Below are 144,179 nucleotides of genomic sequence, written 5' to 3'. Positions count from 1 at the left end.
TTCAGCATGAAAAAAGGTACGTGTATTGTGAATTTCATTTTCCTATTTATATTTGTTCGGAAATTATAACGTTTTTTTCGGGTTCGAAAGCTAGTGGGACGTACTGTATGAAAGGAAGCACGTGTCTGCTTGACAAAAGGCAGGCCGTTGTTGAAACATGTACTTGTACCCAATTATTTTCCTAGCTTCATTACACACATTCTATATGTGATCGGTAAACAGTTAAGGACTTATCAAATATTACATTTATATACATTTGTTTGATATTTGTATACATTTTAATCCGTAAGATAATAATATACCAACACATCCGGAGGCCCGGGGTTGGGAAAAATATGTGGCCCCTGCTAAATTTCACTTAAAACATTTCCGTGAAAGTACAGTACGAAAGTTAATGAAATATGTTTCATATTTTTGGTCATAACTTACTTTATTTTATGATGATGATTGTATCTTCGTGCTTCTTTTTGGATAGCAAGTTGAGATTTTGATCAAAGTGGAGGTCCCTGTCCACCTGGAGGCCCGGGGCTATAGCCCCTCTAACCCCCACTTAATCCGGCCCTGTATACCAATGAAAAAAGAACCTGAAAATCTACTGACATCTAGGGTTTGCTCCCCCAAGCAAAATCTGAAATAACAATGATCTAGCTTTCTCCCTAGAAATCTTCAAACGCTAATATAAAACCTGAAGGGAAAGGTTCTATGAGTAAAAATATTAAAGCTATACATATAAACAGAGCCGTAGCTAAGGGGGGGCCAGCGGGGCGCCCGCCCCGGGCGCTGATGCAAGGGGGCGCCGAACGAGCAAGGAGAAAGAAAAAGTGGTGTTGGACATGAGTAAAAGACGAGTCGCCTCCAGAGAGTATTGGCGCCCTATTCGATCAATATTGTTGTCGGTTATCAATGAAATACGTAGATTTCTTAAAAATTTTCTTGCTCGCTTCGCTCGCAATCCACTACCGAGTAATGACTTATAGTGTGCGCAGAAAGCATTTTCAAAATCAGAAACGAGCGAAGTCGTGTTCGGTGTTTTGACAGTAATGAGTTTGCTTAGTTCAAAACGTTTTTCTACCCAATCGGATTAATCTCAACGCACAGTGGAGCCAAAGCACTGAATTCTTGGCAAAAATAAGAATTCGCAATATGAATCAGAAAATTGAAAGAAAACCAATCATTTCGGTATGTGCAGTGGCTACAATAATGTTATTTCGACATTATTTCGTCAAAAACAGAGTTTTACATCATAAAAGGAAATATTCCTTATATTCGCTCCTAAATTGTTTAACAGATTATATGATTGGCATAAACAAACGCATGGGTAATATGCTTTGATTTGGCAATTCACGATTGGCTTACATTCTTACGCATGAAAGGAAAAAGTGTACTTATTCATTTACAACTGAAGAGTAATAAAATTGAAGAGAAGTTCTTGCTTCTCAAAATTATTTCAAAGTTGTGGAGGATTCGTTATGACAATGAAGATGCAAGGACGCTTCAATACATAAAAATTATCTCATCACAAGTTCTCGATATAAATATATTATCAGATATATTAAACATATGCCGCTTTATGCAGAGTCGTTTTGACGTATGATTAGCGTCATACTAAAAGCCTGACTACTGCAGGAAACATACGTTAGTCGAACTCTTGAGTATGACACTAATCAAACGTCAGAACGACTCTGAATAAGGCCCATTATGATTTACAAGCATCAGTAACCTGTTCAAGTTGTTTCATATATTGCATCGTGTATTACGTGAGCTCATTTCAGAGCTTGATCGGAACACTCTTAGCTGGAGCAAGCGGAGGTTCATTACAGTTGATTCCAATGTCACTTCTGTGCACGCATCACAAAAAACACAATAGTGAATTGATCAACACCATTTTTAATATGGTTCTACCTTATAGGCCATAGATGGTTTAGCATTGGTGATTCAAAATGTCGCCACCATTAATCAAATACGTTTGACTAGAGTTTAGTTCTGTTAGTGAATGCCAGTGAAGTATGACTAGATGTTAGAAACAAGATGGATTCTGGGGGCGAAGCCCCCAACGAGATCTGGGTTCAAAATTCCAGAATCGACCTATATTCAACTTTGTCACTGCGTGCATGGGGATCACACGTCTAATAACCTAACACTTGCTCTCACATTCATCCCAGCTCAATTCAAAAGCAGCATTGCATCCAGAATGCGGTTTTCCTCAAACATTTTCATGCGCTATATTTCTCAAAAGTGCAAATATGTGCAGGTTTTCTCTTTGCATACAGTAAGAACAATGTTTCCGCTACAACATATTAAAAAATTACAGACATATTATGCCATATTTTCTACTAAAATGCCATTCTATCGCTTGACCATAGTTATATGCTTTCAGTACCACAACATTTTCTAAATATGATATTAAGTAGGGGATTATCATAAGGATATGATAAATATTAGCATCATTTCAAATATGATTATTGACTACACATCACATCTACATTCTAAATATACAAAATGATACATACATATTGGCCGTGCCACAATGTTTACCAGCCACTAGGGATGCGCACGAGACAAGATTTGTGGCTGTCTCGACTCGAAAAAGTGCCGTAAAAGCGATGTCTCGACTCGAAAAATGTATATTTCTCTATTGGAAGAGCCGTGTCTCGACTCAAATTTTGCCAGGAAAATCCTGTCTGGACTCGTCTCGTGCGCATCCCTACCAGTCACTGAATATCTACACGCAATGTAGGAATAGTTGCATTCAAAGTCAATTTCCTATCTTCTGTCACTAAGCAGCGCCTCTCCGGCTTCGGCGGATAACACGTAATTTACACGTTCCATGAGTTCATTGTAAACTGCTATAACTTCTTTTCCTATACACTATCTTATGTGTACACTATTATGGTTTCATTATAACAAATTATGTCGAGTCAATCTTTTACTTCATTTTTCGAGTTTTTGCTAAGAATTGCCTGAGAGATCTTAAGTTGACAAAACGAGAGCACCACACAATATGACGTCACGCCTGGCCCCATTGTGTGACGGTGCGAATGAAGGTATGAAAGTGAGAAGAGTGAAGAGACACATTCAAGCTGCTGTTTGTGCGGGAATGTTAAAAATAAAGGTAAACGAGGGGAACAATAATATTTTCGAACTTCAAACAGTTGTAGGATAGGGACTTAAGGGGTCAGAAATTAGCCCAACGAAGTTCGACTTTTTCAGACACTTATCACTACCAATGACATATCAAATGCTTCCATTGACATATCAAATGCTTCCAATTTGGAGGAATTTATTTGGGTTATTTTTCATCAACTTTTTGTATCGCCAACATATTATTTTGTGCATACTGCATGCTAAGCGAAAAAGCCTTAACTCCATTTCACATACTTTCGAGAAAATAAGCAAAACGTGTTTTGGCTTAGGCTGTACGTTTAAATTTGTTGTATTTCAGTAAAACTTTATTAAATATATATTCACGATCTAAAATGTGTGGTAATACAGTTAATATATTTGCTTATGAATTGCCCCTTAAGGTCTTTTTGCTTACTTTCAGTTACAGTTTTGAACATAAGGTAAACACTCATGACGTTATTACCCCCTACCTATTGGTCAAATCACGTCAATTTCACTTTAGATAGATGCAGAATTGTACTACGAACATTCCCATACCAATATCTCGATTTTCGAAAAATGTAGAGCTAAGGTCTTTTCGCTTAGGACGGTAGCATACGTGTCTAGTTGTGTGATGTTTTTATCTATCTACATACATACAAAACATAAGTACACACATTCTTTATATATGTACGTGTTAGAGTACTTTAATATGTTAATTAATAATAAGTACCGGTACCTTAAATTCGGAACTTTCATTCATTAAGAAATTAAGTAATTACTATAATTTCTGACATTTAGTAGCCAAAGTATATTTTGGATTTTAAGTACAAACATTGAACATATTCTTCAGCTCCATCGATCAATATTTAAAAATTCATAAAGAAGGCTCCTTCTGAATTTCCATTACATTTAACAAAATATATTTTACCGTTAAAAGATCGAAATTAAAATGCTATTGATGTGGTCACATACAGAATAAAATTAAAAAGTTTGCAATTAATACTGTCACCCATTTCGAACAATTTAAAAGCACATAGTTTTTAATGTATTGAAATTTAATTTCTTATCGATAGTATGAAACGTTGTAAATAGTAGTAACTTTCCATAACTGTTCTCCTAGTGAATTTGTAGACAACCAAAGGTAATTTTGTCAAGTTTAACAAAAAGCCCAAAATAAGACTCTTGAAAACAGCTCTTATTTGAAAAAGGATACATAATGATCGTTTTTGGTTTTTGCAATGGCAATGCCTTTCCAAGAAGATTAATAAAAATTCAGCGTATCATAACAACAAAAACTGCTTTTCTTTATATATATATATATATATATATATATATATATATATATATATATATATATATATATATATATATATATATATATATAATTATTGGTGAGTTTAGGGGGCGCCGAATTCTACTTCGCCCCGGGCGCCAAAATATCTAGCTACGGCTCTGCATATAAATTACAGTTCCTGGAATACTTGGTTATTCCCAAATTTTGTAGACTTATCCTGTTCAAAAGGCAAGTTCACATTCAAAATGCAGAAAATGAAGACGAAAAAAATTATGTTTAGCTAAGCATCACGATCACTATTAAATGTTGTTCATACTAAGGAAAGAAAGAGAATTGCTATTTAAATAGCATTTTTTAAAATATATTTTTACTATGCCAAATGAATTAACATTGAAATTTGATTTACATAACTTAGGAATGGTGTTGTAAATGAGCACGTTCATTTGAGCTAGCTCACTTGAGTGCGTTCGTTTTTGTGAGTTTTAACATGAGCTAGTTCGTTTTGAAATATGTGTGCTTCAGTTAGTTTAGCTTAGAGTAACCAGATGTTCCATTTTAAATAAGATTGCTTTTTTTTTTTTTTTCAGAAAGTCGTGAGAGTTCCGAGAAAAATGTAAACGAAACGCATTATTTTTTAAGCGTCCCGTTTTGTGTTCGTAATTACGTATTATACACGTAATTTCTTCGTTCGGGCTTCAATCGAATTTTGAAGAAAAGACCAACCTTTCTACAAGGAATTTAGTCACTGAAAAATATAAATTCAAGAGACAATGGACGGCTCTAATTGTGGCTTCTGTTAAAGTCAAAATATGTATAATGTAAAAATTAAATTTTGGAATAAAGCTTAAACAAATAATAATTGGTTACTTCAAAAAATATGGAGCCATCTCCCTCTCTAGCATGAATAAGGACGTAACAATGATAGACCGGAAGTTAGCACACGAAAGTTCTCACATCATAAGTATAAAATTTTCACCTATTCAGTAGTAAGCGCATAAACTAAAGTAAGAAAATAACTTTGTCCTACTGGTCAGACAAAGTTTTAACTTAACCGGGTTGACGTTTGACCCCAAATTTACGTCATAAGATATATATCATTACACTCAGGGGTAAAAGTGGATCGGAAAAGGTAGGGGGACGCATGAAGTCACGCCGTCCCCCGTGCCTATCTTTGCCCATTGTTATTCTTCCAGAAAGTAGAGGGACGCCACAAATATTTTCTGGAAGTGAGGGGACGACGTCCCCCCGCGTTCCCCCTCAGTTTTACCCCCTGATTACACTGAGAAAAAAATGATGTAGCAATTTAAAAAGGAATGCCGCATGGACGGATATGTTTGTTAGCTATGATGAAAGAACTAGATCTTGCTCAAATCCTTAATTTTTCCCTTAATCCAATCCTATTATCATTTGCACATATAAGTGGATCGATGCACAGAACTGACAAGTATTAGTTACTTCATCTTCTGGAGAAGAAAATTGCATTTTTTGTGCAAGTTTATGCACAACCGGAAGTGGCGCCAGACCCCAAAATGGCCTTAACCGTTATTGCATCGTTTGTGCATGGTTGTACACTTAAAATTTTTCTTGGTGTATGAAATGGAATCTGAAATTTTGTCGTTTCCCCATCTGGACACTAGCTTCTCCAAACCTACCGATTGGCGACAAAATGGTTTCGGTTAAGTTGTCCGGTTTTGGATCTAGCCTAGAAGAACTGGAGCCAAACTTGCTGTATCTGTCTCTGGCTTACGACTAAAAACCAAATAAATAAACTTATCTATTTACATAAAAAAAAGAGACAAAAGGCATAATCCATTATTTAGAGGAAAAACATTCTAAGATAAAATTCTGACAGGAGCGTCGCCAGATGTGGCAGGTGGAGACACTCAAAACTTATAATAAAAAGAGTCGTAATATACAGCTAAATAGGTAGTGAGAGTCATTTCAATACAACTCTCACGCCAACATCTTAATATCGCAAATGGCTGATGGTGTCCGTAAGTTTTGATGACACTCAATTATGAAATAACATTCGAAACCGTATTTCTTTATTTTGAGGTGATTTTCTGTACTACTATTGATTTTGCTTTAAGCGATGTCAACTAAAATTTTTTGAGTAGTAAAGCGTCTCAATTTTCTTTCCTTTCTGTGTGCATTTAGAAGTTGAAATTTCATTTTTAAAATTATTCGATTCGATTGCAGAAAAATACTTTCTTAAAAATCGTGAATTTACTTCCACCGATATATGGAGATAAGGCAAGTAGCCAAGAGAGGTGGGTCCGGACCCCCTTCGAAATCAGAAATGAAAAAAATAAGGAAGGATAAAATAAAAAGAAATGAGAAAAAGAAGAATCAGCCCTAAAAACAAAAAGCTACAGCAAGCTTTTATTTACTTATTCTTATGACGAGATTTGTATTATTTGCCATACATGGTAGCGAATGAGCGAGGTATCCTGGAAAAGTCAGGGAATTTGAAATTTCTAGAAAAGCTACGGAATTCTCAGAATTTCTGCTACTATAGTCAGGGAAATTTCAAGCTTTCAAAAGGATAGTGCCGTTTTGTAACAGTCTGGGGATATTTTTTTATTCCGTAATTTTTCATCATCACTTCTCTGCAATATCAAACATGTTATTTCAGAAACAGTTTTCTACTGCTTCTTTAACCTGTCATTTGGAACAGGCAGTAGTTGACGGAATAATAAAAACGAAAAAGTTATGTGGAAAGTTCTGTTACCATTTGACTCAGAATTCAACACAGATATTGTAAAATATTTTACAAAACATTATTGAATATGTACTTTTTATAATAGTTGAGGTCATAATGAAAGAAAAATTGTTATATTTGAATGAACAAAGGAAGGAACGCAAATATTGTAAAATCTTTTTCAATACTTTATATATATATATATATATATATATATATATATATATATATATATATATATATATATATATATATATATTCTTTTTTACTCGAGATTTCCTCATAGTTTGTTATTAAAATACTTACTAACATAACCTCATTTTATTGTCCTAACAAACCAATATAGACCTATGTTGCCAGTAAAATAGTTTAGATTGATCGAGCCCTTGATGTGATGACCACAGGATTTCGTGTCACTGACCCCCCCCCCCCCTTTATGAAATCCTGACTACGTGCCTGCGGAGATGTAGAAATGTAACACCTTTATACTCATCTAATATTTTATTTCAAGTAATAATAGTACTGTACAACCCCTCCAATCCGAACTAATTGGGGCTGAAGCCTGTTCGGATTTCGGGGCGTTCGGATTACCCGGGAAATAATATTACGTACTTATTTTGTCACTGAATTGACGGTAAAACAACGACTGAGGTTAGACAGGGTGGCCCAGTGGTCGAAAGGGCAGTGACCTTGACTGGCGGATGTACACTCATGTCCAAAATGATTGTCGCATATCTATAACTGTCTTCTTGTAAGAATATAATTAGATAATGATTTGGAATAAACATTAAGTCTAAAAATGTTAAAACCTTAAAGAAACTAAATTTGTGTGATTAAATCTATTTTTTTTTTTTTTTTCATTTTCCAGTTGTAGTTATTTTTTCTCTCTTGAGAATGTGTTCGGATTTGCCGGGTTTTCGGATTTCCGGGGTTCGGATTTGAGGGGTTGTACTATAATAATAATAATAATAATAATAATAATAATAATAATAATAATAATAATAATAATAATAATAATATAAAATAATTATAAAATGCTTACACATCACCCAACTCAGTAGAAATTTGACGCTTAAATACCGCGTCAAAGAGGTTATTTTATAAATGAAAACTTTAAAAATAAGCATGATTCTTTCCACCTCCTTCCATTTTAAACCCTTCAGACAGCATATCGCAGCAAGTAAGGGGATTTTAGTTATGTATGCTTATCAGCATTACGCATGGGTCAACATGGGTCATGGTTCAGGGCGGAATTTTTTGAGAGGCGGGAAATTTTCCCTGGTCAGCTTTTCTTTATACTCCAGTTCTGGGAATTACAGTGACTCAAAAAAGTATTGGTCTTTCAAGATATGTAATATGTCAGGGTGAGAAATGGAAAGAAAATGCAATAATAAACGAACATTCACTGCACTTCCAGCTTATGTATTATCCCATGTAACAGGTAAGATAGGAGAAACAAAGCAGTAATCGTGTCAAAAGAGCAAAACTAAAAAAATAAAACAAACTTACCACAATTGCCACCAAAAAAGTATTGGGCAGTCAAGAATGATTACCATTTTTTAAACATTGTTACCATTCTTAGTACTTGGTAGGTCCTTCGTTACTTTTGATAACTACACACAACTTCTCTGGCATCGAACATACCAATCTGTGTGTGGTCCCACGATAAGTTTTACCCCATTCTACTAGTAATGCACTTTTCAGGCCCTTTTTGTTAGAGATGTCATGTTTCCGAATATTTTGTTCCATAAATTCTGGATTGGGTTGATATCGGGTGATTATGGTAGCGTTTTCATTCAACGAGGTGTGTTATATAACAACCAGAGCCAGGTATTTAGGGCTGTATGCTTGGGGTCATTATCATGTGTGAAGACATATTGGGGAAGGAGACCCATTTTTTCCACACTTGGAGGAAAATATGTCATTAGAAGTTGATGTAAGCCTTGTGGTCCATTGTCTCTTCAATAAAGCATAAATAACCCGCATCATTTGTACTCATACAACCCCATACCATAACAGAACCTCCTACAGGTTTCACAGAGGCTGTAAGATTTTTCTAATCTAGTTCTGCATTCTCCTTTCTCGACAATATCACACGTCCGTCTGACTTCAAGACAATAAATTCACTCTCGTCGGTAAAAATGACTGATTTCCAGAACTCATAAGTGTCATTTTTGTGCTCTTTCAGGTACGCCAATCTCTTTTTCTTGTTCGTCTTGCTTATGTAGGGCTTTCGACGGGTTGTTCTCCCCATATGTTCCCTATCACGAAGCACATTTCTGATGGTTTCAGCACACACAGTCATTCCCACATCACGTTTCACTTTAGCTGCTAACTTCGGCGCACTTAACTCGGATTGTTGGCCACTTGATGCACAACGTTTCGTTTTGCTGTCACTGAAAGCTTTGACAGGCGGCTGCTTTTCGGTGCATGTATCTACTCTTTTTGTTTTCTTATACAATATATTCTTGTACAATATTCGTAAACAGTATTATGAACCATTTTTCTTGGTATTCGAATAGTTTTGCTGATTTCTGCAAACGATTTTCCGTTCCAAAACAGCTCCACTACAATCTTCCATTCTTCCTCCGTTGTTTCCTTCGCTTTCCCCCCATTGCTGCTTCACGAAAGGCACGATGTTACTGCTGTCCACTTTCCTACAACTAGAGTCATTTGTGTACAAAGACACACGGGTCTTCGAGGGTGAAGCCACCTCAGAGAGCGCGTGTTCATAACCAAGATGTTTGCTCGCCCAATACTTATTTGGCGTTCAATGCCGCCCGACCTTCAATATTGCTGTTCTGTTGGAAGACAACGGTATATATGCCGGTTATCTGGGTGTGTATGTCACACACATATGTACATGAATGTCCTCCATAAGTTTTACGATCACACGTAACATGGTTGTTCTACTATTCCTACTTTTATCTCATACCTCTTATCCGCCCAATACTTTTTTGAGCCACTGTACATAAATTTCCTTGCAAACATTGATTTTGAGGGACCTATATTTTTTAATGGCCCGTGGCGGGAAAAATATTAAATACGGCCCTGATGGTTACATATTTAAATGTACGTGTAGTTAAATGTTTCTGTTGGTATTAAGAATGATTTTTGCGCCTCAGAGCTCCAGAGTTATTAATAGTTTCTTTTGCTTCATTTGTTAACAGTTCAATTAAAGACCGCAAAGAAAAATATAATATGGCCATGCTTTAGGTATGACAAGGTTTATAGGGCGAAATTCCGAAAATAAGGAAAATCTCACGGATTTTGCCGAAAAGTCCTTCATATATTCATATGGGAACATTGTTTCCATTTGATAACAATATAATTTCAGCGTTTCACTGACAATAAAATTAGTTATGATTTGTGTTACTTATACAGTATAGAACACAAATATACCCCAGTTCTCTCTGCTAGTCTAGTGGTTAGCGGGCGTATCTTAAATACGCACTGTCCCGAGGTCGATTCCCAGTGGTTCAGATTCCACCTTAAACTCTAAATCCACGTCTCATACAGCCTCGGTGCTGGAAATGGAAGCTAAACTCCAACCTGTAAGCAAGCTAAACTCTAATCCAACCACTAAATCAAGCAAACCTACCCATTTCAGTAATTTGACATTATTATTATTATTATTATTATTATTATTATTATTATTATTATTATTATTATTATTATTATTATTAGTAGTAGTAGTAGTAGTAGTAGTAGTAGTAGTAGTAGTAGTAGTAGTGGTACTAGTAGTAGTAGTAGTAGTAGTAGTAGGCTAATAATAATTATAATACTGTACATCATTTGTTCATAAATACTTTTATCTCTGGAAGCAAATATGCTATTCGGCTAAAACTTGATTATGATGTCTTCACGTCGATCACTGATATTTTCAAAAGTTTATCCTCAGATTTCTTGATGCAGTGAATCTTTGTACTCTTATTTTCGATAAGTATGTGAAACCAATGAATAATTATGGCGTTCCAAGACCTGTTAAATAACAAATAAAGCGAGATATAATTTATCCTTTTGGTGTAGTAATGTAAGTTTACATTATTGAACATTTACCCATGACTGGGCTCTTGATGGAAGTCATGGGTAAATGTTCAATAATGTAAACTTTCTCTCCTTAGCTTTTAGCGATAACATTATTTTCACCGACATGACTTCCTTCAAGAACTGCCACTGAAAGATCGGATGGAGAGCTACGAAAGCTTCAGTAAATTTAATCGAAATCATAAAGAAAAAGTGGCCGTCATCTAAGTGTTAAAAACAAAATTCCTTCAGAATGTTATATTTTCGAAGTTAATCTAATGCTTTCTTTGATGTGTGTGGAAGCATGTTTAAATGCTGTGAGAGCAATAAAATACGCATCACAGTGTTAAAGAACATGTTTTTGCAACCTTCCTGCTGCATAGGAAGAACCAGTACATTGTTTGAAACAAATGATAGATTATTACTGATCTAACAAGGGAATATCTTATATTTATAGTAGTGTTGCCCAATCAAATAGTGCGTAATCGATAGAGGAGTGAAGAAAAGTGAGAAATCCAAAGTTTTACGGACGCGTGTCAAGTTAGACCAACCACCAACACTAAAACGAATGGAACATATCTCAGAATAATGGGCTATTTATGGGCTAATTAGTTGCTCTAATCCCAATTTTTGGACTCCTAATGTTTAGCGGGAAATCGGAATCAAATTGGGTGAGGCTAGCTTGACATCAAGCAAGAATCCCCCATACGGTAACGGTTAGAATGGTCCGATTGGAAAAATTCAAACGCCAGAATTATGGGCTATTTATGGGCTAATTAGTTACTCTAATCCCAATTTTTGGGCTCCTAATGTTTAGCGGGAAATCGGAATCAAAATGGGTGAGTCTAGCTTGATACGGTTACAATGATCCAATCGAAAAATTTCAAACGCCAGAATCATGGACTATTTGTGGGCTAATTAGTTGCTCTACTCCCAATTTTTGGGCTCCCTCTGTTTAGCGGTAAATCGGAATTAAAATGGGTTAGTCTAGCTTGACATCAAGCAAGAATCCCCCATACGGTAACGGTTAGAATGGTCCGATTGGAAAATTTCAAACGCCAGAATTATGGGCTAATTAGTTGATGTAAATCCAGTTTTTGGGCTCCTACTGTTTAGCGGGAAATCGGAAATATAACGGGCGAGTCTAGCTTGACATCAAGCTAGAACCCTCCATGCGGTAACAATGCTCCGATAAAAAAAAATAAAAATAAAAAAATCAAAAGCCGGAATTATGGGCTTATTGGTGCTCTAATTCCGAGTTTGGGGCTGCTACCGTTTATCAGGAATTCTTTATCAAATTGTGAGATTTGGCTTAACTTCTAGCTATAAACCTAGGGCTATAATACTCCGATCAAAAGAATTCAAACGTCGGAATTATGGGTTATTTGTGTGCTAATTAGTTGATCTAATGTAGAGTTTTTTCTTCTATCATTAGCAAGAAATCTCATGCAAGATTGGTATTGATTTCTAGATAACGTGGGATGATAATTTCAAAATTGCAGTGAGAAAACGTCGATGTCTATTAACTCAAAATTGATTTATTTGCATTCTCCGCGAATGTATATATACAATATATATTTATTTGCACTCTCCGCGAATGTAAATATATATGTCTACTAGTAAATCCATGAATTCTCTTTTGGCTTGTTTATGTTCATTATGTTTGGAAGTAAGTAGTGTATATATAGAATTTATATAGTGAAATATCATATTTTTTAAATATTTTTTTGTTTATAGGAAATGTCTCTTCGCCGTTGCTGGGGGCCGCAGTGTCACAGCGGTAGAATGTTTACCTCTTGCGCGTGTGATCCCTAGTTTGATCCCAGATCGCGCAAGTGGTCTTTGTGGTTGACAAACACCGTGTGCTTGGGTTTTATCGAGGTTCTCCCGTTTCCACCCACTTTATTCATTCCACCATTTCACCCATTTCTTATATCATCGTCTCCTTTAGCCTCGGTTAATAATCGTGGGTTATTAAACTAGATATTTCATTTCCTCCCCGTACCTCCATTTTTTTATTTTTTTTATTTTTTTAAATTTATTTATTTATTTTTACATTTGTGTCAGGCTTTACTTTTCCAAGAAATATACAGGTAATCTCACCTATGATAAAGATGTTGCATAAACCGTAACTCTATTTGGAGTAGTTCTCGAAGGGTAGGGTAAAGATTGTTCCCCACAAGCATGTTGGGAAATTTTTTACTAAAATAATTAAAAGTGGAAAAGTGAAGTGAGCAATGCCTCTTTATATAGGCATGGTGCAGAAAAAACACAAGACCATTTGAAAGATATTATTTCTGATTATTATTTGTCCATTGTTATGCAAAGTTTAAGTTATATTACGAAGCTTATTCCGAATGTAAGTCTTCTTTTGTGTGTGTATGTGTGTTTGTGTGCTGAGTGATCTATAAGCTAAGGCAGACGGCGACAATAGTAGGGGAACGAATAAGTGAAAAGTTGCAACTCGAAGGCTTTTCTTTGCTACAAATGGCAATCATTGTTTTTATGATTCTTGAAACTAGTTTTAACAGAAAATTGCGTTTGCTATTCGTCAATTCCTTGGAGTCACCAGAAATCAAAGATGGCGGACAAGGTGGCCACCCAAAAGGGAAGTAAGTTCACGTCTCGTAGCCTTTTCTTTGCTACAAGTGACAATCATTGTTTTTATGATTCTTAAAACTGGTTTTAACAGAAAATAGCATATGCCACCCGTCAATTCCTTGGAGTCACCAGAAATCAAAGATGGCGGACAAGATGGTCACCCAAATGGCATATAAGTTCAAATTGCCATATGGCATCAAACGTGGTGTCAATTTTCATGTTTTTGAGGCAGTCGAATTAAAAAAAAAAAATGTTCAAAATGTTATAAGGCATACACAATGTAAGATATTTACATGGTTGGTAAGGACGTCAAGGAAATTAACATATATACAAGCGAAACATGTGATCATATTTCAGTAAAGTAAACTGAATGTAAAAAGACCCTATTTAAAAGCATCAAATATCAGCAATAGCATATATTCCAAATACATTATAACATTTTTTAAATAAAAGAAATACTGTAACTATGTTGTTTATTCTTGACAATGTTTCAAGTTTTAAATTTCCAATATATACAGGGTGGTCCATTTATAATGATAGTAAATATCTCGAAAATCGTAAAAGGCAGAGAAGCGAAATTTTGCACCAAGAAACTATAGGGAGGGAGGACTACTAGATATTTTGTACCATCACCGGATGAACAGTGTTGCCAACCCAATATAAAGTTATATTTTTTTTTCAAATAGCACTACGTCAGATTATTACACACTTCAAATCAGCATGTCAATCAAAAACTTAAAATACCACATTTATTATTCGGTATTGCAAACTTAGGATGTTATAGTATCACGAATTTCCAAATTTGGGAAGCCCTTATCGCACGTACAGCACAACGGAGATGGTCAGGATAACGCCCATCGAAAGTACTTTATCGTTGCATACTGTGGGCGTGATATGACTTTTTTCAACTTAATAGAAACGAAGTTAGAAGGGTTTGAAAATTTATTTTTTTCGAAAGGTTTTATGCTTAGATAAGTATCATATCTAGTTACTTGGATAGGTTGCAATTGGCAAACGAATCATTTTCCCAGTTACAGCTCTTCGATATCTGTAACCGTACGGGAGATTTGATAAACATTGTTAAAGTTGGCAACACTGCTGAAAACGACGTATTTGTGGAAAATATTTACAATGATTGTTTTCCTTCTCTTTTATAGTATAAGAGCAATAGTTTTAGTGCTGTAATTACAAGTTCTCGCAATTACTTGATTTAAGCAGTGTTGTAAACTTCAGCAATGTTAATCATACGAGGGTCACTACGAAAGTTTTGAGATGTGAAATAATTTACATACTTAAAATCAATTTAACACTTACATTTTCTCAAAGCATTCACCATTACACTGTACACACTTTTGCATCCTCGAAAACCACTTTTGGAAGCAGTGTTGCTAGTAGTGTTGTAAATAGAAAGAAAACCGTTCGTATTTTTTCAGAAATGTACGTTTTTAAAAAAAAATTGCCTCTCGTTTTTTTTTTCTAAATTTCGTTTTTTTTTTTCAAATAGTTATTTGTAATGCATCTTACGTCTATTTAAGTATGAAATATTTTTATGTAGGTGTAATCACCGTAAAATGGAACATAAATTAAACGCTAGATACTGACACGCTACAAATATTTTACAATTCACATGAATATCATACCTATTAAAAGTTCGGGTTTCAGCAGTTTGCATCAATATCAACTAAGAAATAAAAGTAGAAATGATTTTTTTGTGTGTGTGTGAAAGCAGGCCTCTAATAAGTACGAAAATAATGTCACGAACAGTATAAAATTCAAATAACTTGTCTAAAGGTAAAAACTAATACTAATTTGCCTAATAGTATTTTTCTAAATATCATATAAAAATAATTTGTCGAGTAGATATACTGCATATGATATTCAGAGCCGGCTCTACCATATATGCAACACGTGCATTTGCATGGAGCGATAAGTTTGCAGGGTCCGGCAAAATCTGTCATAAGTATATTATTTAAATTAAATATTTCATGTTGGAAACAGACTTCATGATGATGGTAGTTACATTTACTAAGCTGAGCTATTTGAATACTACATTCATAAATTATGTTTAGGTTGCATTAGTTTAAGGTCACATGGACAATGCTAAACCAAAAGGTCAAATAAATCAGAGCACAAATTGCTTGATTGTTGTCATGCAAGAATTCTCGAACAATAGCGAATATCTATTCCATTTAGTAAGTTATCACAGTATTGATATGACAACTAGTCTTGTTTTTGTCAGAAACAAGTTCCTTATCATTGAAGATAGAAACATTTTTTTTAATGTTAACAGATGTAAAAGAAAAATCAAGAAATAAAGATAAAAGAGCTAGTTGCTCTGGAATTGCAAACTGATACATTAAGATTGAAGCTCGATATTGAATTCTATAAAAAGCATTACCATCTTTCTTCTGCAGGTGTGTTTGCTTTATCTTTTACTAACATAATATATTAATATTTAAATGAAAAAAACAGACACAAAGGGGTTGCATTTTTAGTAAGTATTTAAGCCTTTCTGAGTGCAACTGCACTTACCCTCCCCTTCGTTGTTCATGCTGAAGTAGCATACTTCAAATCATTACTTTTAAGATTTGTTCTTTCTGGAGAAAGGGGAAGGAGGAAATTATGCCATTGCACGCAGTGTTGCCAACAAGTTGATACAAAATATCGTTAAATGGGAGATGAAATGACTCTAATTTTGGGTGAAAAGTCGCTAAAAATTATTCGTGGAATTTCGTATATATATATATATATATACTCACGCCTCTACAGATAATCAGCTTGCTATCGGTAATGTATATTATTTGTGCCTACGAACTAAAGGATATTAAAGGTTGGAGTCGGTTCCCGTTAGAAGGTAAGAGATAACAGCAGTCAAAGCGGGAATATGAAGTTAAATAATATGTACTTCCCCACCTCGTCAGCACCTGCGCTGATTCAAATAAGAGAAAGGAAATAAACAGGTATCTGAACTGATTCGAACTAATAGTACTTGATTACAGGTCAAGTTGTTCGCAGCAAAAAAGTCACTAGATTTGTAAGTTTCCAAAATCTCATTCAAAAATCACCAAAAAAGTCGCTAATCGAAAAAATTATTTTTTGTCGCTATCCTGGAAGTCGAATCTCCTAGATTTAGCGACTTTTCCCCTAAATTGGCAACACTGATTGCACGGGGCGAAAAATTACCTAGGACCGGCTCTGATGATATGTATATACAATACACGAATATAGGATGACGCAATTTGAAGTAATGCAGGGTGTTTCAAAATTAATATTAGCGTTTTGAAACTTTGTAGTATCTATTACAATTAACTTACAATTATAAATATTATATCAAATGAAAGAGAAGCTCAAACAGTTTTGTACGCACTTATGTACATGCATTGCTTCTTCTGTCTGACGTTAGAAAGAGCAAGTAGCAAAGATGGAGACTAGAGAGCAGAAACCTTTTTGTATTTTAATAAAGACTGAATCTGTACAGTGCAACCGTCTGTGTGAAGAATATTAAGGAGACGCTTGCAACTACGTCCTTATCGTTTGCAGTTGCTACAGGTCTAAAGTCTACAGACTACGGTTTACGTGCCAATTTGAAAGTGAAATATTGCTACATAACAATGAAGATTTTCTGGATCGTGTCGTCTTCAGTGATAAATCGACATTTCACCTTAGAGCTAATGTGAACACTCATAATGTTTGCATCTGGCCGTCAGCAAATCCTCAGGAGATGGTACAGTTGAAACGAGACTCCCCTAAATTGAATGTGTTTGTGCCATATGGCGGAAAGTTTATGGGCCTTTCTCGCCTATTGACTAGATGTGTGCCGTGTGACGAATGAATCTCACATCGAACACTTGTAGCAAAGACTGTTTGAGGTGCTCTTTTACTTGATGCATTGCTTATAATTGTATGTAAAATGTAATAAGTACTACGAAGACTTAATATCCTGATATTCATTTTGAAACACCCTGCATTTCTCACCAACAGGTTGGAACTAAGATGTAAAAAGCAGAGAAAATTTTCCTTATAAAGTTATTGTTTACAACAATGATATTATTATTAGTCGAGACTATAAGTACATCAACAACACGTGTTAGTAGTCAAAAAACCTAATAAAATGTACACTCGGTGGCCCAGGTGGCCAAAGTTGCACACACGGATGTATCACTTATTTAAACCGCTCCTGTGTGGACACTAATTTAAGATATTGGGATATTATTCTTGCCAAATATGATTGGACCATAGTTTACCATATTAATTTCTTTTTCTTCTGGTGTCGAATTTCCTTCTCAAATTTCCCCCAGTCAAAAATTCGAGAATTTTCGAATTTCCTTTACTTCTTTTTCCCTGTAGCTTCCTTCGTTGTAGAAAGACCTCCTTCAGACTTGCCAGGTAGATATCTCGGATGAATACCTAACTGTTGACATCAATTGGACGGGCCTGCGCGCAGTGTTGCCAATTAGAGAAATTAAAATTTCCCTAAATTCGGGCAAAAATTCAAAAGTTTTGTTTATAAATCCGTTCCTATACGTCCGAGTGCAAGTCAACTTATGCCAATCGAACATTTGTCCTTACTTAAGAAAATCAAGTACAGATCGTTACAACAGGGTAATTAGGGGGCGCACGAAAAATTCGTATTTAGGTTCTAACCCTTGATTTTTCTAGTTTCTCCATACTTTTATGTTTAGCGTAATATATTTTTGATAATTAGAAGCTTTGTGCCTTAAATATCGCCATAAAACTTGTAGGATATATTAGCGGTGTACCAATGTTTAATTTAAGATAGTTTGCGTCTGTCTGATAGCAGTCTTGCCAGCTACATAAAATTTTAATTCCAGATTTTAGGGGGAAATTTTGGAAAAATTATCTGTTTTGTCTCTATTATTTCCCTCTTGTTGACTACATCGGAAGAAACGTACCAGTATCTGGAAGTCTCATTTTTGCCTTACACAACGCATTATAGAAAGTTTCAATAGGATAATTAGGAGAAGTACAGTTGAGGTTTACAGTAGACTTTGTTCGCTAATTGGAAAGATAACTATGATTTTTTTAAAAGGTAGAATGAGATATTTTTTATTGACATGCTTACGTTATTAGATATCCTCACAATACTTGAAGGATATATTAGAGGAATACCAAAGCTTATTTTAAGTTAGTCTGTGTGTGTGTGTGTCTGATAGCAGTGTTGCCAACTACAGAAAATTTTAATTTCAGATTTTAGGGGCAAATTTTGAAAAAAAATCCCCTTTTGTTTGTATTATTTCCCTCTTGTTGGCTACACTCGAACAAAAGTACCAGTGTCTAAAAGCCTCGTCCTTAGCCTACACAGCGCACCATAAAAAGTTTCACTAGAGTAATTAGGGGAAGTACAGTTGAGGTTTATAATAAACCATGTTCTGGAAATGGTAAGAAAATTGTGAATTTCCGAGTTAGATTAAGATATCTTTTTTTTTTTTTAAATTTCGTGTTACTTTGTTAGATATCGCCATTATACTTGTAGGATATATTCTTGGAGTACTAAGGTTTATTTTCAGATAGTTTTCGTCTGTCTGATGGCAGTGTTTCGAGCTAAAACAATTAATTCCCGATTTTAGGTGAAAAATTCGGAAAACTTCCCTTTTTCCCTCTATTATTACCCTCTTGCTGGCTACATTGAAACAAACGTACCACTCCCTTAAAGCTTCCTCTTTGCCCTACATAACGCACCATAAAAAGTTTCAATAGGATAATTTTAGAAGCTGTAGCCCCGGCATATCTGTTGATTTTTGCTTCTGAGGCGTAAAAGGTGTCAAAATTTCATGTGTATGATGAGATGACAGAGAATTTTTTATTTCCCTCTTTGAATGGACGCCAGCGATTCAGGATTTCACTGTACCTTGTTAACATGCCAAAGATTTTTAGATGACTTGAACCCATATAGCAGCAGTGCTGCTAGATACAAAAAAAAAAAAAAAACAAAAAAAAAGAAAAGAAAAAAAAGAAATTCAGTTAGGGAATTTTTTGTAAATTTTCACTCCTACATTTCCCTCAATAATTTCCCACCCGTTGACAACACTGTAATTCAACTTACACCAAAAAATAGCCACATCCATTTTCTAAAAAACAAAGCCTTAACCATATCAATGAATGGTTTTTGAGCAATAAGTCGCTAACTGAAAATGTAGGAAAACGCCAAAAATGACATTCGTCCGAAAGGAATAGACTAATCACACAATTTTGCTCGTACAGCTACAAAGAAACATATGATTTGTAAATTACGAGGGCTTCGACTCAAGTTCTGTTGATTATTTCAATAATCTGTAACATAAATCAATAAATAATAGTTGTTAGAAAAAAAACATGGAAAAGAACGATGTTTTTTATTGAAAAAAAAACATCAGAAAAAAACTTTTTTTTTCAACACTAGTTGCCAGTCTTTTTTTCAACTGTTGAAAGTTCATTCTCGTAAGCCACTACAGCTTCTTCAGGGTTGCAAAATCTCTTCCCACGCATGCGATCTCTGATCCTGGAGAACATAAAAAATCACACGGAGCCAGGTGAGGGCTATACGGCGGATGAGTCATAAGTTTGACCTCCGTAGATTCGAAAAACTGAATTGTGATGTTAGCCGTGTGTGCGGACGCGTTGTCATGATGAAGCAGGATCTCACGCAATCCAGTTCTTGGACGCCGTTCCCGAAGCTTCTAGAACACTTTTGTTAGGCAAACAGTGGTGTACCACTGAGCAGTATCAGTCCTTTGTTCTTCAAGTGGAACAGTTGCAACATGGCCAGATTTGGAGAAGAAAGTTGCTACCATCTTCTTCCCCACACTTCGTGGTCGCTTCACTTTCGTGGGTGGATTTTTGGTCTGGAAAAATCCAAACTGTAGACTGGTGTTTATTTTCAGTGTCAAATTGATAGATCCAAGTCTCATCACCAGTAACAATGTCAGAGATGCGTCGAGAATTGCCTCCATCAAATCTTGCAAACATTTCTTCACACTATTCCACACGCATGCGCTTTTGCTGTTCAGTCAAAGTGTGAGGCACCCAACGAGATGAAACCTTCCTGAGCCGAAGATGATCATGAAGAATTTTTGTTACTGCTGGCGATCCAATGTTCACTGTAGATTCAATGTCCTTAAAAGTTGTTTGAGCATTTTCTCGAATCATTTGTTCCACAGCAGCAATGTTTTCATCTGACACAGCAGTTGCCGGACGTCCATCTCTCGTCGTCTTCAAGCAATGTCCGGCCTCTTCTGAATTCACCAAACCACCGAAAAATTGTAGCACGGGAAGGAGCAAGGTCCCCAAATGCCCCCTGCAAACAAATGACGTTTGTGTCTCGTTCAAACCACTTTTGAAATCGTAAAGGATCATTGCCCGAAAATGTTCCCTTTCGAGCTCCATTCTAAACAGCCGAATACTGCTCACATCAACAAACAACTGAAGGCGATACGGCCACGCCGATAAGCAAGGCGAGTTGAAACTTGCTTCGCTTCTTCACTCTGGATACTACTACCGAACGCAATTGTTGGAATTCAAATAGTGTGCCACAACAATGCGTATCTCAAAACTTTCGTAGTGACCCTCGTATCTCCGGAACGTATGGAAGTGCTGTAAACGGGAAAATTGTTTGTTTGTTAATTGCAAACCATACAAGCAACTAGATATAATATTTATCTAGGCATATTTTCGAAATAAAACCTCACGAAGAAATTTAAATTTGACAAACACTGTGCTCGTGGGTTTTCTCGGGGATCTCCCGTTTCCTCCCACTTTCTTCATTCCACCATTTCATTCATTACTCATCATCACCGTCTCCTTTAGCCTAACCGGCATATCCGTGGGACGTAAAACTTAAGATTTCATTTCATTTTCATTTTCAGAAATTTAAATTTTCAAGCCCTTGTAACTTAGTTCCTATTCATTCGAAACAAGTCATATCATGACCACGGTATGCAACCGTAAGATACTTTCCATATGCATTATCCTGAGCATCTCCGTTGTGCTGTATGTGTGATAGGGGTTTCCAAATTTTGGATATTTGTGATACTATAACATCCTTAGTTTGCAACACCAAATAATAAATGTGGTATTTTAGGTTTTTGATTGACATGCTGATTTGAAATATGTAATAATCTGACGTAGTGCTATTTGAAAAAAACAACAACATAGCTTTATGTTAGGTTAGCAACACTGTTCATCCGGTGATGTTACAAAATACCTAGTACGTTGTCCTTCTTCTTATAGTTTCTTGGTGCAAAATTTCGCTTCTCTGCCTTTTACGATTTCTGAGATATTTACTACTATAATTATAAATGGACTACCCTGTATATACATATATGAACTGATTTAACAAGCATTCTGATAAATTTTGAGTTGTTGGGTTCATACTTCAAATCCAGTTATGTATCGTGCGGTTACTAAAGATCATCTGACTTTTGAATGTCAATCAAATGAATAGTTATGAGAGTAAGCATAATCATTAACTCTAAAATCCACCACATTAAACATAAGAGTACGCATCCGTAACAATCTTTATTCAATGCGATACCTCAATCTTCCTATATAATTAGACCATCAAGTACCGATATTCCTCAATCATAACAAACTTACTAATATAACTTCAATAAAAGAAATGAAAGGTTTACTTCACTTCACTTATTTTATTTTCAGTTATTTTTGCAATAATTAAATCCGTCATTTGAATATCAATTTTAACGAATATACCTTTAGAACGGTATAATTTTTCAATTTCGCATTGAATTCAAAGAGCATCACTCTTCAATACTACGTATGATTAACAAATAATGTATCTTAAAAATCACTGTATCTCCATACTAAAAAGACATCTAAGCAGAATGTGAACAATATTTGAACCATCGTCTGTGAAGTACCAGTGGTTTCCACAGTATTTTTCAATTGCCCTCTCTTCATTCCTTCGGCAGCTTGGATGATAGTGTGTCTCCACTGCAATCAAGTCTTCTGTACCTATTCGACATCGAAGTGGTTCATTGGAGTCTTAAATCTGAGAACAGCACAAGCACATTCAAATGTTAAACTTGAGATAGTCTTGTCCCATCTTCCCTTTTCTGACTGAAAATAAAAAGTTGCCAGTTAACTTTAGAGACAAATGATGGCACAGAAACTTTCGCAGGCTGAAAAATATCTTCACCTGCAGTTGGAGGATTATCATCTTGACTCTCTACTTCAAGCCTTTCTTTTGTTCATCTTTTCTTGTTTCTTCATCAACCGATCAATATGGCCTTGTATGTGAATTGACTGTAGTATTTTTTTTAAATGCCAAAATGTGTTTTCATCTGAGGGAAGTCTAACAATGAGGCTTTTTAGTGTACAATACAGTCTTTAAATTCAATGTCAACAGCTGATAACGTTTTTCTTTTCTCTAAACATATCTTCACTTTATTTACACCAGATAATGTTGCTTTCATTTACTCATTTTTGTTGTCGCTACTGTCACATATGAGGCACAATACAGGAATATCTTCTTCAAAACGAGGTTTCTTGGTAGGATGAGAAATTGTTGCCACAGGCTCCATTATGCATGTTTTATTATAGTTCCAATCTAATTACTATCACAAGAAAAAGCAAAACCTGATTTTTTTTTCTAAAATAAATAAATAAATAAATAAACTAAAATAAACTAAAATAATAAACTTTTCCACAAACAGAGCTCCAGTCATCTTAAATAATAATATACCATTTTACGTGAATGTTCCTTAAGCTTACAGTAATTTTACTGTTTGCCAAATATATCTGTCTTTCTGTGCGCATCTGGTGCTATTTTTGATACCATTTTTTAATTCTACGACCACGAAAACATTTAAATCGATACCAAACTTGATATAATATTAAAACTAAATTTATTTTTGTTTTCTGTTCGCCAAATTATCCGCCATCTTAAATTTATGGTGACTCCATGAAATTTACGGGTGGCAAACACGATTTTCTACTTACATAGGTTACAAGAAATAGAAAAACAATAGTTGCTGCTTGTAGCAAAGAAAAACCTACGGTTTGCTTCTTGAAGTCTTGTTTGTGAAAAATTTTACCCTGCTATAATAAGAAATGAATGAAATGGTGGAATGGATAAAGTGGGAGGAAACGAGAGAACTTCGATAAAACCCAAGCACACGGTGTTTGTCAACCACAAAGACCACTTGCGCGATCTGGGATCGAACTAGGGATCACACGCGCAAGAAGTAAACATTCTACCGTTGTGCCACTGCGGCCCCCAGCAATGGCGAAGAGGCATTTCGTATAAACAAAAAATATTTAAAAAATAATATGATATTTCACTATATAAATTCTATATATACACTACTTACTTCCAAACATGATGAACATAAACACGCCAAAAGAGAATTCATGGATTTACTAGTAGAGATATATATTTACATTCGAGAAGAGTGCAAATAAATTAATTTTTAGTTAATAAACATCGATGTTTTCTCACTGCAAAATTGAAATTATCATCCCACCTTATCTAAAAATCAATACCAATCTTGCATGAGATTTCTTGCTAACGATAGAAGAAAAAACTCGACATTAGAGCAACTACACTGAGAAAAATCCATTATCCGGACAGCGGTATATTGTACAAATACAAGGATTCGTTATGTTTACTAAGGAAATCTGTACGGAGCGTACTTTATCCATATGCTACACAGGTACTGCCTTTTACCCGCTTAGATATTACATCATGTCGCTGCAGGATGTCTGACTTCTAACAATCTTCTGTATTTTACATACATATACGTATGTTAAATACTTCAGCTATATGTTATATACGTCCATCTGTGTGTGAGATCCAGGCCGCCTATAGACACCTCTTTCTTTCGCCATGGCTGACGTCATTGAACTACCGTCTTTTGCTTGCGAAACGAGGTTGTTTACAAACGGAAAAGAAGAGAGGAAGGAAAAAATGCTTGGGTAAGTACACTAGTTAACTATTACTTTAGTTAAATATTCCATTAATTATATATTCTTTTAGTGTAACTTGCTTTAATATAGTATTAAGTAAGTAATGTAGTTTATGAATACAATTCTTACTATTGTAAAACTCGTTAATGATTGAGGACAATGGAATGGGTGAATCTGAATTTTGAGAAATCTTTGAATATTAATGTTTTGAAACATTTTACATTTCAAGGTAGCAAAATGAATGTTATGTGTTTATTCATTCCGTTTTATATGTGACGATTTATTACTTGGTGCAGATTTACTACAGGGCTGCTTAACATAATTGCTAATAAACCGTTTTCAGCGCGAAAATTCCCTTGTGTAGTGAAGATTTAGGATTTAGATTTCTGGGCTTTCGGCATCAATGGCCTTGTTAGCCCGTCGCATATGAGGGATGACTTCCCTCGGTGATCACACTATCCGGGGAAAGGAAGGGAAGAATGGATTGGGGAAAAATGGGGCCGCGGTGGCTCAGTGGTAGAGCGTTCACCTCTGGTGCTTGGGATCCCGGGTTCGATCCCAGCTCCCGCCAAGTGAACTTTGTGGTGGACAAACACCGTGTGCGTGGGTTTTCTCGGGGTTCTCCCGTTTCCTCCCACTTTCTTCATTCCACCATTTCATACATTACTCATCATCACCGTCTCCTTTAGCCTAACCGGCATAACCGTGGGACGTAAAACTCAAAGGTTTCATTTTCATTTTTGGATTTGGGAAGGAAGATAACGGCCTGGGACCTATATGTTAGGTACCACTCCGGCATTTGCCTGCTGTGAATGAGGAAAAGCCAAGGAAACCTCATTCAGGATGGCTGGACTTAAAATCTTTTGATACTTTTTCGACCGAGTTCCCCCACCGGGATCGAACCCGGGACCGTTCGCACCGAAGGCGAGAGCGTTAGCAAATACGCTACGCGGGGCCACTAGTGTAGTTTAGAAAACTCATTTTTACTAGGATATTTGCAAGATTTTTTTTTCTTTTAGTTTAACGCCCCATGATTGTACATCAATGTAAGAGAGAAGGTAACGATGAGATACATGATAATGGTGGAATCAAGAAAATGTAAGGAAACTGGAAAGTCTTAAGAATAACCACACCTACAGTGTTCACCAAAAGCCTATTTGTCGGGAGCAGGAATCGAACCAGGGACTTTACCACGTCAGAGGTAAGCGCTCTCAGAGCTTTCTTTTGTTTAAAGAACTTGTTTACAATGATATATATATATATATATATATATATATATATATATATATATATATATATATATATATATATATATATTACGAAGATATTGACATATTTTACAGCCTTACTGAAATTTAAAAAAAAAAGTAGTCAGGGAGAGCTTACTTGTCAGGTTTTTATTTTTTAATTTAATTTGTTTTTATTTATTTATTTTTTGCTTTGTTATGTTCCCTAGTTAATTAATGTTTGGGTTACTGAAAATTAAAACCTTTTTAGTATTATTGTTATGTCATCACTTTGGAACCAAAACGTTAGATTTTTTTCTTGTGTTTTCATATAGGAAGTTGGTGAGTTTGTGCCTTAGCACTGGTTTGGTTTCTAGAACGTAATTGAAGGTCATGTTGAGTTGAATCTTGGTGAGTTTGAGTTCGTGAAGTGTCAGGCACTGCTTGTGCCCCTGTCTTCTGTTTGTGATGTTTCCTGGCTTTGGGCTGTGACGTATTTATGTTGAGGAGTACCAACGCAGGCCGCGTGATATACAGGTAGCTACAACACAACTTCAACAGTTACGAGTGCCAGGTCTTTGAATTTCAGCTTTCGTTACGGCGTGACTAATGCAGTATAGTGCTAGGTTGAAATTCTATGGGTGGTAAAAACGGTATGGTAAGAAATACAACGTAATTGTTATTAGTTTAATTAGTGTTTCTTCATAGTATTGTTTCACTATTTCTAGAAGGAATTAAGTATTAACGAAGTAATGAATAAGCAAAAGCACACATTGATTGACGTTTACTATTTCTCATACTCCATTGAGAATGTTTTGATCCTCAGTTGCGCAAACATCCAGTGTGCGTTTATTTTCTTTCTTTTTTGGGGGGTTTACACTGCCTCACAGATGAGCTCATTCGTGGATAAGTGGTTAGTGAACACTCCTTTGGCGTGGGACACCCGGGTTCGATTCCCGGCCGGGGGCCGCGGTGGCTCAGTGGTAGAGCGTTCACCTCTGGTGCTTGGGGTCCCGGATTCGATCCTAGCCCCGCCAAGTGAACCTTGTGGTGGACAAACACCGTGTGCGTGGGTTTTCTCGGGGTTCTCCCATTTCCTCCCACTTACTTCATTCCACCATTTAATTCATTGCTCATCATCAGCGTCTCCCTTAGCCTAACCGGCATAACTGTGGGACGTAAAACTCAAAGGTTTCATTTCATTTTTTCTTAATCTCTTGCACCGACCGACCGATCTCGATCAAATTTCCAACGTAGATGCGGTTCTGGCCTGGGAGTGTTTTTAGCTATTTACTTTGACAGTAGAACTTAGGGGAGGGGGAGGAGGGGGACAGAAAAAATAAATGACTTAATTTACTTTGAAGTGTAAAAGTGCGAGCGTTTTCTTCTCTCTCTCTCTCTCTCTCTCTCGCTCTGTTTCTCTCTCTCTCTCTTCACTTCTCCAGTCTCCTCTCACTTTTAGGGCCGCGGTGGCTCAGTGGTAGAGCGTTCACCTCTGGTGCTTGGGGTCACGGATTCGATCCTAGCCCCGCCAAGTGAACCTTGTGGTGGACAAACACCGTGTGCGTGGGTTTTCTCGGGGTTCTCCCATTTCCTCCCACTTACTTCATTCCACCATTTCATTCATTTCTCATAATCACCGTCTCCTTTAGCCTAACCGGCATAACCGTGGGACGTAAAACTCAAAGATTTCATTTCATTTTTTCCTCTCACTTTGATTTCATGATTTCGCACTCTGATGAAAAGTATTAAATACCGCCAGGAAAAGTACTAATATATAACCTCTCTTTTAGGCGCCCCTCCAACCACGCGCCCGGGACACGTGCTTTGCTTGCTCGCCCATAGCTGCGGCTCTGTGAGCTACATAAGTAACATACAATGCTTACGTAATACTTTGGGTCATAAGTACTATTAAGAAAGGAAGAATTGCATTTTTTTAACTTTGGGAAAGGAGCTACTATGGGATTAAAGATAAGGTAGGAAAGGCAACACATTCCAGTCTGTGCTTTCACCCAGCAGACATATTGTTTGGAACCAAAAAAATGTGACTTTTGGAATCTTGTACTTAGGTTCACAGCGGAAGCGACGAAATAACTTGAATCATCCATTGTAGCTCTCCCCGCAGCCAGTTTCTAAAATGTTGGCAATAAGTTTGCGAAACGAGAGGTGACGACTCCAATTTTGGGTGAAAAGTCGCTATAAGAAATAATCGAGAAATTCATTGTCTATAAGCATTGTAAAAGTTGTAGATGTAAACTAAACAATATGTTCTACTCACTGGCGCAAATCCCGGGGGGGGGGGGGGATGACGGATACATGTCCCCTCCAATCTTGGAACTGAGGGGGACTTCTCCCAAATAATCCGATTTGAAATGTGTTTTTTGGGAGAAATTTGATGATTTTTGTCCGATTGCTACAAAGGAACGTGAGATGTCCCCCAGAATAAGCCTCAAATCTGCAGCCTCCTAACGCTAAAGACAACTCTGATCCTCCACAACATTGTTTTTCAACTTCATAAGTATTTTGGACATCGCCAAAAAAAGTATGGTAACGGTCTTACTCCCCCCCCCCCAATGTTGAAGACAGATTTGCGCCGCTGGTTCTATTCACATCTTTGTAAACAGGGCGCAACCAATCCTTTAATTCAGGGATCATTTCAGGTTGTTTCGGGTACTTTTGTTCATGTTGTGGTCAAAATAGTTCCGAAATAATTAACACTACAGTACTTACGTTAAGCAATTTTTTGTAAAAGAAAAAGTGCAGAATAATTAAAAGACCCCAGAGGACAAATATAACAAACACCTTCTTCGCCTTTTTTCACGCATCTATAGCTAATCTTGTTGCTATCGGTAATGATGTATTACGTGTGTCTCTCAACGGAAACTCTGCGAACTAAAGGACATCAAGTTTGTAGTTATTCTTCGTTAGAGGGCAAGGGTAACATAACAATGCAGGATTGTGGAGTAGTGAGTACGCTGTATTTCCAAACTCTTCATCACTTGCGCTGATTAAAACAAACAAACAGAAAAAAATAACGTAAAAACTTTTTTGAACTAATAATGCTTCTCTACAGATGAACATTTTGTTTGCAGCAAAAAGTCGCTAAATGTGTAAGTAGGTAAATCGTCATTTAAAAATCACCCAAAAAAGTCTCCAATCGGATTTTTTTTTTTTTGTCGTTATCGTAGGGCGACCATACGTCCCGTTTTGACCGGGACAGTCCCGTTTTAGGGGCGTGTCGCGGCCGTCCCGTCAGTAGATGGAAAAAAGTAGTATTCGTCCCGTTTTATGTAAATGAAAGAAGTAAATAACAAACCCAGTACCTTTACTCCTTTTAAAAGTATTAAAAATAACAAAGCGGCAAAAATTGAACTGAAAATCCCTATATTAAACATACTCTATAGTTCGCAGTACTGCTCGAAAGGCAGCAGAGGTTTTAGCAGTTGGTTGTGTGTTAAACAAACTTCAACGTGTCTTTCCTTTTTCATAAGTACCCGCTCTGTAACGAAGAGAGAGAGGGGGAACTCTGATATCAAGGCACTGATAAGAACAAAGGTAGATCTAAAAGTCTAGTGTTGCAAGAACCTGTCCCGTTTTTAACTGAAAATTTTATGGTCACCCTACGCTATCGTTGAGGTCGAATTCCCCTTATTTAGCGACTTTACCCAAAATTGGCAACATTGACCCCCGCCGAACAACACCCCGTCATCTTGAGCCTAGCCAGCATAATAGTGGGACGTAAAACTTCAAGATTTCATTTCGAACAACACTCCCAGAAACCTACTGTTATACTATTCTCAAACCACCCTTTCGTACAGTTCTCCCTATTCGAAAAAAAAAAAAAATGTAAATAGCAGTGTTCATACATAAATATGGAACTCAATTTCCCTGAATTTTGCAGGTTTTCCAGGTATTAATTTTGCAATTTCCAGGTCTAGTGGAAGAAACTAATAGTACGAGAACACATAAATTTTAAGAATACTATATTTATATATTTGAGAATGGCCACCCTTCTCCCCAATGAACGATTGCAATTAAATATTGAGTCACAAGAAAATAAATAATTAAAATAAATAAAATTTAAGTTGAAAAATATTAAGTTGAGAAGCCTACTAAGGAAATTATATAATACTTTTGTTCCATACTTGAATACATTCAAAACATACAAAAAAATATTGGCTTGGGGAAGAAAAAAGGGCCCGCGAGATTTTAACTGATTCTTGTAGTACTCGACGACAGAAATAGATTACTGAAAGAATTTTCAAAATCGGCACAGGTAAACATGAAGAAAATCGCATTTTCAGGTACCGGTTCAAAATGAGAAGAAAAAAGGACCGCGAGATTTTAACTGATTCTTGTAGTACTCGACGAGAGAAATCGATTAGTGAAGGAATGTTCAAAATCGGCACAGGCAAGCATGAAAAAAAATCCCACTTTCATGTACCGGTTCAAAATGGGGAAGAAAAAAGGGCCCGCGAGATTTTAACTGATTCTTGTAGTACTCGACGACAGAAATAGATTACTGAAAGAATTTTCAAAATCGGCACAGGCAAACATGAAGAAAATCACATTTTCAGGTACCGGTTCAAAATGGGAAGAAAAAAGGGCCCGCGAGATTTTAACTGATTCTTGTAGTACTCGTCGAGAGAAATCGACTAGTGAAGGAATTTTCAAAATCGGCGCAGGCAAGCATGAAGAAAATTGCATTTTCATGTACTGGTTCAAAATGGGAAGAAAAAAGGACCGCGAGATTTTAACTGATTCTTGTAGTACTCGACGAGAGAAATCGATTAGTGAAGGAATGTTCAAAATCGGCACAGGCAAGCATGAAAAAAAATCCCACTTTCATGTACCGGTTCAAAATGGGGAAGAAAAAAGGGCCCGCGAGATTTTAACTGATTCTTGTAGTACTCGACGACAGAAATAGATTACTGAAAGAATTTTCAAAATCGGCACAGGTAAACATGAAGAAAATCGCATTTTCAGGTACCGGTTCAAAATGAGAAGAAAAAAGGACCGCGAGATTTTAACTGATTCTTGTAGTACTCGACGAGAGAAATCGATTAGTGAAGGAATGTTCAAAATCGGCACAGGCAAGCATGAAGAAAATCGCATTTTCATGTACCAGTTCAAAATGGGGAAGAAAAAAGGGCCCGCGAGATTTTAACTGATTCTTGTAGTACTCGACGACAGAAATAGATTACTGAAAGAATTTTCAAAATCGGCACAGGCAAACATGAAGAAAATCGCATTTTCGATACCGGTTCAAAATGGGAAGAAAAAAGGACCGCGAGATTTTAACTGATTCTTGTAGTACTCGTCGAGAGAAATCGACTAGTGAAGGAATTTTCAAAATCGGCGCAGGCAAGCATGAAGAAAATTGCATTTTCATGTACCGGTTCAAAATGGGAAGAAAAAAGGACCGCGAGATTTTAACTGATTCTTGTAGTACTCGACGAGAGAAATCGATTAGTGAAGGAATGTTCAAAATCGGCGCAGGCAAGCATGAAGAAAATCGCATTTTCATGTACCGGTTCAAAATTGGGAAGAAAAAAGGGCCCGCGAGATTTTAACTGATTCTTGTAGTACTCGACGACAGAAATAGATTACTGAAAGAATTTTCAAAATCGGCACAGGCAAACATGAAGAAAATCGCATTTTCGATACCGGTTCAAAATGGGAAGAAAAAAGGACCGCGAGATTTTAACTGATTCTTGTAGTACTCGTCGAGAGAAATCGACTAGTGAAGGAATTTTCAAAATCGGCGCAGGCAAGCATGAAAAAAAATCGCACTTTCATGTACCGGTTCAAAATGGGGAAGAATGAAGGGCCCGCGAGATTTTAACTGGTTCTTGTAGTACTCAACGGGAGAAATCGATTAGTGAAGGAATTTTCAAAATCGGCGCAGGCAAACATGGAGTAAATGGCATTTTCATGTACCGGTTCAAAATGGGGAAGGAACAAGGTCCCGCGAGTTTGAACCGCTACGATGTATGTTCACGAATGTGCCCGTCTTCTCAAATTTAGTTAATTACTGTGACACTGAAACATGTGACACAGAGTCACATTGTGGATGACTCTGCAATCGGCAACCACTGCACATATACTCCTCCCGCCCCACAGTTTGATTATTTCGATCCATTCCTCACGTGCTAACGGCATGGTTCAACATCTGCAAGAAAGAGGTAAATGTAACGTTTAATTGGCAATAGCTTTCCACCAAATTAAGCTGCATGAAATCTGATTGCATATTTGACATACTGAGAAAATTCTAGCCCGTGGCCATATGTATCACATATCCCACCAGTTCATAAAAATTTTGAACACAAAATTACGGTCGTCCGTGTGACGTACTCCCAAAAGGCCTAATGTGTATCACCCACCTCACATTCAATTTAACCACATCCGTGTAGAATTTATAAAGGAACTTCTTATGATGTACACAGGATGTCTCAAAAGTTCCCTAACATAGGGTAACTCTGTTATCAGAGTTACAACAAAATGTAAGAGGAAAAAAAATCTCGAAATATGACGTTTTCAATCTAAAGTGAACACTTTAAAAAAATCGGACGAGATGTTTGTGCTGTATACTCTTTATGCACCCAATTTTAAATGAAAATGCAACGTTGCCATTTACCTGAACCCACAACATAAGTGAATGAAGTTACTGTTTGAAACGGAGGCTGGCCATCAACATGTTAGCGTAAAAGACAGTAACTTCACTCACTTATGTTGTGGGTCCAGGTAAATGGCAACGTTGCATTTTCATTTCACATTGGGCGCATAAAGAGTGTACAGCGCAAACGGGTCATCCGATTTTAAAAATTTTTTCACTTTAGATTGGACACATCATATTTGGAGATGCTTTCCCCTCCGACATTTTGTTATAACTCGGATAATAACAGAGTTACCCTATGTCAGGGGACTTTTGAGACACCCTGTATATCTTATTTAATATATGTTTGATGTCACTATATCTGTAGTATAATTTAGTTTGTTTAAATTTACAATTTAATAAGTAGATTCGGATTTACATGCGTAGGATTTTGTATGCATCTAACTAATGAATTCTTTTATATTCATACTTAACTTAGTGACTTGGCTTTGGACTGCAACTGATTATTGTAACCCATTATTGCTTGAGAAGAAACAAGATATCCGAATCTTCATTTGGAGAAATCAAAGGTCTATTGGAAAGCTGGGAATTACAACCATTAATTTCTACATTTCAAGGTGCGTAAATTATATATTCTGTGTTTATTATTAGTATTATTGGGTTTAGAATCAATCAAGCATTTCATGATATTTTAGAGGGATCAAGATGGGTGCCGGATAGATAAGTATTTGAGCGTCAGGCTCTTATTTCTTTTCAATTTAATATTTAATCAATGATTATTTTTCTCCCTCATTATTCCACCAAATCGTATTCCAAGATCATAAATTTTCATTACTCATTTGTGACCGTCAGCCTACATAACATATTCGTAGGACGTAAAACAAAGATTTCGTTATTATTGTTTCTATCTCTTTTCTCCATAGCTGTGAAAAATAATGCCTTCAACATCATAAATTTGTATGCCACTTGCCTGCTTTCGCCTTCAGTCGTCTTACTCTTCGGACATCACGAAGCAAAGCAGGTACTTTGCAGTTTTCATAGTTTTGAAAGGATGTGACATAACATAATGATGTTGGTGTTGCGATGTTCAGTACCGTAGATAATTAAACAATGCTAGTAAACAAATCGAGTAGCAATTGTAACTTTTTAGCTTACATGCCTTTCAGACCGGCCATTTTATTTTTTTTTACAACATATTGTTATTTCTACTCTATATGAAATATATTCTGAGGTTGTGTTTTGGGGGACGTGGTAGCTCAGTTGTGGAGCGTTCACCTCTCCTGCGTGAAGTTCCTGGATCGATCCCAGCACGTGCTAAATGGGCTTTGTGTTGGAGAAACACTGTGTGTGATTGTTCTCGGGGTTTTCCCGTTTTCTCACACATTTTCATTCTACTATTCCATTCATTCTCATCATCATCGTCTCCTTGAGCATATCCGGCATAATCGTGGAACGTAAAACTCAAAAATTTCATTTCATTTCATTTCATATAAACTTTGTTGCAAAGTAACCTGATAGCTGAAGATACTTTGCAACACATACAAAAAAGTATTTTCAGCATACGAACATAATGTTTCTGTGCAGTGTTTTCTCTCTTCTATTGATACATTTCACTTCCTACACAAAACTGCATGCAGTCTACAAATATTGAGGTTGGACTTACGGTACCGGTGTCAGTACTTAGTACGAATTATTGATATTTGTAAAGAAAATTATGTATTTTCTGGTACCGTCATAGGAACCACGTTCTGATAGTTTAGTATGTCCCACAAAAATGGCAACTCAAGAACAGCAAAAATCTTCGAGATCTGATTTGCCTTGGTTGCTCTTTATATCCAAGAATATCATCCCAACCGTAATCAGTGGAAGATTTACGGGATTTGAGGCTTTCAGGCTGAAGCTCACCCAAATTACAGGATTTCTTTTTTACAAAATTCTGATGTTAGTCATTCCTATGCGTCTACGCTTCAAGCCCTTCAAAAAGTCTAGTCGTTTCTAAATAAAGGAAGTCTTTCTGTGTGAAGTCACTCTCAAACTATTTTTCTGAATCCGCCGCTTTTCGTAATTTATTTTCCAACAAGAAATCCATCCCGACATTTACCTGAATAGGAAATTTTCCTAAAGTTAGATGGCAGGAGGTACCCGTAGTAATAATTTCCTATCTGAGGGGTTACGTTTGATCGGTGCAAAGTAGCCCCGATTAGAGGCTGAAACAACCTTCTCCCAGTTTTATTTTTCTATGACTTTAAAACGTTTCACACTTCAATTTCAACTATTGTCTCAAAGTCCGATTATACACAGAGTATTCTACGAAACTGACTTGACTTTGACGAACATTCTTGTAGGTGATATCTTTCAAATTTTGTCAGCCTTTACAGTGACTGCTTTCCATACCTCTACAACAACAAACCCTTCAGGTAATTAGAACTGATGTTAACCGCCAACCAAATAGTCAATGTTCTATCTTACGGTGACAGTTGAAACTTTCTCTTTACAGTCCATCATTTTACCGACAGAGGACTGTGAAACTTTTGCCGTATTTTGTGCAAAGTTAATCCTGAAGTGCAAAATAATCCCGTCTTATGGTACTTACAGAATATTAGTCAGTAATTTTCACATTAATTTTAAAGGTGACAACAGTTGGAGCCTAGGGCTGTGTGATATTTAAATCGAACGGTTGATATTTTCAAATATCAAAACATCGATATCGAAATGTTTGATCGATATATCCATATTCTTTTCTCTCTTTCGTATTTCTATATTTTCGATTTTTGATATTGTTTATATTTCGATATTGCTGTATTTTTCAATATTTCGAACAAGTTTCGATAGTTTGTCGATATCGATTATCTATATTTAAATTCGGATATCGCAAAGCCCTATCGAACCCTTCGGAAATGAAGTTTTTGGCTATGGACCTGATTAGGGATGCACACGAGACAAGACGAGACATAATTTTTGTTACGAAATTCGAGACGAGACAGAGCTCTTCCAATAGAAACGGATCCAGTTTTCGAGACGATACATAACTTTCGCGGCACCTTTTCGAGAGGAGACAATCTCAAATCTTTTCTCTTTCGCATCCCTAGACTTGATCACGAGTTCTCAAAAAAAAAAAAATTGTTAATGAGAAATAACATCTAAATACAATATCGGTAGCTAAAACATTTTTGTTTTCATTCTTCAGTAATGCATTGTTATTAATCTCAGTATTTTATAGAGTATTCTTAAGCTTAAGGTGATGTATAATTAAATTTTGAATTCAGTTAACTTATTTTGTTTCTTAGATTGTTTTCAAAATGTATGTACAAACGTTTATTTTCATTTTTGAGTGTTTAAAGTGACGTATAGTTATTAAACATAGTATTTAATATTGTACTCTTAACGTGAAAGTGATATACAGTTAACTTTAGAATTCAGTTAACATTTTTCTTTCTGAAATTGCTTTAAAAAGTATGTAAAAACGTTTTTTTTCTTTTCTTTCTTGAGTGCTAAAAGTGATGAAAAGTTATTAAGCTTACTACTTTATATTGTATTCTTAACCCTAAACTGATACACAGTGCGTTTTTGAATAAATTATGTCAAGTTATTTGAGTGACGAACACTGATAGAAAATCCTGACTATTACTGGAAAATTTTGATTTTAAGGTGACGACTACTGGTGCAAGGATTTTAAAATATTGTTTTTCCTCCAACGGCTACTCCTTTTTTAATTCTAACTACATGGTCATTATAGGAAGGATCAGTGAGTCTTTCCAACTACGGTATAGCTCCGACAGATTCACAATGCTCAGAGAAAAGACAAAATAGTATGTTTTCAACCTTAAAGTGAGAACCACTGGCGTTTTTACCCTGCTATGCAAAAGTAAGTGAGTACTCCAATGGGGTTCCAATGCGGTCCCTAATTTCTGCATTTTAGATATATGGAAATACATGTCTCTAAAATGTAAAGAACTGATTTTTTTTAACTGAAAACTGCAATTCGGTAAGCCTTATGGATACCGAGATATGGGAAAATAAAGAGAGATACTATAGGTATGTGGGTCTTGCATACTTGACGCTACAATTCGGAAAATGAATTAAAATATGACTAACGGCCATCAAGATGATGTCAAATAAAGGGGGACCAACACAGTTAAGGGGTTTTCGTGTTAGATTTCGCTAAAATTTCCGAAATCGTTCATGGACAGTTAATAAACACCAGTAGCAATTTCATCTTAAAGTAATTAGATATATTCATGGGGTGTTAGAACATCATGGAGTCTACCAATATTAAATTTTAAAAACTTTTGAAAATATAATGTGACATTTGTAAACAGTATTTGAAATATGTGTTTACCCAAAACTTCCAGCTAGTACATCTAACATCTGGAGAAACACTGTGAAATAAAAGTGTATGAGATCTTGAAATTTCGGAAACAATTATTGGTCGCAACAAAATTAAATAAGATGGTACTTCTATGGGTTAAATGAGTACCTCAGTACAATTTCGATCGAAAGATTAGTTCAGTCCTAGGTTTTCTTCAGGCAATTCCAATGGTTCATCGAGCTGTACAAAAGAATGAAAATTCGCTGTCAATATCTAAGATAGTAACCAAGATAAAAGGAATTATATATTTTATGGCGTAAAAATAGAGATCTTTATATATTTGTACTTTTGGGTCTTTCCTATAAGAAAAAAAATCAGAAAACTACTGTATATACCTTAATAGACAATTCAATGGGCGGGGACACAGTAGCTTAGTGGTAGGGTGTTTAACTAATCTTTTTTTTGCAGAAACTATTGGAGTATTCACTTAACCCGTAGAGATACGATCATACTTAACTCCCTATTTAATTTTAAATTAAATAAAAGGAAATATTTCAGTGTAGCGACCCACGATTATGCATTTCAGTCTCAGGGAGATTTTGATTAAAGCAAGTGAATGTCGTTGGCAGAATTGATGGAATGCAAAGGTGGGAGGAAAGAGAGAACCCCGAGAAAACCCACGAATACGATGTCCACTACAAACTGATTTGGCCGCGGATAGAACCAAGAACCCAATACACCAGAGGTAAGCACTCTACCACTAAGCCACTGTGCCCCCGCCAATTTAATTGTCTATTAAGGTATATACGGTTGTTTTCTAAAATTTCTTCTTCTTACAGCAAAGACTCAAATGTACAAATCCATGTGGGTCTCTATTTTTACGACGTCATAAAATACACAATTCCTTATATCTCGTTTGCTATATTAGATATTGACAAAAAATGTTCACTTTATTTCAGAGCCCGATGAACGCTTGGAATTGTCCAAAGAAAATTTAGAGCTGAATTAATCTTTCGATCGAAATTGTACTGACGAGTCTGCGGTACTCACTTAACCCATAGACGTACCATCTTATTTAACTTTTGTTAGGATCAATAATTGTTTTCTGAAATTTCAAGATCTAATACGCTTTTATTGTATGGTGCCTCTCTAGCTGCTAGATGTACTAGCTGGAAGTTTTAGGTAAATATATATTTCTAATACTCTTTATAAATGTCAAAATATATTTTCCAAAGCTTTTAAAATGTAATCTTGGTAGATCCCATGATGTTCTTAAACTCCATGGAAATACCTAATTACTTTAAGATGAAATTGCTACTGATGCTTATTAACTTTCCATGGCCGGTTTCGGAAATTTTACCACCTAACACGAAAACCCCATAACTGTATGGATCCTCCCTTTATTTGACAATATCTTGATAGTCCTATTTTAATTAATTTTCTAAATTGTACTGTCTAATATGCAAGCTCCACGTACCTATGGTGTCACTTTTTATTTCATCATATTTCGGTAACTGTTAGGCGTACCGACTTGCGGTTTCGGTAAACACACACCTCTAAGGTTCTTTAAAACGTTATTAAAACATATTTTAGAATATTTAGAAATGAGAGTTCTGCGAATATTATGGTACCCGAAAACCCCCATCAGGGCGTGTGTGTAGTGTATTTAATTGAAACTACTTTTGAGGTGGTTGTAAGCTCTCGTAATTACGTTTCCGAAACTGCCCATCTAGTACGCAAACCCCACATTTCTATGGTGTCGTTCTTTATTTTCCCATATCTCGATATCCATAAGGCTTACCGAGTTGAGGTTTTCGGTAAACAGATATCAGTTCCTTACATTTTAGAGACATACATTTCCATATATCTAAAAAATACAGACATTAGGTACCCCATGGTACCCCGAACACCATTGGGGTACCCACTTACTTTTGAATGGTAATACATTTTGAGTTGTTGTTCAGCATCAATAAACACCTCATATTTTTTCTACGTGCAACCCAAAAGTCCATACCTGACCGAACAGATTTTTTCCATTTAATCTCAAAAAGGTTAAGATATTTTGTATTGTTAAGTACAACCAAATTAAACACACTGAATATAACATTTTAAATATTTTCTGATTTTTGTTGCAGGTATTTCGTGCTTCAAACCAGGATTCTGCTTGAAAGACAATCAAAAGAAGCAGTGTAGGTTGTGGCTAAAAGTACGTCCTTTCTGAAGACAGACCCAGTTGTACTTACATTATTTTGTACGAATATATAACCCTAATAAAGATACTGTACTACAAATTATTTCTTTCTTCCATAAATTATAATAAAATATTATCTCTGTTTAAAGAAAATGATTGTTAATGTTAAGTCATTTTAATTCTTTTTCTCTGTAATAAGAACATTATCCCTCGCAATATTTTTTATCTTTGTGCTATTGCGATTGGATGAAGTAAAATTCTATACGAAGCACTATTATTTCAGACATGCATTAATAACTAATGTATTGTTCTGTATGTAAGACAATGTGTATACTGAACATGTCTAGCGAAGGTGTTGTTTTAATACAGAATCTATAACTCAGCTTTTCAGTAGTCAACTTTATTGGGAATCCGAAGAAAGAAGTTACAAAAAAAAAAAAAAAAAAAAAAGTTGGACTTGTGTGTGTTCGTGTTGTGTGTGTGTTCGAATTCTGGACTAATCCAAATTATCCAGAGAAATCATTATATATTTCTTTGTTGCTATTTCAGATGTATCCTTTATCCAAGTCGTATGAAACGGAGACTTCATACATCGCTATACTTTCTATGAACTATGTTCCGTATTTACTTAATCACTTTGTAACTTTCTCTAGTGTTGACAAGACCGCAGGTGTCAATCGAATAGTTTAGTGTTTCACTCATGTCACCTTGTGACTAAGGTACGTCCTGTCGGTATATATATGGTACTGGGTTCAATTAGCGATAAAATACATTTTTAGGGTTAAACAAATACAAAAATCTACACGAAATGAGATACCGTGATCTCTGACTTACGGATAACACCAAGCAACTAATGGTACTGAGTGTGATTGAGTTTACTAATTACTATTTGGCTAAAATCAGTGTTCCTTTATCTATAGTTGTTTTCGTGCTTTGAATTGCAAAGTTTGAAATAACCGTTTTAAATTGTGTATATATATCTTCCGAGTAATTCTGAGAATCATTGCTCTTTCTTTAAGCAATGTATGAGACTGTTAAATTGCTCGTTGCTTAAAATGTTGCACTAAGAAGGATGCATCCAGGAAAGTCCAAATTTGCAGAACGTCTATAGCAGGGAAGAATAAATATGTTTAGTCGATGGCTGCACAACGCCTCCGCTGTCACCACGTTGTCACACAGCGAATACAGCGAACGTTTAAGAGTATTCTGCACTTACTATTAGGTATCGGCCTGGGAACTTTGGCGCATCTACCCAGTCTCCTTCTTGGTGTTGCATTTTTAATAGCGAGTACTGAGTAGGAATCATCTTGTAAGCGAATACGTTTTCGGCTGACACTACACTTTTAATTATTGCGACATTAAAAAAAAAAAAAAAAGAAAAGAAAAGAAAAGACATAACTTACCTGTTAATTAAAATGTACAGAGAAGTTATTTCTGGAAAATTCTATTCAGGCCTCTTGTGGTAACAACTGCACTTTAGAAGAAGATACTATTAAGGAAAGAAATGAGGTAAACTAATCTTTATATCGTACAAGCAATGGATGATAACAGCTTAATAAATGATTGTACGTAAATCTTGTTTGAGTTTGAATATAGGATTGTATAAGGCTGTGCATTTTGCATTATTATTGATGTGCTGCAACTAACTAACTGCAAACCATATGATAAATTCTTACAGTAATATTGATTTACTCTGTATGGAAACGAAAATAGTTTAATATATGGTTAACCTCCTTTGTGCCCATAATTTTAAAATTAACGCTTGTGTCACTTTTCAACACTTGGCTTTGCAGTAGCTTTCCAACGAATTAGCAGGAAGCCCAAACTTATAGGACACCCTGCAGGTAAATACATTTCTTTGGACAGTTTCACTGCTCCAAACTAAGATTTGAAAAGTGTAGTATTGTTAATTTTATTATTATTGGCACAAAGGAGATCAACCATATTTTAAGCTATTTTTGTTTTCATACAGAGTAAAACAATATTTGACAACATTACAGTAAGAATGTATCATGCACTTTGCAGTATGTTGCAGCACTTTAATAATGGTGCACTATACGTACACTCTAGATCCTGCATATGTCCGATCCATACATTACAAGAAGGCAATACGTATTCGATACAGGTAAAATCTGTATATTTCATATGGACAACCTATTAGCTATATACATCCGATCTATACATTACATATGGCCAACCTGTACGCGACATACGTATAATCTATATGCTGCATGCAGACAGTCTGTAAGCTACATATATGCACTCTGTATGGTGCATACGAATATTCTGTATGCTGTATCTGGACAAGCTGTGTGCGACATAAGGAAAATCTGTATAATACATACGTACAATACGTATACTGTATCTAGTCGTACGTATGGGGCACAAGTACAATATAGATGCTGTCTCGGGGTTGAACGCAAGAAACATACGTACAGAACGTATATTGCATACTTCTTGAAATCATGCTCCGTCCTGATAGTCAGTGTATGTCGTCATTATTAACCCACATGCTACATACGACCCTGACGTCACAAAGCTAGATATCACCTCCGTATATACTTGTTACTGCAGATGACGTCACACGAATGACGTCATTGCACTTATGCAGACAGTACGTATAATACATACTTTTTCAGCTATACGTTTGCTGCAGGATGTTATATACGGTTGTACGTTAAGTCCAGAAACTACAGGAATTACGAATGTAACCTACGTTTTTAAGTATGCCACCTACAATTTTTTTTCTCAGTGTAATTAGCACACAAATAACCCATAATTCCGATGTTTGAATTCTTTTGATCGGAGTATTATAGCCCTAGGTTTATAGCTAGAAGTTAAGCCAAATCTCACAATTTGATAAAGAATTCCTGCTAAACGGTAGCAGCCCCAAACTCAGAATTACAGCCTCAATTAGTCCATAAATAGCCCATATTTCTGACGTTTGATTTTCTTCGATTCGAGATGTCTAACCTTAAGGGGGATACTTGCATGATGTCAAGCTAGACTCGCCCACTTTGATTCCGATTTCCCGCTAAACAGTAGGAGCCCAAAAATTGGGAGTAGAACAACTAATTAGCCCATAAATAGCCCATAATTCTGGCGTTTGATTTTTTTCGATCGGACCATTTTAACCGAATGGCGGTTCTAGCTTGATATCAAGCTAGACTCACCCAATTTGATTCCGATTTCCCGCTAAACGTTAGGAGCCCAATAATTGGGAGTAGAACAACTAATTAGCCCATAAATAGCCCATAATTCTGGCGTTTGAATTTTTTCGATCGGACCATTGTAACCGTATGGGGGGTTTTAACTTGATATCAAGCTAGACTCACCCATTTTGATTCCGATTTCCCGCTAAACGTTAGGAGCCCAATAATTGGGATTAGAGTAACTAATTAGCCCATAAATAGCCCATAATTCTGGCGTTTAAATTTTTTCGATCGGACCATTGTAACCATATGGAGGGTTCTAGCTTGATGTCAAGATAGACTCGCCCATTTTGAATCCGATTTCCCGCTAAAGGTTAGGAGGCCAAAAATTGGGATTAGAGCAACTAATTAGCCCATAAATAGCCCATTATTCTGAGATATGTTCCATTCGTTTTAGTGTTGGTAGTTGGTCTAACTTGACACGCATGTTTTACGGGCCGACGCCCTGAAGCACAGGAGATACAGAGGAAAAAATGATCTAGAATTATGTGAAGATTGGAATGCAAAATATACACTGACACAGAAGGAACTTGAAAATGATTAAAGTAATCAAAATGACATTTACACAACAGTATAGTAAGCAAACATTGTAACCACAGACATGCTCAATATCATCATATGTAATGCAGTGTTGCCAACTGAACACAAAATGAAGTTTTGTTAAATGGCACGAAACACAAATTATAACATCTAGAAAATCTAATTATGAGTAGGGCCATACCTGTGAAGTCTTGATGTACAGTGTTGCCAACGTTTCAAGATAGGCCTATATGAGTTTCTAGTCTATATGAATCTCAGATGTAGAGGAGTACATACAGTGATAATAATAATAATAATAATAATAATAATAATAATAATAATAATAATAATAATAATAATAATAATAATAATAAACTTTATTGCAGAAACATCTGAGAACATCAAATGTATTACAATCGTCAGAAATAGGTAGAAGTTGAAAATTTTAGGATTACATATATAACATCCGATAATATAAATAAAGATCACTGGATAACAGACGCAAATATTTTTAACTATCAATTTTGAGCTCAAAAAATTCTTCAACACTATATACCGTGTACAATTATTAATAAGTAATTTCAGTACTTGTTTTTTAAAAGCCAGAAATGAAAGTTCTGTTAAAAATATAGGAAGAAAATTATAAAATTTAACTGACATATAGGAAAAGGTCTTTTGTGTCTTACTATATTCACATCTAAATAATCCTAAACGGTTCCTGTTTCTAGTTTGATAAGTATGAGAGTACCCTAATTCATTGTAAATATGATTGTTTACCTTGATGTAAAGCAAACATTGGTATATGAAAATTGCGGGAACTGTCATAATTCTTAATTTAACGAAGCTTGACTTACAATGTGCACGACTAGGGAGACCGAGCATCAATCTTACACATATCTTTAGTATTTTCAACAGGCTTTTGAGGAGGACTGATGACCCCAAAGAATCGTCCATAATTTAAATGACTGAATTTGCGCATAATAAACAGTTTTAAGTACCTTTAAACTTACGCACAATCTTAATCTACGTATTAGATAAACTCCTTTACTAGCTCTAGATTCCACCTTAAGGATATGGTCGTCCCAGTTCAAATGATTTTCAATTAAAAAAAAAGAAGAAGCGGAATAGTTTTTAAGTTCTGCATTCGAATTTTTGTTATTGTAGGTGAGCACCAAGTCTTTTAGTCAAGAAGATGGCAATGGTAAAATTCGTTATACCGTATCACATGGTATAAAGTTTTTTTCTTTGCATTTTATTATGAAATGGGGTGTTCTCTTTCAAATTCCGATTGATGCCACCTTGGCATTCTTGGGCAATTTTTAATATTGTCATATATGACGTCACTGTTTCATACCTCTAATTCAAGCAGGAAACGCTAATGGATGGGTTAAAATCTCAGTAACACAACAACCATACACAGTAAAAAGACAATTTTTGGCAGGATACATGTAGTCAAACTTTTCCACAATTTGGAACATTTTGGTGACAATTCCTGGTATGGGAACAATGTAGTGACGTCATAATTTTGGAAAATATTGATTTAAAAAATACACTTTAATAATTCGCTGTGAACGAAGTATTTAAACAAATTGAACCAAACTAAAGGAAATGGCGAAGAAAAATATAAAATAAACATTCTTTACTCATGAACACTACAGCAAGACTTGTATAAAGGTAAAAAGTGGTATAAGGGTGTTTATGTTCCCTAATATGTAGTGTTCTTTTTTCTCCTTGTATGGGTTGGAACGTTTTCTTTCATATTCCGAATGAAGTCATCCTGCCAGTGTTACGCTATTTTTAGTGTGCCATCACTAATGACAATTTCACTGGGGAAAGTAATATTTACGTACCATTAATCTATTTGTTTTAATGATTCGCAATTCCTAATTTAATTTCCCAATTCTCTTTCAGGAAAAATAGATTAATAGGTACGGCAAACATAATCTCTTGAAACTTATATTGACTGCTAGAATATCAGGAAAATTAATATTTCTTGATTTCCTTATAGCATGTAAATAAATCTACATACAGCCATTGAGATATTTTAAATATATAAGCAATGTGTAGTTTTTAATTTATTTTTTTTTAAATTTTATTGTACATGTGAGTGATGGAGTCTCAGGGGCTGCTAAATATGCGATTCGAACTGGCATTGGCCACTGGAAGTGTGACGTCACGCGGAAGAGAGGAAATCGCGTCTTCTGCTTTTAGCATATACTTTTTATTCTCCGAGCATATTCTAACTTCATTTGATTGTTGAAACTACATAGAGACAAAAATATTACTAATTCTAACATTACAAATACGCAGGGTAAATTGCTATATCATAATAAATTTATATTAATGTTATCATCCACTCATTGTTGTTGTCTTATGAATATTGATACGAAATGTTAGTGATAATTCTAAATGCAGCCCTCAGAAGTCTCAGAACCCGGAGCGCATTGATTGTTTTTCCTTGCATTGTGTTTCTTCATTATTTGGGCTTTATTTTTTTAGGTTGAGATTCTTGTTTTTACGTGTCTCTACTATATTTTGGGTTTAGTTCGCGGAAAATGTGTCCGAACAAAATTCGTAAACGCGAGTGCCAGGAGGCTAATAACTGCAACTCTCAATTAAGGATCTGAGCCAGAACCTGACTAAGCACGAGCCTGAATGAAGGATGTGAGCCCAAGCAAAAATGAGTACAAGCCCTACTAACGCCAGTGAGCTCGAGTCACACTGAGTGTTGAAGTCTGAGCCCAAGTAAGCGCTTGCCCGAAAGAGATCAGAAAGCTCGAGCTCCAAGGAACCTAGTTAGTACAAGCCTCATTGAAAGATATGAGCCCGGGGCCAAATAAGCACGAGCTTCTACGAGAATAATGAGCACGAGCACACTGAAGGTAATGAACCCAAGCCCACATTAGTGAAAACAGCGCTGGTATCAGTGAGCTCGAGTTATATTGATGGTACTGAGATCGAGCAGCTGACGGAAGTGAGCCAACACACGTGAGCACGAGTCCAATCCAGATTAGTGTGCCCAAATCCAAGTAAGTGCGTGACCGAAGGGGACTAGAGAGCGCGAGTTCCAAGGAGCCTAGCGAGTTCGAACCTCATTAAAGAATATGAGTCCTAGACCAAGAAAGCTCAAGCCTCAACGAGAATAAATAGCGCGAACCCCACTGAAAATATGGAACCCGAGCCCACATTAATACACACTGGTGTCAGTGAGTTTGAGCCCCATTGATGAGTGAGCTCGAGCCCAGTTGACGGAAGATAACACGCGCGAGTGAGCAAGAGTCTAATTAAGATTAGTGACCCCGAACCTAACTAATCGCGTGCTCGCTCGAAATAGATTAGGTTGCGCGATCTCCAAGGAGTCTAGTGAGAGTGAGCCGCACTGGAAAATGTGAGACCGAGACCGAGTAAACGCGAGCTTCATTGAAGGATATGAGCCCGAGCTAGTGTAGGAGCAAGCCTTAACGACAATAGTGAACGTTTTTCCCACTGAAAGTAATAAACTCATTGCAAGCCCCACTGACTTCATTGAGCACGAGGTCATTAATGGTAGTGACCCTTACTCTAGTTCAGATTGGTAAACCCAAGCTTTATTGAGTGTAGTGAGCCCAAACCCAATAAACGTGTACCCCAATGAAATGAAAATGAAAATGAAATGAAATGAAATATTTAAGTTTTACGTCCCACGGTTATGCCGGTTAGGCTAAAGGAGACGGTGATTATGAGAAATGAATGAAATGGTGGAATGAAGAAAATGGGAATAACCGGGAGAACCCCGAGAAGCCCACGAACACGGTGTTTGTCCACCACAAGGTCCACACGGCACGAGCTGGGATCGAACCAGGAACCCCATGCACCGGAGGTGAACGCTCTACCACTGAGCCACCGCGCTTCCACCCCCAATGAAATTAGTGTGCACGAGCTCCCAGCAGTCTAGTGAGTGTGATCAGTGCCAGATTTAGGGGGTGCACCGATGCACGTGCACCCCTTCGTTGCAAATATTCACTATCTAAAATGAGAAGCTAGCAGAAGAATAGTAACATTTTCCGAAACTTTCTGCCATTATTTTTCCGTTTGGGGCTTAAGAGAAAGCAGAGCTTTGCAAAAGTAATACATTAAGTCGATTTTCTGGAGGTTGAAGGAAAAGGATTCACCAAGTAAAACAATATAACATTTGTCAAGTAGGATAGAAAACATGCGACCTTCTTGAAAATAACCTCCCCCCCGTTCTGTGTGTCAGCGTTGTCAAGGGTAAAAAATATTGTCAAATGTCACGTTGAAGAGTTTCAGTGTAATTGTTTATTTTGGCAATTATTGGGGCACCCCCCTCAGAAAATCCTGGATTCCACCTTGACTGTGATCCTTATTGGAGAATGAGTCCTAGCCCAAGTGAGCACGAGCCTCAGCGGAAATAAAAACGCGAGCCCCATTGAAGGTAACGAACACGAATCCATAAGCTACGCATGTAACCATTTTAAACGTGAAAGTGAATATTTAAATAAGTATAAACGCAATGAACACTACATGTTGGCATACGGAAAACCTAGTTTGTCTCGATATATATATATATATATATATATATATATATATATATATATATATATATATATATATATATATTTGCTTCACCGAGTTATGGAGACAAAATGGGCAAATCCTCTTTTCTAACATTTTTGCTCATCCTACAGGATCTGCATCCATGACTCTGGTTATTTAAATTTCAAGTTCAACTTCATATGTTTGAAAAATAAATTATTTTCTCAACCTTTTACTTCTGTTCGTACTTAACAATTCCATGCCAATTCGATATATGCAGAGAAGAAATTGCATGAGAGCGGAACTTTTTTTCTTACAGGTAGCTTATAAAGTTCGTATTGTAAGTCTGTCTCATAATCTTTCGGTAAGAAATGATTACATCGATTCTGTCTGCGCGTTTACACCGAGAAACTCTCTGTCGTTGTACCAACAACATTTTAGGAAAGGGGTGCTACGTTTTACATGGAGTCTTCCTTTCTCAATTCGGACATTGAGCAACAACAAAGTTATTTTTATTGATTTTTGCCTCAATAATTACCCATTCTTTATAAATTTCACGCATCGACACCGCTTACTGTATTCCCTACAATGTGTTTGTTTCGTGCTCTCTTCCACGTGACGTCACGTCGCGCAAGAATTCTGGGTATTTTTTTTCTCTCGATGGCAGAAAATGTGCTACCTGTAATACTCTATGTACATTGATGGAGTCTAATTGTTTTTTGGATTGTTAGAAGGACGAACAATTGGTAACTGTTGAACAGCAGAGAATTCTCTCTATTTTTGATGCAAGTAAACGCAGGGAAGATGACCATTCTAGATTAGAACGTCTTCTTCAAAATTATTCTAATTCTTCAATTAGATGCCATAGGACCTGTGTATCTATCTATACGTCTAAACATCATATTATACGTGCTCGAAAGGGAGCAAATCTCGACAAATCACAAAAGAATTCACAGCCTATACCAAGTAACAGTAGGTCATCAAAGACATCCTTCCAGTTTCTGAAACTGCGTGCTTTGCGGGTAAGAGTGTGCAGAACGTGATCCTAAACATCCACAGAAATGTCGCCCTTATTATCAATTTCGTTCTACAATTACCACCACAGGAAAACCACGGAAAGAGGAGCTACTAAAGATAGGCGATGATCGAGATGATGATCAGGCTGAAGAAGTACGGGTAAGGTTACAAGGAGCTACAGCTGATTTACAAGCAGTAGATGCAGTATACCTCGTGAATTGTCGATATGCTTTTGTACGTAAATGTAACGTAGAAAGTGCTAATAAGCAAGGGAAAACGTTTTCTCAGTCCACGAATTCAACTTTATCGTTTGCCGTTGTAAAGATGCTAAACGATCCAATTCACATGTGGTGCTTCTTATGTATCCCGAACTATTCGTTCCAGAATGATTAAAGATATAATTGAGTTCTTTGGAGACGATGTAGTGACCATGAAAATCCATGGATGCACAACTTTGGTTTATACCGAAACCGACGCTGATGAAGATGATCTAATTCATACAGGTAGACGATTGCTCTTTTGTATGAAGGCAAAGAATACATTCCAATGAACCAACTACTGTATCAGTTATTCGTATCGAAGAAAGATACTTTCGCCAATTTGAAAACTTTACCTCCGAAGTATAAATCTTTGAATGAACATTTAAAACGAGCCCACCTGCAAACTATGTTCTGGAAAGCAGCACACAAACAAAATGCACCAGATGTAAATTTGGCCATGTATGGTTGGAATGTGCGTGAGAATATTTGTTGCCCGATTACGGGCATTGACAGCGTAGGTCCACCTGAACTCATCGAAATTGTTGCTTGCAGTTGTGTCAGCTGTAATCGCGTAAACGTGGAAAACTGTCATGCACAACCTATTGTAAATGTGGTGCATCTGAAAAGTGTTTGAACGGATTTACCATGGTTCAGCAAAGTAAACGTGAAAATAAAGGTTCATATTCAGAATATGATAGTGATAGTGATTCTGAGTATATGGACCCTTAGCCAAGTGCTGCATTTCCTATTAGACCGGCTAGGCCCGTGCCTAGAGCGCAAAATTTTTGAAGGGCACAAAATTTTAAAATTATATATTTTATTTCTTTCGTATGAAAAAGTAAAAAAAAAAAAATCAAAAGCAAATAGTAAGAAATCTAAAAATAATTGAGAACATAATTCCCATTTGTTATTTTTTGTTACGTAGTTGTAACTGTAGCATCTGGTGAGTGGTGTTCAACTGTAATAAATTGTAGACTGAATATAAAACCCATATTAAGTGCCAAAACGAAAATATTGAGTAAACAGCCTAGGTGGTACTTCAGAAATGATGAGGCATAGGATAGGCACGTTTATTCTTCTGGGGATTATTTGAACTACTTCTACAGTAAATACTGGATTGTCAGTTTTACACTGAGTAGTGCTAAGCACATAGCCCACATTTTTATATTAAACCGGACTTTTCCGTTTGGCACTTAACACGGATTTTATATTCGGCCTAAAATTATTAATTCACTAACTAAACAATTTAGTTAAGTTTTATTTTTAAATTAGGGATGAAGGGTGGAGAAACATATAATTATGGGAGCGGCGACAGGAAAAATGCCTAGGGGTGCCGAGATCCTAAATGCTGCACTGCCCTTAGCTGAAGGGCTGAAAAGTTTGTTTAAATTTGTTCGTATATCATATTTAATATTCAAGCCCTGGTTTTGTACAAAGTGAAACTGGATGGAAATTACAATTTCTTTGTTTGTACAGTCCTTATATTTTAGTTATTAGAAAGGCAAAAAGCAAGGGATTTATAATAAAACATAAAGCTTACTGCTACAAGCTTTTCTAAGAAATTTACTGCAGTGTTTCATGATAGATAGATAGATATTCTTGCTATCTCCTTTAGTTTGGTCTAATTTGTTTAAATATTTTGTTTACAGCGAATTATTAAAGTGCATTTTTTAAATGAATATTTTTGCAAAATTGTGACGTAACTATATTGTTTCCATACTAGGAATGATCACCAAAATATTCCAAACTGAGTTAACTTGGAATTTAACGTTCTATTCAGCAGCAGGAAGGCTATGTGTAACTTGGACCTTCTGATTAATGTGGAATCCGAACCACATGAGCTCCCGCCGGGAATCGAACCCGAGTCTCCCACGCCGAAGGCGCGTACGCTAACCGCTTAACCACGAAGGAGCTCAAATGTTTCAAATTGTGTAAAGGTCTGACTACATGTATCCTGCCAATATTGTCTTTTTACTGTGTACGGTTGCTGCGCTGGAGTGATTTTAACTCATCCATCAGCGTTTCCTGTGTGAATTAGAGGTGCGAAACAATGACGTCATATATGACGTAATATTAAAAATTGCCCAAGGATGCCAAGGTGGCATCAATGGGAATTCGCAAAAGAACATTCTATTTTATAATAAAAAGCAAAGAAAATAACTTTATACATGTTACGGTTCTCCCCCAAATCTGCCCGACTATTTGATCTTATCAGAGTTAATACAAAGCAAGTTGGAAGTACACCAGTCTTTAATAATATCTGAGGTGATGTTTAACATAGACTGAACTGAGTCTTTTTGTCGTGAGTTAACACAAATATTGAGATCATCAGCAAATAAATAACTATTAACGAAAGGTGAAGCGACGTTTTATGGAAGGTCATTAATATAAAGAATAAGAAGAATCGGACCAAGAATAAATCCCTGAGGTACTCCGTGTCTAACAGGTAACAGGTTATACTCTTTCCCTTCATAAACAACTCTCTGATATCGTGTGGTGGACAAACACCGTGTGCGTGGGTTTCCTCGTGGTTGTCCCGTTTCCTCCCACTTTCTTCATTCCACCGTGTCATTCATTTCTCATCTTCACCGTCTCCTTTAGCCTAACCGGCATAACCGTGGGGCGTAAAACTCAAAGATTTCATTTCATTTTTCATCGTCCATTTAAATACAAATGAAGAAGTGACAAAGTTGCATTATCAAACCCATAGAATTCTAGTTTTTGTAACAAAATATCATGAGACATCGTATCAAATGCTTTCGACAGATCACATAGTTTTACATGAACAAAGTTTTTACTGTCCAACCCAGAAATACAATTTACCAAAAATGAGACAGCAGCCTTAACAGTACCTAGTCGGGATCTATAGTCAAATTGAGAATTACTAAATAAATTATTATGTTCAAAATAGTCAACAATGTGTTCATTCAAAACAATCTCAAAAACTTTAGATATAACTGGAACAGTGAAATCGGTCTATAGTTATCAAGAGAAGACTTATTTCCTTTTTTCATTATAGGTACTACTTTCACTAATTTAAAGCATTCAAGAAAATAACCGTCTAATATACAAGAGTTTATAATATGAATTAAAGGTTCCTTTATGAAATTTACCCCATATTTTAACATAATAGGACTCAGATTATAAATATCCTCACATCTACTGCTACTCATTTTAATCGCTTTCTCAATATCTTTTACTTCAACTGGATGAAAATTAAATGTAGTAGTAGGTTTGGACAATTTATTTAAATAAAAAACCTGACTCATTATTATGAGGGTATGATGAAACTTCCCTCAGTATCTCTTCAATTTTGTTAACAAAAAAGTTATTAAATTCAGAGGCATTCAGCTGGTTATCAGTTTTTTATATTATTGTTTATAGAATAACTTTTTTTTTTACAACATTCCACATTGTTTAGACTTATTGCCAGAGTTGTTAATGGTTTTATCATTAACCTTAATTCTATTTTCTCTCACTAGTTTATATAACTTTTTCTTACTAATTTTATATAATTTTTTATGACACTTGAGCCAGTACTACTATAACAGTCATAATGAAATTCACATTTCACTTTGAGTCTATTAATTTCTTTACTCTAGGTTTCCGTTTAGTTGGCTTACCCATAACGTATTTAACAGGAAACGCACTTTCAGTTGAGAACGACATTACAGACATAAAAAATTCTAGTTTATCCGTAGCTTCGTACAAGGAGCTATACAAGAGCTCCTTCGTGGCTAAGCGGTTAGCATATGCGCCTTTTGGCGTGGGAGACCCGGATTCGATTCCCGGCGGGAGCTCATGTGGTTCGGATCCCACGTTAATCAGTAGGTCCACGTCTCATATAGCCTCGCTGCTGAACGGGACGTAAAACTCAAAGTCAACTCAAGGAGCTATACATAAAGTTCCAATCAACTAATGATAGTACCTATTGAAATCTTTCATTATGCTTTCTTCTCTCATTAAGCCAACCCTTAACCTACACTTATTGTTACTAGTCTTATCTATTATCTTGAGAAAATACACCTCAGATTTAAGTAAAACCGCCCAGTGATCAGAGACAGCAATAGACCTGTCGATAATAGTGATTATATTGTCAATACAACTACCACCTCCACTTTTAGGCCTGGTAATATCAGTAGTAACAATAGCTAGATTGAATGAAGAGAACACATTGTTTAACGTAATACTTTCTATGTTGTTCAACATTAAAACCAACATTAAAATCTCCACATAAAATGATATTGGAGTTAAAAGTATTTAAATGTTCTACAAGATTGTTCATTCTGTCAATAAATAACTTAAAATCTTTACATTCAACATTTGGTCTGTATACAGCTGCAACAATAGTGTTAATATCAGGCAAGTATGGTGCTGTAACCTCAAAGACCATTTCAATAGACATGGTATTTACACTAAGGATAGGCCTATGAGAATATGTATTTTTAATAAAGATAGCACATCCCCCATGTTTCCTTATGGGTCTATAGTAGCTGTTACTCAATTCGTATCCCTTGAGGACGTAAAAATTAATTTCACTAGGATGAAGCCAATGCTCAACAAGACATAAAAAATCAACATTCAGATTAGGAACATAACCTTCAACTATAGGGAATTTGTTAGATAATCCTGGGATATTCCATGAAAAAGTTACTACTTCATTAGGCCTAGATTGATTACTAATATTACTATTTTCTATATGTACAGGCGTACTGAATGAATTTACATTTAGATCTAGATTTATCCTAAAAAAATAATTGGTTTCAACATTCAGAGGTATAGGGTCAGATTCACATTTGGCAATTTTGTTAACCGCCTCTAAGATCTTATCACTAACAAATCTTTTACCCAATCTATTAAGATGAAATCCGTGGACAGTATGAAATTTACTCCCCAAGTTACTACCTAAGGTAACATTTCTAAAGTGTTTACAAATTTTATGCATTTTATTATTTGTTTTGTCTACCTCCTTATTGATTACGGACCACGACGTCAAATCGTACCGTCGAGGCACAGAAAAGACACACTAGCCTGCCATTTCTAAGTTCATACAATTTCCTTCTCAAAGAAGACAAAAGATATTTAGTTTCATTTTTAACATCGTTGGTTCCTGCAAGAGAACTCTGCTGTTACATCAGAGAATTTAGCCCTGGGTTTGACCATACTTATTTTATGATGAATGTGTTTTAAAATATCGGAGTAAATACCTCTTCCCTGACTATCAGAATATAAACAAATTTTCATAGGTCGAGTTTTGCAGTTTGACTTTGTCTTCTTTATCTCACTACTTGGCTGTCGTATCGTATTTCCATCTTCTGTTTCAATAGGCAAATCTGGTAATGGGTCAAATCTATTTTTAAGGGTGGGAAGTTGACACTATTAACCTTAAATTTGGTGTTTTTGAGGCTTTATAAGGGTCAGTTTCCCATCGTCTAGGGTTTACTGACTTTTGGTATGCAGTCATGTTTTCACTCCTTTCTTGAGATATACATATTGTATTCTTCCTTAACTCTTCATTCTCATTTTTCAGAACTCTTATGTCGTTTTCTAATATCTCAATAATTTTCAAGAGAGATGCTTCACTATTCTTATTAGTATTGTACGTCACCAACCTATTATTTTGAGCTTCCGTCTTACACTTTGGACAAAACCACTGCTCATTTTCAGCTGGTAAATCATTTTCATCAACTCCGGCACAACGAAAATTATTCCATTTATCACAATTATCACAAATGATACCATTCCTTACTATTCTACAACACTTCGCACACTTAATATCTATATCAATTCCTCTCTTAAGAGATAGTGAACAAGACATGTCTTGACTAATCGGGGCCATATTAGTAGGTTCTGGCTACCTGTATTCACTGTAAACTAGGCAAAAAGCATAACAGTATACATTTAAGTTTTAAGATCTTTTATCTTGGGAACCACTAAATGGATTTTAATTAAACCTGTTTTATTTTGGAGCTTAAAAACGACAGCGTTCACTCAATTTTTTCCATATTTTTCTATATTTAAACTTTTAGTACTGTAACACTTCAAAAAATATAATGTTATTCTTATGGGATAAACGCTTATCAATAAAATATAACAAGACTAACCATATATATAATTGGTTGGAAATGAGTTAAAATATCACTAATTGACTTTAAGGAGACAATCGTGATTTAAATATTCGTAAATCAGAAGAGATGTGAAAGTTAAGCATTCAAATAAATCCTATAATTCAGGAATGAAGAGATTTATATACAACCTAAAGATAGCAATAAAACTCTTTATGTAACATTTTCAAAGCTAAGATTTATACTTAATCTTCTTCTTGAAGAGGGTTTCCGACAGCAGAGAAAATTATAAATTCCAATATTATAAGTAGTACCTCTGACAGCCCTGCATTTGACATCAACAGCGCTCTAGGAAGACTGTGAGTAAGTTCCTTCATTCTGACCTTACAAGTGGGCAATTCACTTACCCACGATAATCTTTCAGCCGTTCTAATAACATCAATATCTCAGTTTGGGTTTGGAAGATCATCCTTCGACGAACATTGACTATCACCATCAGCGGCTATTAGAGAATCAGAACTTAACTCTGTACTAGATAATGTACTAGGTAACTATAGCCTACATAGAATACGGAGAGAACATGGGTAATATCACATATAGTATTTGATACATAAGACTTAGATTGTTAGTATTTAGAAGCAACATTTAAGATAATCAGTTACTTCCCGGTCCACTTTATCCAAAGTAACTAGGTCCTGACGGACCAACCCGAGCTATTACGTTTTCCGCATTTGTTTCAATTTAGACTAGCATGACTAAATTCGTACTTTGTTTCGTCGAAAGTTCTTTCGTGATTTATTGGGAGATATTTCGTGTACAATATAATCACGTTTGGGAAGAAAGTGCGACCAGAGGTGACCTAATTAGTAAACCGAAATAACTTGGATTAAACCGGGAAGCGGTTAAAAGTGCTCCCGTTTAATCAAGGAAGCCCGACAGGTATAGTTGATTGGTCTGCGGAATTAGGCAGTGGATGGTTTGCTGTGAGTGTCATGAATTCGAATCCCGCTTCGGGCATGGTAGTTTTTAACTGGTTTCGTTTACTTCTGTCTCTGTGGTGTAATGATTACTGTGTAATCCGTTGAAAGTGTTCAGCAGGTTAAATAAAGATAATTTAGTAAAAGCTGGATACTCTCTCTCTCTCTCTCTCTCTCTCTCTCTCTCTATATATATATATATATATATATATATATATATATATATATATATATATATATATATATATATATATATATATATATATATATAAGGTTACCGCGCGTGCTTTCGATGCCCATGTTCGCGGATTCAATTTCCAGTGAGACGCTCAAAACTTTCATTGTTGGCCAATCATCGTGAGGACAATTGGAGAACTATCTAAAGTAAGAGGTAGCGCACTCCAGTCTAGAAAGCCGGCATTAGGGACTTTCAGTATCTTTACGCTGACCACACATCCCGACTTTGAACGTAAGCCCGCTAGCAGGTTCAGCTCCCAAGGGACTGTTGCACGAGGAATTTGTTTGTTTTAATTATCTTAAATATACTTTTTGTCATTAAATTTTATCCAATATTTTCATTTCAGCTAATTTACGGACCTCAGCGCTAGCTACTTGTTTTCTTGTAAATTCATGTTCATAGTTAACACAGCTAATCACTAAGGAAAACAATCTTTACAATAAAATTCGTCTCGCATCTTTTGTAGCTCTTAGTTATTTTTAACCTTTTTAAAAAATGTTTTTAAGGGTTTTATCATTTCCCCCTCGTTAAATTTTACCTATGTTTTCTTTACACGGACCTTGGCCCATGGATACCGGCACATGTTTAGTGTGTCCGTTTATAAACGTGGGTCTTTCTCCTTACACTATAGAAGAGAAATAATTGACGTATGTAATTGAATATATCTGTAATGTTGTCATAATTACTCAATTTTTGCATCGTACATAGTTTCCTCATCCTCATTCTCATTAATCTCTTCACCTCCGCTTTCTGAATTCCAGTTTTAGTATTCCCTCTTGAGTAGGGTCCATTTAATGATAGTTGGGACCAGGCGACTGGTGTCTCATGTAGACTTCTTAACTATAACTTCAGCAATAAAGAAAGTGCGGTTTAATTTGCACTAATTTTAGAACATTACGTTAATTGCTCGAATTAGCTAAATAATAATAATATCGAGCGAGCTTAGGCTGGTTGTTAGAATTCTTGCTTTGCAATCAGATGATACCGGGTTAGAATCCGGAGACCGGAAATCCTGACCGAGGATTTTCCAGGGTTCTTCCTCAGTTACACTAGACAAATACTGGATTAGTATCTTAATCTAAGGCTTTGGAGACCTTCCTTCCACTTCCTTTTCCAACGTTGTTTTCATATGTTGATTACTCCAGTGTAAAATGACCTTTGAGGATATATCTGGTAGTTTATAGTAAATAAACAATAATGACATATCCAGTGATGTTATTGTAATTTTTTTACAACCGGTTCTCTCTCTCTTTCTCCATATATATATATAGATAGATATAAATATAGATAGATAAATAGATAGATAGATAGAGAGAGAGAGAGAGAGAGAGAGAGAGAAGATGGATAGTTATAACTTAAAAACAATCTTTACAAGGTAGACAAAAGCAAATTTTTCACTATAGGTCCTATACCAGAAGTGACAAGTAGAGTCCTACATAGCATTTTAGTACAGGGTGGTGTGACGAAATTAGGTAGCACTGCGAATATCTTGGAAACGAATTATCCAAGATAGATGGTTGTCAAAAAGTATTGGAATCAGCAATGGATCGACAATTGTTGATAATGATATGTATGCGTTTCAAATATAAATAACCCTCACCACTACACTCATGTGAACCAAGTTTTCATTCTAGATATCTGAGAATTTGAGATTAAGAAATAAACGCTTATACCTTGTTCTGAGAGATAATGGGCCTTATGCAGAGTCGTTTTGACGTATGATTAGCATCATACTAAACGCCTAACTACTGCAGGAAACATGTTAGTCGAAAGTTTTAGTATTTTACTAATCATGCGTAAGAACGACTCTGCATAGGCCCTATAGTTTTCAATCCTGTGACTAAGAATTTTTAAAAACAAAGATAGTTGAACTAAAATTTACTGTTCCTGGATATAACTAGTAAAATTTACCGTTATGTCTGGATATGACAAACGATTCTGCGTGCACCACTGGACATAACTTCATGAAACGTGTGGGTTAATTTAACTACAGCCTTACAGTCCCAACACATAGCTTAAGTTTTAATATCAATTTCCTGACTTTCAATACTGTTTACATGTTATTTTAGCTCCCAATTGTCTCATATATGTCTCCACCGGGAATTAAACCTGAGATCACATGGACAAATGAGAATATGTTAAATATTTTTGAACACTTTAATGTACAAAATACAAAATGCATCAATGATAACGGTTTTGGTTATGCCACGCAATGTATGATTAAAGAAACCTGAAGGGTGAAGAAAAAATCAATAAAAATCACAATTTTACTGGGTTAAAATATCCAATATATTTCAGGCAGAAATTTTCTTGTAGGCCTTATATCTGAAGAACTACAAATAGTGTAGCCAAACCCAAACTATCACTTAACTCAGTACGATGTACTTATTCCGTAAAAATACAAAAACTCGAATTAGGGGCCGTTCAAATATTTTGTGGTCCCTGATTCAAAAAACTAATTATTGGCCAAAATAGCAAGCTTATGATCCATTTTTTGGATCATTCCAAAAATTTTTGTTTACTCATCGAAAAAAAAAAAAAAAAACAACCTCAGAACAGCAACCCATGACTTAAGTGATATATGTCATACAACGAACACATTTATTAATAACTAATAGACCCTAATGTATTTCATACATCAGCCATATTGCTTTCCTGAAATTCTCGTGTGTATGTTTAAAAACCTACTGTTGTGCTACGTCAACCAGTCTACATATTTTGTTGTACCTTCGAAGTAAAAGACATTCATTATTAAATTTGTCGATGATTGGATTTCAGTGACAAAATAAAGAACTTGTTTTGTCTAGTATTCCTATGATTGGTAAGACATCTTTTATTTGTAGGCTTATGTAAGAAAAGAGTGAAGTTTATTTTCTAAGAATAAAATAATTATTTTCAACGTGAAGCTAAAATTACGTTTTGAAGAGGAGCTGAATAGAAGAATTTGTCACCATTTACATCAGTTCTTTCAGACGGTTAGGGGAGACCGGGGCACATTGTCACAAGGGGCACGTTGTCAGTAGCAATTCTGAAAAAAGCGAAAACGTTAGCGCGCCGGTGCTACTTTCTTGTTTACTTACTAGATGTCGCTACTAATTGTACTCGTTTGGAGATGCGCGGGAACAACGGTGCTGCGTCAATTGAACTTTGTCTATTTTCAGTGCCGGAATGTAAATTTTCCGAGTCCTGAAATTGCTGTTTTGTGTGTTCGTGAAAGCGGTAGAAGCAAATATTTTTGTGTGTGTTATGTAGGTTAGAAATAGAGCTTCATAATGTGCTACTTTGAATGCGCCTAATCTTGTCGTTTGGTATAAATATTTTGCAAAAAGAGTAATGGCGACGCGTGGGGCAAGTTGTCACAAATAAGACGGGACGTCACTGTGACAATGTGCCCCACTGTGTGTTATGTATGATACAAACGATACATTCTTCGTTTAATAAAGGGTTATCTCTGTTTCGCAGGCGGTGAGAATATACAAAAGAAAGCACCACCAATGGAAGATCTACTGGCTGCAGCAAGAGCCCTGAAAAGAAACAACCCCCCCATATCAATACGTAAAGCTGCTAAAGAATTTCATTTTCACTACAGAACATTGGCAAGATTTTGTGCACGTGTTACAAATGGCGAACTACAGTCCGGCCAATGTTCATTTACAATGGGTTACTCAACATGTAACAGAATATCTTCGTAATACTAGGAAGAATTACTAGTGTCATACAGGGGCGGATCCAGGACCGACTTCTGGGGGGGGCGGTGGGTTGTCATACTGCTACTTTTAAGGGCTCCAAACTTTGGGATGGGTTTTATTTATATATAAAAATAAAAAAATTTCCTCTTCTGGGGGGGGGCGATCGCCCCGATCGCCCCCCCCCTGGATCCGCCCCTGGTGTCATATTAAAACAAACTTAGCACATATAATTTGGACTCACTACAAAAGAGGTTCGCTATTTGGTTTACAACTATGTAAAAGCGCTAAGATTGAAATGCTCAGGGTCATGGAATGAAAAGGCAATTGCTGGCCCAGACTGGTATCCGGGATTTCTGAAAAGACATGGTAATCTTGCTATAAGAACTCCCCAAGCAACCAGTTTTGCATCTATAAACAATGTCGACGAAGGTCCAAAGAAGATTACGATTCTTCCTCAGAGGACGACGATACACTGTGTTTAGTTTATGGCGATCCATACAGTGCACGTACTGTACATGTAGCGAGAAGTGGATTGAGTGCATTCGATGTAAGGAATCGGTCTACGAAAACTGAGGGAAGCAGAACTCTTTTACGTGTGTATTAACTGTGACTCTGACGATGACCTCCAGGTATGGTACTTTGTAGAAGCAAAAGGATAAACATTTTCAAACTAGTTTGCGGTGCGTACTGATAGAACGCAACTAAACTTTGTAATAATATTTACTCCTCTTCCAGCTATACAGTAGTTCTATCAGAGGAACTCGTTTGCAATTCATAATAAACTACAATCAGAAGCAAATTAAATGCAATTGGCTAATTTTATGTAGGCCTATTAGAGATGTAGGCTATGATTTGATAATTTCGTTCATTTTGTTATGACCTCTCAGTTTGTAATTTGAGTCCTTAGCTATGAGTTAGTTCTGTTTTAATGGCAGTTTTGGTTTTCCTACAAAGCTTGATATAACAATAAATCTTTTATGTTGAGAAAATGTAAGCTACATGTCCTCCTACTTACTTTCCTATTTAACTAGTATAATTTCCCCTTTCATTTAATTATGTTTTAATTCTCTTTCAGACGCTAAGTATTTAGTGCTGGTAACATTTACAGTCTTTTTTGCATTAGTAATAGTTGCATTAATAATATCTACCAATTCCTGGAAAGTGTCACTAGAACAACATGTGACAATTTGCCCCATATATGTATTGTGACAACTTACCCCGCGCATATGGGGTACATTGTCACAACTGTATTGATCATAAAACATAGTACATAAGTCAAGTTGAGGGCGAGTTATATTGGACAGAGAAATATATGTTATGCACAAGATAACCAAGTATGTGTATACTCGTACTAAAAATTATAATTTTCGGCCTTACACGAGCATCACAAAAAATAAATAAAATAAAATAATATAAAATAAAATAAAACGTGAAAATTGTGACAATGTACCCCGTTCTCCCTTAAGTTCTCTATATTCTGAAATGGGAAGAAGTCAAATTTGGAAGCATTTCACTAGAGACTTTCACATAAAGTGCAACATATAAATATTGGAAGGTTAAAATGAAGAACAGTAGCCAAGTGTATTGTGGAAACATTTAAAAGCACAGCGCGTATATTACTGATTCCAGAAAAAAGTTTAGAGGAATTTTAGATATTCAAGTTTGTTATTACAACTTCAGATGTAGGTTTGGACAAGAATCAAGATCTGAGATTCGGATTTCGGATCCAAATCCGAGATCCGGACCCAGATCCGAGATTCGAATTTCGGATCCAGATTCGAAATCCTGACCCAGATCCGAGATCCTTATCTAGCTCCAAATCCGGCAAGGCCGGATTTGGGTCCGGGATATCCGAATCAGAAATTTTTTTTGGCATTCCTACCTTATATACGCACATATTTTTTCCACAATTCCAAAGTTTAAGAGGTCTCCTGCCAAATTTAAAAGGAGTACATTAATGTACCCATATCCTCTAAAAAGACAATCAATCTCTACACTTATCTATTAAGCATATAACACACTAAACATTCATCAAAGACGATATAATAGGTAAAAAGCATTCCCCAAAATTTTACCCATTAAATGGGAACGAGCAATACAAGTCAAATTTATAGAATGGGTACATTCGAGTCCTAGAGAACATTTACCAAATTTTATTAAATACCTGCCAATGTATACCTCCCAAAATTTAAGAGGAATGCATCAATGTACGTAAGTTCTATGAAATGAGAATTTACCATATACTTAACGATATAACCGTATGTTGAAGTAAAGTCTCTTCTAAGAAGATAAGTTAGTTCAATAACCTCCAAATTATGATTTTTTTGCAATTGTTTACCCATAGAAGGAAAAAACAGAACTACCCAAATTTACCAATTTTAAGGAGTGGTTCTATGTACACCACCCAAATTTTAAGAAGGTAGCATCAAATTATACATATCTTATTAAAAATAAAATAAATCCCTCTAGATCATACTTCATCTTATTATGGGGTGGGCCGCGGTGGCTCAGTGGTAGAGCGTTCACCTCTGGTGCTTGGGGTCTCGGGTTCGATCCCAGCCCCCGCCAAGTGAACCTTGTGGTGGACAAACACAGTGTGCGTGGTTTTCCTCGGGGTTCTCCCGTTTCCCCCCACTTTCTTCATTCCACCATTTCATTCATTACTCATCATCACCGTCTCCTTTAGCCTAACCGGCATAACCGTAGGACGTAAACTCAAAGATTTCATTTAATTTCATTTTGATTTTATATATGTGGAGAGTACCAATGTACCACGGCGTAGAGGAGAAGGGTAAAGTTCGTGTTTTTTTTTTGTTTTTTGTTTTTCTGCATCAGTTTTTTAAGGAGCATTCATCGCTTTGGGGGTACAATCATAAAAATTGGTATGCGATGCAATGAAGTAGTCCACTACTACATGCTAATACCCTGCAAAAGTACTTGTTGTTTATATGGGAGAGGGGAGTGGAGGCAAAGTTGGCAAATTTTTGAGTCAGTTTTTTCATGTAAATTATTTATTTTCAGAACGGTTCCATAGAAGAATCTTTTCACTCAATTCGCCCCTCTCGAGACAAAAGGGCGTGTTTAATTTTCCAGCAGACAAGCTTAAACCTTTTCTCATTATTTATTTTATCGTCTTCTTTTAAAATTTAATTTGATCTTAGTTTCAGGTATATAACTTACGAGATCAAATTAAATTTTAACAGAACACGATAGAATAAATGATGAGAAAATCCTTAAACTTGTCTCTCCTGAAAAAGTTGAAAAAAAAATAGAAACGCTCCTTTCTCAAAAGAGGGACGAATTGGTCTAGAAGCATAATTCTTGTTGTTACCTCGTTGGAATTTGTATTCCATAAGGTTACCAATGATGTAAAAATTATCATGACTCTGTGATAATTAGCACTGGCGCAAATCCCAGGGGAATGAAGGGGACATATTCCCTCCAATCTTAGAACTGGGAGAAATGTTCCCCCCCCAATAATCCGATTTGAAATGGGTTTTGGGGGGAGAAATGTGAGATTTGTGCCCGACTGCCTTAAATGAAAGTGAGATGAATTGATGGCCCCTCGCCCAGAGTGAGCCTCAAATCTGCCCGCCAAGCATTGTTTGAAAACAATTCTGTTCTCTTTATCCTTCACAGCACCATTTTTCAACTTCATAAGTATTTTGGTTCAACTTCGCTTTAGAAAAAAAAAAATATGGGAACGGTATTACCCGTCTCCCCTTCTCAATGTTGAAGACAGATTTGCGCCCCTGATAGTTAGGGAGGTCACCAGGGTCAACAACGTTAAGGTCTGCAACAGCCCTTCGAAAATGATATACAGGGTATTTTTATAGGAATTTTGTTCTGATTTTTTTTTTTTATCTCGCTTTGTATTGCAGCAAATTATTGTCACAAGTGTATTGCCTGCACATTAGCTTCATTTTGTAAGCGCAGAGTAACGGTAAGAGTTGCTAGGGCTCCCCAAATTATATTTTTTAAATATATAAAGAGACTTTATCAAAGTATAAAACAGCTCTTCCAAGGGAAAGAAAACTTTTAAAATTTCTATGCTGCCCACCAACGTATGGTTGAACTGAAAAAGAAGAAGAGATATATATTTTTAGGATTTTTGTTTCTTCTACGAATAGGGCAGAATTGCACAAGTGTTACCTCGTTGGAATCAATGTTCCATAAGCTTTCGAACGAGGTATCAATCATTACCTTGTGATAATTCAGGGGCTTACCAGGCCGCCCAACGTGAGAGTCTATGATTTAGTTCAAATCCCTGTCCGGTGTATAAAGGACAAATGGGCGTTTTCTTGGGATACAAAATCTTACCTTTTAGATACCTGAAATAAGAAAAGAAACTTGAAATTCGGTAGAATTGTGGGTTTAACAGATGAGAGACCGTAGTCTGAGCAACCGCGGATTTGGAGGAGGGGGCATCCAGCTTGCCAATGAATAGTCGTCGTATAAAAGTAAAATATATTTTCATTCCGTTCCTTAAGTTCAGTTTTCGAACGTGGAAAGGTGCAATCTATCTACAGAATGTGTAGTAAGTGGGCCTGGCGTCTTAATAAATGGTAAGTTACAAAAAAAAAAAAAAAAAAAAAAAAAAAAAAAAAAAAAAAAAAAAATCAATCAATCAAATGGATATTATTAGAACGTAGAAGTGCCAAATGTAAGTGATTTCCCGCCTAATGCAGAGTCGTTTCGACGTATGATTAGCGTCATACTAAAGGCATGACTACTGCAGGATACATGTTACTCGAACTTTAGTATGGCTCTAATCACGCGTCACAACCACTCTGCATAAGGCCCTTCAAAACCTGAAGGATAATGTGCCAGGTTGAACTTAATAGCATATACAGACACGTGTAATCTATTAGCAGAAATGCGTCCCCCTCTTAGGAAATTTCTGTATTCGCTTCTGCTACTCAGTGACACTTGTAGGTCGTGCGAGTTTGAAACTAATAGACCTTTATTTAACAATTCGAATTGCAACAGAACTATTCGAGACCCACCTACTTCCTGGCAATTGTGTACAATCATTATTATTATTATTATTTCTGTGTAAGATTGACAGTTTGCTGGCGAATAATTCAAACTATCGCGAGATTGGCAATATCGATCAATTTTACATTGACTCATAATAGTAATTTTAAAAGTTGCGTCATACGGCATTATTTAATATGACAATAAAATTAGTAATAATAAATTCTGTGAAGAACATGACCTTAAAAAAAAAAAAAACTCTCACCGATTATTTTGTTTTAAATCTGAAATGTACAAAATATAATTAAGAGTACGATAAACATTAAATTGTTAATCAGTTCATTATCACTTATTATAACAATCTCATAACTGAAAACTAAAATTCGAGTAGTGCTACCATAAAAGGCAATATTCCGTGCTAGCTATTCTTGATTGGCTAGTTGAAGAAATTGATTAACATTTCGTAATCACGTATGGCAACCGGCACTGTAGGTATGGGACTAACTACTATAAGTTAAATTAGTTGTATATAAGATATCTTATTGCCACATCAACTGTTAAGCACATCATACGTGTAAGACAACCACCTCACGCTAGTTAATTTTATATACCGCCAACTCACGGTGCGAAAAACCACGTTACCACTGTAGCATCCACAGAGGTGGGGAATAAAATATAGTTCATTAGTTCATCTTCTAATTGCAACAAAAGGAGGAAATCGTTTATGTAGTGGATATGTATACTATTTCTGCAATTCTATATTTTGTACTTCGTGAAACTGTTAGCTAGTATTTGTTTAAAAATTATTCATAATTATATTGTTTATAACTGGAACTTTCATTCGGTAGTTCATCCATATCACTTCAGTACCATTGCTTTCTCGATTACCAATCACAGTGACTGTTACAAAATACTTCAGCGTGGCGCATTAATACATTGGATGCTGATCGTGTCTGAACGAAGCTGTAACACCCTTTCCCTTTGTAGGGTAAAGTAATTGGTGGTAGGGATAGGAAAGATCAACTAAAGGACGGAGAAGAATTAGTGTGCAATATGGTAAGTATTTGATGTTTTTTATCAAAAACTTTAGTGACATATAACTAGTATAGTATCAATGTGCATATTGGTAATTTGTTCTTTAGAAATAAACCACGATGGCAACGCTACGGTTATGAACATGCCGGTAGTCGCCATTTTTGGTGATCAAAAGAGTACTACCCAGTAAAGAAAAAAAACTATATCATGATAGGTTATAAGACTATAATTAAGCAATTACATGCCTTGAGCGTTAGAAGTTAGTTTGCAGTGTATGTTAACTACATAATCATTGGAAAATTCAGGCGACCTCTGCGTTAAACCAAGGTCTTCCACTACTTTCTAATTCTGACATAGGCCTAGTTACGTGCCGGTCGGAATTTGGAAGATAAGTAACTAAATTGTCGAAAGATGTGCATTTTCAACTTTTGTATATTTATACAATGATGTTCGTAAAGAATAAAGGGTTCCAGAAAATGTGTACGGTATGAGAAGTTCGAAATAACGCAACTACGAAACTTTTGACAGGAGATACGAGGGAGCATTACCTCATAAGAGTGATTCAGTGCCTATTGAGTGAGCATTCACACTTTATGGTGCTGATTGATCTTAACGGATATTTTTACACACCCATGATATTTCAACGTATGCTGATCACAGTAGGAGAAAATTAACATAAAGTTGGGCGTAGTGTCAAGGGAATCTGATATTACGTAGACGAGTCCTGCATACCCGGTTTACAATTTGGTGTAAAGAATTTCTTAGTCATTGCTAATTCAAGGCAGAGAAAGCCTTTTGTAGCTTTCGGATTGGAAATTCTTTGTGAGTTGAGCTGAATAGCACTATCTGCATACCATAGCAAGTTCGGATATAGCATCTGGTGCATTCCTTGCAAGCATAAATTTCTGTAATTTTCGCGAATACCTGAATAGCCTAACCGAATAACAAAATATTCTTACAGTATAAGACCGATTAGACCTGTCGATTGCAATACAGGATAAAATGTAATTACAGAGGGCCAGAATTTTTTCCTAAAAGTTTACACTTTTTTTGTGATAAGTATAGCCCAATTTCTTTTAGGTTAGGTTACATTACGTTGTACTTACCGTCGGGATGGCTTTCAAAGAGTTAGGAACTATATAGTTTCACTCCTTTTTCTCCATTGGGGTAAATTGCCGCAGATGGCGGCTCCGGATGAGCTTTTCTACGTTGTATTACTATTTATTTGTTCTTTAATGATGACCATTCGCTTCGGGTGCTTGTGGTTTCTCCCTCAGTCTTGCACATACGATCTTCATTGTTACTTGCTTCAGAAAGTATAGCGGAGGGAGCGGCAGGGCTCGTTTCTACCTTTATCACAATTTAGACAAAAACAATGTTCTCTGTTTTGGACCCATTAAACGAGTTGGGGAGATTGTAAATTCCATCCTTCATTTTTTTTCTTATGCTTACATTTCAGCTGATTCTGTTCATTTCCCCTAAAGTTTGTATTTCAGGCCTCCATCTGCGAAAGTTAATCAGAAAATTTATAGGTAAAATACGATGTGAAACATTTTTCGTGAAGCCATGAGAGTGTGAATATAAGTAAGTACTGTCAGTGTATGACATAATGAAATGGATTTTGAGTGAAAGTATCATATGTGGGTGTGCTTCCACTTCCCTAGTTTATGCATATGCTCTCCTGTCGCTGACGCGCCTGCTCCCTACGGACGCAACTCCTCGCAAACAGTCGGGCCCCCCTGCTGCGCTCCCGCTCTGGGTCGGCTTGTTAGCATTTGTGTTTTGTGGCCACCTAGCACGAGTTGGTTCGTATTTTATGCCATATGCCCACACTATATTTCCTGGGCTCTCCTGAACTCAATCTGCAAGTAGTAATGGAGTTCCTCATTTAGTGCGTGCTCTGCCAAAAGACATACAAAGTTTTAACTTATCCTTGAAAATGGAAGAATATCGAAATTCGGTAGAATCTTCTGAGCAAGTAATGCCCTGCTTCACTACGAACAACTCATTTCTCTTGTAAACCTTTTTTAAATCTACTTTTGGCCTCCCGCAGTTATATATAGAGACTTGCCAATAAATAAAATGAAAGATGTATTGATATGTTTACTCTGTCGCAAAGTGATTTTTATTTGTATAAACACTGAATGAAAATGGTCTGGCTGATAGATAGCTATTTTTGGCTAGCGAGTACTTGTAAGCAAGATTTTTCAAGCCCTGTCTATATTTGATACACTTAGCGTTACTTGGACAGACAGACCTTTAAATTTTCCGTTTGGTAGAACCGTGTGCTTGAGTGAACCCCGTTCGTTAAATGTATAATGTACACTTGATTTATAGGTGTAAAGTTGAAATTAACAGTAAGCAGAAATATTGCAAATTGAGAATGAAATATGCCTGCTCTTTTGTTGTTGAGACTGTATGACTTGACTGTTTTACCTACTGGGTAGTCATGGTTTCAATTCTATTAGGTATGCTTGCATGAGAAGATTGAGAAAATTTAGGGATCTGAATCAAGCAAAGACAGTAACACAAAGGGTTATGGCGCAAGTATGAGAATTGAAGTCGTTAAAGCTCACAATACCGTAATGAATTTACAGGGTTTGACTTCATGAAGTTTATGCAGTGGTTAATGGAAGACAGTATGACAGTTATTATTAATGGCATTTTTTTCTAGTTACTTGTATGATATTCATGCTTTTTCTCTTGAAATATTTTACTCAGATATTTACGTGGATATATAGAACAGACTGTCTAATAACAATATTTCTTGCTCCAGATGATTTCCTTGAAGTATTATTTCCCTGGTGCACGCCCTAATAATTTCGTACAGATTGATGATTTGCGTGCACTGATGTGCGTCCGCTTACAGATGTAAATATCCGTCCTAACGTAAGCTAAAAGCTGCTGTGCAAAGCTAAGCAAACTTACGTAGGTTGCCACTAAAATCGAGAAAGCTAACAGTAAGGGTAGCAGGCGCGTTAGCGATGGACGGTGTACGCATAGAGGAGAGTAGTGCAAAAACAGGATATCACGGCGCTTCCACAGACAGTTTTAACAATTGTAACCCCCAATTTTCAATTTTTGCCATATTGGTTGACCTACATTTACAGAGTTTAGGGTGGGTATAGTTTGTTACCTAGGCCTACTACAGTATATCATAACTGGTTGCTAAGTTAGGACGGCTTTTCTATTTTCACTAATACATAGGCTACAATTTTTCTGCACGTGCATTTCGTGTAGATTGAATATATCCCTCAATATATGAAATATCACTTCTGATGAAATAGGTTTTGTGTATGAATGCGTACTTTGTGGTGCCTTTGAAGTTTAAGAATTATCCGTATTGCTTGGAGTTGAGATCAGTCAAGAATTAGTGGTAAATTCAGTGTTAAAGAAAAGGATAATAATAATAATAATAATAATAATAATAATAATAATAATAAACATTATCTTTAACTGTGCACAACACCATCAATGTATTGGTAAGTACAATTAATAAATGAATCCAAAAGGAGAGAGCAAACAATGTACCAAATATTGAGGCAAAATTTCATGTATAGAACTGCATGCGCTTGTTTTATTGGCGTATTGTGTGTTTCCATACGATCATCATAAGTAACAGAAAATACACTTAACCTACGACTACTCGGTGAACTGTTTTTGTAATAGTATGACATTCCTTGTTTCAGTCTTAGAATGTTGGGGTCTTAGAATGTTTTATCCTTTCAATGAAAATTTGCTTTTATTACCTGCATCCAGATTGAAATTTAAATATTTCTTACGTCAAATAAATGTCGTATGGCTACATAGTTTTACGATATTACGTAATGAGGTTAGATGGGTAGAAAGAGGAATTTACTTTGGCACTACATTACTGTGGTGGGGCAGGGGGGGTGATCGCCCCCCCAGAAGGGGAAACTTTCTTATTTTATATATAAAAATAAAACCCATCCCAAAGTTTGGAGCCCTTAAAAGTAGCAGTATGACAACCCACCGCCCCCCCCCCCCCCAGAAGTCTGTCCTGGATCCGCCCCTGTGGTGGGGTGACATGACTGTTTATTCCCTTCGTTACTAAGTTGCAGATTTGGACGATTTTTGTGGTTGCTTGATTTCACTACCTATTACCATAAGAATAGCACCTTGAAATAAACTTTTTTTCCATTCAGTGATTATTTTGGTTGCATAATTTCACTGGATTACCATAAAAATGGTACCTTGAAACAGAAATACATTCTCTTTTTGCCATTTCAGAAATTCGAAAAATAACTTCTAGGACTTAAAGACAGATTCGTAGTATCAGAATATCCATATAATAATGTTGAGTATTCTAGCAGGCGCATACTCAAATTTTTGTTGGGAGGGTCTGGATTTGAAAGATTAGAAGGGATCCGGACCAGGTGGACTCCTCGTAAATGTGCCTCTGGTCCAGAGAAAACAAGTACATTAAAGAGAGATACGTAGTTTTAAGTTCGGGTCTGATCCCACTGGACTCCCGTCTTGGGTGCGCCCCCTGACCATCACTAACTGAAGTCAACTGCTACAAAGTATGAAGTTTCCCTACGCTGTGATCTGCTAATCTTTTAGATTGAAATAAAATAAATCCTCTTACCGTATGTCGTACGCTCTAATGCATTCATCATAGACAATTTCTTTGGAGCCGTCTCAACATTTTCTTTTCTTCCCTGCTTTCCCAACACTTACATGAGGGCATACGCCGAATTCTTTTAGTTTCTCTTTCGTTTGCAGACTAGTTTTGACAGTCGATGTCAGTGTACAGTATTATGCATCTTTTCTATCTTCGTAGAATAACGATCAGGAAATTTTAAAACTACCAATGTCCTGATACCATGATACAGGTGCTGTTATAATTCAAAGAAAATTATAATGGCCTATGTGCTGTTGCAGAATTTTACAAACATAATATATGAAAAATATGATGCAAATAAAGTGCACTATTCGTACATTTAATCTCATGGCGCCTTGTCTGTTATGCAAATGAGGTAGTTAATTACCTCATTACACATGTCAGATATTGTGATTAGAATTGAAGTCTTATTATATAGATTAAAATCCCAGGATATTTTCAATAGATGCATTAATGCACACTCCAAAGTGTACTATTTCTTGCCTTACTACTTCGATGAAACCTGTATAGAGGGGAATGAGCAAACACTGTCCAGTCTGCGCGCGTATGGCTTGTTCCTTCTGAATGAAAAAGGATTTTCTGTTAAGTGTCAAAATAGCAAGGAAACATGAAGCATTCAGAGTTCCCAAGTTTTTTTTTTTTTTTTTTTTTTTAAATTAATCCTCTCAAAGATATTTGATATTTACTTTCTCGTAAGACAGATCAGTTTTTCTCACCCTCTATTCTGGCCAAAAAACTATCTCCCAGTTCGAATTTGTTGGTAACACCAGATTTCGTTACTATGTAGTGGGCGGAAAACACCGGGGTCAGTTTTCAGGACCGCACAATGAGGACACTCGGTTAATTGCAGAAACTTTACTAAGGATTTTTCTTTTTATAATACAAGCTACCATGTATTATATATGCATGAATAATTGATTAAAATTAGTTGAAGGTCCCAAGGTTATGCCCTTTATGCTAAAAGAGGGTGGTTAATAAAAGTAAATGATCGTAAAATTTTGTGTTCTGAGAATCTAACCTGACGACGTGCTCCAAAGACGCACATGCTGGTGACTAAACCAGCGGGGAGGGTTAAATAATTGACACTAAGAAAGTAAGTACTGTGTAGAGTTTAACACACTTTTTATCTCCGATTCACGTGAGTGTCCAGCGAGAAACCTCCATTACCAATAATGTAGGTTGGATATGAGACTGCGCATGGGAAGTATCATTGGACATGCTTATTTTATGCCGCTGTTCAAAATTCTATTTTAGATTTAAATTTACTGACTTATCCTCTTCAGACGTAACCTTCGAAGGTAAAATAAGGGTAGGGATGATCTGCTTATCCTTGTCGTAAAGTCTAACTGAATTAGTTTCATTCATTTAGATGACGAAACCAAACGCTTAGTTGAACAGTATTACGCATATGATCCATGAACAGAAAATTCAGTACTTTTTTGACTCTAAATAAGCTTAAGGAACAGTCAGTGCATTACAAAATTTGGGACTTTACCGATTTTGCAGGTCCGAAACACCTGATAGGTGGTAACAGATTATTACGTATGTAATAAATGAATAGAAAATACATTTTTTAACATTTGTGTTCCATTTCAAAGAAGTTTCTGTAGGGGTAGCAAAGGCGGAAGCAAGAGGTGCATTAACAAATTAGGTGATTTTTGAGCGTCCCATAAAAAAGATTGAATTTTTTTCCAGTCTTTTAAACTAATACGTTGAATTGTAATAAAACAATGATTATTTTTCATTGTTACTCTGGTACGAATGTTTATGAAAGTCTGGGAAGTCAGACCTAATAAACTTATAGGCTGTGACAGATTCACGAGGGAATGATATTTATTTATTTAACAATCACCAGAGGCTATTTTATACTGGATATCTAACCACAACATAGACAGGATTTGGGAAGGTATCGGCCAGGGCCTGTTTAGTAGGTACCATCCCGGCATTTGACTGGTAGGACTGAGGAAAAAACTGGAAAATCCCAGCCAGGATGGTCGGCAGCGGAAATGGAACCCTTCACCTCCCGAATGCGAAGCCAATATTGTACCACTTGATATACGTAATGAACAAAGAGAAAAAAATGTTACTTCTGAGAAGGCTACGGCGTCGAAACTTAAATTTGTTTTGTGCGTTTGTTCAGTAAATATATTATCTTCCCGATGTGTGATTTGTTTGAACTCACACACACAGTACAATATATTCTGTATGTCATGTAACAGTTTTTCTTTATTTTTGTATTTTTAATTCACAATAAAAAAAATATTGCTTATAATGCATATGAAAGTTAAAACTTAACTGCAACTTATTATATACATGGATTAATTTTTTGAGATTTATAATAAAAGTGTGTTTAGAATTAAAATTGTTTGAAATATGTTTTCGAAATTCGTTTATTTTCGAGGTTTTGTATTATCTGCATCCACAACTACTTAAATGAGTTTTTGTATTGTAGAGAAGCGAAACAAAACCTGCTTTATCAATTTAAAGCAGAATTTGGAAAAAAAAGCCCAAAATTTCTCAAGCAAAAAGCGAAGCAGAAAAAACGAGCCCCCCCCCCCCAAAAAAAAAAGAAACTTTTTTTCGAACCCTTTCATCTCTATTTGGGATTGAAATAAGTTAACGATTGGCAATCAATTCAAAATTCAAGCCCAATACTTTCACTTAGATGACATAATTAACATTTAATATTAATTCCTAACGTTTTATCTTAAGTTCGTGACTTGTATTACGCGAGAAGAAAAATTTAATTAAAATAAAAAAAAAAAATAACCCTTCTAAATTACGATGGCACAACACCTGTGCCATGGCATCAACCCTCGGAATTTGCTTTATAAGTCTCTAGTAAAGCTTTTTAGACCGGGTTTTTTGCATTCATTCAAATATGGAAACATCATGGAACATATTTTATGGGCATTTTGCAGCCTCGCGTGCTCTGTTTGGGGGCTGTGACGTCACAAACATGGACGATGGGTTTAAAAAAAGGGTATATTTGAGAAGTTTTTCAAATGGTTTGTACCTCGTTGGTTTCATTATGAGACAGGCTTTCGAAATGTACCACTCAAATTTCCTTATCGTGTACCAGAAGCGGGAAAATCTCGTCCAAAATGGAAAAAAAGGGGATTTTTAAAAGAAATTCCCCTTTTCTCAATTTTTATCTTCACAGGTACACGATAGCGAAATTGGAGTGGTACCATTTGAAAGGGTGCCTTACGTTGAAGAAAATGGGGTATAACTCGTGTTGCTGGAGAAAACAGACGTGTGTGTCAAAAGAATCTGGATTTCTTTATTTTTATTTTTTTTACACATTTTTAGTCAGTTACTTTAGTCAAGTATTTACAGTATTAAAATTATTTATTCTAAAGTCATGATACGTACCTAGTTTTCTTTGGTATGAACCAGTCTTTCAAACGGAACCACTCGCATGTCTCTAGCATGTACCATGGTCGAGAAAATTCGCAAAAAAGGGAATTTTTTTGCCAAAAAATCCCTTTTTCTTCGATTCACGAGGCAAAAAAAACGAGGTAAAATTCATATTCCCACAATTGACAGTCTTGATGATGATAGTATAGAAGTTCACTGAAAAGTTATTATCAAGAGAAAATATGTAAATCGGCTGTAGCATCAAAACTATTAATCCCAAGGCCACTCTTTGTATCTCATTCTCTTTACCATAAAGCAGTTTTTTTTAGTAGCATTCGCATGATCGTATCCTATACCAGAAAGAGAGAGATTCGCGATAAAAACGGGATTTTTTAAAAAGAAAATCAGTTTTTCCCCTACTTTGAGCGGAAATTTCCCGCATTTGGGAAATTTTACGGACGCATTTGGAAACACTGCTTTACTAGAAACTAAACGGGGTATGAACTATGATCCTACGATAAATAGTGTTGACGCAATAGATGCTTGAGTGAAAGTCTACAAAATACCTCAAAAAGGCCATAATTTAAAAGGGTTAAATAAAACAAATCAACAAAAATTATTTTAAAAAAAAAAAAAAAAAAATATTTTTTCCACCCTGATACAAAGTTACTTGGAACAACTTTATATCACAGCAGGTATGAATGAAGTAGTTCCTACTTTGTTTACAGTAATCGTACATAAACATACGAGGTAATAATAATAGAAAAAACCTTACTTGACCTGTTGCACCAGCACAGAAGAGCTTTAGACTGAAAAAGTCGTTAATACAATAATTTGGGACAAAAACGAATCCTATATCCGAAAGATACAGATTATGTAATATGCTCTAACGGTGTTGAATGACGTTATAACCCTAAAGAAACTAATATCTTTCTGTTGTAGAAGTTTACATGGTCAGTTTGTATTTACATCATCAAGTAAGCAGGACGTCACTTATTTTCCAAGCTAGTTTTGAAATCGCTGTAGCAGTAGAGCAAACAGACTAGTGACTGCAGCTTTTTCAAATTTTAGACAGAACCAATGGATTATGTTCAATAATAATGAGCAGTTAGGTAACAGATATAAAAAATAACGCGAATTACAGAACAATTCAGTTATCGTCCAAAAAGAACGCAAATGTGCCTAAATGCCCATGCTAGCATTTGCTAAATCGATGTCCTGCTTGTGAGAAAGATGCATTAAGCACATCATTCGACTATTTTGCGTCGAGACGCAATCAGTGGAATATCTTCCAGCTAAGGGTACTACAAAAACAAAACAGAACTCCAGCAGTTATAGACGGTAAACAACAAAAATGTGTGCGCAAATCAGCTAACGATCGAGAACTGTTCAGGTCAAATTCCAATCAGAAAAGCTTTTCACAGAGCAATATTAGATTCCGTGAACAAAGATTTGCAAGATAATATTTATTCGGATGACTTACTTATGTGAGGACGATAGAAGTTCAGGATATTTACTAAAACGATAGGACAGCGAATTTCAGAACATGGATTGTCAGAGTAGGTTAAATGGAAGAAGCAATGGGTTGAATTAGATTGCAGGTCAGACGAAATTAGTTCGTACGTACCGGAGTAATATTGTCTGTTAGGGAGGAAATTAGGGCATATACCCAGTGGAATTATACTAAATGGAAGCAGGAGAAAGAATAGGAAAGAAGCTAGGAGAAACAAAACGATTTAGAAATGATTCGAGAAGTAGTGAGTTGAATAAGCTGAGAAAAGACTTGGGAAATATAAAGTAACGTAATAGTTTAGTATTTGTGATTGTTTCATATTCAAAACATATGGAGAGGTGAATTTGGTAGTTGGATTGTAAGTTGGACAGAAAATGCTAAAATATGAATGCACAACACAAGTAAATGAATAAAGATATTTATTGTTACTAGATTCATGAAAATCAGGTGAACATATATAGATTGAACCACACCAAAGGAGTGTATATTTAATGTATAATTCCCATGTAAGTGTGTCACAGGTAAGGAGTAAGTTGCAAGAGCCTTAGTAAAATAAATCATTAGTCAGTGAAGCAGTTATTTAATATCCACTGGATAGCTGGGCCACAGTTGCTCAGTAGTAGAGTTTTCTCTGGTGCGTGGGTCCGCGGTTCGATTCCTGTTTGCGCCAAGTGAACTTTGTGATGGACTAACACCTTGTGCATGGTTTTTCTCGGGGTTCTTCCGTTTCCTCCCACTTTCATTCCACCATTTCATTCATTTCTAATCAGTCTCTCTCAGCCTACAGAGCATTACCGTCGAACGTAAGTCTCAAATATTTATTTCTACTGGATATCTTTCGTTAGGTTTAACATGGAGTTAACTGTAGCTCAAGCTTTACGTATTATGGATAATGAAAAAGTCTTAAAGATTCTCTGAAAAAATGATTTGCACAAGTACCGGTACTGCTTGAATATGTTTATATATAATGTAAGGAGGAGAAAAGGTCATTACGTCTTTCACTTGAGTTTTTTGGCTTCAGTAAAAATGCCGCTTTATGTTCCCAGTAGTTTATGCAATCCGATATTCGATCTGCCCCTGTAGCATATAGCTATAGTATGTCGTTTCTCGAATCGGTTGTTCGCGTTTTCTGTAGTTATTAGTTTCAAGCCACATAAATGTCATTCTAATTAAAGCTTGTTGCACACAAAGAAATGTCTTTGTTGCTGGATTACGATGCATTTTTGAGCTTTTAAACAATGAGAATTACTTATCGGGAAATCTGGCACTATTCTACAGGCGTGTGTTATCTGGAGTAAACTTATGAACCTTTGACCTTCGAGCTGGTAAAGTTTGTCGGCACGTCCTGCGGTGAAAATAGCAAAAGAGGGATTTGTTTCTCACCCTTCAGTTGCTTTGCCTCAGGTAATCTGACGAAATGCCACAAACGTCCAGTAAGAAGAAACTGGCAAAATAAACGGAAGTGGCGAGCGCAAAAAGTAAATTTCATGCGTTCTTCGAAGTTGTGGGTAGTGAGAGCATTCCTATGGGTTATGCCAATTATGCTTTTTAAAAAAAAGTGGATGAATAAAATGGCAATTAATAATAAATACTTCAGGACTGAAAAATCATCTTTTATCAGTGCATAAGAACGAAGCGCAGGAACTGTTTACATTAAAGCAGCAGCAAACTCGAAATATTGCAGATTTCTTTAAACCTGGTTTGATTATAATCATTTTATTTATTTTTGTCTATTGCTAAACATATCATACTATTCTGCCATCATTGGTAGGTCATTTGCTGTAACCGAGAAGTTTCGATGTACGGTCGTCCTCAGCTAGTTTCTTCGTCTTGACGTAGCAATTTTCTGTTTTAATATCTTCCTTCAACTAGTCTCCTTCACCCCTCCCTCTTCCTTTCACCATATCCTCTAGCACGTCCCTCATATTACAGTTCCTCCTCAATGTCCCAACCAGTTCCTCTTCTCTTAATTACATTTAATTTCTCCTTTTCTCCCCTACTGCTACTATTTTTAACACCTCATTCATTTTCCGTTCAACCCAGCTAATTCTCCCCCTTTTTTTTTCTCTCCATGCCCACGTTTCGGAAGCCTCCAATTTTTTTTTCATCGCTTTTGAGTAATGTCATGTCTCTGCCCCATAGAGTACATATTGGAATGAGTAAAACAAAATCTATCTTTAATTGGAAGTTTCTTCAATACAAAGATTTGACAATCGAGGTTGTAAAGAAAAGAAAAAAAATCTGACTCCCTTAGTGGAAAAATATTTTTGCAATTCATGGTATTCGAGTAATTGTTCAGTCTTGATTTTCTTCCATTCGTCTCAGGGATTTCCTCCCCAGTTTGGGAACCAGTGGGGCATTGGATCTGTTAAAAAAAGACAAAAAGATCACGAAATGTTGTGATTTATTTCATAAGTAGTGAAACGTGGGCACGTATTGAAGAAAGAAAAAACAAACAAATGTCATCGCGTATGTTGTACACTATCATCATACTTACACGAAGGTCAGCTGTTACATTTAGAAACATACGTTGTATTTCCGTTAGTATTGGCGCATTGTAGAATTATCCCTTATATCCAGAATAAAATTTACTTACGAAAAGCATAAGATACCTTAAGAGCAAGACTTGCAAGCAAGACCAAAACTGGATGTGCTAGACCAAGACCACCCTGGTCTTGGTGTTGGATTTGCTCATCACTAGATGAGGATCCTCCTGGGTGGGGTAAAATATTAAATTGCATGTGCACAATCTCTCGGGAAGCTAAATTATGCCCTTCGTTCTTGTCTGTAATACTCGTTCAGGGTGTTAGTTTCCTTAGGCATAAATGTAGTACTACTAGAAATATTAGTGAGATATAGTATATTGGCTGTCAAAGAATGCAGACTCGTAAACTGTTATTACTGTGTATACGAAAGAGGTTTGATAAAGTTCGTACTTCGAAATAATAATAATAATAATAATAATAATAGTAGTTTCGTACTGAAAACTTATTTTATTTCTCAACATAGTCTCCTTGTAGCTTGATACGTATTGTCCAAAGCTTCTCAGTTTGTATGTATCCTAAAACAAATTCGACAAATGTTACAAAATAAATGTCAAGCATGATCATATAAGATGTATATCATCTACAAAAGGAGAAAAAGTAGGGGGAGTCCACGTTTGGAGACATGGGCGAGGTAGCAGGTCGTAATGTAATTCGATAGTTTTAGCTATGGCGCTTGTAGAGGTTTAGGCAGAGATATTGTTAATAGTGGTGAACTTTGCTAAGGAGAGTTGTAAAAAACTTAAGACAGGAAAAATACTCTACAAAATTTTTATCTAGTACACATGAATTTTCTAAAACTTTCGCAGTCTTAGTTTAAATTGGATATGAATTGCAGTTACCTTTAACGTAGCCTATGTTAACTTTGAGTACGTTCGCGATGTTAATGGTAACACTTATAAAAGTGCCTTAGAAAATTATGGTTCAATTACTAAATATTTTTATTTCCAAAAATGAACCAGAAAGAGTGTATTGTTATTTAAACAGTGTTTTTCTTATGGAGTCGGACTCATGAGGTTTGGGTAGCGCGAAGTCTGGGGCAAATTCCCCCTTGGTCCACCTACGAGACGACTCGGCCTACTCAAATTACAGTATCTCAGGATCTGTAAAACACTATCCACAGATGTAACTAATTCAGTATTTGGCACCAGCCCTTCCAGAAGAAATCCGTCAAAGACAGCATACGTTTACGTTGATGGCAACCTAGGAATAGGTTATTTTTAGAATATAGATCTTTTTGTGGAGTACTTAGTGTAATTAAGAATACTGGCGTACTTGGCAAATAGTAAGATTTTACCATTTGCTAAGATTTGACTATAACAGCATTATATAATTTTTTCAGAATCACAGTAAATAAACGTCGAGGAATATTAAGCTTTCCTGAATTTAGTGCTAGTATTTTCCTGCATTAGTATCGGGAATATTTTCGTTTCATCCGTGTAGTTTTTACGTCCGTAAGCGTGTTATTAAGAATTATCTTCCTAAAAAAATAAATTTCATTATTTGAAGGTCGATAAATGATTGCGAAACAAATCCTTAGTTGTAGCTTTGGACATATAAAATATAATCATGACCTACATTTTGACATATGCAACCTTTTAAGGTCGATTATCAGGAATTGGAGCTTCAGAGTTATTTCTAGTTAAATTTGATGACCTTCAGGCAACTATGTTTCTCACTATATTTGGATATCACCTTTACACTTGCCTTCGACACTGAGTGTTGTGCTGTGCATCTCTTAGCAAACATCTTAGTCAACAAAGGTTAGAAGACATTGTAGTGATGGTCGTTGCCATACGATCAATTAGTGTCGCTTCATTCATTGTTGGAACAACTTTGTTTTGGTGCGGAGAGTCCCTGGTTCAATCCTAGGTCATAGAGAGTTCGTGGTATACATGTTCATGGGTTTACTCGGGATTCTCCTGTTTCCTTTGCCATTAACGTCCCTCGATTATGCCCGTTAAAGGGTATGATCGTAGAACATAAAACTTATTTTTGTTTCGAAGAAAAATACACTAACTACGTTGGATCTCTACACTGTATGATAATAAGTTTAGATATTAAATGTAAATCCGGGAGTTCATGATCTTATTTCCTATATAATTATACATCCATAAATAATATTGAAGATAAGGAAAGTAAAGATCTTAAAAGAGAGAGAAAAAAATGTGCTTAGAAGTCAAACTATGAGAATACAATTTTCTGGTGCATCTTTTTGATGATTGAAATGAAATATGTAAATATGATAGATTAAATGTTCAGCATTTTTTCGATGTATTAGTCCTTCCGAGTGTAGCTGTAGAATGAAGTCACGTGTGACGTAGGCAGGGGGCCGACCCGGTTCAATCCCTCCCTTAATACAGTGATGTCAAAATGAAATTTGCGTACATTCAGTATGTTTCGATGTTTACTTTTCCTCTTGTATCACAAAAGACAAGAATTATAATGAAGTACAGAACTTCCCAGAAGCTCTTATCTTTAACTCTACATAATATTTTAGATAATTGGTTATACACAGGGTGAGGCAAAAGTCCAGCTCCACCCGTTTATTCTTACGGAACTGTTTGAGCAAAGATGACAAACTTCGGATGTAGGTAATTGGGGTAGGAGCGCACCAGATGGTGCCATTTAGCATCATGGCGGCCATTTTGAAAAGAATTAATGAGTTTTACGTCCCCAGTTTTGCCGTCAGATCCATCATTTGAAATGGGAAGGGGGCATGCGAGACATGATTTTGGCTAGAATTTCACCAGAAATACGAATCTGAAGTTATTTCCACATAACTTTAAACAGTAATGAAATTCTGTGAAGTAAATATTACATGTGGGATCGTACAAGATATGGTCTGTGTGTTCCCTCTTGTGTGCTGCACATGATGTAGGTTATTTTTCAGTCCTGCTGGACACGTAAGAACACTTCCGGTGTCAGTCACAAGCGTGACTGATACGTTGTTCGAGGTGTCGGAGTTCAGTTATTATTTTCTTTCTTAAAGAAGTGCTTTGAGATAGCCACACAGATAGTCTAAGATGACAGGTCGGGCGAACAGGGTTGTTACTCTATTAGCCCTCGACGATCAATTCAGTGGCCTGGGAACTATGAATCCAATCACTCCCTGATACAATGCAAAGTGAGGAGGCACACCATCTTGCTGGAAAAAGGTAGGCAAATCACCTGGGTTCTGTGATGGAACACCTGTTCATGCAGCATGCTAAGATATGTCCCAATTTAGGTTCCCATGGATGAAGAACGCCACGATGTTACTAGCCATACCATACCATCAACTTATGCGCACAAATTACCTTCGAGGCACATGTCCATGTTGAGTTTGTCTGACCAATAACAGTGATTCTGTTTGTTGGCCTCACCATTCATAATGGAACAGCCTCATCACTAAACAAACCTAACAAGCAAAATGAGATCCTCGTTACACTTCATGGCCCATTCTGCAAATTGCATTCTCCTGGGTCATCCTCCTTTAAGTATTGCTGCAGTTGGAGTTTGTATGGATGCCACTTGTTTGTGTGCACTACACGGAGTATCGATCTGGCTTACATCTGAAACCGCAGCTAAACGTCGGGTACTTCGTTTTGGACATTTCATCAAGGACACTACGACTTCTGTTGCAGTCCTCGGTCGTCCAGTGCGTTGTTCAGCTGTAAATTACGCGACACTAGTATGAGCAATGTTGTTTTTTTCTAGGGACCGCGGTGGCTCAGTGGTAATGTTCACCTCTTGTGCTTGGGGTCCCGGGTTAGATCCCAGCCCTCGCCAAGCGAAACTTGTGGTGGGCAAGCACCGTGTGCGTGGGTTTTCTCGTTCTTCCGTTTCCTCCCACTTTCTTCATTCCACCGTTTCGTTCATTACTCATCAGTCTCCTTTAGCATAATCCTGGGACGTAAGACTCAGATTTCATTTTTTTCTGTCTTTTGCTAGATGTCGGGCGTTAAAGTCGTTAGCGATGGGTCTAGTACTGGTTTCCCCACAAGGAACAATTTCAATCCTTTCTTGGCTTGTGTGAGCCAAGTTAAATGACCTGAAAAGACAAATTAGAACCTGTTACATTATGAAATATACAATGTTCACAGAATTTCATTATTGATTAAAGTTAAATGAAAAACAGCTACAGATTCGTACAGCACCATCTAGTTCGCCCCCACCACAATTACCCACGCCCGAAGTTTCATCACCTTCCTCAAGCAGAAAAAAAAGTGCTTTCTTTAGCTTCATCCTGTACTGTACTCTTATTTGGTGTACGTAATCGCTGATTGTTTCCAGTAAAAGCATTAACATTTTTCGGTAAAATCGCTGAGCGTCATGAGACAATTGGAGAGCGACCTTGAATTAAGAGGTAGCAAACTGATCCAGAAAGGCAAAAGTAGTGACCTTTTGGGAACCGATGCGCTGATCACGCTTCGCCCAGTTAAACGTACTCTTGCTAACCTGCGACAGGTCCTCATTGGCTGTACTAACTAAAAATAATGGGGATTTCTCCCTTGAAGTTCGATATGGGGTCGCGGTGGCTCAGTGGTACTCGTGAGCTTTCTGGTGGACAAACTGTGAGAGTGGGTTTTCTCGAGGTTCTCCCGTTTCCTCCTACTTTCTTCATTCCACCATTTCATACTTTTCTCATCTCCGTCTCTCTTAGCCTCGGTGGGTAATCGTGGAACGTTAAACTGAAGATTTCATTTCATTTGAAAATCGACCCATCACCGTGTACTGAAATCAAGAATTAAACTTCGTGTTGCAAGAGCTCATGGAAGGCTCGAGTGAACGATATGGCCACATTTCATCCGGTGACGCGTGGTCAGCGCATTGGCTTCCAACGCCAAATTTCGAATCTTCACATGCGAGTATACGTAATGCTACAATTGTAATTGTGTGTGCATGTTTTCCGGGAGTTTGGATACACTTCACTGTGTGTAATTGATCGCTGTAATAGGCTAACAAGATTTGATTAAACAATTATAAGTTTACTTCAGATTTATTACTTAAATTTTCGATATCTTATAAAGGCACAAACTTTAATGAATAGATGTAATACAGGTCCTAGATACGTATGAGATACACTCATAGTATGAACTCCCGTGCAGCGATGTTGTACTATGAGCAGAATAAATGACGCGTCTCTTTATTTTGAAGTTTTCTCAAAATATCTCGGTTTTCTTTATATGTTCGAAATTTTGGAAGGTTTCCCCAGCAGGAAACGTTGATAACAAACTAGTTTTTAATATTTGTGTTAGATATTAGCTTAAAATAAATAAATTAGAAGCGAAAAACATTAAATCGACCGAAATTACGAGAATTACCAACTCTGCTAAAGTGGGAAATTTTCAAGAACGCGCGGGAATTCTGCAGTTCAACACGAAGCAGCGACATCTATGTCATTGAGAGAAATGTGGATTAAATCGACAAACGAAACTTTTACGAAACATTTCTAATATGTCTTATTACGTGCATTATCTGCGAACTCCAAATATATGAATCTATACTAAGTATTAACGTATAGATAAAACGTATAGTGGAAATTGCCTATGGAAAAGGACGAATTGGTAGCACGATCGTAATTAAAAATCATCTTTACCGTAGAACATGTTCGGTTTGCGTAAGAAAACAAATAGCTCAGTTAAAGCAACGAATCTGTATGCCGGAGGTAGCTGGTTCGAACCCCACAGAGGTGCAACTGTCATTTTTATTACTGTGGTTATTTTATTTACTTTTTATGTGGGAAAGAATCAAATTGTAACATATGTGTATAACTCATGACAATACCAAAAAAGAAAAAAATGTTGTCGCACTTGCATTAGTGTCCCTAATTTTGTTTGCAAACAGTTTCGTAATTTTCCCTGTGCTCACTGCTCACAATATGCTCGCTGGTGCATAATGAATGTTTCCCAGTAAGCGCTAATTCTAATTTGGAGATTTTTATAAAGTTTCACAATGTTTATCATTAAATAGTCTTCTATCTACTTTTTTTGGAAACTTTGATATCAGATTTCCTTATTAAATGTTTAATTTTCCGTAGATGTTTCATTACGGAAAAGTTTTACAATGTATTTGTCTTGAATTGAAATTGTTTTGAATTTAGCACATGAGGTAAGTAGCCCGAAGGAGAAGAATTGAAGTAACTGATATTCTACGTAAAAGCAACCAATTTTTGATTGATGACTCTTCTTACCTTCAGCACATAATTTTTACGTTAGGGTATCAGAGAGAAAAATCATTTTTTTTACTCCTCTTTGACCACTCATCTTAAAGCTCTACATGTAAGGATTCGTGTCACATAATTTCGTCTCTCCAGACATTCATGTAATAATAATAATTATTATTATTCCTGAATATGCCACCCTTACATAATGTAGTAACCTTAGACATCTTAGTTTAAAGTGCTTTCTTTAGTAATAATTTGAGCAACCACGTAACAAAATTTAAACTGTAGGAGGGGCACGACGTTTTATTTTGCCCCTCTATTTTCAGCACCCTCCCAAAAGAAAGTATTTAATATCTGACAAGCAGGGCAGACAAAATGAATAAGAAATATATTTAGAGCATCCTTTCCTCCGTGAGTGGAATATCACGTAGCATTTTTTATTCTACCGAAGATGACTCTAGGCGGTTATGATTAGGTAACACAAGAAATACGTAATATTTATAGCGCCCTTTGGCTGTAATATTACCGCTTCTTTATTTGTTCGAAGGCGCCCTACACAACCAAGGGTGACAAAAAGAATAGGAAAAGTGTCTAAAGATTATAAAACACTTTATATTTTGTCAGAAGCATGGCAGTGTATGCACAGCATTGCTTTCGTTAACAAGTGTTTCACTCTTGAGTCGCTTATAATATTAGCCAGAATAAACTTTTGCCGATCGTTGCTCTAGAGGGATTTGTCCAGGATGGTTTGGTGTCGGGCTAATAACGATGAGTATGTTTATTTACAACACCGTTAAAGAAATATCAATCTTTCTGAAAGGAACTTACTTGGGAAATATCAGATCCTCCTCATACTTAGCCAGAGCCCATTGTGAAATATTGCATCTGGTGTTCTTGGTGAAGGTTCCATGGGACTATTAGAAAAATATATATTCCCGTTTCCACGCTGATGGTAGAATTTCTGAAACAGTTATTGAATTACGTTCGAAGCATTGGCGTAAATAGCACCCCCACAACCCTGTGGCGTGGGGACCGCACAAGCTGCAAAGAAAAAAAAAAAATATATAGAAAGTACGCAGGGACGGATCAGGCCAAATTTTCACCTAGGCAAAGTGACTTTATGGCGCCTTCCCCCCTCGTATTTACATTTTATCCTAGTGTTTTAATAGTTTAAACCCATTTTTCAAGAAGACATTCATTACCTAGGAAAACTTCACAAAGAATATGGCCTGCTATAAACAATACCAACACCGCCCCCCCCCCAGCTTGGTCTAGTGGCTAGCACGCCTGCCTTCTGTGGTCCCGGGTCCAATTCCCGGTGGGTTACTGTTGAACGATAAACGTGGTTCGGATCTCACTATAATCAGTATCCACATCTCCTTTGGCCATTAAGGCATAACCGTGGAACGCTAAACTCAAGCAAAGAAACAAACAATACTTACTCCCCTTCCACTCTCCTTAATTATTCTACATGCCATCTCTCCATTTGTCGATACAGTCCCTTAGTGCTATGAAACTCTCTTCTTCCATGGTGAAATGGAAAAAGTTTATATAATTGCCGCTACTTTACAAGAATATAAACCAAAAAAGTCAGTAGGAAACACATTATAAAATTTACTTTTTGAGGTTCTTTTTGGCGTCCCTCTGGCGTCCCGGGCAGTCGCCTAGCCCAAGGTCCGACCTTGAAAGTATGGACGCATAACTAAGGGCTGCGGACGTGATGTTAACCTTCATGTTACGCTACTGGTGTTTGAAATGTTCAGTAACTGATCGGTTATTGAAATAATTTCGACGGTTACTGATATTTAATGTTTAGCTAAGACAGTTACCTAACCAAATACATTTGATAATCGCGATGTTACAATTTGATTTTTCCTCACATAAAAAAAGAGAAAAACAATAGTAATAAGAACTCTTACTCGTATTATGCTCGAACTAACAACCTAATTCGTACAGACTAGTTGCTCTGACCAACTGAGTTTCGATTTCTTACGCGAAAGAAGTCTGTTATATTACGAGGCATGCTTTTCATTATGATCGTGCTGTTAATTTATTCTTTCGATAGGTAATTTCCACTCTTTGCTTTACCTATATAAATAAATGTATGGATTCATATACTAAGTGTCTTTGGGTAATGTGTGTAATAATTTCGCGACAAATATACTTGCTTAAATGTATTGTATGCTATGATTTGCCCTGATTGTCTGTTCATATGGTGGTTGGAAAACACACGTCAAAACTGTTCGAAGTAATACGAACACAGGTTAAGAACAGGGACTGAACTGAATCATCACTCGATTGACCTTGAGGGCAAAAAACACCAAAGGGTAGCTATTAACGAAACTTCAGCATGCATTTCTGTGGAGCTCTGTTCAGTATCACGGTTCTCTGGCAAATACGTTTGTTCTTAGGAGTATATATTACAAACCTAACCTTTCGATAGAGCGCAATGGGAGAGAACCAAAGTAAAGGAATTCTTGCCCTTGTTAAGTTGGGGTATCACCATGTGCAATAAAAAATATCGCGTCTCCTTGAAGTGATACTTTATCGAAAATAACTCGTTTTCCTTTATATATTCTGTTTCTGAGAGTTTCAAAATGAGGAAACATTACTGACAAACAAGGACGCAAGTAGGGGTGGGTTCAGGGGGTCCGGACCCCTCTGAAATCCCAACTTTTCTGTAAATTTAACCTAATTTTGGGGGTTATTTTTTTAAAAAATTATAATTTATCCTAATATTGAAGTCGGACCCCCCAGATAACTTTGGACCCCTCCCGAAATAAATTCCTGCATACGTGCATGCTGACAAATATATTTTCAATATATTCGCTAAATAATAAAGTAAAATAACTAACTTAGGAGCAAAAAGCTTCAACACTGTCCAACTTTTGTCCACTGCCAATATTGTTAGAAGGGATATTAATAGCAAAAACTCCTAGTCAATGCTGAACCTTGGAACTTCATCCCGAACACAAGCATATTTGCGAAACACACTAAGGCCTAGCCAGAAAGCATTGTAAGCGAGTTACGTTTGGCAACATCGCACGGAAACAAATGAATGCTGAATTGCATTGTAACCCGTTCCTACTACTACTATTTTTACTACTAACTTTGCTATGGATCTGTATAGTACAAGGGCAAACTTATTTTAATGAAAGAAGTTTAATGAAAATTTTTTAAAAATAATTGTTAAATCAGTTTTTGAATATTATTTTAAATCTTTTTTTAACGAAAGAAGTGTTATAACCTTTTTAAAAAATAATTCTCCTTAGAAAGGATTTGAACCCACACCAAAACCAATCTTTCTTACTAGCATGCTGCGCTAGCTCACTCAGCTACGAGATCCGACAGCATTTAGCGTTTACTTTGTGCTATACTCACGTCATGACTCGTAATGTCACCAACAGGATCACGATATAGACGTCATTATTTTTCCTACATTACAGAGTCCCCCGAGATTTGATCATTGTCTACTTGAACTGGAATTGTCATTTGGAACAAACACTTGAATATGAAGCCAAAAATTCCTTTAAAATAGACGAAAACTTCGAAAGTTTTAAGAATTATAATATTTTTGCCTTTCCCCATAAGGGGTCATAGCCTCTACACAGAAGAGCCCCCGAGATTTGATCATTGACCACTCGGACTGAAACTCTCATTTGGAACCAAAACTTTAATATGAAGTAAAAAATTAAACTTTTATATCAATTTGAACTGACTGGGTTCCGGTTAACCACACTATTATGTTTAGTTTAGTTAAGTGGTAATTTGTGACAGCTTCACATCATCAAAAGAATCATTCACTTCACCGCTTCTTCCCCCTCAGGAATCCGTGCTGGATCAGCCACTAGAATCGATAGACATTTTTCCTATTCTTTTTGTCACCCTTGGTTGTGTAGGAGCTCCCTCGAACAAACAAAGAAGCGGTAATATTACAATCAGGGGGAGCTATGTATTAGGTATCTCTTTAGTTACCTACCCCTAACCGCACAGGGTTATCTTCGGTAGAATTAAAATGCTACGTGATATTCCAATCGTGAAGGGGAGAGATGATATAAATATATTTCTTATTCATTTTGTCTGCCCTGCTTATCAGAAATTACGTAACGTTGTCCCTGTTTGTCAGTAACGTTGTCCTTGTCTGTTGGAAGAGTACTGAAATGGGAGAGGGGGGAAAACGTCGTGCCGCCTCCCACATAGTTGCTCAAATTATTACAAAAGAAAGCATTTTAAACTAAGATGTCTAAGGTTACTACATTAGGTAAGTATGGCATATTCAGGATTATTATTATTATTATTATTATTATTATTATTATTATTATTATTATTATGAATGTCTTTAGAGCACCGGAAGTGTGTAAGACGAACCATGGTATGTAGAGGTTTAAGATGGGTAATCATAGGGGAGGAACAAACAGGATTTTTCTCCATCTGACTCTCTAACGTAAAGATTATGTGCTGAAGGTAAGAAGCATCATCATTCTACAATAGGTTGCTTTTACGTAGAATATCAGCTACTTCAGTTCTCCTCCTTCGGTCTACTTACCTCATGCGCTAAATTCAAAACAATTTCAATTTAAAACAAATACATTGTAAAACTTTTCCGTAATTAAACATCTACGGAAAATTAACCATTTAATAGAAAAAACTGTTATCAAAATGTCCAAACAAGTAGATACAAGATTATTTAATGATAAACATTGTGAAACTTTATAAAATTCTCCAAATTAGAGTTAACGTTTACTGGAAAGCATTCGTTATACACCAGCGAGCATATTATGAGCAGTGAGCACAGGGAAAAAAATTACGAAACTGTTTGCAAACAAAAATTAGGGACACTAATGCAAGCGCGACAACATTTTTTTCTTTTTTGGTATTGTCATGAGTTTTACACATGTTACAATTTGATTCTTTCCCACATAAAAAATAAATAAACATAATAAAAGTGACAATTGCACTTCTATGGGGTTCGAACCAGCTACTTCTGGTATACAGACTCGTTGCTTTAACTAACTGAGCTATTTGTTTTCTTACAACTGAATCTGTTCTACGGTAAAAATGATTTTTCATTACGATCGTGCTACCAATTCGTCCTTTTCCATAGGTAATTTCAACTATTTGCTCTATCTGTACGTTAATACTTGGCATAGGTTCATACATTTGAAGTTTGCTGATAATGCACGTAATAGGACATATTAGAAATGTTTCGTTTGTAGATCTAATCCACATTTCTCTCAATGACATAGATGTCGTTGCTTTGTGTTGAACTGCAGAATTCCCTCGCGTTCTTGAAAATTTCCCACTTTAGCAGAGTTGGTAATTCTCGTAATTTCGGTCGATGTTTTTTGCTTCTAATTTATTTTAAGCTAATATCTAACACAAATATTTAAAACGGGCTTGTTATTAACGTTTCCTGCTGGGGAAACCTTCCGAAATTTCGAACATATAAAGAAAACTGAGATATTTTCAATAAAAACTTCAAAATAGAGACGCGTCATTTATTTTGCTCATAGTAGTACGTGCTCCGGGGGTTTGATTACCTGATCTCTGTGGTTGCCTAAAATCTTTGTGTAGTTAAGAAGAAATGTTATTACTAGCATAAGTTTCTAAACTTTAAGAAATAGGGTTATTGCTTCAACAGGTACAAAGGTATTGTACTAATTCGGCATGGTCACGAATGAAGGAAAGTATTTGTACTGCACATCCGGTAGTTGGAAGTAATTTAAAATAGGGTTGCTTTCTGATACTTAGGAAAAGTAGCATTCATTACACGGAAACTAACCTCGAACGATGTAGGAAGGAAAATAAAAGTATTACACTTTAATCTTAATCCATAGGACTTCTTGATATACAGGGTGAGTCAAAAGTCCTTGGACACCTGCATAAGTTTGAAAATCGACGGGAAAAGTAAAAAGTGATGATGGGAACAGAGGTTTGAGGGGCCGCAACTTTTGGAGTGTGTCATTCATGGCCGCCATTTTGGATTCAAGTCAATTTTCTTTTAATGGGAAGGGGGGTGTATGGCTCAGGAATTTAGTGGTGTATTTTTTTTCTATCTTGTACAGTTTAGAAGTTATTAATGCTCAACGGTGGGAAATTTCCTTGATACTGAATGCTACAACATATGTTCTACGTTGGTCTCCATCCCGTGCAATGCACAACTGTAGTTGCCGCAACCACTCGGACTGCACACGGAGGAGACTGTCACCTGAAATTTGGTCACAGGCTTGTTGGATGCGTTCCTCCAGATGTCTCAAATCACGGATTGTCTTAGCATACACTATCTGCTTAAGATGTTCCCATAGATAAAACTCAAGGGACGTTAAGGGATCTGGGCGGCCACTCCACGGGACCACGGCGACCAATCCACTTCCCTCGCAGTTGTTCATCCAATCATTAACGGACACCAAGTCCATAGTGTGGAGGAAGGGGGGGGTTCCATCGTGCTGAAAATGAGATGGGGAAAAATGCCGTCAGCGTTCAGTGTGGCAGGGAACTCAAGGTCCTGCAGCAGCATCAGATACTGTGGTGCAGTTAAGGTGTTGTAAATGAAAAATGGCCCAATGATGTGGGTGTCCCATATGCCACACCACACTATAATCTTCGCTGGACTATGATCTCGACTATGGGATCAACACAGTTCGGATTTGCGTCACACCAGTATCGACAATTATGTCGATTAACCTCCCCGTTCAAAGTGAAATACGCCTCGTCGCTGAACAGTATGCCCTTGGCAAACGCAGGATCCAGTTCGTGTTGTTCAGTAGCCCACATGCAAAACTTCAACCGACGATCAGGGTCATCCTCGTTCAGTTTGTTGCATGTGCAGCTTGTAAGGATGCCTCTTGGCGTGCAATATCCGGACAACGGAGGATTGGCTTATTATACTGCTAGGAACACACGACGCGTACTTCGTTTAGGAATTTTCACAAACTACGCAACAACCGCCGTTGCAGTTTCCTCATTGGTGTCAGTCTTTGGTCGCCCACTACGTGCCTTAACTTGAACAGAGCCCGTCTCCCGGAATTTGGTGATCATGTGAGCCACCTTGCTGTGCGATATCGGTTCTCTGTCTGGGTGCCGTCTGTTGTAGTCAGCTGCTATTGTTCGGTAGCGTCGTTCCCCTGATATAAGGATGATTTCGATCTTCTGTTCACGTGTCAGACCCATTTTAGATCACTTGGAACAGAGAGAGAACTGGGTCAGTATCAAGGTAATTTTCCACTTTCGAACTTCTAAACTGTACAAGATAGAAAAAAAAATACACCACTAAATTCCTGAGCTCAAGCTAGTGTTATTTGATGTCATACACCCTTCTTCCCATTTTAAAAAAATTGACTAGAATCCAAAATGGCGGATTTCAAGATGGCGGCCATGAATGACATACACTCCAAAAGTTGCGGCCCCTCATCAAACCTCTGTTCCCATCATCACTTTTTACTTTTCCTGTCGATTTTCAAACTTACGCAGGTGTCCAAGGACTTTTGACTCATCCTGTATTAGAACATCATCGAATTACACGCAATTTGGAAATCTAAAGGACTGAGAAATGGGAATATTACTCGGTGACTAGGGCTCAAAAAAAAAAAAAAAAAAAAAAAAAAAAAAAAAAAAAAAAAATCCCAGGCGCTATATCACTGGCGACCGGGAGGAAATAGCGCCGTAACTTTTTAGATGTTAATATTCTTAATTTGTACAGGGCAGTATTTCTGATTTGGCTTATGGTTTATAGAACTGGCACCTACATAAAGTTTTGCCATAAGGACTAGAGATAAGTGTAACGCACTGATGATTTTTATATTTACAACGGATATACATTCGTTGTAAATGTTTTAGCTTACTCCAAATGTCTAATTCCGTTGAATAACTAGTATGGCCTTATATCTTTATTCTGTTTGTGTTTTGCTTTAGCAAAATGTTGTTGCTTTCAAATTAACCATGAAATGCGCAGTATCAAATAAACTAAGGATTTGAAATAATCTCAGTTGTCGAATTATTTTAACATACCTATGGGAGGAAAGACTCACGTTTAAGTTACAAAGTCGAAAAATTTGAAATTTTAGCGTAAAATATTTGCGGACATGCGACGGAAGTTTGCTAGTGTATGACAGTTTCTTCGGTGATGTAATAAGTGGACATAAACTCCAAGTAGTTCGGATCCCGCTTAAAGCAGCCTATTCAGTTTCATACAGCCTCCGCGCTGAAAAAATGAATTGCAATCAATTAAAACTAGAATTTTAATAAGGATAATAATTTTTTATTAAAGGGTAACTTGAAACAGTGTAAAGATGAATTATATTATGCGCAATGTAGTATTAATGCTTATTATTTGAGAGTTCTTTTGATAGGGAAATGCGAAATTTTGCATAAGATAACTTGTTTTGGCGCTGTGCTTTTAACTAGTTCAATTTTTAAGTCTTTTATGGTCGACCCCCAATTTGAAGTTTGAATAAAACAATGAATGTGATCAGGCATAGAGAAGGAGCCAGGTAATATCAGCAGAATTTCACTGGATGAACTAATAGTTCCACAGTGCAGAAATACTGAGGACCTGACAATTGTGACTTCATAAACTGAGCACCGAAGTTCATAGCATAGAAGAAAAGGTATGCATACTTTTGTTTTAAGAAGGAATGTAATTTTCTTCGTTTTTTTTAAAGAGAAAGTTTCATAGAGAGGGAGACAGTAAAAGTGCTTAAGCGATAGAAGAACGTATATAAAACCCAAAGACAAAAATGATTGGAATGAGGCAGTCAGTATCAAATACAGTAAACAAAGTAGAACGGGTGACTGGTTTTCGATACTATTTATTGTTAGTGAAGATATGCACTACGATCGTAAAGTAAAAGCAAGGATAGGAATGAAAGGGAGTGTTTGTCTATAGGGCAGGAACAGAGATAATACGTAGGTTTAAAAAAAATGATTGTTTTCGAAATGTGAATATGGAGAAAAACAAGGGAAGGACTAAATAGTAGGAAAGGAAAGAATTCATGTATTTGAATGTAATTAGGAAGATAAACGTGAAACATTGTGTAGAAGGAACAATATCCTGAGGGACGTTATGAGGTACGGTAGAAGGAAAAAGAGAAGGGGCGAAACGCTACAATCTGAAGATATTCGTGCAAAATTGTTATGCCAAGTCGGAGAGATTTAGAAGGACAATGATGCATGGAATCATCAGTTTGAGTGAGATGTTTGACGTGCCGTGTAATATTTTTGATTATATCGCATGGTGATAATTGTTTCTCGCTGTGGTATCAAGGGCATTTCATCTTATGAGATTGTAATTTCTTGCAAAATTAAAAACCTATTACTAGTGAGGCGACTTATTATAATGTGATTATTAGTTTCGATTATATTGAAAAGAGGGAAACAGGCTTTTTGGCTCCCAATACCACTATTTTTATAATTCGATTTTGCAAGGTCGACGATATCTTGAAGTGTAAACTGCGATGTCGAAAGAGTCTATAAATAAAAATACATATACATTATTAAATACTGCATAAAAAGGATGTAAGAACTATTGAATAGCACAGCGATGCTTATATCATTTTTATTTTTTGACTCCTTTTTCTTTTTTTTAATGTGATAGTAAATTAGTTGCTTACTTTTATTCTAGCTAGAGTGGGCCTGCGCAACGAGGTAGTAAGGAAATCTTAGCAAAATTGGATGCACAGCCTTTACAAAAGAAGTGTGGTGGATAGGGATCTGAAAAATGCCGGTAACAACCGCACCTGTCCCAAGATCTGATTCCCCTTTCCCTTTGTTGCTATCTTAATCCTTGGGGATTTTTCCACTAGTAACCCCAATAATGTTATTTTCGGTATTTAACAAGCATGACTTGTTAATTTAACTGGCTCTCTTAAAACACTTTATATAGTGCATGCGTGAATGCTATACCTGTACAGTGAACGAAATGGCATGGTGCGGTTTTTCTTCGTAGCGTGGAATATTTGTATTTGGAACAGAGATTTCCAGTCAAAATACTGGAAGTAGGCCTATGTTTTTCTTTTTTCCTTCCTCGTTGATATATTTCTAAAATGTGATATTCACTGCATGCTTATAATTTAAGTATAGGGAGTAAGTTCAACCCAAATGATGATGCGTGCAATTTACTGTATGGTGTAGCGTGTAACTCCCTATTTTTATATCCCGAGTGGGTGTCAAATGTGTGTGGCTGGGCTGAGCTTCGTTATTTCAGCTCCAGTTTTCAGAGTTTATATCGTTTAGAACATGGCGGATGCGGCTTTCTGCATGCCTCCGTTCCTCTAATAAAAATGGATCTACTATATAAGATATCTTCGTATTTGAATAAGTGGCGAGTTAGATTAACTTTGAAGCCAAAAGACAGGGATCGGGAGATGAATGATTGAATATATCATCCTAGGTCAGTGCGCCAAAGAAAGCAGCTGAATATGTATTCGTGCTGTATATCGTTCGTTGGCACAAGTGTAGAATGTCGCGTGTCTATGACAGCACTTCTGCAGCATGTACTCATTTCTTTCCACGGGGCGGGATGTGACTCACCAGTGACGTAACGTGCGACTGTAACGTGTGACGAGTCGATTCGTAAGCTCCGGTGGGCTGGTTCCAAGCAGAAAGGAACGCGAGCTTGAATAGTTTACATGAGTTGCAGTTGAATGTTGAGGTGAAAGTAAAGAGCCGGAGTGTTTTCGTCCTTTACTATATATGGCGATGTAGTTTAAACTTACGAAGTATGGTGCAGTAATATGAGAACAACGTGTTAATATTTCGAAATTAATGTATTTCTTACATGCAGTCTACAATAATTGAAGTAACATAAGTTTTGTCTTTCTCATCAAAAGTGTAGCAACTAGATATACATTTTTTCTTAGTTCGGAAAGACCGGCGTTAATTTTAAATGTGGCAACACAGGAAACCGTGATTTGTTGGTGATAAGCGTAGTCTTGCTCATAGTTCTGAGAACTTTACAAGCCAATTATTAGAGACAGTCAGGAAGCAGTTAGCAGTGGAAGCAAGTTGAATATTGAGGGCGTGGCATCAAAATATATTTAAATGGTAATTCTCATCTTTAGTTTCAAATCTGCATTAACTGCTAACCGGCATTATTTTATGTATGAAATAGATGAGTGGGTGTAGTGTCATGTGTTTTTTCTGATTTTTCAGGCATCTGGTGTGACGGTTTCGGATACTTGTAAAACTACTTACGAAGAAATAAAGAAGGATAAAAAACATAGATATGTAATCTTCTTCATCAAGGATGAGAAGCAAATAGATGTGGAAGTAATAGGTATGATTTTTAGTTTTAGTGAATAAAGTCGTAATAATAAAATATTAGTCGTATTAAGTGCTTAAAAACTGGTAGTAAGAACGTAATTGTCGCTCATAGAAACACTCGAAAGCGAAATTTTTAGCTGATTTTTTTTTCTTTAGTTATGTAGGGTAATGTTAAAAAGAACAGGTAAAAATACCATGGATTTCGCTCTTTCTCTCTTTCTTTCTCTTTTCTCTTTCTCTTTCTTTCTCTTTTTCTTTTTCTTTCTTTCTCTTTCTTTCTCTTTCTCTCACTCGCACACACACACACACACACACACACACACACACACACACACATATATATATATATATATATATATATATATATATATATATATATATATAAATATAAATATAAATATAATCTATTTTTACTATCAAGGTCACTGTATGAAAGATCATAGGAAACAATATTAGGTTTTTTTTTTTTTTTTTTTTTTTTTTTAAACGAAATAGTAATAGATCCTCATTTGGACATCACATTGTTATGAAGATGTGATATAGTTATTTGAACAAGTGAAACCATTGCTTTGCACAGATGTATTGGAAGTATAGTCTTAAAATGTGGTTTTACCGTGTTGTGATCGTTGCTGGTAGACTATGACAGTGAATTGACACCGGCTAAATGTTCGATGGTACCTTAGAATACTTTTTTGTGCAAAAACCAGTGGGAAGACATAATATAAAAAATGTATGGTTGCTTTCCAGGAAAGAAGTGAAGTGTTTTATGCGTTTTATCATAAAATCTGTTTAGATTGTGAAATTGTGAGTAACTCTAATGGAACAGCTTTGAAAAAGAAAAAAACTCAGTGTTGAGCAGCGGGAGCGAATTATTGAACCCAGCACGCTAGAAGTTGAGGTACAACACCGCTACCAATATTAGCAAAGATTTGAAATTAGGTCCATGAGTTCATGTAAATACTTTTATCTGGAAACAAGATCTTGATCGTTCATTAAGTTGAAAACAAGTGCAATATGAGTGTACAAAAATTTGAACACACTTTAAAATATATGCAATAAGTCCACAGTGAGTCTTCAGAACCTCAGTAGAGTTTACCTGAAGTCACAACTGGTATGTCCAGTTTTAAGTGCAATTAACAAGGCAAGGACATTTTTCTTCATTGAAAATTGACCTTTGCCGGAAATCGAACCATATGTACTTCCACCATATTCTACGGACAGAATAGGTGCCGCGGTGACTCAGTGGTAGAGCGTTGACTTCTTTTGCATGGGGTCTCTGGTTCGATCCTAGCTCTCGCCAAATGAACTTTGTGGTGGACAAACACCGTGTGCGTGGGTTTCCTCGGGGTTTTCCCGTTTCCTTCCACTTCATTCCACCATTTCATTCATTTATCTTCGTCTCCTTGAGCCTAGCCGACATAATCAGTGTTGAGCGTAAAACTTAAGTTTTCACTTCATTTTCCTACGGAGAGAATCAAGGTGTGGCACTATCACATGCAAGAGTGATTGGCAGTAAAATTCGATAAGATTATCTCATTGCAGAGAATGCTTGCAAATATTGGTAGTAAGTTATGGGATGCGTGTAAATATATAGTGTGTCCTGAAGGTATTTTACAACTTCACTGTAATATAGCTGGATGGACATGAGAAGGGTAGAGTGAGTTTTGTGTGTTGCAGCAACTTAGTTTTTTTTCTATTCAATCCACTTCACAAGCGCAAGTACAGTATCCTTGGTTTCCTTGTGACGCGTACAATATCTAATACAACCTCTGACAGATATTCCTACTGTCCGACCCCTTTGTAGCATGTCGCAGTCAACTGTACAAACAACGTCGGTTATTTCGTGCCTCGAATCGCCATTAATATCAATCACGGATATTATGTACAATATGCCTTTGACAGAACCCCATAAATAGTACAATGGTATATCAGGGGATCTAGGGGGAAATCCGTTGGCTGTCTTGAAATCCAGCGATGAGGAAAGTTCTTTCCAGGAAATGTCGACTTGTAAGGCTCAGTGCAGTAGTGCATCGCGTTACTGAAGGGGTCGAGGTTGCAGATCATTAAATTGTGGTATCAGGTACACTTTAAGCTTGTAAAAGTAATGTGCAGCATTGTTTGTTCGGCATTTTTAATGCGATCAAGCAACATGTAGCAATTATTAATGATTACCATGTATACCCCCTGCCTTACATGTGTGTTGGTTTGAACCCAAGATGCGTAGTTGCTGAACTTGCACACACATGAAAAGTGCATTCATCTAAAAATGCCTCTTCAGAAAATTTTCATCCGTATCTACTTGTGCAAGAATGTTCAAAGCAAATTGTACACTATTTAGTCTGTCGTCTGGTTTGATCTGTAACAGTTGCAATCTGTATGGAAACAAATGAGGGCTTTATTGGAGTATCATGTGTACTGTCATGCGAGAGATGTGCAACTTTTGTGATGACCTACGGATCAATTTCTGTTGTGAACGCTGTAAATCCTGTCGAATTCTTTCCGTATCTTCATTTCTTCCGGGCATGTTTACATAATGCTTTAAATTTACACTGTCTGCATTAAAGTTGCTGTCCATTTTCCTTATGGATGGCAAAGAGGGCAGTGGCTTCCCATATGGCAGTGTAAATTTACTTGGACTTGCGTATCCGACTTGGTTTAAACAAACTAGGCTTCAGACTGTGCTCTTTCCAGATCAAATCGTGTTGCATCACACAACTCAGTATGACTTGTCAAATCCAAGTCCCGCATTATGACTAAAGTTGTGAAGTATTTCAAAATATAAGAGCCTTGTCTCACAGCACTACCAAAAGGGCAAACCAACTCTTGTTAGAACACTGGATGGTGGATGTTGCCAGATGTCCGATGTTTCTTACAAGAGAAAAGCAGGTGACATAATGTTATTACTTTTTGTGATAAATAAATCAGGAGAAAGGGGGACGTTTGGCAACTTCTTTCCCTGTTTCTAATGGTACGTAGTCACGCTACACGAATCTTACAGCTGTCATTAAACGCAACCCTACTGTATTTCTCCATGTAAACATAATCTTGAAAGGGGCATACAACATTTTCCATCTTGCAAGGAGTTGAACCATGTGCAACTTTGTGGGTCGTCTTGATTGCTACCTGCTATCGCCCTCCCGCTGACAAAGGAAAAACTAGTTTCGCAGCTTCCGAAACAACTGATTCTTTTGGACAGGGAGGGGAAGTGCGCCAAAACACGTTTTTAATGAAGAGGTTCACTATTTGTTCACTAAAGTGCTGTGCTGCATGGGTGGAGATACCTTTCCTGCTTTCGGAAAGTTGTAACTTGTAAACAGTAAATAGAAAGATCGGGTTGCAAGATTTTTTATGACCGCTACAAGATTCATGTAAAATGGAAATTACCTTAATAGAGGGTCGCTTATTGTTTTCTTAGATCTATGACTTGTTGACAAGGAATAGAACCGGGGGGAGGGGTTCTGTGCATATTCTAAGAATCATTGTTCTTTTATTCTGAAAATGTCTTTTTGAGACAGGATGTACATTATTATCGTTAAAAAGATTTTCTGTAAGATATGTAAAAGAAGTTGATTACTAACTTTTTAGGGTGACATTTATATTGAGTGGAAAGAACTAAAGATATTTAGACAAAGTTCATGTGCTAACTATTTACTGTCGTCTCTTTTTCCCTCCAGAAATATTAGTAGTATTAAACATTTTCGAGATGGACGTGACGTAGCCTTATAAGAAGCATTTCAGAAGTGATCTGGATCCACTAAATGTTAAGGAGTGTGTTTTCTGAGGCACAGATTTTTTTGCGGTTACTCTTAAGTGGTTCCGAGACCTCGTGAGGTTGACCACATGAGAGTCGTCGTAAAGTTAGTGATGTCATGGATTTGAAAAGCTTATATGCACTGCGAGAAAAATTTCTAACATTATTTCTATAAATACGGGGTCTATAGCGAGTCACTTATATATATATATATATATATATATATATATATATATATATATATAACTAAGTTACTTTTTTCAAGTTTGTCACTAAAAGTTACTTTTTTTGGAGGAGGGTAAAATCATTCTTCCATGTGATGTAGGTTTTTGCATTGGTAGTTTCCTAAGAAAAATATAAAAATAAATGGAAAAGGACAGAAACTTGTAATGCCTACTAAGTTGAGAAAATATGTTCTTGTTACTGCTTTTTATTTAATTTTGTAGGCAACTGCATTTTAATTAACATTTGTAATTTATTTTAAAAGTTCGTAATAAGGGTATAAACATAATCCACATTATTTGCTTTGATCTTACTGTGTTAAAGGTTACCTGTTAAGCTTACTTTTCATTGTATGCGGAATGTTGGTAGAAGCCCATACCTATATTTACCAGTCATATGGTACCAATGCAAAATTTGTAACAAATTGTACAAGACAAAATTTTGTTACCAATTAATGGTAATGTAGATGCTATGTGTTAATTACATTACTTTCATTTCGTGTTATTGGACATAATGCAAATATAGAAATTTGGCCTTACTAGTTCAGTAAATGAAGCTCAAATTTTAGTGAAGAAAGGAACAAATAAGTAACAAGCTGAAAATTGGTATAGATGTTGGGAATGATGTTCTAAACAACATACTAAAAGTCCTCTGAAATCCCAGATGACCTTCGTCGCCATATTGGAAAATGGCCGCTGGAAGTGTCAAATGAACAATACACAGATAAAAATAGGAGTATATTCGCTATGGTTGAAAATAGAGATACACTAGTGTCGTTTTGTAGATCATAGATAACACAATGTTTAAAGAAAAAGTTTTTCATAAAATGCATACTTCTAGAAATATTTAGCTTTCAATTCTAAAATTCCAAAAACTACCGTCGAACTGATTTAAAATTTTATTGAATTTAGGAAGTAATTATTAACAAGTTAAAATTTGACGTAGATATTGATAAAGATTATTTAAATGACATACTAAAATCGCACAACTTCTTCGTTCGCTATATTAGAAAATGTCCAAATGTCCGAAGTAATTGAAAGGTAATATTTTAAGTAAAATACAAAATCTGAACCAGGCTAAATATTTGAGAAACTAAGTGCAGTCGATCCAAAGTTAATTGGGATCAATGCTGGTGCGAAGGGGCAAATATTATTATGTGTTTAAGGTTGTCCTCCGCCATCTTGGTGACCTCCATTTTGGAATCAACTTGTTTATTTTAAATGGCAACATGGTCGTTGACATATTAAACAATATCCTTGTTCGAAGAGAAGCCCAAGGGTAAGGTTATTTTTCCAAAACCTAAAACAGTTTTGAAGTTGTGAACAGATTTAGGATATGTTATGTGTGAAATGATGTGTGTGCTGAGCGAAGTTTCGAATTGAAGGATAAAGTGGGGGAAAAAAAAGGAAGCTTCATAACATCACGCATTACGTATTTAATAATCAGGAAAAGAGAGAGCTAACACACATGAGACAATTACAATCACATGACATGTTCAGCATTCCCACCGTTCTGTTCTATACATATCCTTAACCAGGGTGGATTGATTTAAATCAGTCTGATTTAAATCACGATTTTAATCAAGATTTAAATCACTTGATTTTTTAAATAAAAATCGTTGATTTAAATCAAATTCCGAAATAAATTAATTTAAAGTGAAAATAAGTAAACTCCCGTTTCAGTTCTGTTATTTCGACTATGGAAGATAATAATCATAGTATAATGAGACTCACATATATGTACAACACAGTATGAAAACGAGTATCATGCAGAGGATGATTAGGGAAAATCCCACTTTGAACGGGTAACGGGAGAATCCTGCTTTCTTCTCTTTGTAACATAGGGTTTTTAAATCGTTAACTATTCGAACGGAGAAACCACCATGGACATTTAAGACTAAAATTATTTTGTGTCCACGTCTGTTTGTTTCTAGATAATAGGGGCGTATTTAGAGGGGTCCGATCCCCTTTCCGAAACAAAAAAAAAAAATTAAAACTTTAGGCGAAATTTATGTACTAAATACATAGAAGTTCCTCGGGATCGTAATACGGCAAAATTTGGATGCATTAAAATATCGAATAATACTTTTGATAAAGTGGATTCTTTCAGATATCTAGGATCAGTATTAACAGACGAAAACGATATTTACGAAGAAATAAAATGTCGACTAAAAGCAAGGAATTCTTGTTATTATTCAGTTCAAAATCTCTTGTCACGAATTCTTTCCAGGAATTTGAAGATTAAAATATATGTGACTGTTGTTCTCAGGGTGTCTACCAAGCAAGCATAATTAAATTCCTTGACTTTCCCTGACTGTCATTCTTTTTTTTCTTAGTGTAACTCACGAAAAGTCCCACGGTTATGCCGGTTAGGCTAAAGGAGGCGGTGATGATGAGAGATGAATGAAATGAAAAAAGTGGGAGGAAACGGGAGAACCCCGAGAAAACCCACGAGCACGTTGTTTGTCCACCACAAAGTCCACACGGCGCGAGCTGGGATCGAACCAGGGACCCCAAGCACCGGAGGAGAACGCTCTACCAGTGAGCCAGCGCGCCCCCAACTTATATTTATTACCTGTAATTTATGACTATTTTAGTGACATTCCTTCATCCTTCATAGCCTGGGAAAGATTTTTCCCTGAAACAATGAAATTCCCTGACTTTCCCTGACCCTGCAAATTCCCTGACGTTGCCTGACTGGTAGACACCCTGGTTCTGTATGGTTGCGAAACATAGTCGCTTACTATGACGGAAGAACGTAGACTGAAAGTATTTGAGAACAAGATCCTGAGACAAATATTAAGACCCAAGAAGAACGGGAATGGCGGAAACTTCATAACGAGGAACTACATAATTTATACGGTTTACCAAACATTGTTAGGCTCATCAAGTCTAGGAGACTCAGGTGGGCAGGTCATGTAGAAAATAGGAACATTTTCAAATTCTTAACTAGAAGACCAATCGGCAAACGACCATTAGGAAGATCTAGGCGCAGATGGGATGACAATATTAAGATGAATCTCTCAGAAATAGGAATACAAAGTAGAAACTGGATCCAGTTAGCTAAGGATAGAAGTCAGTGGAGAGTTTTCGTGAACGGCATTGAACCTCCGGGTTCCATAGGCCATAGAGTTAATTAGTTAATTTTAGGCGAAATTTATGTACTTGACATGTATTTCGTGCTGCTGGCTATTTCTGATTTTCTAAAAATATACCCCTGCCAAATATCAGTAACTTTCGTGAAAAGAAAAGTTTCGTGTTGTTAAACCTTGCTGTACGTTTTTTCCTTAATGCTTAAGAAACATTGTTTGGGATTGAAATAGGTTAACGATTGGGGATTAATTCAAAATTAAACCAAAATACTTTCACTTAGATGGCATAATTGTCATTTAATATTAATTCCTAATGTATTTTCTCCAGTTCGCGACTTGCATTATACGAGGAGAAAGATTTGATTTAAATCAAAAAAATCGATTTAAATCAAAAAAATCAACAAAAATGATTTTTATTAAAAAAATCATGATTTTTTTCCACCCTGTCCTTAACCGTGAGACCTAGTGCTTGTGCACTATGCGAAGCATAGTTGGAGATATTTGTTCAGACATTAATAATTCTCCTTTTCAGGTAGCCAATATCAATAATGTTACACTGGTAGACAATAGCTTAAAAAGTGCCTCCAAATATAGAAATCCAACCGAGGTAGGTCGGGGGACCTTGCTGGCCACTCAACTGGTCTATGCCAACCTATTCAACAACCGGGAAAGTGTTCATTGAGCCATCAATTACATTACGACCATAATGCGGTGCCCCATCTTGTTGTCAATATTGATGAAATTACCCTTCCTTCTCCACAAAAGTGTTTTCAAGCACATCTCCATATTGTGCAGTATCCCAGGTGCAATAAGTTTTCGCCCAATATTCCACACCACACCATTACCTTACCTGCATCTTGCATCTTTACATCTGTTCAGTTAAGATTTGTATTAGCCCAGCAATTGGACATTTTGGTTGTTAATCTCACTTGTTACATAGAAATTTGCCTCACTACTAAAAACAATGTTATGAGGAAAGACTGGATCACGAGCTATCTGGACCAACGCCTACTCACAAAACTCCATTGATCTATCTAAATCATCCTCTGCCAGTTTGTTTCTGAACACTTTTGATACTAACATTATCTTCAGTTGAGAGACGTCGCACACTCTTCATAGGACTTTCAACACAGCTGCTGATATGTGTGGATCAGTTGCATTTCGTGGTCGTCCTGATCGAGGTAAATCATAATTTTACTTTGGCATGAATTTGCGGATTCGTTTTCGTACAGCACTGTCAGTCACTGGCTCGCGATTAGGATGTCTCTCTTTAAAGACTGTTATTGCTGAACTGCATCCTCCAGCCAAAAGGAAATTTTGATTCTTTCCTTCGAGTTTCTTGTCCTACCTACAAGAACAAAGACAATCGGTTCCAGTCTATACAATGTTCCACACATAACAAAATTTAAGTCTAAATAATAACATATTCTAGCCTAAATACATTCACAACTTCAAAATCATTGCATTTTTTTAAAGCCTTTACCGTAGGATTTCTCGGTATTGTGCAAAATGTTCGGTACAAGGCTAATACAAATCTTAAGTAGATAGGTGCATCAAATATGCAAGGTGCAGGAATGTGGAACGAAAAACTTACTGGATCTGTTTTCATAGTGGGACCCATTGGGACCTATTTTCATTGATGGAACCTTGGATGCTGCACAATATTGACATATGCTTGAAAACACTTTATGCCACTTTTGTTGGAAGAGGGTGATTTCATCAATATTGGCAAGAAGATGGGGCACCGTATTATGGTCGTAATGTAATCGATGGCTCAATGAACACTTTCCCGGTTGTTGGATAGGTCAGCATGAACTAGTTGAGTGGCCAGCAAGGTCCCCCGACCTACCTCCGTTAGATTTCTATCTTTGGGGACACTTTTTAAGGTATTGTCTACCAGTGTAAAATTATTGATATTGGCTACCTGAAAAGGAGAATCATTAATGTCTGTGAACAAATATCACCAACTATGCATAGAACAGAACGGTGTGAATGCTGAACATGTCATGTGATTGTAATTGTCTCATGTGTGTTAGCTCTCTTTTCCTGGTTATTAAATACGTAATGTGAGAAGTTATAAAGCTTTTTTTTTTTTTTTTCATTTTATCCTTCAATTCGAAACTTCGCTCAGCACATTTAACAGCATTTCACACGTAACATATCCTAAATCTGTTCACAACTTCAACCTTACCATTGGGCTTCTCTTCGAACGAGGATATTGTTTAATATGTCACACGACCATGTTGCCATTTAAAATAAACAAGTTGATTCCAAAATGGAGGTCATCAAGATGGCGGAGGACAACCTTAAACACGTCATAATGTTTGCCCCCTCGCACCAGCATTGATGCCAATTGACTTTGGATCGACTGCACTTAGTTTCTCAAATATTTAGCCCGGTTCAGATTTTGTATTTCACTTAAGATACTACCTTTCAATTACTTCGGACATTTGAACATTTTCCAATATGGCGAACGAAGTGGGATTTTAGAATGTCATTTAAATAATCTTTATCAATATCTGTCAAATTTTATCTTGTTAATAATTACTTCCTAAAATCAATAAAATTTTAAATCAGTTTGACGGTAGTTTTTGGAATTTTAGAATTGAGCTAAATATTTCTAAAAGTATGCGTTTTATGAAATTGTTTCTCTAAAAAATATTATCTATGATCTATAAAACGACACTAAGTTTATCTCTTTATGTTCAACCTTAGCAAATATATTGCTATTTTTATCTGTGTATTGTTCATTTGACACTTCTAGCGGCCATTTTTTAATATGGCGGCGAAGGTCACCTGGTTTTTTAGGGCTTTCAGTATGTTGTTTACAACAACATTCCCAACATCTGTACCAATTTTCAGCTTGTTACTAATTTGTTCCTTTTTGCTAATTTGACTGCACTATACTCCATCCATATAAAAGTTGAAATACAAAACCGTGCATTTATGTGATTAATAAGGAACCTCTAAACACGAGTAATCCAGTTTATATATATATTAGCTGATAATTAAGCAAAATAATTTTTAATCTTAACATATTGAAACAATACGTATTTCAGCTATGATATAGCCGATATATGCCCAAGTTTGGCATCAAGATTTAGTTATTTTTGATCAGATTTTGGTTACTTTTTCGTGTGCTTTTGGACACTTTTCACTGTTTAGAAGAGACCAGACCACTATGAGCCCTGTAAATATTATTTTATAAATTACAGAAAAGAGAAATTGTAGAATTTCTTCATGTTTTTTAAAAACAGTTTATTTGCACTGATAACGTGATTGGTTGGGATAGCTAATAGTTTTAGAAATAGAAATAAAAGTTGTATATTCTTGAGATACAAAAATATTTTGAAGTACATATTTTTTGTTTCATGAATTGTAAGAGCTAATTTCAAATTACTTATATCTTTGAATAAGTTAGAAAAATTCTGACAGTTTTAACTAGAAACATTATCCATGTTATTTACATTATTTGATAAGCAAGATACATTTTATGGTAGCATTTGGTAATGGATTTTTTTGTTTGTTAGGTGAAAGAAATGCAAGTTACGATCAGTTTCTAGAAGATCTTCAAAAAGGTGGTACAGGCGAATGTCGCTATGGATTATTTGATTTTGAATATACGCACCAGTGTCAAGGAACTTCAGAGGTTAGTATACACTTTTTTAAGTGACAAGCTACTTCATACTGCTAAAGCTATTGCTTCGTAGATAAGCTGTAATACAAGGTGTCCGGAAAGTTGCGCAATCCAAACTTTAGAACGTTAGAACTTTTCCACCATAAATGCAAATGGAATGAGACTGCCAGCGAGGGAAGATTTGGTCTTTGTCAGTTGTAAATAAACTATTTTCCGTAGTTATTTGCAAGTTCCTTGTTTGTGATAGGTTATTTGGTGATTAACCACATACCTTGATACATTGATACAAGTAGTGTTGCCAGATGTCATACCATTATCACTGTAAGGAATGTCTACTCTTGGTGCCTATGGGTCGTTCTTCAGAGCTATACATTCTCACCAGGCCTATCCACTAACATTCCTGTTTGTTCACAAATAATACCACATCTATCTCTAATTCGTGTGCTCATTCAAGGTTTTTAATTTCTGACATTCGTGGGGACATTGTCGGACCTCTTCCCCATGCTTTATATCTCGAACATCTACACAGACGAGGTTTTTCTGGGCAACAGTTTCACTTCATTCGCACTTTGGGAATATCAGAATATTGAACCATAAATTTGAGTTGCGCGATTTTCCGGACACTGTTTTGCAATATTGTTTCCAATAAGATAGCCTATGGGTTTAATGAGAAATAACAAAAATATACATAACACTGCATTCAGAAAGTCTCTCCGTAGTGAATTATGACAGATACATAAAAATACTCTACAGTAAATGTTGAAATTGGTTTCTCTTAGCTTAGTCACAAGTCAATCCTTCACATTTTTGCGAACAGTCGAAGCAGACTTTTGATGGATCTAGCTTATGTGACATCATTCTTTAGTACTTGAATAATTTTAGATCGATGCTGATAATGTTCTACTGTTGAACCACTTTTCAGTAAAGTTTCACATGTTGTCTATACTTATCACCCGCACGAAACACACATTCAACCAGAAAACACTTGTTGCTCCATTGTTAACGTTTTAACACGCACTTAACAGAACTAACCAACCTTTTAATACAACTAATTACAGTGTAACGTGAATAGTCCTGATTGTGCATTGTGTGTCTACTGATTTGAAAGTTAGTTTAGCTTCTTCCTGTCTGCGTCGAACATTTACATAACATGTGACATAGATAAGAAAAAAGTGAATGTTTCAATCTTTCTCACAATGACAAATACCTACATCCACTGAGGGACGACTTTTTGAACTCACTGTATGTGGGTATTATCGAGTTAGCAGCGCGAGACTGTTTTTAAGAAATACCAGATTTCAGTTGTGAGTTACAATATGTCAGGAATAATAAGGAATATGTCACTCACGTAATCTTAAGTATATAGATATTTGTGCGTAATGCTGAGGGATGCTGTTTTAAAAAGTAGACCAACATATGTCCAATTATATACAGGAAACACGTATCATACAGATGTACATTTGTGATATTTTAATGATTGTGTTGTGTTGACAGATCAACAATATTGAATGAATAGCTAAGGAATCAATCCATCTGAAGTGGTCCAAAAATTGTGAAAATGGTTGCACGACCATCTGAGAGAATTATAAAAAATGCAGTGTGATGAACTTTGTGTATGAGAAGGTTATAACACTATTCACGTTGTTGTGTGTACAGTCCGCAGCAAAAAAACCTGCAACATGAACATATAAGTTTATTGTAAAACTACGCTCAACAGCCCAGAGAATCAACATAACGTCAAAGTGGCACGAATCACGCCAGCAGAAACCTCGGCGTCTTCCCCTGCATACTTATTTTGGAGCAAGAAACTTCGTTGTTTCACAATCAACTTATATGCTCATGTTGCAGTTTTTTTGCTGCGGACTGTACAAGTATTCCTGAATGGTGGACATTTTTGTTGTTGCTGGAGTGCCAGTTTTTGCATTTGCAAAAGTGTACGAAAACTACAGTTATTCAGGACATACGAATTAGACGAACACCAAAAAAAGACAAATGTTTAAAGGAGAGACTGAGGCTCACGGAGAATATATATTTTTGCTTCTAAGTAAATATGCTGGGTTGCAAACCAATATATAATAGACCAAGGGGGGTGATAACTCCCCCCCTCCCTAGGAAACTTTTGCCATTATATTAGAAATTTTCCTTAGGGTCCTTAGAATCAAAAAATAGTTGTTGGTCAACATATAAGTGCAACACTTGGGTCCTGGGGCCCTTAACCCTATAGCACCAGTGTATATTTAGACATTGATGGGATCTCTTTAAATGACCGTTGATCAGACAGTTAGTGCAACACTGGAACAAGTTATATCTCGATCGATTTGGAAGAATGTAGGCTTTCAGTTTACGTAACGAACGAGACATTTCTGCGTACAAAGGAGAAATAATTGAGGGATATTTAAGAGAATTTCCCTTTAAAAAAGTCCCTTCTCGCGATTCTTTTAGTTATTACGTGGCAACACTGCTAACTAGATGAATAATAAAATGTATTTAGGTGTTCTGTTTTATGTTCAACTTAAACTGAAAATTTCGTCTATTAAATAGCAGCAGAGGAGATATGTATTTTATAGTCTTCAGAGGGCTCGTAATAATTGATTTTCATGGAAGTATGACTTTGTGCACGTGGTAACACTGCAAAGCTACGTGAATAATAAAATGTATTTGTGTGTCCTATTCTATGTTCAACTTAAACTGAAATTTTCGTCTTGGTCCATCAAATAGCAGCAGAGGAAATATGTATTTTAGTCTTCACAATTTTCATAATTGATTTTCATCGAAGTATGACTTTGTGTCAGTTTCGTTTTATTTTTCTATAGAAAACAAGTGATAGAAAATATTTTAGTTGATTTTCTCACTCGTTACATTGACAGAATCCCAGGACCGAAAAATCCCCCAGGAAGGTTTTATGATTTGTTCGTCCATGGTATAATATAAATAATTTCAAAGCAATAATTTTACTGTTGTGCGGTTACATTATGTTCCTTTGAAAATACTTGTTGTTCTGCTATTCTACAATAAATACACTTCCAAACATGTCTGCTGATATGTGAAGTTATCAAACAACTCTCGAAGTTATTGCGTAGGGCATGTATTCCTATTACATGTGCACCGCACTTAATATACTAATATGTAATATGTAGTTTTTTAATTGCCGTAATATTAAATAATTTGTTATATTGTTTTTCTTGTCTGTCTGTAAGTTGATAATAGCACATTCGCCCTGAAATCCACGTGTTCTAACAAGGAACCCTAGGTATCTATCAGAGCTCGATTTTCATGAAACTTTGTATATAGAGAGAGTACCTCGGGAAACTCGCACAGCCAAAATTCTAGCTGCAGAGTCGAAGACGTTGGGACACTAGGGCTCGAGAAAGATCAAAAGTGGAACGTCAGTACATTAAGGACATGGTGAGAAAATGCACGTTTTTCTTTAAAACTAATCATTGTAGCGACACGAAATGATCATACATGGATACGAGATGGTCGATATGACCAGTTAAAAGTTATAAAAAGAATATCCGCCATCTTGAAAGAGGCCATGTTGAAACTTGTGTGATTGACGTAAATGAGAAGAGGGTCATCCGATGCATTAATTTTAACGTAAATAGCCACAAAAACCTGATGGTGAAGTGTTGTGGTATTACATTATTCCTGTGCTTTAGGTACAAGATGAGCAAAGTGTATCTTATGACACTCAAGCAGATGCAGATTATGGAGCGCTATGAGTGGGATCAGTGGAACTAGTAAATAGAGGGAAATATAATTTTAGCACTACATCATTTGTGTCACAGTCAACATGTAATTTGTGTGGATGTGCTGATATGACGGGTTCAATCTTCATAATAATGTCATGGTTGGCATTAACTTGTAACTTTTTATTATACTTGGCTTAATTCGAACAGAAATCAGAACATCATATCAGTCCACCTATAGCGCTCCATACCCTGCATCTGTTCGAGTGTCATGAGATATATTTTGCTTAACTTGTAAATAAACCACTCTACCAGAAGCACAGGAATAATGTAATACCACAACAGACTTCACCAACAGGTTTTTGTGGCTATTTACTTTCAAATTAATGCATCGCATGACCCTCTCCTCATTTACACCAATCGCACCAATTTCAACATGGCCTCTTTCAAGATGGCGGATATTCTCTTCATAACTTTTAACTGATCATATCGACCATCTCGTATTCACGTATGCTCATTTCGTGTCGCTACAATGATTAGTTTTAAAGAAAAACGTGCATTTTTTCACCATGTTCTTAATGTACTGACGTTCCACTTTTGATCTTTCTCGGGCCCTAGTGTCCCAACGTCTTCGACTCTGCAGCTAGAATTTTGGCTGTGCGAGTTTCCTGAGGTACTCTCTCTATATACAAAGTTTCATGAAAATCGGGCTCTGATAGATACCTAGGGTTCCTTGTAAGTTATTCTGGAAAAGAATGACAAACAAAAACAAGCCAGTCAGACAGACAATAATTGCAGCAAGAAAAAGGATTATTGTTGTGAAAAATCGAAAATTCTCTGTAATATACTACGCATAAGACAAAACGATGACAAATTTCATTAAAAAAAAAAAAAAAAAAATCAAGTGAAAGTACTGCGGCAAGAGACTGACATTGCAAAACTGCACCGCTTAACATCAAATTGCATCCAAAAGAAGGGACGTTTTTAGATGAAATTTTCTTGTATATCCCTCAATTAGTTTTCCTTTGTACACAGAAATGTCCCGTTCATAACATAAACTGAAGGCCTACAGTCTTACAAATCGATCGAGGTATAACTTGTTCCAGTGTTGCACTAACAGTCATTTAAAGATATCTCATCGATGCCTGTAAATATACACGGGTGCTAAAGGGTGTTTAGTAACTGAAACAATGTAGTATGACAATTAACAATCATGTTTACCAAAAGATGTTAACCTACTACAATAATCCAGTTGCGAAATAAGAGGATAGTAATCGTCCCTAAATACCCTTCTCTTAAGCTTTTCAGCTTATAGTGTTATGTGCCGTTAACCATTTTTATTTTTTCTTTAAATACAAAAGTAATGAATGGATTTTGAAACGGGCAGTTTATAAGACAGCTGTTTATCATCGATCTGATGTTATTCTGTTCCTAAAACTGATCTTTCGATCGAAACTAGATACTATCTGAATAATTCAAAGGTTACTAATCAAAGTAGCCAATCCGTACGCTGTCATTTTTTTGATCATGGATAAATGTGAAGATAATTTTCCATTCACGTTAGGTTTCCAACCTGAAAGATAATCTCACTTAATAGAAATCTTTCATAATAGCAATTACGGACATATTTCGCTGAGCTATGCATTTTTAAGATTATCATAACTTCTTCTGAGTTTTACAGATTGAGAGAGATTTTCCTTTCTCTTTAATTTTACTTTTGACTTTGAAGTTTACAAGGCAGGTAGATTTGGTGTTGGTAGACTTTTTCAAATAGTTCGTTACCTTCCACAAATTTGCCTGTATACTTACCATCATCATTTTATTTAGGCATCCAAGAAGCAGAAACTTTTCCTGATGTCCTGGTGCCCAGACACTGCCAAGGTTAAGAAGAAGATGTTGTATTCCTCTAGCTTCGATGCCTTGAAAAAATCTTTGGTTGGGGTGCAGAAGTATATTCAGGTAATCATTTAGTCAATGAAATGTAAAGTAACTTCAAAATGCCATATATATTAAGTGAAATGCCGCATGCATATATATATATATATATATATATATATATATATATATATATATATATATATATATATAATAAAACTAGTTTCAAGTTTTCTATTTAATATTTTGCCATTTCCACAATGATGAGACTGACGTAGTTTCCACGTGTCATTATTATTATTATTTTTTTTTTTTCATTGACAAATATGTAAGTTTCAGGTGTTATGAATAGTAAAAGCTGTTCAAGTACAAAATTTCGTAACCATTGATAATTTAAAACTGATATATATATATATATATATATATATTATTAGTTACTGGATTTAAGGTGTTTATTTTCATAATTTGGATCTCAGAAATCAAAGAAAAGACTTCGTAGCGTTCCTTATTTCTCATTGCCTCAGTACGAAATGAAAAGTGTTTGTAGCATTCCACAAGTTCAGAAAGCGGCAGAACCAAAATATACGTACAAGGAATGTTGCACTAAAACTAGTAGAGGCTGTATATACAGGGTGAACCTTTTATCTTTACACGACCTTGTAACTTTTAAACTAATGGACAGAAAACTATGGAATTTTGTACAGTCCGCAGCAAAAAAACCTGCAACATGAGCATGTAAGTTTATTGTGAAATGACGAAAACTTTTGCTCAAAATAAGTGTGCAGGGGAGGATCCTGGAGTGATCCGTGCCACTTACACGTTATGTTGATTCCCTGCGATGTTAGGCGTAGTTTCACAATAAACTTACATGCTCATGTTGCCGGTTTTTTGTTGCGGACTGTACCATGTTAATATCGGTAAGAGGACGTTGCTTACCATACTCTGTAATACCACAAGGTGAACAATGTTACTAATCCAACAGTTACATATATTTTTATGGCACTGTCAGGTTAGTTCAGATGTTGAATCTATATATAAAACAAACTGTCATGCAGTGTTGTAAACTAGAGTGCAGTATCACAAACATCGAAAACAGCCGAATTTTGTAGGGTTCTAAAACAGTAATAACGCAATTAAGACTGATTAAATCATATCCAAAGTACCTTAATATCAGATACTACGATCATGTGACGAATTTGAACAAGTACAGTTTATCCAATATACAATGCAACCCGGAGTTTGGGATAGAACTTTTGAACCGGAAGCGGTACACAAATAATGGTTATACCAAAATGAAGCCTTGTTCATGCACATATTTTTAAACTAGGAAGCAAGGATTGAAATACACTAGGAACCAGTGTTAGCAAAGTGTGAATCAATTTTTGTACAAGTCATACGTATGGATGTTCTGTCGTTAATTTTCAGTTTGTATAGTAGGAGTAGGTTGGAAACTATGGAATGAGAAAGAGAATTTTTCATTTCCACTGATAACTAATCGGATGAGGCCTCGATAAGGGGTTACTAGGGAGAACGTGGTTTTCATAAATTAACATTCTGAATTGGCAACAATGCTGATGGTTTCAGTGCATCAAAAGGGGTGTTAAAGACCTGTCTACATTATGCAATTCCTGAAAGCAATGAAAAAGAAACTTTGAAATTATCATGATGAAACTTTTACTTATATGCACCCGGCAACATGGCTATTCATCACGAACCGAATTGTCAGTTCTAAGGCAGATTCTGGAAGTGCCTCCGTTTTGATTCAATGAAAAGCAGAGTTGCCTGGTTGATGTAAGTAAAAGTTTTATCATGATAATTTCAAAGTTTCTTTTTCATTGTTTTCAGGAATTGCATAGCACTGTTGCCAATTCAAAATGTTAATTTATGAAAACCACGTTTTCCCTAGTAACCCTTGAGGCCTCATCCGATTAGTTATCGGTGAAAATTAAAAAATCTTTTTTCCATTCCATATTTTCCAGACTACTCCAACTATATAAACTGAAAATTAACGACAGAACATCCATACACATGAGTCAATATACGTGACTTATACAAAAATTTATTTACACTTTCGGAACACTGTGTGGTTCCTAGTGTACTTCAGTCATTGCTTCCTTGTTTAAAAATACATCGATGAACAATTCTTCATTTTGGTATAGCTATTATTTGTGTACCGCTTCCGGTTCAAATGTTCTACTATTCCAAACTCCAGGTTGCGTTGTAGATTGGACACCCTGTAGAAGCAAATCCAAGGAATTGAAAATTTGACTCTTTCAAAGAAATTTTTGAAAAAGTGTTCAGTGTCATATCCGGTTAAGTAGATAACTTTTTAATAGATAACATCGCTACAACAATTTGATATCTCAAACTACCTGGGAGATAAGTAAAAAAAAAAAAGTAAAATTTGATATTGCAGAAGATAGTGTATATCTCCAGACCGGTGAGATGTATCAAATTGCCGTAAACGGCATTGTGATCTTCACATCTGTTGAACAATCTATGCAGTTAGATGTACTCATGTATTTTTTTTTTTTTTTTTTTTTTTTTTTGTGCGAAATAAAGATTTTTGAAAAATGAAATTTTCAATCCCTTTTGACTGTGTTCGTATTCATTCGAAGTCCAACATATCATGACATGCCATTAGACATTTAAAAATACTTTGAATGTGCGTTGCCCCGTCCGTCTCGCTTGGCGTTGATACTGCTCTAAAGGAGTAACACAAAATTCGGATATTCGTGATACTATTGCGTCCTTAGTTTCCAGTACTGAAGAATAGATGAAACATTGTTTCCATGTAACATGTAAATTTGAAATTTATAACAACTGACGTAATACCATTTGAAAAAATAAAACTGGTTGGCAACACTTAGTCTTGTGATTTCACAAAAGTATGCCAAACAGTCCTCCGCTACAAAATTTCAGCTTTTTTTTTTTTATGTCCATTAGTTTAAAAGTTAAAGGGCGTAACAAGATAAATCATTCATTCGTTATTTACCTAGGTATATACTGATCTCTGCTGGTTTTTGATATAATATTGTCAGTGTATAATGTAGGTGTTGCTTAAATTAATCGCTGATACAAAGGGTACTAGGAAAGTTTAATTTATTTCAAAATAATTTCCTCCACATTCATTACACCTCTGAATCCTCCGTAACCAATTATTAAACCAGATCTGTCAAGGAAGTAAGACATACGCGTTGTCTCAAGTCCTCAGAATATCACTGGAAAACTGCATCCCTTTCAGCTTAGTTTTCACATACGGGAACAATGTAAAGTCGTAGGGAGCAAGACCTGAGCTGTAAGGTGGGTAATCAAGAATTTTGTGCTGTAATAGCAGGCTTTCGCGCGGTGAGCTGGAGCATTATCATGATGGAGGAACTAGATGTCCATTCTTGAATTTGGTAATAGGTTCTTCATAGATCTGATTTTAGGCTGCCACAGTTCAGTGTACCATTCAGCTGTGACTATCTTTTTTGTGTCCAGAACGACACGCTCCTGCAGTTCCACTCGATTTGAGAAGTACGACCATAATTTTCTTTATTTTTAGAGATTTTCTGACAGCTACAGGTGTATCCTAATCATCAAAGACCCAAATTTTGTTCTGAGTCTTGGTCGGCACATCATAATAGTACAACCACGTCTCGTCACCTATTACAGTGTTGTTTACATGTCGAAGTAGTCACTTATCAAACATTTGCAACATCTCCCGGCACCCAGAGACGACAGTTTATTCATGTGCAAATGATCCTGCAAAATAGAACGAATTGCTGGTCCATTTAGGCCTAAGGTATCCTCAATCTTCTGGTAAGTCACCCGCCTGTCTTCGTCAAGCATTTTCCTAACAGTAATGTTTTCTTCCTCTGTAACTGGCGTTCGTGGCCTCCCCCCCCTTTTTTTTTCTCTCCGGAATACTATTTTCTCTTTGGAATTCCTTGTACCACCGGCATACAGTCGTACGATGTGGACATAAATCACCCAGTGTAAGAGTCATTTCTTCTAAGCACTGGTCTACCTTTAAACCACACGCGAAGTTATACCGCAAAACTGTATGTATCTCATTTCGTGACCAAGATGCCATAGCAAGCACTTGAAACTATCACTACTAATGAATAACTCAGCTCATCGACTTAGTGCAGCAGTTACTGTACAAGTATGACCATGTCTCAGCATGCACAAAGAAGTAGACTCCTGTGACACATGGTTGCGTGCTACTGCAAAACTCTTCGTACCCTTTGTACTACTCGATCAAAATCTTAACTCACATGGAAACATAGATGGAAGTTTAACACGTGTTTCTTTGATAGAACTTAGTCAACATTCAACAGTTTAGCCTTTTTTCTATGAAATATTTAAGTATATGCTGCATGATCTCATGTAACCTAAATTATATTCCTTAAGTATAACAACTTAAATGTGTCACTTCTAAACCCTCAATTTAAGATTGTTCCCCCTCAATTTGAATACTGTGTATTTACTAGTAGAAAGCAAGTTTGTATGAAAAAAAAAAAAAAAAAAAAGTGTAAATAGATTATGTACGTAAGGGGTAGCTTATTTCAGATTCATTATTTACAACATTGACTGCAGAATTAATTTCCAAAATAAGTTTCAGACCAAGGATGACAGCTTCAGAACCTTCATTTGCAAAACTTTACTGACCATTTTCACTTTCCCCATAATGCAATCTGGAAAGCATGTTAGGAAAGAATATTTCCACTCCGAGTAAAAAAAAAAAATAAATACCTTTAAGGGATCCCAATAAATACGAAGCTACCAATTCAGAACGTTATGAATAAAATTATTCGTAAATTCAAGTATATGCAGAAATTTTCGAATACTCTTCGATTACACACTTACCTTTAAAATATTAGTTTTCGTATGGATGTATTAATTCTTAAAAATTCTAGACTCGATTTATCAGTATTCATCAATTTCATGCTGCAATGAAGTAAGTGCTAAATTTTACCCCGTTTGATGTGACTCAAAATAGAGGAAATGGAAACTTTTATTCCAAATGTATTTTCTCACAAAGACTGATCGATTTAATACAGTCTCGCCAAGAAATTTGCCACCAAAAGTTTTCTCGTAAGTAGTATATTAAATTTGGTGCCAGACGTACAGATTTTAGTCGGATTTTTCCGAGTTTGAAGAAGTAAAATTTCTCCTGTAAGCTGGCTGCGTTTTGTCATTCTCCTGTAGCATAAAAAATAAAAATTTAGTATCGTAATGTGCGTGAATTTTATGAAAAATGTCTGGTTAAGGAAATCGTATCATGTGAGCTGAAGCAAGTTAAATCAGACGAAGAAGAGTATAGACTTATTTTAAGAGATGTTGTGCTAATTTCGAAGCAGCTCAGTGGCAAAAATACAACGAAACCTTTCTTTTATTGAGGCATACCTATGTACAAATTTATTTATATTACCTTTAGTGTCCACTTTAATTTTAGAAACGTGACAACTCTAAGTAAGTGATAGCTACCAGTTTTGTTTTCTGATTTTTCAAATGCGACAAAATGAAACAAAGATCGTCGAAATTTCATAATTAAATTTTTTTGGTACGTTACTGTGACTTGGAAGCAGAAAAAAAGTTCGAAACTCAGCTTCATTACTTAAGTGTTATTTATTATACTAGTGAACATTTTGACGATCTGTAATGACAACTTACGAACTCGGTGCTTTGTAATGTCAATACATAATAGAATAATATTTAAATACTTTTCCTGGATTTTCTCGAAGTTTTCCAGTTTCCTTGCAACCAATTAACATCATTCAGTTCCATCAGTCTCCTTTAGCTTAAAGGGCATAAACGCGGGATAGAAACTAGAAATTTTATTGAAGGAATTCAGAGGTTTATGTAGGTTTACTAGTAACTACGATAATTAATATTTTATACTTTATTCCGTAAACGAAATTACGTATAAAATATTTTCGGGTATGCGCGAGCTTTTAGTTACAAGACTTAAATGATGTCGCGATTTCTTCAATATTCCACTGCATGAATCAATAGCAGTGATTGAATGATTAAACTGAGATCTGTAACAAAGGCTGAGCGGGAAATGTGATAAGGGAAACTAATTTCCGGAGTTCCATAGCGATACAATAATTCTGCCGTTGGTCTGTTTACGAAGGATTATTGAATAATAGTTCCTGTGAATAGCAGAACGACTGACAGTATTTAGATAGGAATAGTGAATTTGTTTCCCCTGTTTTATAAAGTGCCTTATTGCTGTCGAATGTTTTGTTCTGCCTTAACTATGTATCGAGACTTTTACTGACGAAATTGCTCTTTTTCTCTTTTCTCTTTCGTCGGTTTGGAATTTAAACTTTCCAGTGTGATGTCATTTTTTACAAGGCGGAACGTATTCAAATTTTCGCTTAATTTAGTCGTAACAAGGTTATATATAGTGGTAACAAGTTATTACATATATAATACGGGTGTTCGAAAGATGGTGTTAACAGACTACAAAGCGCTATTTTACAAAGTTAAAATAAAGCGAAAATAAAGTACATACAATCGTATATCTTTCGGGTCCTCGTCTGGAGACGCGAATTACATTGTGTGGCAACGTTGCAGATAAAGAACCACAGAAGATATACCAATCCATCAGATAAGTACTTCGATTCTTTCCAGATGGTAGTTAAGTCGATAGACGTTAATACTGACAGCACTTATTAGCATAATCGATGTAACCGCTTGGATTCGTAGAGCAACTCCAATGGTTCCAAGTTAATCTGCAACATTGCCACATTGTGAAATTTTGATTCCACATAGCAGCTGGAGACCCCGGAGGGTATACCATTATATACACTTTTCGCTTTATTTTGATCAGAAAAATATCACATTTTTAGAAAGTACGTAAATAAATGGCTATTACTATAGCACAAACAGGATATGTTATTGTTCCAGCCCATTATAAAAGTTCATTTTGCTTAGTATTAATGATCTCAGATAATATACTAATAGTTCATTTTGATTTATAGGCTACCGATTTGTCTGAAGCATCTCAGGAAGCAGTAGAGGAAAAACTAAGGGCAACTGATCGACAGTAGGCTCTGCTTCAGCCTGGACCCAGCATAGCCCTTCTGGTCTCTATTGGTTTACCTGAACCAAGGAAAGAGCACTTTTCTTGTCATTTATCTTTAAGGAGTATTATCGTCACTTGAGGGATTGAAGGGACCCAGTGCTATGCCATCTGAGGCAAGTTTTAAGAAAATTTAAAAAATAAACTTCTAGTCTCGAGCAAGTTAATTTTTTGTGTGTGGGGCTCCACGTAAGGCGTGGTATATTTCGTCATGCGTTTGAGTGAAGTTGCAGAGAGGAGCTAAAGTGCTCAGTTCAGGACATTTTGATAAACATCAGTAAGGATATGGAGACAGATGGCTATATTGTTCAGGGTATGCAATTCTGAATCTTGTCAACAATATATTGCATTAATATTATGGTGGATGTGTGGAGCAAATTTGCAGCCATACTCTAAAATAAAAAATTTTTGTATCTGTAGGAGTTTTGTCACAGGCTGATTATGTATTAAATTACTTTATAATGAACATGGAAGTTGTTTTCTTGATACTAAATTTATTTTTTTGAAGGTAACGTTCCTGTTACATAAAATAGTTATTCAAACTATCTGTAATAAATCTGGAATTTAAGTGCTTTCTGCTTGAAAAGGAAAGCTTTAATGAAATACCAGTTGTTATATATATTAACGATTTTCCAGCCTGTAGAATAGAATCAGTAAAATCGCGGTGCAGGTCATGTTGTAAACTAATTTTCTGTTTTTAAAGTTCACCATGACATGTTGGGAAAAATATTTTTTGATTTTGTACACATAATTTTAAAGTTGGCTGTATACTGCACAAAACTTTATGCTACTATGCTAATTGTCTTTCTTTCGAAATTTGTATACATTACCTTTGTTTTAGGCTGTAAAATGTGTGTTGTGTATCTGCTTTGTCTTTTGTGAGGCAAGATTAAAGGGCTCTGTGATTGAAATAATGAAGTTATCATTGTAACGAAACAGGGCTCTGATTGTACTCTGCGTCTACAACCAGAATGCCAGATATGGGCATTCGTGTTTTTCTTTGACTTGTTTGAATTGATGGATTTCATAAGTTCAATATATTGGAAAGAGAGAACACTGCGATGCTTTTTTTTTTTCTCAATATGACCAATAGAATGTCATGCTCAGCTTCATGCGCAGTGTTATCTGCATGATTGTTATGAGCCTGTGTTCACATCTAAAGCTCATTTAGAAGGAATTCACTTTTCTAAATAAAGCAGTACAGTTTCGTATATTACACAAGTAATCCTTAGAATATATCAATAAATATCAGATTTCTACCAAAATCTTGCAGTTTTTGTTCAAATATAGTAGCAAACAACTTCCTTCGAATTGATGTAACCTGTGAATTTGATGAATCTTCTGATAAGATTTACCAACAATTGCAAGTACTTAAACCATAAATTTATGATCAGCGTGTTTATACGTATGTTTTTTTGAAGGCTGGATTGTACATCTTGGTATTGTAACTCGAAGTGACTATTAATATACTTCTTGCTGTCACTTTCTTTACGCATTAAAAATTTAGTTGCTTTTATTGGATAATTGAAGTTTACTTTGAAGAGAATGAGTCAACAAAATTGAGTTACTAACTTAAGCGTTATGGAAATGAATTCTGTACACGATTAGCAACGTATACTATAGTGTGTGGCCTCTAGTTACTTGCATTAGTTAACCGTATATGTTTGGTGTGTAGGTGTCTTAGTTCTAATGTAAACTCGACCGTAAGATAAGGAAATCCTGTGGAAAATCACGTTTTATATATATAATTGAAGCTTATTCGTGCGATGCATTGCAAATCATGACTGTTAAGGTCTCGGCTCTTGGAGGAAGTCGCACCATTAAAAATTTTGTTTCCACTTGCAAGGGAGGGGGGAGACTTAAATGGGTCAATTCATATTAAGTGGTCCAGGAAAGGCCTTGAGTCGTTGCTCGATTTTTTAAAATGTGTAGTTTTCTGTGCAGGAGCCTTTACAGGGTGTCGATCGGTCACAAAATCAGAAAACGGTCATGAAAGTCAAGAAATTTAGCTTTTAGGTCTTTTTTATCTGGAGAAATATGGTATAGACTGGAAAATTTTGTTCTATAAAACGTCAAAATTCACCACAAAAAATGTCTAGTTTTGGCTTTAGACCCTACCAAATCGCAAGCAAACCACATTTCTATCGCATGCATGAAAATTTGGCCCAATTCTCACCCAAATTCGCTCTTCAGAATGTTACTAAATTTTATGGTTTGGGAAAGAAAGTCACGAAATTTCATTTTGGAATTTGAGTATACACTCTGTTTTACCATGTTCAAAACAATTAGTTTAAAGTAATGACTAGGTTTCGAATGGCAGCCATATTTATTTAAAAAGATGCGCGCATTTTGTAGTGTCAGAAGGGGTTTCGAATCTGGTTTCTCAAGCTCTAATTGTCGATGTAGAGTAATTCCAGAAGCTTTAGCAAAGTGTAGGTAATTACGAGAAGTCTCTACTTAGATGATTTTTGCAAGAACGGAAATGATCAGGAAGTTGAGATTTTCTGGATTAAGACCTTTGATGTAGATGTACTCATGCACCAAATTTTCAGCCTTTTAACATGCCCTTTTGTTTTGTAGAATCATAAATTCAGAAAAATAATAATAATTAAATAAAAACCCTCTATGTAGAATGGTGAGGCGCTGGTATTGAACTTCTCCCTGTAGGGTGTAGTCCCTAGAAGTACGGATAAATGAGAGCTTGTGGATATCAGAAATCAAGTTACAATGGATGAATGATTTACAAGGCGGTAAATGAAAACTCACGGGTACATGGAAAAAAACAGTTGAAATTTCATCACGGTTGAGAAGTGTTAGTATGAACTAAGCAAGCGTGGTCATAAGCTCAGTTGACGTAAACTTCCTTAAAATGTTCTTGAAGCCCCCCTATTTTGTTTTGTGAAAGTATGAGTTCATAATCCTAGTGGCCCGTTAAAACAAACTTCGATATGATATTCGATGATCACTTCCAGAAGTCCACAATATACTTTTTTTAAATAATCATAGGCTATGTTACCTGTTCGGAGACAGCAATGCTGCTTTTGTCTCATGTACGTTCTATGGAAGTCCGAAAACATCTAATTATATTATATAAGCGTGTTTGAGAAACAGGTGAATAAAAATCTCTTGCAGTTCAGCTTCATGGTTGACCACCACCCCATTGCTGAGATAAATGTACTTTATACTACGAATGTTTTTCATGAACTCATAAATGTTCTCTAGAGATAATATATGATCAACGCCTACCACTTGTAAACTCCTCGTGGTTACTGACGTCTTTATTCCTGTCCCATCAAAAGCCTTTTTTCCGTGACAGGAAGCAAAAAAGTGCCACTGTGCTTCCTATTTCTCCTATTGGAGTGTTGCGAGCCCCGCGTAAAACAGTGTAGGCTTTTTTGATTTTACATGTGCCTCGTTATGATAATGAATATGATGATAATGAGTATGAAACCATGTTAAATCAGATTAGTAAGTAATCGAATTCTGATTATCTCCGTCGTGCATGTACTTTACCACTTCAGCATGTTCACTCATCTCTAAACAATATTCCATCCTTCTGATGTTTAAAAACCAGATTTATTTGATACTTCATTTCCTGATTTATAAAGGACAAATTACACATAAGCTTTGCGACGAATCTGGATCATGAAGGGAACACGTATCAGAAAACTGACAGTAAGTTCAATAAATTTATTTTGTCTTTAAAATTTCTGCGCGACTTCTTTGTCAGTACTTGAAGACCTCCCTTGTTTCTGTTGTAATGTATCATTTAACAATGAGTCAGCAATCTTTCCTATTTAAAACCGGAACACCTGTATGCATCAGGAGGTAATTATCAACGCGCATGCTTACACGCAATTCTGTTAACTATATTTATGGTATTAAGTAATTTTTCTTTTTGATGCCTTAGTTCTGCAATAAAATAAGAGTTTGTGAAAAATAATTTTGCGTAGTACATACTTCAGCAATAACTCAGCGAGCTTTTAGCTACATTCGTCATTTTATGATCGTTTAAAAATAAGATTGAACAGATAGTAGTAGCACGAGACTTGACTTCCTACAGTACAGGGTGAATTTAGTTTATAAAAGGTTTTATCACTACGTCTGTTGGAGTTCTCTTTTTTCTCGTTCTTTCTCCTTACAATGAGCCACTACCCTGTGGTTCTATCGAGGTAAGGCTATAAAAGTGACAGACCAAGATGGAATTACGTTTGAAGTGTCCTTAACTTCAATAAAGTACAATACATACAAACCACCAGAATCACTGTTTTGCCATTAATCATAGTTGAGTCACAAATCTTGAAGATGTCAACTTCTGCTTAATGTCGTTAATCACATGTATCAAAACGTTCAGAGATCTTTTTCCCACAGACCAACAGACTACAGCACGAATACGGATCAGGGTGGTTGCTGTATTTGCATTTGCATTTGCACATGAGTTCCAGGGTTGGAAAAAAGTTTTTTTTTCTTTCTTTTGAAAAAGAATAAAACACGTGTTTTAAACATTTTGAACAGTTTAAAACATGATTTTAAACATATATTTCAAAATCTGGTAATAACTTATTTGTTAAGACTTCTTGCCCTTTACTAGCAATCAGTGATGTTATTCTAATTCTTTAAGAACCGGTTATATATATATAATTATACACGTAGACCTAAATGACTCCCATCACTACACTCGTGTGATCCCAGTTTTCATTCTTGATATCTGAGCATTTGAGATTAAGAAATCGCTTATACTTTTTTCTCGGAATCATGTTTAACCCTTTAGCTGTGAGAATTTCTAAAAACAGTTAAACTAAAATTTACTGTTCCTGAGTATAACTGGGTAAAATTTACTGTTATGTCTGGTTATAACAAACGCTTCTGCGAACTTGGAATTTTTAACAACCGGTTCTAGCGAATTGATCGGAACCGGCTGAATAGCACCACTGCTTGTAACATAGCTTTTATTTTATCCCTGTTAAGACTGCAATGTGTTGGGTACAGAATATTTCAGTATAGATTAGTAATTCTCAACTTTTTTCATATCACGACCCCATTTTATTACACCCTCTTACCAGTAACTCTCATAAGTACTTTCTTGGTTGTAACAAGCTTTTTAGGTAGATTTTAAAATCTAACTACTATGGAGATTTCACACCATCTGTCAATATACATGAAGAAATAAAAATCCTCACCGCCCTTGTGTGTTGAGAACTGGTTGAGGGAGAATGATGAAACTTGAAAGTAGTCTGACACATCAGATGGTGCTATCAAGCATCATTGCGGCCATCTTTGATTGCAATTCGAAATTTCAAATGCAAAGGGAGTCATTTTACATGTTTTAAGGCTAGAATTTACCAGAAATACTATTGTGCGGTTATTTAGCTCTAAGAGAAGTCATTTTGGGGTTACTTTTTCTGAACGTTTCCTAGTTATGTCCTTAGAGTCTAAACTCACGTATCGTGAGGCGGGTGAGATTTTAGTTGCAAAATTTGATTACTATTTCAGAACACTGATGCTAATAAAATTATTTTAAAATAATAAATTTTCGAAAAGTAATATTTGGAGCGCCCTTCGCGTTGTGTTAACTTTAGAATATTTTTTGCAAGCCTATGTAATTGTTTTTTATTATTATTATTATTTTTAAAGCCAATAATTTATTGAAGAAAAGTAGTGTTTGGGGCGTTCAGAGCACAATGGGGCAAGTCCATTTTCAATAAGGTTCCGTTTTACTCAGGAAATGAATTCTATTTCAAAACGTAATATCTTCGCAGTCAAGAGTACGAAATAAATTTAACTAAAAACACGAAAAATGGCGTAGGATAGTTTCATATGACAGCCGCTAGACAGGAGCATCAGTGGGGCAGGAAGCAGCCGCTCCCAACCCCTCCTGAGTCTCAGATTTTGGGGACAGTAAGGCAGTTTTAGAAACCTTTTGATAAGCAGTCCAACAGAACAAGTTTGAGGTCCTTACCAGGGTTACCAACCGCCCCGATTCTATCGGAACTGTACCGATTTCTGACTGACTTGTCCCGCATCGCGACCGGACATTAGCCGGGACGCATATTGTCCCGTTTTATCGATTTTCAAAGTTAATTAATATTTTACTGGGCCATTTTTACAAAGAAATAACATTCTTTTACATGCAGTTTTATGTACAGAATCACTTGTAACAAATGTGCGTTTTAATTTGACTCAGAAAAATAGCAGTTCGTCTTTAATTTATAGTTGTTTCCTAATTGTTTTGAGTTGATAACCCAGCCGATTATGATGATAGTATATTCCATACAGAATTAAAAATGTTTTTGCAACCTCTTTTAAACATTATTCATGTTAAATAAATTAAAATTACTTTGATTTGAATTTTGCATGATAGCCAGAGAATAAGACTTGATTTCAGTAATACTTTTTGTCAGTAATTCCTTAATGTTATGCACTCATTTGTGATAAAAAAAAATCCTATACAGTTTTCTCTCTAAACTTTATATTAAATAATTTCAGTTGTTTTGGTTTGAATTTGTTGCATATCCACGCTACAGTGCAGCTACCTCGTATCTCAAAAATACACAACTTGACAAAAGAACTACTAAAACGTTTGAAAAAGTTGGAAATTCGTTAAAAGTCCTCGACTTTTTTTATGGAGAGGTCAGTTTGTTATCGTAATTGGTTTCTCCATCAGAAAAATCGCTTCCTTTCGACTAATCTCCAACTTTCTCAAACCTTTGTTTCTACAAGTAGTGTTTTGTTTTTGAGATACGAGGTAGGTGCATTGTACCGTCAATATATTGCTTATACTTAGTGATGAGCAGTGGGTGGGAAAATAAAAAATGTGCCGCATTCATTCAGGTTCGTGTTATTCAGCTGATTTTTTACATTTTCAATGACTCGCCGTATGTGTAGTTTTCTCGGGGGAAGGGGGGTTCCAACACCGATTGTTCCGTCCCGAGTTTTTCTTTTAAGAGAAGTTGGCAACCCTGGTCCTTACACCGATTGATTTTTGAGTTTAACATCCCTTTCAGCAGCGAGACTATGAGACGTGGATCTACTGATTAATGTGGAATCCGAACCACATGAGCTCCCGCTTGAAATCGAACCCGGGTCTCCCACGCCAAAGCTGCGTATGTTAACCGCTTAACCACGAAGGAGCTTGGTCCTTACACCGAATAAATACGGAGGAAATATAGATGATCAAAACTGGAACGTTGCTTAGGCCCAATTTCCAGAATTTTAAGCAGGCCCGAAACTCGAAAGTAGGTCACTTTTGAAATCCTAGGCCAAGAAATAAACAAGAGAGCAATTTAGGCCTATATATCCTTACGGTCAATAGAAATGGTGATCAGTCTGTATTTATTCGGAATAAGGACTTAATTTTTTTTTTTCTGTCGATTTTGCTCCGCAAAGGGTTTCTAAATCTGCATTACTGCTCCCAACATCTGAAATTGAGGTTAGGGGGCGGATGACCTGTAAACGGACGCTCCTCTCTAGCGGCAATTATATAAAACTTTAGATTGCACCTTGTCATGTAGTTTTTCTTTCTTTCTTTCTCTAAAGATGTATATATGAAGACTGAGAACAAACACTATCAACGAATGCCTGCGATATTTCAGAAGCACAATTTAGCAAAGAACCCTTTGTTTTCTGAATGCAACACAAAAACTTGTTTCCATTATAATTCTTTTATTTATTTTTTATTATCAGTTCTATAAGAAGTCCAACCTTTGACTACGACACTTTCTCGCAAGTTAACTGATAAGCACTTAAACAGTACAATAAACGTTAAAAACAAGGGTAAAAAAAAAAGAGAAAAGAAATTGATCACCATATTGACATGAGAAATCAAAACATGGGAAGAAAATAGTCTTTTGAATGAAAAGCACTTTTTGACCATTTTCTTTGGCTTTTTTTTTAATACAAATATGAAATAAAAATAAGCATATGTTTAAAACAAGTCTTAAAAAATACACGTGTTTAAAACACATAAAATTTGTTTAAAACAAGTTTTAATAATTTGTTTTAAACAACCCTGATGAGTTCTTGACCATATTTGCGATTTCAGCATTTGAAACTACAGCTGAAAGGAAAGAACTCAGTTTACAACTCGTTCATCTGGAGCGGAAACAGCTAATGTGACGTACATATGGAAATGAAGTCACGAGTCGGGCGAGATTTTTTGAGTGGGATCCGTGCTTGGAAAGGCAGAACTAGTGACGACGCCAGCTTTAAGTTCTTAGGGGGGCAAAGGAGGGGCAGATACATTTTCGGGGGGGGGGGCGGCTATTTGCCATACCAAAAATGACATATTTATTACGTTTGACTAATTTTACATTACATTGTGTAATTTCGTTGCTGTTTTCATATTAGACATATATGATTATAAATTAAACTTATTTCAAGTAAAATTTGTAACTAACAAATAAGTTACGTCTGCACATGAAATAATTTTCAATGAAACTTTTGAAGCCTCAACATAAATTGAATTACTTTTGCGTATGCTTCAAGTAACACATTCGTCTAGTACTATATGCTACGTCTCTCTCTCTTTATATATATATATATATATAGATAGATAGATAGAGAGAGAATTTACGAGGAGCTGCTGAAAATGTCGTAGTCCAATCGAGAAGGGGTGTAGGTACTATGTAGCAAAATGAAACCATAGTTTAGAAAAACATATCTCTGTATGTACAAATACAAATTTTCATATTAATAATGAAATTCTTATTGTTTCTCAGGCCTCTGAAGTGATTATGTATGCCCAAACAGCAAAGTTTCACGAACATCCAGATCCTAACTGTTATAACATTTTTGTTCCACCAAGGAAAGTCATCGAAGTAAATTAATTAGGAAAATCAGTGAAACACCACGGGACTCCCCTCCGTTATATACAGTGGTGAAGAAGTAAGTGATTTAGTATAAACGTGGCGATTTCTCAACAAATTATGCTTTACATCCAGGATGATTAAAATCAATGACTTTTCCCGAAATCATGGATGCAATTTGTGACATTCTTGAAAATTGCAGCATTTCAGCCAGTGGTGGATATAGCCCGGGGCCGGAGGGCCTAGGCCACCCCAGTTTTTAAGTGACAAAAATAATTTAAGCCATTTTTCATATAGTTATAAAGTGTATGGTAAACTCAAGATATACTTAGTATAGTCTGAGGTCTGGCTGCACCCCGCTTTCTCAGTTTTTACCTTCTCAGCAAACCTTGTGTCAGAGATTCTTAGCATTTTTTTGGAACTCGTTGGTAGCATAATTCAGAATTGTTTCTGTATGCGCAAGTTCTCGGCATAATGGGTTCCCAAAAAAACTGCCAGGAGAATAAAAGAGTGACGGCATTAAGAGAAGTCTTCTTCCAATTTGACTGTAATTCTGATCAATTTCGCTCATGAATAGTAACCATAGACGAAATGTGGTTGTGCCACTATGATCCTGAAACGAAACAACAGTCAATGGAGTAGTAGCACTCATTTCTCCCTCGCCCCAAGAAGTCCAAGACACAGAAGTAGGTTGAGAAACTGTTTGCAATATTCTTCTGGGATAAGTATGGAGTCGTACTCATAGACTACCTCCGCAACTGTCAGATATTTAATCCAGAGTCTCTACATTACTTACAAAACTGAAAGAAAAATTCAAAGTTCAACGCCGCGGAAAATGAAAAGAAAGGAATTCTGTTCCTTCAGGAGAATACACCTGTCCATCAAGCCCCTGCGAACATAACTGGCATTGCATAATCTAGGATTTCAATGTCTAGATCATAATTCTTATTCCGCAGATTTAGCTCCGTCTAACTATTACGTGTACTTATTTCCCAAACTTAAATAACACTTGAAAGGACGCAATTTTAGATTTGATAGGGATAGTGCTACGAACAGTGGTGCGAGGAAATCTTCAGATTTTTAAACTTTTCTGCAAAAACTGGAGCACTGTACAAGGTAGTATATTGACTCCTAGGGAAGTGTAGAAGAAGTAAAACTTAACTATTCCACGTGCACTCCTTCTGGGTTGGGCTGCGAATTTTTCAACAGTCCCTAGTCAATATGGTAGACGTCACGTCAGTACTTTGAAACAAAATAAGTAAGGTAGCACTAGTATATACCAATTACTAACGAAAGATCACCACTCTGACAATACGTTTTATTGGGAATCAATTTAATTCCATAAATTTATTATTATCATTTGCAGGAAGGGAAAAGACAACTCTTTTTATCCCCTTCAAAAAACTAAGCCCTGGTAGTTGCAAACTAAGCTGTTATAAGCATATCCTCTGAATATTGAAAGCCGAGAATAATGTTTCAGAAAAAAGAGGTATAGAACCTTTAAATAAAACAAAATATGAAACTGAAAACTTCAAACCTGGGTAAATACAAACAAGTTACGTAACTGGCTTTATCTTTCTTTTGTTTCGAATCGAAGTTGATCCAATGAGAAGAAAACAAGTTGACCAAATCTACTATTGTTCGCTAGGCACATTAATTAAAAATCATAAGAAAGAAGTATAACTAAAATTTACTTCAAAAGGCGCTAAATTAGAAAACAGAAATATGCGTGCATAGCCAGACGCTCAAAGAAGAAAGCTTGAGGACTAATCTGCCACATAGTAAATGAATGGAAAATAGACTACAATTTGACAATGAGATTGGTTATGATACTGATAAAATACTACATGTAGAATGTTTAAAGATTGTAGGAGTCTGGGGGGGGCAGTCAGGGGGCAGAAGTAGCTACTAGGGGAGCGCTCGCCCCCCCCCCCCCCTCTGGCGTCGTCACTGGGCAGAACGCTCGGAACTACGAGATATCAGGATTACTTTTTCCACGAGCTTAGCATCTGAAAACTTGGAAATAGTTCTACAATTTGTGCCATGGGTAGATCAGAGAACCATCAAGATCAATGGCTTTTATTGGAACAGGTTATTTCCTACATGTGATTTGAACATGCACCTCTTTATTAAGTAGATCTCCAATCTTCTAATGCATGCGCGGAAGACTTGCTGCAATCAGTCAAGCTTTGTAAATGTGCCCTGATTATCTTTCTAGGATTATCATAAGTACTGGATTACGCAGGGAGTTTCAGGGTTTAACCTTAAGATAATGGAAAAGTATATTTAGTAGAGGAAAAGCACCAAAAGCGATATAGGTCCGTAAACCAACATACCGCCCTTTTTGGGCTGGAACACGCTGCTCTGGCGGAGACATTACCAATAGTTTCTGCTCTCTCCACTAGGCAGAGCAAGTTGTGAGGGAGCTCAGTTTAAACCAATTGAGGGTGGATTAGTGTGTGAGGAGCATTGTTTTGTTTTTCATTGTGCTAAAATTTGTTTATTTCATCATCAGAAATCGAGACTTATTTATAGAGATTGATGATTTACTCATTACATAATTTTATTCTTTGTTTTTAAGTTTGCAAATCACCCTGGTTATTGTGCCAACTGATACTCTGATGGTGAAACATGTACAAACATGTATGAGTAAGGTGTTCTATAAACCGACATACCCTTTCATTTACAAGTCTGAAACCTGTTGGGAGGCCGTAAAGCTACTGAAACGGTAGTAACCTCGTCAACGTATAAAAAAGAACTATTACCTACGATGGAAAAGATGTAGAGAAAAACTAAACGGAACGCAGGTAGAAAAGGAGGATCAAAAGGAAATGCAAGTAGAGTTAAGTCCCAATCTACAGATGGTGATCAGAAAAATGGAAACACCTGAACGAAATTGCAACACCAGATTAATATGGTGTCGGGCCACTTTTCGCCTTCAGAACAGCCTTGATGCGACGTGGGATGGAGGCATAGAGGTCGTGAATGGTAGCAAGTGGAATTTTAAACCATTCCTCGTGCAGGGCATCGGCCAGTTCTTAGAGAGGATGGAGGTGGAAATCGTCGCCGGACTCATGTTTCCAAGACGGACCACAGATGTTCAATTATGTTGAGATCTGGGGATTGGGCGGGCCAGGGGAGGTGTTGAACTTCATCCCGATGTTCCTCAAACCACGCTGCAACAACGCCAGCTGTGTGAATGGGTGCATTATCATCCTGGAAGATGGCGTCATTGTCCGGGAACAACATCCGGACCATAGGATGCAAGTGGTCTCCTAAAATTGCGACATAATCGTTGGCAGTGATTCGTCCGCTAAGTGTGACCACACGACCCAATGAAAACAGTGATATGGCGGCCCACAGCATCACCGAGCCGCCGCCATGTTTCACAGTTAGGCGGAGACACTGCAGATCATAAGTTTCTTTGGGCGTTGTCCACACATAAACACGGCCCGTGGTTGGGAATAGGGTGAAGGATGACTCATCCGACCATATCACACGTTTCCAGTCCTCAACGGTCCAAGTTGCATGGTCGCGGCACCAATTGCGGCGTGCGAAAGCGTTATGGTCCCTGATGAGCGGTTTGGCCCGTGCAACACGACCACGTAAATTCATGTCACGTAATTCGCGGCGGACTGTGATTGTCGAAACAGGGTGGGGAAGGTGCTGATTGAGTTCCTCCGTCACTTGCTCCGCAGTGGCACAACGGTTCTGCGTGACAATGCGCTTTAATACCCGGCGTGACCTGTCACTCATGAATTACTTCCGCCCACTGTTCCGCTTCCCCGATGTGGTTTTCCCGTGTGGTATGTAGGCCGTCATCACCTTCGACACTGTCCCACACGATACACCTAACACAGTAGCCACTGCCGTCACACTCACTCCACATAACCGCGCACCAACAATTTGCCCTCTTTGAAAATCTGAGAGGTCTCCCGTTTTACACTACCTCCGTCTGCTGCAGCCATTGGACACTGCTGTTCCACTGCGCCTGACGTAGTATGGAGACCGACCTAACACCACCACCACCAGCGGTCCGGCGCTGCGGGCGCCACGACACCACTGCCAACCCATACATCTGACGTGTTGCCAACTACAGGTGTTTACATTTTTCTGATCACCATCTGTACGTCCAGATCAAGGAAAACTCTAAGGTACGAGCAAACAGACGACTCATCAGATTAAGGTTTAGCGTCCAGTTTACCAGAGTAATTATGCATTCTGTTTTTTCTTTTTCTTTCTTGCCAAAGACTCTTTTCGGAAGACTAGCTGAGAAGAATGGGTTCAGTGTATATCCTGTGAGGTCTGGGCACAAAGAATGTGTCCGTGTGGAAGGGGACATTTACGTCTACGGTTATTGTCATTGATTTAGAATCAATGTGTAATTCCATAGCGATATTCCCTCTTAATGTTTTTCTTAACTTACAAAATACCCATAAATGTGTAGACTATACTTAGAACTGTGAATTGTGCCTAATACCACGATAAGACTATTTTTATCAGCACTTATTTCAACTTTTAATAAGTAAAGTATGGTGCAGAGCTAATAGTATCTTACAAATAAACCTACTTTTGTGCGTAACAGAACTTATACAAGAATATCAAAATACAAATTTAAAGGATATGTTTTCATTTTGCAACATAATTTTCTGAAGATATGTCGGTTTTGGGGACTGGTTTCTAAAAATATTTCAGAGACAATTGAACAAATCGTCATAATTGTGACAATATATGACAATTTTTAAAACTGGTTACATAATTTTAGTGAGTATTGTTGCTGGTTTAAATAAATATATTTACTTCATAATCGCAGTCCTTCAGTTCAGCTTTATGAGCCAAACACAAAATGGTATGTCGGTTTTGGTGCTTTTCCTCTATATTAAGATCTATATATACTTGTCCTGAAAGGGCATCAGATTGAGTACACATGAATCTACCCCTTGTAATCTCAAAAATGCAAGACAGTAAGTTAGACTAGCGATAGTAGTAGTTACAAAGTTAAATCGATAATTTCAGATAACCAAAAATTGGTTTAATTTATTAATATTATTACGTACAATTGGTTTAATTTATTAATACTATTACGTACAATCATATACATATCGTTACGTTACAAAATCTCAAGCCTCTGTTCCCTTTATCGGAATTCTTCATCTTAATAGCTGGAACCTTCATGACACAGACGCTAAACAACGTTTCTGTAATTATGAAATCGTATAGAGTAAACTTCTCTCTTCTGATTATACTATTATTGATACCATCAGTCATTAACAATCAATTAATTACTACCACTATTTAAGAAAATTCATCTTAACACCCCTTTGATGGATTTCTGTGTACTTCATTGTCACGGGGTAACGAGTATACAAGCGTACCGAGAAGAAATTTATGAAGGTCGAGCCCAGGATCCCCAATATCAAGGAACGCAAAGCAACGCCGAAACGCGACCAAGAGTATGACCTATAAACCAAATTGCGTGTATATATAATATGTAGGTAGGTAGATAGATATAATATATGCAGTGCAAACGAAAAATCGTATCTCAAAATACGTTGCGTGTACAGGTAGTGGACATTGAAACACTGGTAGAAAGCCATAATCTGTATTTAAAAAGATGTTGGAACACCTTTGGCGGCCAGGACAGTAGCAACACGACTTGGGAAGGGTTAATAGAAGTCTCTCACAGTTTGCAGAGGGATTTTCAGTCATTCCTCATGAAGCAAAGTGACTACGGACACATGGTGGAGGGAAGTTTCCTCACTCGATCCTTTAACAAACTCCATACAGGCTCAATTATGTTGGGATCCGGCAATTAAGGTTGGTTTAAAGGGACAAGTTTTGCCGATAGCACTACAGTCTTCGTAACTCTCCCATGTATTTTTTAGCACTACAGTCTTCGTATCTCTCCCATGTATTTTTTTTTACCATTCAAGAAAATTCACTATTTCTCTTACAAATTTCAACCTACAGACTTCAAATTTTTAGAAAAGGAACTTCATAATCTATTGAAGGCAATAATCCGTGCCGATTTTTTCATTTAGAATTTTCTTCATTGTTGAAATGGCTTGATTGTTGAAAAAGATATCCAATCTTTTAACAATGGAACTGTTTCAACAATGAAGAAAATTCTAAATAAAAAATCGACACGGATCATACCATTTAATAGGTTATGAAGTTCCTTCCCTAAAAAAAAAAAAAAAAAAAAAAAAAAAAAAAAAAAAAAAAAAAAAAGAAAAGAAAAAAAATGAAGTGTCTAGGTTGAAATTTGTAAGACAAATTGTAAATTTTCGTGAATGGTAAAAAATACATGGGAAAGATACGAAGACTGTAGTGACATCTATCGGCAAAACTTGGCCCTTTACACTAACCTTAAGCGGGGCATGGTAGATGTTAATGTCACGCTCATCGAACCATTCTGTGGTAAGTTTAGCAATCTGAACTGGCCTGTTATCCTAGATCATTGCATCACCATCAGGAAAGTGTGTTCGAACCATAGGGTGTAAATGGTCTCGTAGTCTTCGGCAGTGATACGACCCTCTAGAACAATTAGGGGCCCCAAAGTCTGCCACGATATTTCACCCCAAACCATCACGGATCCGTCTCCATGTTTATGGGTACCAAGTAGTCTGGGTTGTATGCATCAGAGGGCTTCTCTGGAAGGCAGTATAGTTGGACTCATCCGAGAATAAAACATGTTTTAGATCTTCCAAGTCCAAATTTTATGCTTCTAACAGCACTGAACCCACTTTGCGGCATTTGTGGTATTGATGAAAGGCTTTGGTTTCGCAACCCTGCCATAGACGTTCACCTTATGTAGTATCGACGGACTTTACTTCGGCGGTTTTCCGTTTTTGTGCAACAATTTTAGTCAATGTCCATCCTGACATCCCTTTCAGACAACTTCCGTCTTCCCCTGCATTTGTTTCTAGATATGGTTCATCCTTCCTGTTTTTATGCACTATCACCCTGGATACTGCAGGTCGTGAGACGTTAAAAATGTTGCAGTTTTGGACAGATTCACCTGCTAGACTCGCCCATGCGATCTGCTTTCTTAAGGTCGGATATGCCTCCCATTATACTGCTCTACACATACGATTTGACGTTTACTGACGAACCTCATTTACTGAAGTGCTTCATTGCTCAAAAGTACGATATAAATTATCAGATGAGTGGTGAGCCCCGCAAACATCCTATGCTATGCCAAGGCAGTACCTTCGACATTTTATTGCATCTGGATATAGTGCTCCTCCATGCACTTTCGAGATAAAACACTCAAACCTAATTTTCTGAAGCAAGATTACTAAGGAAACAATGTTACCCCTTTACTGTCCTATTCATATGGGGTTTGTCAGGAAAGTTGATACAAGCGAAACATAAGATATACTGGAAAGAATGTATTGGACACAAAGAAAACCCTGCTACAGAGGGTATTTTTCCACATAAGTGTCATCATTGTGGAACAAGTTTTTGTATCTCGGATGCGACTTCTTTCCTGATACCATCATCTTTCCCCCACAAAGAGTTACAGAATTCAATACGTTCCGGATACAGATACTACTATTTGATGGATCTCGGATGGACGCTTTCTTTGTGCCTGCAGAAACGTGATGACACAGGATTTTAAATTTGGTTTTCATGAAACATGGCATCCTTTGTACGCAATGCAGTCTGCAGCGTAGAAATGTTGGTAAGTTTAAAAAGAAAATAATAAAAAAAAAAATCAGGTATGATTTTGCGGGAATAAAGTAAGAAATAAACTGAGGGAGGGAAACCAGGAGATAGGGTTGCATATTTCTCTCCTGAGTCTTTCCACGAGTATATACACATAGACACGCACCAGCAGAGAAAAATACAGAACCATACATTAAATTCCTTCTGCCATTATAAATTACAGCTAATCGTGACCAGCCATAATCCTTTGCCCTCTGTATATCAAGAGTGTTCACGTTAATGCCCCAAATGATAGTTCGGCACAACTAAACTTTATTACACCTAACGTTTCTGCTAGTTGCGAACCAATACAAAATGTTGGAATCTGACTCTTGTTTGGCTCAGTAGTCCCACTAGCAGATCTGACTGGTTGGATGAATGGATGGATTATAGTTTAGCGTTCCTTTCAGGAGCAAGGCTATATGGAACGTAGGATCCGAGCCAGATTAGCTCCCGTGGGAATCGAACGTGAGACTCCTGAGCCAAAGACGTGTACACTAACCATATTGCAACGAAAGAGCTTACTACCACATCTAAAAACATACACTTGTATTACTGTTCCCATTCAAAATATTGAACTTCTTCATTACAAGCGAGATAATGTTTGGAACAAGCTATTGTTCATTTTTCAGTTACCTGTGTCACCATGACTTCACATATTTATTGATTAGAGGAATTTATTCAGTAATTTCCTTTGTTATACGTAATTAAAAACCTATAAATTATATTTTGAATTCTTGCTACTTATCCTTTTGATAGGCAACAGAAAATGTGGCGGCATATACAACTGGAAAGGTTTCTTGTGGCCCGACTATGTAGTTTACCGAGCATTTGATGAGCACACTACACTTGCGCAACTGTGTAGACACACCCCCTTATCAGCAGTAGAACAAACTCATAGATTACACCACCATCTCATATGAAGAGAGGATGAAAATAATACTTCGGAAATACTGAAAACATAACACGTTGAGCATGCTCGAAGATATGCACCGAGGAAAATTTCGTAGTTTTAGGAGAGTGATAGAATTTTCTCCCCAGGCCATCCATTGAAATCATCACTAGTTCACACAATTCCGAAAATACAAAAACAGTAAATTTAATATTGCAATGTGACCAGAGGTATTGCTATCTTCTTTCCCAGGCTGTGTCCTTCACCAAGGATTCAACCAGGAATCACGTGTATTGGTAGTATGCGTTAACCTTCCCCCTTTAAAAAGAGAGTTTGTTTGTTTAACCGAAGTTATAGCAAATTTTACAGTGTGTTCGAATGAAACTACGAAATTTATTACATATTTCAACGTACAATATTGTTCCAATTATATATATATATATATATATATATATATATATATATATATATATATATATATATATATATATATATATATATATATATATATATATATATATATATATATATATAAATATATATAATGTGTGTGAAAAGTCCATAATACTGCGCTCAGTAGATACCTTACTCTTAGTTGAAAAGTATTCACTTTTATTTCCAAAACGAAACAACTGAACAGAGAAACCAAAGTGACGTGAATAGGATACCCACATGGCGATCTGATATAAGCCCTTTAATGTATTAAAACTAATCTGATATTTGCCATCGCCCTGTTTTAGAACCGGAGAGAGCCTGGACAAAGACTGAAGAAGGGATTTTCCTGTTTAAAACGAGACGGCTTCATCATTATGAACAGAATTTTAAAGTAGAAAAAAAGAAGACTACAAAAATTAATGAAATCTTTCTTAAAGAAAAAAAAAAAAATGAAAAGTCATGCTTTTACTGAAAGAATGTCTGACATTCAATAATATTGATATTGTAGCCTTAGGCTAATGGAAATTTATGCTTACCGATTACTATTCAATATACACCTTGCAATGAGAAGCATGTCGTTCCGAATATTCCTCCGTGAGGGCACTTCCAGTTACAGGCCTCCGTGTGACCATTAAGAAACGAAGTGGTTCCCCTAATTTTGTCGTTAGTTGTCTGTTGAATGTTGAAATTCACTGAATCTGAAGCAAACATAAAAAAAAAGAAAGAAAAGAAAAGAAAAGATAAACAGGTTTTGTGGAATCTTCCTCAAAGAAAGATTCCTTGCCTCACAAGTGAGCATTGCGGTTTTTGAGCATTTTTCCTCCTTGAGGGGAAAAGCACCTCGAAAGTAGAAAGCAATTCCATATGCGTCAGTGATCCTTGCATCCCGTTCAATAAACCTTGATTCATATGTGTGTCACCAAAATTTACCAGTTTCTGAAATTCTAAAGTTTAGTACCAACGACTGCAGTGATAGGAGAAATTTGATTTGGATATATAATAATTTATGTGAGTGATTGTTGCTGTAATCGTGGCAATAACTGTAGATATTGGAATAAGACTATCACACAGCTACAGTATTATTATGTAACGTATGAGCTGGCAACACTACTTGCACTCGAGTAGAAGAGAGAATCTGCCTCTTGAACAGGGTCATAAGAAGAGTTCTCTACAATAGTTCCCATAGTTATAGAGCTATGGACCTTTAAAGTTCATTTTTTTTCATGTTTTCAGCAGCCTATAACTCCGAAAGGAAGCATTTGTGCACCCAGGTTGGTCTATACTTTTCGTCTTATCTTGGTGTCAATAATCTCCTCCCAAACGTTGTCGGTGTTGTTTTGAAACACCCTGTATATTATACAGAGTCTTTTTTAAAAAAATAAAGGTGACGGTACGCTGAACCTAAGGTTCATAGTCGGGCCCGGACTGGCCAGGGCATGAGGGCAGGAATCCCTGCCGGGGCCCTCTCTAAATATTTATTTACTTGTTGAACAAATTACCAGATATAGCATATCTTCAGTAGTGATTATTTAGTAGGGTCGTAAGAGAGATGCCGACAGTTGATAAGAGAGATCAAATGTTTATTGATTGATAATGACATAATCTATTGATATGATATGTTATCTAATGTGTCACAATCATGTGACTGATGCAAGAGGTTGATGAAATTGTGTTAGGATAGGAAAAGGTTTTTCCTGGAGGTAGTTGAACGACCTTTGTGGTCCTTGAAGAGTGACCCTGGCCCCCATGGGCACACTGGATGACCCCCAGATTTTATTCTTTCGTATTTTTAATACCTCGTAATAATTACTGGAACAGCATGTGAGAAGTTAAAAAATACTCGTTGGTAAAATAAGCCAGGACCCTTCACTGCTTACCAGGGATGAGCTATAGAAAAATGACCCCCCTCCTCCTCCTCCTCAATGAATTAAAAAACTGAAATTATATTTATGTGAAATACTATAGAGAAGATGGTAGGGACCCTACTATTGAATGGCAAAGCATGCTATTTATTCTTTCGTATTATAAATAATATTCCTTGTTAAAAAGGGAACCCTGCAGGGACCATGCGAAGAGTGTGTGAGAAATTTAAAATAGCCTCTGATCCACTACAACAATCCCATATTGAAATGATATAATTATTGTATGCCAAAGCATGGAATCGAACCCGGGAACCCTTTACTAGGTAAACTGCTAACTTTTATTCTTTCGTATGGCATGCTATACTCCATGTTAAAAATGGGAGGGACATAACTTTATTCATGCGTCACTTTTTCATTTTCTCGCTTCGTTAGAAGCTTATTGTAAAATGCCAAGGCATACTCGGTGAGCGTACTAAAGCCGGACCGTGGTTCTCGTACATCCGTCTCCCACGAACTCAAGACATGAACTGAAGTTTTCGCGCGCTTTTGGAACACGGATGAAATGACCTCAGTACCATTAGATAAATTTGTTGACACCGCGATCACTAATCATGAATGCCGACGTATGACTAAACATCATGTGACCATTAGAGGACGCCACAATGAGTAATCATGACCGTTGACACATGACTAAACAACATGTGACCATTAGAGAAATCTGTTGGTTTTACATGATGTGGACACGTGCTGGGTATGAAAGTACTTTAAATACAGGTCATAAGAGATAGAATATAAAGCAGTGGCGGTCGGTGACTTATGGAAAGAGGGAAGCAATTGTTATGGTACCTAATACTACAAACAACTGAAATATTTTATAATATTACTCACTTGTCCCTTAAATTTTTCCATCGTTTCCTGACAAATTCTTCGTTAATTACTCGATTATAAAATTCACCATGCCACCTAAATTTTAAGTCTATTCGTCTTCCTTTCCTGTCAAATTCTCCAATCATCTGCTAAAAAAAAGTCACCACTGTTTAACACTTCACTTAAATGTTAAGTTTATTTTTCTTCCTTTCTTGTCAAATTGTTCAATTACCCGATCATAAAATTCACCATGTAACTTAAATTTAGGTATATTATTTCTTTCTTGAAAAACTCTTGAATCAACCTATTATAAAATCTACTACCTCACTTAAATTTTAAATCTATTCTCCTCCCTTTTTTGTCAAACTCTTCAATCACTCGATTATAAAACTCATCATCACTTTCAGCTTGTTGCAATTTCACCAACTTTTTTTCAATAGATATCAAGGATAGATCAGACAGCCTCTCTTGATCTTGAGTGTTTCTGCAGAATGTGTGAATTCGTCTAAGTGCAGAAAAAGAGCGTTCAGCAGTAGAACTTGTAACTGGTATTGTGGCAATCAGACAACAAAGTTTATAGAGTTCTTTGAAAGCAGACGATGACAATCCAGTCCTTTTCAAATAGATAAGTAGTTTTGGAACACCCATTGGTAAATATTCATTTGTAGAATATGCAACGCAGAGTTCGCTTCTGAGCCGGGCAAAATCGAAGTATTGACCATAACTTTCTTTCAGTGAAGAAAATTCTGCATCTGGGAATGGTTTCTGTATGTTCTTTTCATCAAGTAACTGAAGAAATGTCAATTTTCCTAAATTACTGAATCTAAGCTCAATCTGGCTGCATATGTCGTCATATATTTCACAATATAAACGACAATAATGTGTTTTCATATCACTACCGTCATTTGTACAACGTCTTTTCCTGGGAGGGCCTACATTTGCGACACAATTGTTCCATACTGAATCAAAATTATTTCTTTTGACTTTCAGAATTTCCTCTGTTTCTTTCATTTTTTTAATGCAGTAATTTATATCAAGTGACTTGGTCTGGAGTACGTCGTAGAGGGAGCCCGTTAAACAAAATATTTCGCTGAACGTTAGTAGCAAGAAGTTAAACTCAAAGTCAGAAAGCACGGAATCAAATCCCCGGGCTTCATGATATGTGTCTTTATCCCATTCTTGTGGATTATCTAAAATAGTATAAAACAGATTCGTCAACTCATTTCTGTACTCTACTATTGTTTCAATGAGCCTTGAATTGTAATTCCATCTAGTGGGACATACTTTAGGAAATCTCTTCTTGACTTCTGAATCTAAAGCTGCCATCCGTTTTGTGGAATTTGAAAAGAAAGAGGCAAAACTACTAAGTGTCATGAAAAAAAATTACATTCTTTGATAGCCGACACTGACTGAGAGAGTACTAAATTAAGCCGGTGTGCTAAACAATGAATAAACAATGCATCAGGATATTTATCCCTAACTTTCTTCTGAAGGCCATTAATTTCGCCAGACATGACTGCAGCACCGTCATAACACTGAGCGACTAGTTTGGAACCACTATCATACTTCTCGAGGGTTTGGAAAACGTGTTGTGCTAAAGCGCTTGCAGTGCGATTTGAGCTGACATCTGTAAAGCCCAGAAATCGTTCAACAACTTCTCCATCGGGAAGAATGTACCTTACAACTGTTGAGAGTTGAGAATGTGATGATATATCACTCGTTTCGTCTAGTATCACAGAAATGAAAGATGAATCAGCTATTTCCTTTTTAATTTCATTTATTATGACAGTGGCAACGCTTTGAATCAGGTCATTTTGTATATGTTTTGACAGTCCCGAAAATACTGTAGCTGTTTGAAAATGGTTGTCTAAAACTTCATCATATTTTCTTAATAACTGAAGTAATTCAATATAGTTCCCCCTGTTAACCGAGTCTTTATCTTCCACGTGGCCTCTGAAACTAAGTTCTTGACAAGCCAAGAATATAACTACATCAATCATTCGTCGTACAACTTTCCTATTATTTTTCACTTGCTCGTTATACTTAATAGTCTCTTGCTTACGTTGCTGGTCTAGCTGAAAGTCTATTCGTACTGAGCCAAAAGTTGTGAGACAGATTTGCGATCGAATGTGATTTTGTGATTGCTGATGACGTTGCGTGGCTTTCAATAAATTGTTCATGTCATCAAACCCTGACTGATTCCAAGTGCCTTTTTCGTTTGAAAATAACAGGCAAGGCCAGCAGTACAATTTTGAAGTTTTCCTACAACCAAATAACCAGTCTGTCTTTTCATACTGTTGCTTATTAAAATGACGGATACATCGTTTTGTTTTTATTTGTATATGTGAAAGATCGGGTGTATATCGTCCTTGTGAAATTATTTCTTTTTTATCTTGAAAACTAAAGGAATTAAATGACCGCCCTTTTAAAGTTTCTAACACGCATGCACAATCTTGTATTTCCCCCACCCCACTCTCCTCACTGGCTTGCATCGACGCTGCCATAGGTTAAAGCTGATGGAATGCAAACTGGACAGTCATTCCCTTCCTAGCATAGCCGCCACAGGTGTTAGGAAAGAGATGCACTTTACAAACCTTCGAAATAATCCAAGTTTTTCTTGAAGAAACCAAGTATAATCCTGAACATCCAAATTTTAACTCATTAAAATAAATATTTACTCCGCGAAACAGTTTAGCCTATTTCAATTTGCAGTTCGAAACGAAAAAAAAATATCGCACTACACCCGCGCACACTTGTTTCTACGGAATGCTTACAAAAATGCATTCCCACTCGCAACACCACGGCACGGCAAGGCAATTGAGCCGGCTCGTTCCGACTCGGTCGCGCTCCGCAAAATGCATCAAAAGAGCTGCGCGTTGGAATGACTATCTACGTTAGCTTCTGGCGTATTTAAACTTAGAAATAAGTAAAATAAAAAGGTTTTAACATAAATAATTTGAAATTTAAGTAACTATTTCAGTACTTTATAATATTATTTTATTCCTATATCACAGGGGAATGACTCATTCCCTTCATTCCATTGAGTGACCGCCTCTGATATAAAGATACATCATGCAGTCGTATGAGAAGAATCACCGCGATAGAAATATTGAAGCATCATCATCTGATGCTGAAACAGAATTATATGAATACCTTCAGATGAAGAATTTGATATTGACGCAATATATTCACCAGTGCTAACAGTTTCAGAAACCCGGCATCATCACCAACTTCATCATCAAGATTTTGGAGTTTAGACTGTTCTTGTAATAGCCAAAATGTGGACCGAGGCTATTGAAAATGTATAAAGAAGGCTATTGAAAAATGGGAATTCAACGATACGTTAAAATGTGATGGCTGTAGAGAAGGATCGTATCATGTTCATGCTCATGATTGTATGAATGTGCCCCCAAAATCATTGGAAATCCGTGCCTGGAGTGTTATAACAAGCCCTAGTGTTGAAGAAGATGTGTTTTACCTGTATTCGAACACGCACATTATTGGAATATTAACAAGAGAAAAATTTTATGAAGCATATTTGGAATTATTAAATGATACAGACTATCACCCGGATTTACTAGAGGTTCTATTAAGGAAAGACAGACGGAAATCGAACATTCTAGAGTGAAAAATGTATCCGAATAGTGTCAGTGTTTCATGTGTGTTATGCTGAAAATATTAATGTGAATTGTGTATTAAAAACAATAAAAGTATACTTACGTGAGAATAATCCAATTGATTGTATGGAATGCACATTAAATATTCTTCATGATTATACTCGTCTTCATATTACTGGATCATTTGCAGCGAAGTATTTATCTCTTGATGAAACTCTTTGTGACCTTTTTGAAGTGTATGAACAGGGAACATAGTGAAATCTCATTTATATGTTTTATGTGTAAAACTTGTGATCTTTTAAAAAATACAGAATTTGTTGGTCAAATTATACCATTATTCATTCAGCGCACAAATGAAATTTCACCATGCGTAAGTCAATATATTAGTGATATTCAAGGTTTTAGAATGTGTGATACCGAATTTATTCGTGAGTTTTGTCTAAGCGCATGTGATGATATAGAAAATTTCCATTGCTTGGTAAAATCACCAATAGAATATAATTTATTGTCATTAGGTTGCCAAAAACAAATTGATTGGTTAACATTAAATTTACACGGTTTGAACTGGGATAGTAAAACTGGATATACTGTATCATTCATACGCAACCTTCTATATCAATTATGTTCAAAGAATTCAACCTTTTATTGTAAAGATTTAGAGAAATCCTTTGGATTAAGAGAATATTTGCATTAGATAATGTTATTGATTTAGAAACAAAACATTGTCCACCATTAAATGATTTGTGTGGAAATACATTTAATGAATATTGTTCTTTTTTACAGAAATGTAAAGAAATCAGGATTGTGCATATCTCAACGCACAACAATTGAATTACTGGTGGAAATATGAAAGATCAAGAGCATTAACTAATGCATTATCAAGATTGTAATGCGGAATTGTAAATTAAATGCAGAAATATAATTTTAAAAAGTTTATTGTAAAAATAATGATAAAAATTATATACAATAATAAAAAATAAAAAATATTTGTGTTTTCTTTTTAAAATTTTCTTTAAATGGTTATAAACAATATCATTCTTTTTCAAATTTTTGTCGTTAAACTATTTTACACTTTTCAAATGATTTAGTTCGAATAATATGATGCAAAAAGAATAAAACAAAATATCCACACAACACAGAATCATCGTCCTGATATTGTTCACTGTTTGTAAAATATATTTTAGTATTTTTGATAAAAAGTTTTTTCTTTCCTTAGGAATGTCCATTGCAATACTGTCAAAGTAGAAGCCATGTTTTTTCTTATTAATGTACACTGCGACCCAGTGGGATCCACTTGAATCGGACGTATCAAGATTAATTACAAGTGCTGCAAGTGCCTCTACCATTACAGGAAGTTTGTCAATAGGATAAATTCCAGTAACACTTGCACCAGTCACTTTATCAATCACTAACACTTTTAGCAATTCGTCACTATACATGATGATTATTATTTTTCTTAATTATAGTAGGTATGTAATTATCACCGTTATTCACATGTAAAACATTATCACACATTTACATATTTACTATATAGTAATGCTTCATGAACACTGCACCTATATTGTCCAAAAAGGTGTTTATTTTGTGCACACTTGTGAACGTGAAACTTAATGCGGTATACTTTGGACAGTCTATTTCTTCCAAATTTGTAACAATTCTTTGCAGAATGT

The 144,179-nt window shown here is 36.2% G+C and overlaps 3 protein-coding genes across 5 annotated transcripts; 1 reads left to right on the top strand and 2 right to left on the bottom strand.

The window, feature by feature from the left end:
* Positions 1 to 65,374: 65,374 nt before the first annotated feature.
* Positions 65,375 to 118,788, top strand: tsr (Cofilin/actin-depolymerizing factor homolog tsr). 3 transcript variants are annotated; one of them, XM_081725633.1, is made up of 5 exons: positions 65,375 to 65,532; positions 94,869 to 94,992; positions 105,574 to 105,692; positions 111,197 to 111,328; positions 118,222 to 118,788. In XM_081725633.1, the coding sequence occupies exons 1-5, from the start codon at positions 65,530 to 65,532 to the stop codon at positions 118,288 to 118,290; spliced, it is 447 nt and encodes a 148-aa protein (XP_081581759.1). In that variant the 5' UTR covers positions 65,375 to 65,529; the 3' UTR covers positions 118,291 to 118,788. The 3 variants fall into 3 exon arrangements, with proteins under 3 accessions (XP_081581759.1, XP_081581758.1, XP_081581760.1); XM_081725632.1 differs by lacking the exon at positions 65,375 to 65,532 and adding an exon at positions 93,421 to 93,441; XM_081725634.1 differs by lacking the exon at positions 65,375 to 65,532 and adding an exon at positions 94,430 to 94,760.
* Positions 118,789 to 139,216: 20,428 nt separating this feature from the next.
* LOC145661106 (zinc finger MYM-type protein 1-like) lies at positions 139,217 to 140,218 on the bottom strand. Its single transcript, XM_081726551.1, has one exon. The coding sequence runs from the start codon at positions 140,216 to 140,218 to the stop codon at positions 139,217 to 139,219; it is 1,002 nt and encodes a 333-aa protein (XP_081582677.1).
* Positions 140,219 to 140,262: 44 nt separating this feature from the next.
* On the bottom strand, positions 140,263 to 141,396 carry LOC145661105 (zinc finger MYM-type protein 1-like). The gene has a single exon (XM_081726550.1). The coding sequence runs from the start codon at positions 141,394 to 141,396 to the stop codon at positions 140,263 to 140,265; it is 1,134 nt and encodes a 377-aa protein (XP_081582676.1).
* Positions 141,397 to 144,179: the final 2,783 nt, after the last annotated feature.

The sequence above is a fragment of the Thermobia domestica genome, chromosome 9, assembly GCF_964235325.1.
Source record: "Thermobia domestica chromosome 9, izTheDome1.hap1.1, whole genome shotgun sequence".
NCBI classification, from domain to species: Eukaryota; Metazoa; Arthropoda; class Insecta; order Zygentoma; family Lepismatidae; genus Thermobia; species Thermobia domestica.
The sequence above is the reverse complement of the archived record's forward strand: the minus strand, read 5'-3'. Positions and strand labels throughout refer to the sequence as shown.

What these genes read in the sequence shown, in the direction of transcription:
- tsr (XM_081725632.1), top strand. An exon ending in AGTGTCAAGGAACTTCAGAG is followed by an intron (nt 105,693 to 111,196) that starts GTTAGTATACAC and finishes CATTTTATTTAG; the next exon opens with GCATCCAAGAAGCAGAAACT. An exon ending in GGGTGCAGAAGTATATTCAG is followed by an intron (nt 111,329 to 118,221) that starts GTAATCATTTAG and finishes TTTGATTTATAG; the next exon opens with GCTACCGATTTGTCTGAAGC.
- LOC145661105 (XM_081726550.1), bottom strand. Translation starts at nt 141,396, where the DNA reads ATGGCAGCGTCGATGCAAGCCAGTGAGGAGAGTGGGGTGGGGGAAATA.
- LOC145661106 (XM_081726551.1), bottom strand. Translation starts at nt 140,218, where the DNA reads ATGGCAGCTTTAGATTCAGAAGTCAAGAAGAGATTTCCTAAAGTATGT.